Source organism: Zingiber officinale, chromosome 9B (assembly GCF_018446385.1).
Source record: "Zingiber officinale cultivar Zhangliang chromosome 9B, Zo_v1.1, whole genome shotgun sequence".
NCBI classification, from domain to species: Eukaryota; Viridiplantae; Streptophyta; class Magnoliopsida; order Zingiberales; family Zingiberaceae; genus Zingiber; species Zingiber officinale.
Window position 1 is genome coordinate 119,075,774 of NC_056003.1, and position 144,179 is coordinate 119,219,952.

A 144,179-nucleotide genomic window follows, 5' to 3' on the forward strand; every position below is an offset into this window, starting at 1 on the left:
ACAAGGCGGCGTTCTCGGTCGATAACTCAAGCGAAAAAAATTTAGTGATTTGAGCATTTGGCCCATCCGGACAAGGACGACCAAAAAATAACTGATGCATGGATGCAATGCTGAGATGCTCAAAAGGTGGAGGCAACTCATCAGGAAGAGTGGGATAAAAAACAAAGTCATTGTTGGATGGTAGACAACCGAGAAAAGATCGAAGAATCTCATAGGAGAAGTCGAAGCTCCGTTTCGCAACGCGAGTGCGATAATTTACACCATCAGAAGTGTGCAAATTATTATAGAATTCGGAGACAAGACTTACATTGACATCCCTCTCACAGGTTAACAATGAGTCAAATTTATAGTGTCTGAACCGGTTATAGGTATCAAAACAAGAGTCCCTATAGAATTTAAGATCAACATACCTAGGGTTAATGAGCTTAAAGGTGTGTTTGCTAAAGGCCTGCTGCAAGGCAGCATTAGGGAACCGCGGATCAGTAGGAGGTTGAGGACGGGATTGTGGTCTAGAAGAACCCTCACCCGACTCTCCAACCTTCTGTTTCTTTCTAAAGGATGGGAAAACAATGCACAAGATTGAATAACGTGATGGAGCAGAATGCAAAGAAAAGAAGAGAAAAGAAAATGTCGTGCACATGATGCATGAATGAAATGCACAAAAAAATAGCAAAATTAGCCACAATCAACTGACAAAAGAAAAATAGAGAGGAGAAGAAAGAAAAAGAATGGAGGAGTTACCTAGGGTTAGGGTTCGGCATATTGAGCTCCGCGACGAGGAGACGAGGGACAGTCTGCGAGCCCCTTGTCATCGAGAGAAGGGGAACGGAAGTCGGAGGGGAAAAAGAGGGCACTCGGTGCCGGAGAAGACGACGGACAAGGTGGGAGGAGCGCCGAAGAAATCACCTAAGCGCTAGAGGGAAAGAGTCGGGAGAGAAAGAAAGTTGGAGTGAGAGAAGACTTAGGTCAATCAGAGAGTTAAGAAGGGTTTTAAATTCCCAATCGATCGACCGATCGATCGAGAACACGTGAATCGATCTGACGATCAATTCACAAGGCCGCTGTAAGAAGCGAACATGTGTCTGAATCGATCCATCGATCGATTCAAAACGCGCTGAATCGATCCATTGATTGATTCAGATGCCTTCTGCAAACATTGATTACGCGTTCCAATCGATCCATTGATCGATCGAAATGCGCTGAATCGATCCATCGATCGATTCAGACGCTCTTTGTGATGAAAAGCAAGCCTCCCAATCGATTAACTGATCGATTGGGAAGGCTGATATTTCTGCACTTCTGAAAACTTTCAGATCCAAGGATTGGAAATGCACAAATAATTGTACACCCCTCTAAAAATCACGAAATTTTGTATAGACACTATATATGTCTCATATTATCAAGGAAAAATAAAGTTTGACATAAATTAATTCTTCTTAGCGAAAACTTACACAAAATTTAAAGGTGTCAAAAACTTTAATACTTTGAGTAAGTATGTATCCAATTGTGCAATAATAACTCTCATCCAACAACAAACTTCAATCAAGGTTTCAAACAAAAGTTTTATACATATTGTAAATTTGAAATTTCCAATCATAATCGTAGGGCAAAGTGCACATGATTTGTGCACCTGCTTTCCCTATGATTGGACAAATGAATGTTTCATATGAAAACCACTTTTCTTGACCAAAATAATGCATCATAACAAGCATCATGACCAAGATAAATGTCCCTAACCTCTCACCCCATCTAAATCATAGTAAGAGAACAATCCTATGTTCTTGTGGGACGCAATTTTAAGGTGAATAGAACTTAAACAGCTTTACCTATAAAGTGATCATGGAGGATGTGATTTAATCAATACAACACAATCCCAATTCCCTTCTAAGAAAGCTAAATTCAACTTCGGGAAGAGGTTTAGTGAAGATATCGGCTAAGTTTGATTTTGATCCAACATAATTTAAAATGATATCACCTCGAGTTACATGATCACGAATAAAATGATGTTTAACCTCTATGTGTTTCGTTCTTGAATGATGAACTAGATTTTTGGTCAAGTTGATTGTACTCACATTATCGCAAAGAACTTGGACATTGTTATAGGTAAGTTTATAGTCCTCTAGAGTATGAGTCATCCACAATAATTATGATACACACTCTCCCATGGTAATATATTCCGCTTCGGTTGTGGAGAGAGCTACATAATGTTGTTTTCTACTTGACCAACTTACTAAAGAAGATCATAGAAATTGACAAGTACCACTAGTATTTTTGCGATCCAATTTGCATCTGGCATAATCGGAATCGGTATAGCCCACTAGGTCAAAAGTTTCGGTTCTAGGATATCAAAGACCAACATTTTGAGTCCCCTTGAGATAACGAAGAATTCGCTTAATGGCACTCAAATGTGACTCCTTGGCACAAGATTGATACCTTGCACATATGCCTACGTCAAAAAGTATATCGGGCCTACTAGCCGTGAGATAGAGAAGACTTCTTATAGCACTCCGATATACCTTGGAGGCAACTTCTTTCCCCTCAATGTGTTTATCCAATTTAGTACTAGTGGCCATGGGAGTAGATATTTCCTTTGCATTTTCCATTCCAAATTTCTTAAATAGCTCTTTGACATATTTAGATTGATGAATGTAAATGCTTTCTTTTGTTTGCTTAATTTGTAACTCTAGGAAAAATGTCAATTCGTCAACCAAACTCATTTCAAATTCACTCTTCACGTGATTAATGAATTCATTTAAATAATCTGTATTTGTAGAACCACAAATAATGTCATCTACATATACTTGGGCCACAAACATATCATTACCATTATTTTTCAAGAATAAAATAGGATCAATTTTTCCTCTATGAAACCTTTTTGATAATAGAAATGTTGACAATCGTTCATACAAAGCTCGGGGAGCTTGTTTTAGCCCATATAAGTCTTTTTTAAGTTTATATACATGATTTGGACACACCAAATTTTCAAATCCCGGTGGTTGCTCAACATATACCTCTTCTTTTATAACATCATTCAAAAATGCTGATTTTACATCCATTTGGTACAATTTGAATCCCTTGTGGGCGGCAAATGCCAATATCATCCTAATTGACTCCAATTTTGCTACGGGTGCATAAGTTTCATCATAGTCTAACCCTTCTACTTGATTGAAACCCCTAGCAATCAATCTAGCTTTGTTTCTCACAACTATCCCCTTATCATCAAGTTTGTTTCTAAAGACCCATTTTGTATCAATAATCGATTTATTTGTATGCCTAGGAACTAAATCCCAAACTTGACTTCTCTCAAATTGAGATAGTTCATCTTGCATTGCTAAAATCCAATCGGGATCAAACAAGGCATCATCAATGGTTTTTGGTTCTATTTGAGATATCAAGGCGACTTGGCTTCCTTCATTTCTAAAATAAGATCGAGTTCTCACTCCTTGAGTGATGTCTCCTACTACTTGATCTAAGAGATGATTTACATGAATCCTAGTAGGTCTTGATTCTTGATTTATTATAATTTCGGGTTCAAGTGACAAAGATTCATTTTTCTCACCATCACTTTCTTAATTTTCTTCTCCTTGATGATCTACTCCATCCAGTGTCAATTTCTCTAACTCAAAATGTATTTCTTCATCGTTTGTTCTTATAGAGTTCAAAGAAGAATTTTCTTCAAAGACAACATTTAGTGATTCTTCAACTAATTTTGATCTTTTGTTGTAAATTCGATACGTCTTGCTATGACTTGAGTAACCTACAAGGATCCCCTCATCCGCTTTAGCGAAAAACTTTCCCAAGTGATCTTTGGTGTTTAGAATATAGACCTTACACCCAAACACTCTAAGATGCTTAATTGTAGGTGGTTTACCAAACCACAACTCATGAGGTGTTTTTCCTAGAAATCTATGTATTAATGTTCGATTTTGCACATAACATGCCGTATTATTTGCTTCGGCACATAGGAAACTATGAAGTGAATATTCATTTAACATGCTCCGAGCGGCCTCTTGCAAAACCCTATTTTTCCTCTCAACAACTCTATTTTGTTAAGGAGCCCTAGGGGTGGAAAATTCATGTTTATAGCCTTTTTCTATACAAAAATTTGTGAATCTATCATTTTCAAACTCACCTCCATGATCACTTCTTATCTTGTTTATCTTATGAGCCTTTTCATTTTCTACTCTATTACAAAAAGCAATCAAGGTATCTAGAGTTTGATCCTTATGTTTCAAGAAAAACACCCATGTATATCTAGTGTAATCATCCACAATCACAAAGCAATATCTACTACCATTTAAAGAAATATATCTACTACTATCAAATAAATCCATGTGAATGAGCTCCAAAGCATTTGAGGTACTTACAACGTTTTTACCTTTATGAGTAGTTTTGGTTTGCTTACCCATTTGACATGCATCACATATTTTGTTTTTTTTTTAAACTTCAACTTTGACAATCCTTGCACCAACTCCTTCTTTGAAAGGTTTTTGATATTACTCATATTGGTGTGAGCAAGTCTCCGGTGCCAAAGCCACGTCTCATCTTCTTTGGACATAAGATACTTAGCAAACACATTAGTAGCACCAAATATATAGTTCAACTTGATAAATATTTTCTCTTCTATGGCCTATGAGAATATTGGTGTTTAGTTCACTATGCTTGATTAGACAGTGAGATGAGTTGAATTCAATTCCATAACCCGAATCACATAGTTAACTAACACTTAAAAGATTAAAGACCATGCCTTTCACTAATAACACATTTTTTATTACAAATTTTTCCGAAATTCTAATATCTCCTATTCCTATAACTTTTAATTCACCACTATTACCAAAAGAAACGGTACCTTTACTTTTGTGTCCAAATGATGAAAGTTTTGACGAATCTCCCGTCATATGCTTAGAGTATTCACTATCTACGAACCATGTTGTTGGATGCTCCCCCTTTGCGTATGCCTATTTAAACACGATGAACCAAATGTTTTAGTACCCATACTTTGGGTCCGGTAGCATCAATAACAAATTGCTTGGGTACCTAAGCTTAAACAAACTTAACCCTTGAAGCATGATTTCTACTAATTAGAGACATGAATTTAACTTCCCTAGCTATCTTGTGATTTAAAACCTAGTCTCGCTTTGTTGTACACACCTCTTTGAGCGCCTAGAATCATGTCTAAGTATTTTGAGCTTGAAGTAAATTTTTCTAGAGCACTTCTAAGATCATCAACTTGTGATTTCAACGATACATTTTCCTTTTTAAGATCATCAAAATCATCTTTGTCATTTTCATGAAGCATGTAAATTTCACATGGCATAATTTCATTTTAAGTGATTTACATTCATTTTGTAATTTTTTAACCTTCCCTTTTGATTTAGCTAGTGCATTGGTTAAACATGCAATGGTGGCATACATCTTATCAAACTTGGGAGAAATTACCTCATCATCACTAGATGATGACTCACTTGAAGACTCCACATTCTCTCCATGACTATCTTCATCTTCACTATCTTCAACATGACTTAAGACCATGAGAGCCATGTGCTTTGAGCTCTTCCTTTCATCTTCTTCCGATGAGCTTGATGATGAGTCGTCCCAAGTGGCTTTCAAAGCCTTCTTCTTTTTCTTGATCTTTTCCTCTTGCTTCTTCAACTTTGGACACTCCGTTTTGTAGTGCCCCTTTTTCTTGCATTGATAGCAAATTACATCAGTCTTAGTCTTAGACTCCACAAGAGATTTACCTTTTCTTTTTTCATCATTGAAAATCTTCTTGACATCCTTCTTGTCAAACTTCCTTGAATGTCTCATCATTCTTCGAACAAAGTTTGTCATTTCACTTGATGATAGCTCTTCATCACTATCTTGCTCAGATTCTGAAGATGCCTCCTTCTACTCCTTTTTCTTTTCCTTGTGCTTCTTTTTGCTCTTTTCACCTGCAACCAAGGCTATACCTTTCTCTTTATGGCTTGTGTTAGCTTGCTCATGCAATTCAAGTTTACAAAATAATTCATCCAACTTTACTATTGACAAATCCCTTGATACCTTATAGGCATCCACCATGGATGACCATAATGAGTTTCTTGGGAAAGATTTCAGGGCATACCTTATGAGATCTCGGTTCTCTACACTCCAACTGAATGAAGACTGTTTAAGAGTTCCTTGAACCTCCCATGTAGTGAACTTACCGTTTCTCCATCCTCCATTGTGAAATTTTGAAGTTGATTTATCAAGAGGTCTCTCTTTGCAATTCTTGAATCCTTGGTGCCTTCATTTAGCTCAATGAGCTTGTCCCATAAATCCTTGGCACTCTTGAAAGGTCCAATCTTGTTGAGTTGTTCCGAGCTTAATCCACATTGAAGAGTCACAATCGCCTTTGCATTTGCTTGAGCCTTCATTTTTTCTTCAACGATCCACCTTGATGATTCAAGCATTCTTCCATTTTCGGTTGGCCGCGTGAATCCCTCCGTGATTGAGAACCACATGTCAATTTCGGTCATGAGATAGTGTTCCATGCGGCTCTTCCAATAAGCGAAATTACTGTCTTCATAAAATGGTGGTCGTGAAGTACTATGTCCCTCCTTCAATGACATCTTCTAGCTCTTTAACTTGTGCTTTCTTGGCGATGAGTCCTCAAAAGCAAACCAACGCTCTGATACCACTTGTTAGGATCGGTTGAGCTAGAGGGGGGGGGGTGAATGACTCACTTCATTTTCTTGATCAATTTACTCTTTCGCAGTGGACACTTGAAGGCAATGCTAACTCTTGTATTTACTTGGTATCCACCTCCTCAAGGAGGTGACTAGTCCATGGATCCACACCACTCACCACTCTTCCACTATCAAAACCCTCCTTCTCAGAATCACACCGAAGGTGGAGAAACCTTACAAGATTACAACTCTTCCTCTCCAAAGTAAAGATCACAAACACTACAATGAAGAAGAGAAGAAGGATCACAAACTTTAACCGGCTTCTTCTTTGCAAGTGAGACTTCAGAAAATTGCGGAGAGGAGAGCTTGAACACTTTTCAAATCTTGATCACTTGAAGGATTTCTGAAAACCTTTGAGAGCAATGGAACAGTATTTTCTTTTTGGATCCCTTTGTTTTCTTTTTCTTCCACGCTTTTAAACGTCAAGAAAACTAGTCGTTTCTCACGTAGCCGTCGCCATGAATCGATTGGGCTTGTATTCCAATCGATTCAAAGGTATCCGTTGAGTGTTGTCACGTTAAGATCAACGACGTAGATCATCTGATTTGAACCTTAATCGATTGAGATTTTGCCTTGATCGATTCAGACGTGCTATGCTTCATCGCAGAATCGTAGAGCCTCTTTGAATCGATCGGCCGATCAATTCAATACCTTGAATCGATCGGCTGATCGATTCAGGAGGAATCTGTGCTTCGCACAAATCATTCACCGATCGATCGGCCGATCGATTCAATACCTTGAATCGATCAGCCGATCGATTCAGGAGGATTCTGTGCTTCGCACAGATCGCTCACCGATCGATCGGCTGATCGATTCAATACCTTGAATCGATCGGTTGATCGATTCAGGAGGATTCTGTGCTTCGCACAGAACCTTACTGATCAATCGACCAATCGATTGACTTCCCTTCAATCGATCGGCTGATCGATTCAGAGGCATTCTGCCTCACAGTTATGTCTGAATCGATTTACAAATCAATTTCTGACAGTGGGCTTAACACACATCCAATCTTCTGACTTGCAGGAGCTTCTCTTGCCAAGAATCTGGTCCCCGACCTTCTTGACTTCTCTTGCCAAAAATCCAGTCCTCGACCTTCTTGGACTTTTCTTGCATCTGGTCTTCCGACCTGCAAGAAACTCCTCCTGCAAACTCACAATGCATGTTAAATCCAACGTATTAACCTAAACTTAAATAATTGTCAATACATTGAAATTTCCAGGGCATGATTACACTAATATTTATCGTATAAATAATCAAGATCGCTTTATTATTATTATTATTGTAATTATTTTTTAAACTTAGAACTTGATTTAACTTGAATTTGATTTAACTTGAACTTAAATTTATTTTTGTTGTTATTGACTTTTAGTAAGAGTTTTACGATAACATAATTTATAGATATTATTTAGAGCTGTCAATTTAATTTGGGATTATCGGATTAATTTACTTTATTAAATAATTTAAACATATTGAGTTTAATTTTTTATAAATTCATCATAGGATGGGCCATGAGTTGCATGAGGGTTCAGGCAAGTTGACACATATAAAAATATATATATATATAAAATCGTCACATCAATGGTCTCCTAGAGTCGATCTCATGAATATGAAAAGAGGTAAATATAGGTACACAGCTGAAAGTGTATGACCGTGATGCTAATCCCAGACAATGACACCCCGAGGATCGAACCCTGGACCTCTCGGCTATGAAATCATGCACCCCTAGCTGTGCTACGCCCCGGGAACGGGCTGACACATATCAAGCTTGGATTAGATTGCGGGTTGAGAAGAAAAAAAAAATCCAAATATAGAACTAAAGTGGAAAATTCAATTGACTCATTGAATGACTCGCCTAACTTGCAACCCAAACTTAAAAATTCTAATATTTTCTTTATAATTTTTTGATGGGTTCTGTTGGTGCAACCTTAGGTCAAGGTTGATCTGACTCGAGTTGACCTGACTCGAGTTGTGTTTTGATGTTTGACGATGTTTGACGAGAAGAGAGTTGTATTCTTGATGTTTGACAAGAATAGGTGTTTGGGAGATTGTAGGTGCAACCTTAGGTCAATGTTGACTTGATTCGGGAAAAGTCCAAGCAGGGAGCTTGGCACGCGAAAAGTCCAAGTATGGAGACTTGGCACTGGAAAAGTCCAAGTACGGAGACTTGGCACGGGGAAAAGTCCAAGCAGGTAGCTTGGCACGCGGAAAATCCAAGTATGGAGACTTGGCACGGGAAAAGTCCAAACAGGGAGTTTGGCACGGGGAAAAGTCCTGGTGAGTGAAGCTAGACAGTCGGAGAAGTCCTGGTGAGTGAAGCCAGGCAGTCGGGAAATCCTGGTGAGGGAAGCCAGGTGAAAATCCTAGTAAGTGAAGCTAGGTGAAAGTCCTGGTGAGTGAAGCCGGGCAAGGGAAAATCCAGATGGATCAAGGGTGATTGGACATCTGGTGTTGAGAGGGTCAAGTAGGTCAAGGGAGTGACCGGATACTTGACACGAAGAGAAAAGTCCAAGTGAGTCAAAGGGATTGACCGGACACTTGGTGGTGAGTCTTAGCAGGTCAAGGGAGTGACCAGATGCTAAGCATGAGATACCAATAGGTCAAGGTTGACCGGATATTGGTTTGGAAGGCGTGGAACTTGGTTTGGGCAAAAACCAAGCTCTGGATCGGCCTGTAGACCGATCCAGTGATACGTTTGTGTATCCGATGCGGTGACCAATCGATAACAAGCGAAGGCGATCATGGTTACGTGGGCTTCGATCGGCCGGGACCGATCAAGATGGAGCCTGATCGGTCCCGGACCGATCAGACGCAACCACTGAGGTGGGATCGGTCCAGGACCGATCAGATCCCTCCTGGACAGATCAGGCTGTAGCCTGATCGGTCCGGGACCGATCAGAAGGCCTGATCGGTCCCCACGGCCGATCAGGAGGCCCTGATCGTGAAGCCTGATCGGTCTGGATCTAGCCGTTGTGAGTAACAACGGCTAGGTTCTGCGTCTTCTGTCTTCGTTGCAGGTTCTTCACAGGCACAGGTAATATAAAGAGGTCGAGGGCTACAGGGCTGAGTCTCTCTCTTCTTCCTCTCCTTCTTCTAGCTTGCTGCTGCTTGCGATCTGAGCTTTGTTTGAGCTCTCCCCAATAAGCTTTGTGTGAGCTTCCAGTCGACGGTCAGCTGCTGCTGTTGTCCGAGAAGTTGTTGCTTCACAGGCAGTCGACGAGAAGGCGAGTTAGTGTTTGTACATTGTTCTTGTCTTTCTACTTGTATTTCTTGTACTCCTTCTTGTTGTTGCAAGTTATTGTGGCGAGGTTTCTCCACCCACAAGGAGTATATATTAGCCGGTTCTCCGGGGACTCATCCACCGACGGATTGATAGGCTTCGTCCACCTTACGGACACGCCGAGGAGTAGGAGTATCATCTCCGAACCTCGTTACATCGCTGCGTCTAAGGTTTGATCATCTTCGTTTCGTTTCTATTTAGTTATTTCCGCTGCGCTAACCCTAATCGTAGGAAGAAACGCGAAGATTTGGGGTCGGCTATTCACACCCCCCTCTCTAGCCGTGATCATCGGTCCTAACAGGTTCAACTAGGCCCGTCTAACCTGTAACCCATTTTATATTGAAAATTTCCTAGTCTACTGGGCTAGCAAGCCTGTCCTAACCCGCAAGATGATAGATTTTTGACGAGCCGATCTCTCCCACAACGGGCCAACCAATATATATATATATATATATATATATATATATATATATATATGATTGATATCGTGCGCGCTAATACGATATCAATCAGATTTTTTTTTTAATATTTTAAATTTAAAAAATCAATTAAAAAATAAATATTTCTTATATAAATCTCTAATACATTAATATATCCCCTCAACATATTACAATACTCAATAAATACTTAAATTTATTTTATTTTAATTTCTTTTTTAAACTAAACACTATAATCTAATTGGGAAACCTAAACCCCAGAGGTAAAATCTAAAAAAAAAAATAGCTTTGATACTATAACCCAAAGCCTGAACCCTAGAGGTAAAAATCTAAAAAAAAAATAACTTTAATATTATAACCCAAAGCCTGAATCCTAGAGGTAAAATCTAAAAAAAAAATAGCTTTGATACTATAACCCAAAGCTTGAACCCTAAATAGCTTTGATACTATAACCCAAAGTCTGAACCCTAGAGGTAAAATTTTAAAAATAATAGCTTTGATACTATAATCCAAAATCTGAACCCTATAAATAAAATTTTTAAAAAATATTTTAATGATTTTTTTAATTCAAAAATTAATTATAAAAAAAATAACAAAACACATCCATTTTGAATTAAAAAAATAATATTTCTTTATATAAGTAGCTACGTTAAGATATCACCTTAACATATTACAATACTCCATAAATATTTAAATTTATTTCATTTTTAATTTTTTTAACTAAATATTATAATTCAATTGGAAAATCTAAACCCGAAAAATTATATCTCAATTAGGATGCCTGAACCCTACTAATAAAATCTTAAAAAATATATTTTATTTATTTTTTTAATCAAAATTAATATATTTTATTTATTTTTTTAATCAAAATAAAAAAAAACAAAAAAATCATGATATACTGCGCGACGCGTACAGTCATACACTGTACGTGTCGCGCAGTATATCAAAATCGTATATATATATATTTTGGATTTAATAAATTATTTAAGTTTTATTTATTTATTTAATTGATTGCAAAGAAAACAAACAATCTTATGAATATTTAATTTATTTATAAACTTATGAATAATATTGAGTAAAAATGAAAAGAGTGCCCTTACGTTTTTGGAATTTTCAATACCTGATTCATCAGATTAAAGGAACGTACCTTTCTGATTTTTTTTTATCAAAACAGACGCCCCATCCCATTAGCCCCCCGGTAAAGTAGCGCTGCCACCCTCAAGCTCCAGCCACTCACATTAAACCTGACCGAGGCACAATGTAGCAGTTATAGAAATCTAGCGGGTAGATATACTGTCCATTTTTTTTAGTTGTTATCATGTGAATAATAGATAAATATAATTAAATTTATACTGTAATAATTATGAAATCATAAATATTTTTAACAGATTATACGCATTATAATACCGCAAAATTATAACTACTATATCATGTATAGCAGCTATAAACCATAGCCGCTATAAGAGCAACTACATTAAGCATTATTCAAGTGTTATAATATTCTATAAATGTTAAAATCAATGTAAAAATAGTTATAATATATATGGGACTCATACAAACATTGGACGCGTTCAATATATATTTTATCTTTTTTTAATCACTGTGTGACCCACCACCAACATTCAAGTTTATGGCTCATCATAAATTTTATATATATTCTATTTAAAAAAAATAAAAAATTTAAAAAATCAATTAAACGGATAGTAAATAACGAATAGTTTTTTCAATATTTTTTTAACAGATAGTTTAAAAAAATTCTTAGATTTTAATTTTATTTTACATAAATAATATATTAAAAAACAATATTATTAATTATTTTAAATAATAATTTTTTAAATTGTGTAAATATAATTAAAATTATAATAAAAATAAAGATGAATGGACAACGAACCCTACAAATAATGAAGGTTAATGTTAAAACGAATGCGAGAGAATGAATATGTTAATATAATATATATGTGATATATGAGTCCCATACTTTTTGATAAGATGATGGATGTTATAACATCCACCAATGTGGATGCCCTAACGCGCATGATTGATTCAAGATTTAATGTGTGTGTTAGAAGATAATAACGGAACAATATATTGGATGATATTTGGAAAATTATACATGATTTAATAATGGGTGGAGCGCTCTTTTGATTAAAAATAAAAGTATTTTTTTTTAATTTTTAGTTGACATAGATATCCAACTCTTCAAATAGACATTTTCTATGAATGACTGATTCGATTCTACGAAAATTTTTTATTCATCATTAAAATAAATTAAGAAATATTTATGAAGACCTATTTAAATAGCTAATATTATCATGGGAGAAAAAATCCCCTATAATGAATCGTAACTGAGATTTGAAATTATTGTACCATTGATTAACCGTGGATAGGAAATGATTCTTTTAATGATTCTCAAAAACAGAGACACACTTTTAATTTTTCTCCAATAATATTAAAAAAAATGCTTGGGGAAATAATTTTTTTTTTTTCAATTTACTTGGAGATTAGAATAATCAATAAATAATTTATGACCGCTGTGTAATATTTTGTGGTAAAAGCACTTTAAAATGATTAAAAAATTTCAATTTAAATTTTAAAAGGACTTTTTTATAATTAAAAAAATAAATTTTGAATATATAAAATTTGTTTTCTAAATTTATTTAATAAGTAAATCAAAGAAAATATCTCTATCTTCTATCTTATATAAGAATGAATAAAAACATTGGGATTAAAGCGGTTGCCGGTTGGACGGATCAACTCGTGATGAGATAGATCGATTCATGGTAAATCAGTTATTTGGTGGAATGGGGTGGACCGACCCATCTTCTTGGTGGATTGAGAAATCTTTAATCTAACATAATCCAAGGCAGATTACGGATTAAGCGGATCAATCCGTAAGTCCATCAATTTTTTTTTAAAAAAATTAAAAAATCCATAATTTCGATATTTTACTTTGAAAAGATTTAATCAATCAAATATACTCATAAATAAATATTTTAAATATAAATAAATATTAAATATTAATATGGGATGAAAAATATTATTTTTATTTTAAAATTATAAAAAAAATAATAAATTGACATAAATATTTGCTTACATATATTTTTCAATCCACCAACCCAGCCGAATCCATCGCAGGCCGATCCACGGGCCTAGACGGGCCAACCGCGATGGAGAAATTTCCCACCCAATCCGCTTCAATCGTTTTGCGGGGCGGGCCTTTTTTTTTTTTTTTTTTGTTGTTCCTCCTCGTCCCGATCCTACTCGGCCGATCAATCATCATGCAACCCTAGTAGTTTCGATTTGGCAGCTCTCGCAAAGGTTTAGTTTTTTCGCTCACTCGATGTTGTACTTCTTCTTGCAGTTCGAGTTTCCGTTTCTGCGGAATTGCCCGCCCTCTTCGTACTGAGGAGGGATTTGGGCGTCTTATTGAACTTCCTCTTGGTGAGTTATCCTTGCCGCGGTTGTGGTTGCGGGTTGAGGTTCTTGCCTCGGCATGAATTCGGGGGAAGATTTGGGTACTGGCCTGCGGGGAAAGAAGGAAAATGAAAACACAGAAAAAGTGCCTCCTTTAGGCGAAATCGAAGTGAAATACAATGGAGTATTGGACCTTGAGGAAGTTTCTCATGTTGGTTGTTCAGGTGGTGGAGATCTAGGTCAGAAGGAGAGGAGTGTTTGTTCAGCTGAAGCGCTGGTGGATGTGAAGGAAAATGGCAATGCCGTAGGGAGAGAACTTTCGGTCGAATCACCCTCTAATCTGATGGGATCTCCTTCTGTTGAAGAAGACCCTGTACCGGGGTCAAAGTCGCACCTTCTAAGGACTATGGTCTGAGGAAATGGAGGAGAATTAGGAGGGATTTGAGCGATGATGTGGCCAGCACCGCTGATTCTGCTCAGGTAAGGTAAGGAGGGATTTGAGAATTAGGGCTGATTTAGGGTTTAGGGTATAAGAGACTTATTATAACATTACATCTCATCTCCGTCGCTTGCGCCCAGCTAAGGTATCGCCTCTTCCTCTCCCTCCTCTCTCCACCAATCCAGTGTCGAACTGTGTCTTGGTGCCGATCCTCCAGAACGGTAAAAACTGCCCACAGGTCGGCACTGAAAACCCTGTTATGAATTACTGTTTTTCTGAAGTAGGATCTTGATCTGACTTCCTAGGTGATTAGTTGATTTTCTCGTCCCCGATCCTGATGTAAAAACTTAAGTTATTATTGCTGATCCTGTTAGAGTGTATTTTATCATTACTAGTGAGTGTACATTCTTTCACAAGTGCCAGAGTTTCTTTCCTTGTTTGGTGAGGAAAGTTAGTTGTAATGATACCTTGTTTAAACTTTTAGATTGTTTTGGCCTTTGTCTTACAGGGTTACACTTACCATGTACTTTTTAAGTGAACTTTCTATTACATATAGTTCATTCGTCTTCTGTGGTTTCATGCTTTATTAATTGTTGTTTTTAAAAATTTATATATAGATAAATAAAGAAGATCCTAAGACATTCAAAAGATGCCTCGAACAAGTGCAGTTGAGTGCCCTGGATGTCCACCTCTGAGAGCCTTGACCACTGATGCACTTGGCCTCATAAAAGGTGATTTTTATATTCACATTATTTGCCTAACTCTGTTGTTTTGTCTATAATCTACATTCACTTTTAGTTCCTCTGTGATATTGGAATGTGCTTACAGTTGTTGAAGTTCATGGTAATCCTGGAATTCTAAAGGTTGTAGAAAGATGGGGGCAGCCAGATGCTTCTTCTGGTGTTCTTGCAGCTTCTTATGCAGATGACAAAATTGAACCGGTATGTTGTACATCATGTTTTCTTTATTTTGAGTTATTGTCGATAGATTCAGTGATATACACTCAAAGCTCATTAATAAAAGGAAAAACCTATCAGAAGCTTATATTGGTTGGTGCCATGTCGATTATCATGGTTGCTCTGTCATTTATATGCTTACTTATTTGAGATAAGGTGTCTTTATGAAGTCATAGTTTCTTGTAAATCATTTCATGTTTTGTTAGATTATGTAAATTCATTCAACTTTATCTTTATTCTCAAAGGATATTGTACCCATATGATTTTCTATGTTGATTTAGTAATAAGAAACTATGTTGAAGGGAATCAAGGATTTTAGAGCTCAGTTCTGCCAGCTTCCTGAGTCACTTCTCAGTCCTTTATGTTCTTCATTTATAGTTCATCTCTTTCAATAGTTTTTTGTCCTTGAATTTTGTTTTCTGTTACTGAACTATGATTATCTCTTATTTTTGTAGAAGTTAACATACATATTCCATTTGTGACTCCATGAGCATTTAACTATTTTTTATTTGCAGCTTCTTGCTGTTGCTCGCAAAAATGGTTCGGTAAGTTATCACTAATTGGATTGGCTTTACATCTTCCTTTTTCTTTGGCTGTTAAAATACCCATTGATTATTTAACAATCAGGTTGAGATTCTAAATTCTCTAAATGGAGAGAGTTTATGCAACACTCACACCAAACAATTTGGATTATTAGATACCTCTCGTCAAGATGATCACGTTGTTGGCTTGCATCTCCTTAAAACCAAAGGAATAAATTTGTTTTCTAGGTAAATTTAATCAATTTTCAATATCTAAAGGCTCTTATATCTTTGATTTTACAAAAGAGGCAATCTTAAAATTTGGATGATGTAATAAATGGTGTTTGTCATGAAATACGAGCAAAAATCTTGAATTTGGAGATTATAATTATTATTATTTAAAACTAGAAGAACTCTTGGTAAAATATGATGGTTGGTTGGACTACTAATTGGCATTTCCATAATTGCTATTTAGAATAGTAAGCTGACAAAATACAAAAAATTGCAACTAGGCATGTTTCTTTTGGACAGTGATACTAAAGGGCAGATCGGTGACAGGTTTCACACCCTAGGCGCTTGATGCTAGACCCTAGAATCCTTTAGTAATTGAGATGAGGTGACTTTAGATAGGTTATACTTCTAGTATATATAACTGATTGGATTCGTATTGTCATGTATTGAAATACAAAAAATGGCAACTAGGAATGTTTCTTTTGGATAGGGATACTAAAAGGGCAAATTGGTATAGATTTCACACCCTAGTCGCTTCATGCTAGACTAGAATCCTTTGCCAGTTGAGATGAGGCCACTTTACTTCAATACAACTGAGGTACTTAGTCGCGGGCCTTTAGAAAAGGGAGTAAGGTGTAATAGCAAGATGTAAAATAATTTTTCTTCTTATAGCCAAATGTGTCATGATGTTTCTTTAATCCATTGCAAGGCACAAAAAATGTAACATCTCTGTACTCTGAAGTTTTGCATTGCATACTTCAGATAGTTTAATTAAACCTATAATATATATGACTAATTGTGATAATATTGCTTCTATTGAGTAATCATCAACATTGGCATTGTTATCATCATTATTATGGTGTGTAGAACCAAATCCCAACTATCTATGGTCAGCTTCATTGATCTTGTCACGCTATTGATCTTCGTGACTATGTCATTAATAATATTCAAATCATTTTTATCACATTTTTATTATCTTAATTTGAGATATTTCTATGGGCTCCCTCTACCCATTACCCCTTCCACTCTAGCTATAGTATAATATTATATGGTTTTTTGTTGACATTTGAATTGCTAATAGGCGATTTAAGGTGTTACATCAATTCAATTTTATGAATTATATATGTACGTATTATATGTCTATCACATACTTTGATTGAAGTGCACACCTCAATTCTCCTAGGCATGCTTGCACCTTGAACTTAGGTCCTTTTTTACCTTAGTGCCTTAAAAACATTGGTATTTGGTTCTTTCATTGTGAGAGCATCCATATATGATCATTTGGACTTTCATTTTGTGGTAATGATGGTGGTTTTAGAAGAAAACAGAATTGGGCAAAAATGAAGACCAAGATTTTGTGCATATTCTAATATAGATGCATCTTTTAGCAAGAACTCTATTGTATGTATATTATGTTTGCCATGTTTTTCAGGGTTGCTACACTACTTCTTTGTACGGAAAATGGAAATGCTTGCTTGAAATCTATTCCCATGAGTGGTGTGCTGCATGATTCTGATATTGGTTCTCAAATGTCATTCAATGTATGCTCTGCTGGTAAAATATTATGCAGTTCATTGGCTAAAAGTGAGAATTTTGCCTTGTTTGGAGGGTAAGCACTGATTAGTTGTGTAATCTTGTATGCTTTTCCTTGCATTGTCTTTAATGGGTTTGAAATTGCATATCATACCATGGAAGTTATCTTACTAGTTTTGGTTTAAACATTTGTCTCAGGAAGGGCGTTGAAGTGAATAAATGGGATCTTGGAAACTGCACCCGAATCTGGACTGCAAAATCTGTTAGTCATTATATTCTTTTAGGTGCATAATAGAAATGAAAGTTTCTCCTATATATCATTGACTGAGAAGTTATTGTTTTCTTCTTGTTCCCTGTGAAGCCTCGTCCTAATAGCCTTGGTTTATCCCCTCCTCCTTGGTTTACTGCTGCTGCTTTTTTAAGTGAAGAAGATCATCGAAAGATTGCAGCCGGCACGAACAATCATCAGGTATCTCAGGGTCTTCCTTCAAGTGCTAAAGCCTAAAGGGATTTGCTAATTTTTGGAGCATAATCTTTCTCTGAAGTTTACTCTCTTATAAGTTTGCCTGTCATTTCCTTCATCTTTAACATATCAAGCTCTGCAGCCAATTTGTTTTATTGCTCTTGTTTAAATGTTATACTGTTTGGTCTATCGTTTGTTATTATTATTTTTTATTTTTTTGTGTGGAATGAAGAATGATAATCTGCTCTTATCATTCTCCAGAATATTTGATAATCTGTTCTTAGTTTTTGAAATCTATGTTTTCTGATAGGTTCGTCTTTATGATACCTCAGCGCAAAGGCGGCCTGTTATGTCTGTTGACTATAAGGAAACTCCAATCAAGGCAGTCTGTCCGGACCTACATGGCTATAAAGTTTATGTCGGCAATGCTTCTGGAGACCTTGGTTCCTTTGACATAAGAACAGGTAAAAGTGAAAGTTTGTTAATTATCCTATAGCTACGGTGTTAAATATGTGCAGCAGCTTCTTATATTACTGATCTTCTTGTTCCTGATCTGGTGTAAATCCTTTGAACAAAAATTTTATTGTCTAGCAGATTGATTTCTTTTGTTTCTTATGTGTTTAACTTGTAAAACTTTTACTTAACCTGACTGAAATCTGAAAGTTGCCTCATGAGTCATGACTACTGTAGGAACAGACAGTTTCGTAAGAGTTCCAAGGAAATTTAACATTCAACATGGTCTATGAGTAACCAATTAGGGTAACAAAAATATATGCTATGGCATTTAAGTTCTGTTCAGTATATTAAAATAGTCACTATGGTTGCAAACATTAGTATGCAATTAACAGAAACACATTACCAAGTACATAGTCCTTGAAGTTGTCTGCACGATGGTGTAATTGCCTTATGGGCTTATTAAATGATTTGACTATACCCAGTTCTGTTTGATTAATGGACGCTTGTTCTTGTTTGGGCAATAATATGGTGTCCCATATGCCTACTCTGGTATTGTGACCCTCATGCATTTTTAATTAACAATTGGTGTGCATGAGGACCTTTAATGAATTAGATTTTATTATCGAATTCCAAATTAGCCTTACTTTGTTAAACTTGTATTTGCTTAAGCCATGTTTAACCTGCCAATACATGCTTCTTCTACTAGTCAATTAATTGAAATAACGAGTCAAGTATTTTCTTTAGTTGTAAATTTGAAGATATTGCAATATAAACAATTGTTTACTCATGCTTACATAACATTCTCACCTATATATTATTCTATCATATATTGTTCTTTGTGAAATATGTTTATTTTGATCAATTATTTTCTAGTGTCTTTCCTCTTAGTTCGTTGGCTTGCACCATTTAGCAGTACTTCAATTCTTTCATCTTAGACCATATGAACCAGTTTGCTTGAAAAATTGATCTGTCACCTGTTGATTCCAAGTGACTAGGATTCTACTGTTGAGAATCAATTGTAGTAGTGATTAAATGGCAATAAATTTCAGGAAAATTGCTTGGAGGTTTTACTGGCAAGTGCTCTGGAAGCATCAGATCTATAAGAAAACATCCAGAACTTTCAGTAATAGCATCTTGTGGTAAGAGCTAAATCTTATTTATTCCACGATTGTGGTCCTTAATTTCATCATTTTTTTCATTTGTAAAAGAACTACTTGATACAAATTGTTGCATCTTGAAAAAATGTTTCAAAGACATGTAGTTGGTTAATTGGTGTGTCATATCTAATTATCATGAATGAGAAAATGTAGATATCAAATTTTGTATAATATTAGTCTTTTATAGTTCTATGTTATATTTTCTTTGTAAAACATAAAAGGAAAATATTGTTTATTATTTGGCCTGTATGAGAGGCAAATTTTCCACTTAGACGAGGGATAACATACCAAGGCATCTGCCTATTGGTAGTACTTAATGTTCTAAGGCCATAACCCTGTGACCATGCCGACCATCCAATTTATGAGGCATTAAGCTTAGCTAAGTAACCTTCATAAGTACATTGGATACAATTCAATTCATTGTTGGAGGAATCAGAAGCTAGCTAAGATCATTAAATACCATGAGCCAAGCTATGACAATTATCAAGACATTCAAACCTAGTCCCTTTTTCTGTGGTAAAGTTGTATTGCTGTGGATGGCCAAACTGTTATTTGCCTGTAGGAAGTAAGATAATAAATGATTTTTTTCCACTTATTTGAAACCGATTCACAAGCACTTTTTGCTCCAACATTTTATGTAGTCTTGAGTGGTGATGTTTTCAGCCACTTTTTTTTTTTTTGGTTTGTAGGTTTAGACTGCTATTTGCGTGTTTGGGATACAAATACAAGGCAGCTTTTATCTACGGTATGTCTAACAACAGTTCTAAAATGATTTTGTTGATACAGGATGATTATGAACTAGGATGAGCCAATAATCAACTTCTCCGTTGGGTATCAGTTTTCTTGGCTGATAATGCCTTGGAAATCAAAAAGATATGAAAGCACAATAGAACTTACCTTCTCAAACCATCTATATTTTCCTTGTTGGTTATACACACTATTAAATATGTTCATGGATTGACTACTCCCAAAAATTTAAAAGTCTTTGTAACATCTGAATATTGACTAATTTATTTAAGAAATTTGCATGCAAACAAGGTAACTGTCTTTTGATTGCTTTGTATAATATTCTTGATTATTGTTCATTTTATCATGTATAGGCCTTCCTCAAGCAACATCTCACAAATGTGATATTTGATTCACATTTTTCATATGAAGGTATCCTCTATTAATCCTGATAGTTTTAACTTTTGCTATGATGTGCACTATTGTGTATTTGCATTCTCAGAATGTGTGGAGTTACATTATCTTATTTTGATACTATTTGTTTTTCCTATGTGATAAAGAGTTTTTCATGCTTGATGCTCTGATTCGATGGTTAAATAATCTCGGTTGCTTTTCAGGTGCAAATTACCGAAATCTGTTTAAAAATGTCATTGCTAATAAACATCTTGAGAAATCAATGCCATCTGTTGCTACAGGCAGCTATAAAGTTATTGTTAATTTGACCAGACAACAATAAATTCCGTCTGACCATTTTGATAGATGTGTGCTGTTAGCTTCATTTTTGAATTTTTTTAGCAGAACTGCCAAGATGAAAATAGACCTTCATTTACCTTTGAGGCTCGTTTAGAATTTATGGAATAAGTTGATACCAAACATCACGTTTTAAAATTTGTTGTAATTTTCTTGATTGGTGCAACGGTAAAGTTGTTACTGTGTGACCTTGTGGTCATGTGTTCGAATCGTGGAAACAATCTCTTTGCAATGCAGAGTAAGGCTACGTACAATAGATCTAATGTGGTTCGATCCTTTCCCCCCAAGACCTTATATTGGTTGGAGTTTCGTGCACCGGACCATTTTTTTTTTTTTTACTTGATTGACATGATGAAATGATGTTTCATGTCATAGACATAGATGCCAAATGACGATACTTATCTATCAACTATTACAAAACATAGGAATAGGTTGTAATTGGCTGTATTGGATCAAGATTATAAGTTGGTTGTATCGAAATCCTTAAGAGAAATCAACCTACTTATCAAAATAGCATAGAACAATAATACAACAACAACAACAACCATCAAGCTTTTTCCCACTAGGTGGGATCGGTTGTATGAATTCTTTTACGTCATTGAGCTCTATCTCCTATTATATCATCATCTATATATTTTATCTTATTTTATTGTTGCTAACCAAGTCTTTTTTGGTCTTCCTCTTCCTCATTTGATATGTATGTTTATCATAGTTTCACATCGCCTAACTGGAGCATTTATTGGTCATCTAAGCACATGTCCGTACCATCTTAAACGTGTCTCTCGGAGTTTTTCCTCAATAGATGTAATTCCGACTTTCTCTCTAATGCTCTCATTTCTTATTTTGTCCATCCTCGTATGTCCACACATCCACCTTAACATCCTCATCTTTGCAACTCTCATCTTCTGCTCATGTGCTGGAGTCATAGCCCAACATTTAGCTTCATATAACATAGCAGATCTAACTGTGGTTTTATAGAACTTACCTTTAAGTTTAAGAGGTACTTTACGGTCACAACTTAGAACAGTAATCTTAGAATTAAATTACTTTAGTGCTAGAATAATTTTTAGTTTAGTAACTTAGGTAGCCTCATTCCCACTAAAAGTCTTTATGCTTCTTGTTCCCAAAGCTTGAATGCCATGGGGTTGTCCTGGACCATGGTAGATTCCTCTCTGCCCACGTTCCTGAAGTCAGACCTACCCCCTCGTTGCTCCCTCTTCTTCCTAGCTGCTTTCTATGATGCATCATTTTTCTAGATTTTCTCCTCTCCCCATCTTCAATCTATCACATTTTTGTTGAGGTTCCATACACTTTTTTTTGTTTTTTTTTCTTTTGCCTATCCTAAAGCTAAGGAACTGAAATGAAAGAACTGAAAAAGGAAAGAGGAAATTCAAAATTTGAGCCGTATAGAATTGTATCTCTAATTTTATTCATTTCTTCACATAATCAATAACTAGGGAACTTATAGATCTAGGTCTAGATTTATAGTAATCACCTCCGTTTCTTCTCCTTTCTGTCACATCCAGTCTCTGCACCCTAGACCCGTTGGATAAATTGTTCGAAAGATTCCCAAGTTGGAAACTTTCAGTTTTAATGAAATCAGTTGGGAATTGCTTATTCTCCTTAGTTTCGCTTGATTCCTTCAATATCCACCGAGATCTATATGTTTCCAATTGTATTTTTAGTTTCTTTGGCAGCCCTTGAACACATCCGATACATTGACCAGAATCAAATCAACTCTTCTTGGTTTGGTTCCAACTCGCAAATCGCATTGGAATTGACTGAGAATAACAAGTAAAACCTGATCTTAGAGAAATATATATATATACACAAGAAATACTCAGCTTGTGCCATAACTATTTGGGGTTAATTACATGGATGGATGCTATCCCTTCATCAAATTCTTTGCAATTCTTAATAACTTGCAATACTCGAATCTTTGAAATTACTTTTAATTCATTGATAAAAAAATTGGTCTTTTATTGTTCCTCACACCTAGAGCTGTAAATGAATCAAACATTCATGAATAAGTTTGGTATTCGGCTTGATAAGAACTTATTTATGTTCGTTCAATATACACAAGATCAATCAAATAAACAAGCTTGAACAGCTCGTTAAGTTAAACAAACAAGTTTGAACACATGTGTTCGGTTCGTTAATGTTCGTAAACAAAGCTCGTGAACAACATTTGTGAATAATGTTCATAAATCATGTTCGTTAATAAAACTCTTATCAATATGCTAAATAAATAAATAAAAATAAATAAATAAATAAATAAATAAGTTTAAATTATCAAATTCAATAATCAATCAAACAAGTAAATGATAACATCTAAACGAGCTAAGTTCGACTAAGCTCTAGTCAAGCTTGAAATGAGAGCTCGATAACATCTAAACGAGCCAAGCTCAAACGAAGTTTCAGATAAGCTCAATCTCATAAAAAATAAATCAAGCCAAATTTGAATAATCATTTCAAAGACTTGGTTCATTTTAAGCTCAGTTCAGTTCAGTTACCTTATCTGGCTCGGCTTATTTCCTATCTGCATAATCTTCTAACAAATAAGATGTAGTTTCCTTTTATAACAATGGATTCTTCCATCTTTTCGTATGAACAGTACATGTCATTATCATACATTATAGCAAAGCTATATATGGTAGCGGTTGCCACTAAATTATAGTGAACATTTTAACCCAGTAGCTTGCCGGTAAACTAGCAAATTATAGTGAACATTTTAACCCAGTAGCTTGTTGGTAAACTAGCTGACTTCTTTTTATTCTTCTGGTGCATTTATTTAGTGTATTGAGTTTTTCTTTATAGGTCCAGGCGGTAATCGACATGACCAACCAAGTGCGATACAGGTACAAGATGATGATAGTGCCGGTAATGATGAGTCTGTAGAGGATGAGGTACTGCCCAGCTCTCGCAGCAGCGAAGCATCAAAAATGAGCAAACGAAGCAAAACCAAGAAACTAGACCAAGAGGAGTTGCCCACCTCTGGCAACTGTCAAGTTTATGAAACCAAGGGGACGAATGAAATCAAGAAAAGGAGAAGTAAGATTGCAAGACAACAAGATGAAGACGATGGAGCAGGTGATACCGCCACTCAATCTGAGGTTGAAGATGGTGAGAAATCTTCAGAAAAGCATGGCAAAAGGCTAAAGCCGAAAAAGAGGAAGGTTTCAGCATGAAGGCGAAGTTAATGTGGCAACATTTGCTGATAACCAATTCTTGGAACATGATAGTGCCCTGCTCAAACCACCGATCGATGCTCCAGTTGAGCACGATCAACCATAGTGTCGTCCAGGCATGTTTGTTTCATTTTTCTTGCAACTTTCGGAGTGATTTCGTCTTTTGAGAGGTCTTATAAATGTTCTACCATTGAAAATCAAACAGATCTTGTTAGAGGCTTACCTCTATGGATATGGTTGTCCTTTACACAAACTTGAGTTTAAGATGTTGTTCCATTATGATTATGATTATTGTTATTATTAACAGTTTATAACTAAATTTAGTGTATGCATCCAAGCTTTGATATGGAAAATGAAATGAAGTGATCAGATGTGTTTTGTTGATTTCTATCGAATTAAAAATTATCGAATTTGATTTCAAAATATAATTTCAAATTCACCTTTTTGGCAAAATTAGGGCTTCATTAAATTTATTTATATTAGCATATAAAATAAATGAATTTAAACCATATTAAGATTAGTTTGTTAATATTCATAAATGAATTAAATAAATTAGTTAACTTATATAAATATACTAAAATAAGAAAATTAAGATTTGTTATAATGAGACAAGATCTACAACTACTAAAATAAGAAAACAAGATATTTTACCTATTAAATAAATATTTAATCTAATTTATAAAGAACAATAATATTAGTTGAGCTCGATTTGATAAGATTTTTAGTATACAAGCTTGGCTCAATAAGTAAAAAAAACTTGAATGCAACTAGAGCTCGACACATTTATATTGCTATCGTTTGCTTAAATACAAATCTTTTCTTAAGAAATCACACTGCTATATCACAATTTAGGCTCACAGTGATGACTTGTGAAAAAACAAACACAAAACTCGATTCCATTTCAACTATTAGAAAGCACAAAGTTACATCAAAAGGATCACTTCACTTTCGATATTCCGTCACCTCTAAATAGTGTTACGAAAGCACTTCCACCTGTTTGATAATTAGGAGTTTCCACAACAAGAGGAAGACCGAAAGGGTTGAGCCGCATCAGTTAATTAGGAGTTTCGGGTTTTCTATAAATAGAATTACGAGGATTCGAAACAAAATAAAGAACTTTATATAACTATAGAATAAGAAAAGGAATTTTGTAATCCTAAAAATAATTCAAATACTTATTACAATTTATCTTGTTTATCCCAAATATACATATTTTATAAAAATATTCATTATATATATATATATACAGAAAAATTATGCTGCGGATCAAAATCTACGGATTACTACAGACCGCCCTCGTGGTAAGTCCGCGTCACAGGGTTTTTTATTTACTTCTCGCTATGAACCGAATGACCCCTCCCTGTACCCTAGCTCCTCCTCCTCCCTCTTGTGCCCTAGCTTGTGATTCTCCTCTTGCTCCCTCCCTGAGCCCTAGCTCGTCGTCCTCCCGACACTGTCTAGACTCGCGGTCCCCCACGCCGCGCACTCCCTCGCTCGTCGTCCTCCCGATGCTGCCTAGACTCGCGGTCCTCCACGCCGCGCACTCCCTTGCTCGTCGTCCTCCCGATGCTCCCCAAACTCGCGATCCTCCCTCACCACGACCGTCCACACTCATTCCACTCCTCGCCGTAGAGACCCCCCTCGCCGAGACAAGCTCTCACAGGCACGGCGAAGAGTGGACCCCCCTACGTAAGCTCTTCGACCTGAAGCCCTGCTCTTCACCTCACTCGCGATTCTCCTCGCCGCAGCCCTCCTCATTCGCGACACTCATCGCCGCCCACCACAACACAACCTCTCACAAGCGCAGCAAGGAGTGAAACCCCTATAGAATCGCTTCGATCCGAAGCCCTAACTTGCGGTCCACCTCTCCGTAGCTGTCCTAGCTTGGGGGCATTAACTCGCGGTCCTCCTCTTCGAAGTCGTCGTCACTAGCTTGCGTCTCACTAGCTTGTGTGACTCTTCACTGTGACATATTCTCACAGGTGCCGCAAAGCTAGGTTCCACAATCGTCCTCATCCCTTCATTGCCAGTAAAAGTTTATTTTTATAAATTGATTTTGCATCTATGTTATACCGGCAAAATAAAGTCCAAGTTTTTGTTCCCGATTGATCAAGAAATATATTTTTCCGCCTTCTGTTTGAACCTATGCAGTGATGAATGGGATAAATCTCAGTACAAAATTTTTTATTGTTGTTGATTGATAGAGTTCTTTAGCTATCAGTGTATGCCAAAATTTCCTCTCTTATTTTTTGATAAATTACAAGATTATATTGAATGCCTATTAGTTGTTCTGTATTTGAATTAAGTCCTTTTTTACGTATTATCTATAATAATCTCAATTGTTTGCTCAAAAGTCAACTGAACCAATCGATTGCTGGAGCTAGTTTTGTGTAATTATTACTCAGTTTTAAAAATTAATTTACGATCAAATTTATTTATATTTTTGTTGCATATTTTATTATATTGTTTACAATAATATTTCCGATCAGATTTATATCTATTTTTGTACATATTGTTTACAATAGTATTTACGATCAGATTTATTTTTATTTCTGTTGCAAATTTCATCATATTGTTACAATAATTTTATTGTTACCATAGTATTTTTGTTTTACATTATCTACAATAAGTTATATTTTTTATTTGTTTATCTAATTACTTATTGTCAATTATAATGTGAGGGTGTCCAGAAATGAAAAAAAATAGAATTGATGATCAGAAATACATTCCCCTGGTTGCAGAAGATCGAAAACCAAAAATTAGAATGAAATTCTCATCACTAAATGTGACATATTCATTCTATAACCAATATGCTCAAGAAGTTGAGTTTAGTCCAAGGATGCATACGAGCAAGAAAAATAAGATCACAAATAAAATAACGTGGAAACAAATTATATGCTTTAAAGAAAGACATATAGATCTAATACAGTGAAATAAACATACAAAAGCTTATCAACCCAGTTAAAAAATATTGTAAATCAAATATTACATTTGTGAAGAAATAAATTGGACCTAATTGAGTTGTTAATAATTTTATAAAAATTCATAATCATCACCTCTCGACTCCATCCAAGGTACATTTATTACGCTCACATATATTACAGACAGCAAAGAATAAGACTCCATTGTGCTGTTGAAATCTTGAATATCCTATGCCTTTTTTTTTTTTTTTTTTTTTTTTTTTTTCAATTTTCGATAATAATACTGATAATCTAGAAAAGACAAAAAAAAATCACATAACAAATATAATTTCTGTAATAAAAACCCACAATTTTTTTTATAAAATACAAAGATAATTGGCAAAAGCATATTAAATTTTTTATTTGGATAACCAAAAACCGATGATATATAGAAAATTATCAATTTGCAAACCAAAAAGCTCAAAGTAACTTCAAACCTTCACCTTCCAGACATTTAAAGAGGCAACAAATCACATTTCTTTACACTGCTAAATTCAATTATGCCATCAACAGCAGTCATTGGCAGTCAATGTTGAGCAGATGGACACAAACACTTTCTCTTGCTCTTTTCTAATGGCAGTTTATACGTTGAAGGGGCTGTTATACTTATCCATGCTTCACCATTTTCTTTTTCTACATGAGAGAAGAAAGATACATGTTATTCATCCACTACAATAGATTACAATAGTCTCTCACAAAACCATAAATGCCATATAAATCAAACACATTAGGCTTGCATTTGAAAAACACAGAAAGAGTGAGGAAATTTGGGTCAGATTTTAGGACTTTTAGTTTTGTGGTGGGTGTCATCGGTACTTTGGCAGCGTTTCATAAAGGCGTCCAAAGTTAGTTGCTTATGAGGACTTCTGCTCGAGGGATTCGCGTCCAAAGTTAGTTGCTTATGAGGACTTCTGCTTGAGGGATTCGAAGACACTACTAATGTATTCTCTTGGCCATCAAGCACCTGCAGGAAAAGCAAAATATTGTACCTCCAGTAGTTGAAACGTGAAAGGTAGTAGGACACAGACCATGAATATATATACTAAGCTAAAAGAAATGTAGTTGCTTATTTAAAGGCCGCAGCGACACAAAAAAATAGTGATTCTTCAATCAGTTGCACTTGGCATAAGCAGCAAAATGAAACTGACAACCTACTGTTGGTGCTTTGTGCAGTACATTTGAAATCCGATATGCATTTTGACTGTGCTTAGGAATTAGATTCTCTTCAATTTTTTTTTTATATATATACCATATAACCCGATATATTCTCTTCAATTTACTTGTGGTGAATATTCATAAGAGATTAACATCAACTTTATTCCGTCATTTTGAGAAATTCAATGTTACGAATGTGACTATGGCGAGTTGCACGATCAGTAGTAAAATGAAGAGGGAGAAAATAAAACCTGGCCAACATTCTCCAATTTATTTTGAACGACATCCCTGAACAGAATGAATATTAGTCAGCATGCACAGTTAGCAATCAAAAGTGCCACAAAACTAAGGGGGTATGAGCATACCATATTATGTCATCCACAGTGTCATTTGCTAGAAGATAGTAGATGTTGACTGATGATACCTGCAACCGGAATGGGACAAAAATATTTAATTGAATTCGAGGTTGATAGAATTCAGAGTGTCAATATATCAACTGAGTCAATTATTCTAGATACACCCCAAATGGTATTCATGAAAAGAAATACATCCATAGAACCTTGAGAGAGCATTCATGCATACATAGCTATATTAACATAACCTGGTATTTTCGTCTAGCACAGTTAAAAAGAAAGCTAGGAAAGTTTTAATGGATCCACAATTAAATGCCAGCATAGCATATCTTAGAGAGGCTCTTCTACAAAATAATTTGTTCCATAATTCACTTGATGGATTATTAGATATTTTTAATAATGACCTTTCCTAGGCTTGCGTACATGGAGAAATTGTGAGAGAAAAAAATCACATGTAAAAGTGACAAGAAATAAGTAAATTTTCCCTATTTTTTTCCTATCATTTATCATCAACTAAACATGACATTAAAACTGCGAAACTACTGACAAGACTATCACGGAATCATACACTTTGATGTTACCAAAGTGTTTATCCATGAAGGCACCATTTCAGAAACAAGGCAAGAAAAATCTGTGATCCTAAGACTATCATGGAACCATGCTCTTTGATGTTACCCTAATGTTTATCCATTTGAAGGTACAATCTTAGAAACAAGTCATGCAGCCACCCGGGCTTGGCACAGATGGTAATTGTATGGTATTCTATCTGGATCGGACAGGGCTCGAATCCCAGGGATTTCATCCTCCTTCCATATAACGTGGGGTTGTTAATATGGCGGTTCCACATTTTTTAGATACAAGTCATGCTTGCAATTTAACGTTTTTGAATCTTTATAAAATGATTCATCTATTATCAAATTTTCATAAAAAGCAAGATACAATTTAGTAGAAAAATATAAACATAGTTGTTAGCCTAGCAATAAAACAATTCACACTAAAAAATGTATATAACAAAAGTCTAAGTGTTACAACTATTAGGGGTTGATTGTATGGTCCATGCATCAATAGGACTCTATATCATGAGTGTAAATGAGCCGAACCAAGACAAGCTGGACTTTGCTCAAGCTGATTCATTTTCGTATTGAACTTATTCAAGTTTGCTTATTAAACCTTATTGAGTTTGAGCTGAGCTAGAGCTATTTATCGAGCTCTACCAAATAATTTAGTTAAATCATTGATCTAAAAAAGGAAACATATATCATTTCCTCATTTAAAATATATTATAAATAATTTAAAATTACAATAAAATATAGCTTATTATTCTTTTATGTATTTGAATAAAAAAAGGAAAATAAGATCATACTCAAAATTTAGAATAGTTAATAATTTTGATTATAAATTGTTCACATATGCTAATGAGTCGAGCTTCGAGCTTGTCTATTTCATATCCCTTAACCTATCAAATGAATATAATAATCTCATATGGGGCCAAATATTGAGATTTTTCATGTGCATCTTGTTCATTTACAACCTAGTTATAATGCTAGTAATGCTCATATGGGTTGACATAGTTGGTAACTACATGGATGGTTGCTCCAATATGTATTAGGGTCAATTCCCCACAAATGCAAAATGTCTCGATGGGTGTCTGACCTCCTCCATGCAAAGGGCCGCTATGTTAGAGTACAATGCCCCCCGTGATTTACCTACTTGTATCTAATCGGGGGCTGATGATCCTGGCTCTCTTGGGATGAGTGCTATCACCTTTTGCTCTAATACGAAGCTCAAATATTCTGTATCACTTTTATTTATATTCAGTGGAGTTTAATTTGGACCATCTACACATGACACCTACTTAATTGTAGTTGTAATTGACTTAACTTGTTTTGCTATATAGTTTAACATTTTTATCTTTTATTAAGGTCACTCATTCGTCTTAACATATCACCTTGGCTATGCTAACTTTTTTCAAGTGATTTCCAAACTTTCTAACGCTTGGAATCATAAGGAATGTGAAAAAAAACTCTTTCAGCACAAGGGGTGTACAAGACTCCAAAACATCTTCATCTTAATCACCCAATTTCTATGATAGCTTCAACAATATCAAATTCCTATTGAGAGAAGTGTTTGCATCCAAGAAAGGAAAGAGGATATCTTTAGGCTAACCAAGAATTATAGCAATAGTTTAAACCATTACCTGACCAATCCTGTGAGCACGATCTTCTGCTTGAATGATATCACCAGGAGTCCATGACAACTCTGCAAAAATTACTGTGCTTGCAGCTGTGAGAGTCAAGCCAACGCCTCCAGCTCTGATTGAAAGCTATAAACATATACTCAGGTTTTTGTTTGCTATATATAACATAAAAACGTGAAGAAAAAACTAAAACAAAACAGAGACAACCAAGCAAACTAAAAAGTAGCCTACAACTGCAGCCTTGATGCTATCCTTCTCTTGAAAGTCAGCAACAAAAGCTTGTCTTGATGTAGGAGGTGTACCACCATCAATCCTTATACAACCAACTTTTTTTTTCTGCAATATATTGTTACTTGTTTGTGCTGTTTTGTTGGTCCAGAATCATACAACATAGCAAACAAAGAAGAAGTTGCTTACAAGAAGAAATTGGTGTATTGCATCAATCATGTGCTGATGGTGGGCAAATATCAAGAACTTGCAACCTGCCTGCAACAAGAGCACATGAAACAACTTGTTGAAGCCTTGATGTAGAGTCTAAAGATAAAACATTTGCAAGTATGTTAGAGGCTTATAAAAGCAACTGTAAAACAGTTGTACACACCTTAGTAGTAAGAAATACTATTAGCTCTAACAAATGAGGTTATTGAAACTCATAAAAAAGGTATAATGGCATAAAACAATTTAAATATGTGAACATAATTCACATACAATAATCATAATTTAAGTTTCATAAGGTATCACTTGGTACAGGCAATACTACCAGTAATCAGGCACAAAGATCCACCAAGTTTCAGATTGCTACCAAGTACTGGGATGAACAGTCAGATTGCCATGTTGTTGGGTCATTGTGTTAATGGCTAAAAGGCTATTAGGCCAGTTTCTGTCCCTTTGTTGATTTGTGCTTACATGTGACTCCTCATTCTTGTCCCCTGACTATTTACTTTCTAACCCTCGCAAATTCATCTTCCTAAATCTCACTCATTCTCTAATAATGTCTCCATTCGTTTGAAGTATCTGATTTTCATCAAAGGCAATGACTGATGTTGATAACTTGATATATGCTGAAGCCGCAATAACTTGTTGATCCATACTAAAGAAGAAAATTGTTGATTGCAAAGAACAGATGCTTCATTGGGAGAATCCGATCGCAGTATATTTTTTCCTTTCCATAGAAAAAAATCTGTTCCAAATTTAAGAAGCAAAAAATATAAGTTATTTTGCCTTCAGCAAAAGAAACAAGGTGAGCATTGCCAAATTTTGTTCATATCTGGATTTTACGCTCATGATTAATTAGCCCCCCTCTTTTTTAAGGAAAAGGATGTTATAGACAAACTAGCTATTGTGCTGACATTCCTAAAATTGTCAATAAATTCAGAAATGGCTATGAAAGTTCATCCAACACAAGTATGCTCTCTAAGTAACATCTGACCAGATTTAGCACCACAGCCCTTTCATTGGTCCCTTAGTGTGATAATCTTGACGTAGGGACCAGTTCAAAAAAGTCACAATGCAGTAAACAAGAAAGCGCTAAGATGAGTTTCAATTAACACATATTGTTCACAATCTAAACCTATTACAAATGTTTCTGATGAATGGGAAAGGAATATTGTGTTGATGTCAAGGTTTGAATCTCGTAATCATTCTTGGAATGGTCAAAATGTATCGTTCTAATAAATTACTGAAAACTCGATAATAGTCGGCACAAATAATGTCTCTTGTATCGATATTCTCCTCCCACGTTGCTATGCCAATCGTGTTAATGAATATTCTTTCATGTCAACACTTGAGACCCCTTGATACACTAAAAGATAGCTCAAAATCAATTGAGATAATATTGTTTTTTTATAGTTTGTCTCTATACAAAACAATGTCAATATTGTACCATTCTAAACAGAAGACAAAATTCGAACTTAAGAATTCTATACATTAGACATATCTTTATCTTCTTCATCTCTCTCTTTCTTGAACCTCCAATTCCCCACTAGCGCCATATATCGGAATGTCAGCATGATACCAATATAGTAGTTATAGTTAAAAACCAAAACATCAACGCTGCTTGAGATTTTGATTAATGTTATTATGAGACAACTCTTACATGATATATACTAAACTCAACACAATATCCTAAAACTAGAATATTCTTTGTGGAACTAAACCCAAATTGAGTTGCAATAACTCTAAAAATTCTCCCAAAGCTAGAGAATAGGAAGTATCTATGCCCAACTTACTACATAAACTAGAAACACCAAAAAGAAGATAAATTGACTAAGATAAAGTTGATTGTTTGCAAGGAAGCATGCAAAGCATCCACCTCAACTTATTGTATAAACTAGAAACGCTAAAAAAAAAGATAAATTAACTAAGATAAAGCTGAGGTGGATTGTTTGCAAGGAAGCATGCAAAGCATCTACTGCAAATGAATGAGGCAAGACCTCTAGAGACAATCTCTTGAGTGGCTTCTCCTTGTGGTGATGTTGACAACACATAATAGAATGAAGTGAAGAAAAACACTCAACAAGGGACCAAGCTATTGAAGTCAGTTGTCGATAGAGATATGATGAGGCAAGAACCTAGTAGGTAGTCTCTAGGATGATCTTCAACTTGAGACTAAGTTGACAACACACAGTTGACAAATGAAAGTGGAGAAGCATTCAATAAGAGATAATTGGGTTGAAAGAAGTTAGGTTGGATCAATACTCTACCAAAGGACATTTGAGACAGGACTGTATCATCTATGTGATATGTTGTCTCCTTAGCAGTTTTAGTAATTAGGCGAGACAAGAGTGTACCTATGAAAGCTAGGCAGGTGTTTGTGAGCCATGTGAGTCGTCTATGCAGTAAAAAAACTAGTCTATTTCATTTTATGATCCAGAACTGAACTCGGTATTTTGTGATGATTTTTTCTCTATTAAAGAAAACTAATTAATTTTTTATATGGTAGTAATGTAAACATTTATTTTGCAAGTGATAAGCACTTTAGATTTAAATTATATGTATGCTACTAGTAAATATGATCTATTATTCTATAATTTTATATTATGTGTGTTACGTTATATATTTGGCATGCATTTTTGCTATAGAAATAAGAATTAGATGGGTTGATTACTCTATTAGATATGTGAATATTTTTAAAAACAAATGCAGATGAAAGAGTTATAATGCAGATGAATATTATATTTGTCACATATCCATCCTGCACAAGTGTGGTTAAGAGTTATTATCCTGAATCTGACAATATACCAGTTACTGAAGCACCCTTACTGACATGTATGAAAGATGAATTTTAAGTCATTTTGATATTGTTGACAATTTACTGGAATCAATAAGCAGTTTATAGAAGAATGGAATAGTCCAAGATCCAAGACAATCTAAAGGAAAATTAACCAGCAAATGCAGATGAATATTATCGCAATTTTTTAAAATTGAATGTGAAATACACACTTCGGATGAAGAGGATGAAAAGGTCAGATAGCATTTAACAAAAACTAACCTATTCCTAAAATAATTTATTCAGATTTGAAAATAATTATCTGTGCTCCAAAAAACTCATTCCCCAAAATAATAATAAAAATACCTAATTTGGCATGACTAAACCAAAATAAAATCCTATTTCTAAACCCATAAAATTAAAATTTCCAAATCAAATCTTTCAAAGTAAAAATTTCCTAATTTAAATCACATCAATAGACATTTACACCAACAAAAAGCCACTTTATTTCTGAAATATTTATCCTATTGCTCATCAATGGTTCAGTTCAAACAAAAATTAGCATCTATATCATTCATTCTATTCTTTCATAACACAGATAGATACGAACTACAATCCAACCTTATTAACAGTCAAAAGCATGGTTGAAAATTTCAGTTGATCCTGATGCAAATCGACTTAGTTCTATCAGGATTGGCAATAGCCAATTTTATTTAGGTCCATCTCTTGGCCAGGTCTTGGAAAGTTTTCCAAATTGAGGGGAAAAAAAGAGTAGAAATGGTTGAGATTTGCAAAAGACCAGTAAAATCATATCGATGTAGGAAGGAATTGGCAATCTTGTTCAAAATTGGTTGATTCATATCTAACCCGGACAATTCAAATCATGAACCTTTCCAGCTGGAAGAAGAATCTGATTTGAGGAAAACAGAGCCTCTGCTTCTAACTTATATAAGGAGACGTTTGCAATCTTGTGACCTATAGAGGAAGAAAGAGATTGGAGAAGCATGGTTGCGAGATCCTTCAAGAAAGGATGATTCACGATGAAGAGGAGGTCAAAGGTTTGATTGGATCAAGATCATCTCATCCTCCCATTGTTGTTCCATTTCACAGGGAAGATGAATCTCGCAATGGAGGACCATGTGAGAAATGGGAAAGGTTAGTCTTGGATGGAGTGAGTATGATAGGTGAGGTTAAGGTGGTAGCATGGTGAGGGGCGAGGTAAGTTTGTGTTGGATAGCGATTTAATTAAGGTAATGTTAATTTTAGTTAAATTATTATTCTATGATTTAAGTTAATAATAATGATGTGATTTAGTCAATAACAATGTTATTAGGTAAGGTTAAAGTGCTGATTGATTGTTAATATATTATTATTAAGGTGATGTATAACAATAATATGGTAAAAATTATAGTTTACATATTAGGTGATTAATGCCGTTTTGGGATGTGTTATGTCCATTATACAATGATAATGTATATTACTATTAACCCAAAAAAGACCATATCAACTATAAAATAATAGGTAGTAATTTATCACTATCATTCATTGTTGTTTAAATACTAATATAATTATTAGGATTTTTAATTTTTAATTTTAAAAATTTTCTCACGAATTCTGATCCTACCAATCTGATAGGGTTGAAATTTTTGAACATTCGAATATGAAAGCCAATATTGGCAATCATGGCCAAAACATAATATATATTCACACAATTCTTTTATTACATCTCAGTTCAACCAGAGTTTAACCTCTAATGAGCAAGCACCCCCCTTTTCTTATCCAATGCACAAACTGTGAAAAAACAAAAGAATTAGTAAAACCATCTTTGCAAACTCCTGATGATTACCTCAATAACTGTTCCCAGGTAGTCAAGAACAGCAGGAACTTTAGCTTCTGCTGAATCATTGAAGATCTGAAGTTTGAATGGAAGTAAGTAAATAAGAGTCAACTTAGACAATAAAGAAAAGTAAGATTGTAAATTATCACAAGGCATAATGACCAGATTACAAATTAGATAAAGGACAGAAGCATGCAGCACAACCAATCAATAACATGAGAAGGTACAAAAGTTCACATAATGGGCCTTGAAGTGGATAGGAATCCACTCCCATTGCCAGGATAACAAGGGTAAGAGGAATCATAGCACAATTCTTGAAGTCCAACTCCAGTTGTTGGCATTTAGGACCTTTTTAGATATTGCTGGCAACAGACTTACTAGAAAGGATTTTACTGAAGCGTTTGATGCTGCGTGTTTCTCTCTTACTCTCTTCTCTAGTTCATTTGACCCTAGTTGGCCATTCGGAATTCCAGCAACTGTTATACAGGGACTATTAGGGTTGTTTGTTCAGGGTGGTGAAGGTAATGTAAACCAACGCTTTCTTGAAGCATCGAGATTCGGATGTACAGAGCTTGTAAGAATTTTGCTACAGATTGCTCAACGAAACTGCTTGGATGTAGACGTCAATCTTGCCTTAGATTTCGCGTTTCATTACTGTAAAATTGGAACCATGGAGTGCTCGGTTGAAGAAGGGAATGTTGGAGCCTTCCTGGGCCCTCTTATGCGAGCTGCTGAGCACGGCTGTGTGCAAGTAGTACAGTGGTTTGTCAAACGAGGATGTAAGGACATGAAGCTCAACTACATGCACTACAGCATTGCCATAGAGGAGAGCAGTTTGATCAAGCAATACTCAAGGGATCACCCGGTGTTCAAATCTCCCAAGTCCTTCCACCAGCAAGGGCACCTTGTGATGAGGTCCACCTTCATAGACAACCAGAATGTGAAGCTCGGTATAAAGAAGTTCAAGAATGTGGATGTAGTGGCGCTGAACAATAAAGCTCTCTGCTTGTTGTACTCGAGAGACCTGTCCGATTCAATCAAGGTGCTAGAGGGGACTTTGGAAAGGGTATCAAGGTCATGAATCTTTGCTGCATGTATGAACTAGCATATGTCAACCATGGAAATGTCAAAAAGACTCAGCAATTGGACTACTCAGGTTAACAAGGCATTGGAGTTCATCGTCATCACGGAAATGTCAAAAAGACTCAGCAATTGGACTACTCAGGTTAACATGGCATTGGAGTTCATCGTCGTCAAGAATTATGCTGCAACTATGAGAGAATACGAGAAGTGCTTGAGGGACACGAAGACGGACAAAACAACATCCACGATGTGGTGCTTGTTAGCGGATCAACGAGGATTTCCAAAGTCCAACAACTACTAGTAGAATTTACGGATTTGATTACCACCTAAAATTATTCTAAACTTGAGTACAAGGTAACTTTTATCCTTTTAATATTTAAGATATTTTTGGCAATTTTTATCTTTTGTATTTTTGGATTCAAGTCCGTTTAGGGATTTTAGAATTATGAGTCCTTTTCCTTTTTATTATGATTTCTTTACAAGTTAGGAAATTGGGGTCTATATATTGAGATTTATTTTCTTTCTTTGGTATTAGGGTATGTAGTCTATATAAACATTTGTTTAGTGGTAAGGACAATCCTCCATTAATAAATAATACTTTCCTTTTTGAAAATACCTTAAGGATATTATTATCTCTTCTTGCCTTCTCCTCAACCCCCCCTCCCCAGCCTGCAGAATAATTGCTATTCTGCCCAGCGTCAGAATGCCAAAATTAAGATATTTGGTAGTCGGGTCAAAACATTGTGTGATGCTAGGTATGTACCATATCTAAGGAAGAACCTAATTTCTTTGTGCACACTGAATGATAGCAGTTGTTGCTATAAATCTGCAAGAGAAATAATGAAAGTTAGTAAAAGTGCTCTTACGGTGATGAGAGGACAGAAACTAGCCGAGAGTATCTATAGATTTGTTGGTACCATAGTTGTAGGTTTTGCTATTGCAGTCGAATTTGAATCAGATAATATGAGTCTTATGGCATATGCAGCTGGGTCATGAGTGAGCGTGAGATGTTGGAAATTCATAAAAGAGGGTTATTGAAGGGCGTCAAAACATGCAAACTCAACTTCTGCAAGTATTCTGTTCAAGGAGGAAATTTTGGACTATGTTCATACAAATCTCTAAGAATCGGTCAGTGTAACATCACGTAGAGGACATGTGTGTTTTATAAGTTTCATCGACGATTACTCACAGAAAGTCTAGCTGTACTTCATGCGTCACAAGTCAGAAATTTTTTCAAAGTTCAAGATGTGGAAATCTGAAATAGAGAATCAAACTGGAAGAAAAGTTAAATGCCTAAGATCAGACAATCGTACTAAATACACATATTCAAAATTCAAGAAATTTTATAAGCAACATAGTATCAAGAGACACTTCACAGTTCGCATGACACCGTAACAAAATGATGTAGTGGAAAGGATGAACAAAACGATAATTGAGAGAACTCGATGTCTCAAATGGGCTTGCAAAGAACTTCTGGGCAAAGGTAGTAAACATGACATGTTTCCTTATCAATAGGTCACTGAGGGTAGCACTAGATAACAAAGTGTCAGAGGAGGTGTGGACAAATAATCTGATGATTACTCTTGTCTAAGAGTGTTTGGATGTCTACCCTATATGCATGTTCTAATGAGGATAAATCGAAGCTATAAGCGAAGTCTAGACAATATATTTTTCTGGGTTATCAAAAAAGGGTAAAAGACTTCAAGCTTTGGGATTCTAAGGCGAGCAAAGTGGTGATTAGTAGAGATGTGATCTTTGTAAAAAAAGTCATTATACGGAGTACTCAAGGGGACGAGAAACAATCATCCGAAAATTGCAACAACGATAAGGATGTTGTACAGGTGGAGCTAGAAATCCATGGTTCTGATAATGGTAGCTCAAAGCACATGATGGATTGGACTATAACCGAAGAAAGGACCAGACGTACAATCAAACCACCTACTAGGTACGGTTTCGAGGACTTAGTTTCTTAAGCACTTATCACTTGTAGAGGAAATCCTATGACTTTTCAGGAGGTAGTACACGGCTCAGAGAAGGACAAGTGTATGTTGCATAAGAAACAAACACGGGATTCAGTGGAACTTCCTAAAGGGAAGAGAGCTATAAAATGCAAGTGGGTATTCAAAAAGAACGAAGTCATATAAGAAAGTGGAGATGTAAAGTTCAGGCTCAGTTAGTAGCAAAGGATTACTTATAGAGGAAGGGGATTGACTATAATGAGATATTTTCTCCGGTGGTTAAACATACATCCATTAGAGTGGTGTTGGTTTTAGTAGTACATCATAATTTGTAGTTAGAGCAAATGGATGTGAAGACAGTTTTTCTTCATGGTAATTTGGAATAACATATTTATATATCATAACCACAAGGATTTAGTCATCTTGGACGGGAGCACTTAGTCTGTAAACTAAAAAGTCACTTATGGCTAAAGAGATGATGATATAAGTGTTTTGACTCCTACATGGTTCAAAATGGGTACAGCAGATGTGAATATGAATGTTGCATTTATGCAAAGATCCTTGACGACAATTCACTTATCTTCTTGCTGTTTTATGTGGATGATATGTTGATTGTTGTGAAGAGTATAACTACTGAAGACGTTGAGCAAAGAATTTAACATGAAAGATTTGGGTGCAGCAAAAAAGAATAAATATATTTATCTAATAATTACTATATATAAATAAAAAAAATCCTAAAACCGTATCGACACGGCACGACACCATACAATACCAAAATCGTATCATTCTAGTATGAGACCGAAACCCGGCACAGATCGAGATTTTAAGCCTTGGATGATTTTTATTTTAGATATATGAAAACTTTAATTGATTTCAGTTTTACCTTATCCAATGCGGTTGATTCTCAGATATTCCAACTAATTGATACTTTTCCCAAAATTGATTTCATAAACTACAGTGAAAATAAGAGTGCAAGAGGGAAGACAAGCAAGGGGAGGGAGGTTACTCGAGGGACTACAAGAACATAGGTCAGATTTATAATGCCGCACAATATAAGTTTATGTTTCTCAATTAGAGATCTTACAAAATTGCATGCCTTGTACAATAGTTTCACCAAAACAAAAGAGAAATATGAAGCAGAAAAATTCCTATTATGGTTGTAATGGGAAAGCCTGTTTTGTTTGTACATTTTAGAATAGGTCAGTCTCACTAAGGCTAAGTGCAATGAGAATAATATAAGCCAAAATAAAATGAAATTGTAGATCAGACCAAGTAAAAATTACTTAAGACTTTAAGACTCCGAACTAAGTTTATTGGATTGATTTATTTTATGTAATTTATATTGATTTTCATTATAAGGATCAATTATAACGTATAGAGATAAATACCCGTCACAGCAAAGGACAAAAAAAATTAATTATAACATAATTCAAACGCTAAATACCCGTCACAGCAAAGAACAAAAGAAATTAATTATAACATAATTCAAACCTTGACTTCCACTATTGCGTACCTGTGAACGTTTTGCATTTACAAAACTCAAGGATATATTTGAAATAATAGTATCTCGAGAGGCCAACAGAAATTCACTTAAGTTATGTAGAACAATAGCTCGCACCTTGTTGATAAGGTTCTTTTGCATAAACTTGAGTGACTCAATCTTCTCAGGGGAATTACAAGCCTGGATGTTCATTTTCACTACCTCCAACTGAAAAAATAAAAAGCAACATGAAAACTTAGATTGCAAAATTTAAAGATAAAATAATGTGTGCATACTTCCATAAAAATTGGATAAAAAAAGCTTTCCTGCGTTTCATTCAACAATGACCAAGGAAACAGTAGAAGACAAAAATTCTTTTAGAAACACTTATAACATTATGTAAAGGCTATGTTGCATCAAGGTTGGCTATCTAATATTGAAAGTAATCAAAGGCAGAAAAGTAGAATCAAGGATTTCTAACAAATTAGTATGCATTGAATAGATGAATGTAGCTTGCACCAGTACTATAAGCAATCTGCCTAGTGGTTGAGTGGTCATTTTAATAAGAAAAAAATAATTAAGTAATGTTGGTCATTGGCAATGCTATGATGGTCAGCTGCCAGCCGTAGGCATTGCGCTGGTCGGCATTATTAACCTATCTAAGAAAAAAACAGAGAGCTTCCCCCTATAAGGCAGCCTCAATATCAACCACACTGTGATTTAGACTGGTCGCCAAATCACAGCTCCAACAAGGTCAACTATCCATCAAAATCTCATCCAACAACCTTACCACACTCCTCCGAGGCTGATGTCCCTGGATTCGTCCTTCAGAGTTCCAAGCACCTCCCACTGTAGTATACGACTCCTTGATTCTTCATCCCAGTAAGAATCCTTCAGATTTCAAGTTGACTTTTAAGACATTCTTCCTCTTCCAGCAGAATCATCCAGATAATACATCACGATAGATTCTCATCTCTACCTATGTTGACCAAGGTTGCGAGTGGTACTACCCAACTCTACTCAATACGAGTAGCACTATTCTGGCATACAACATATGAAATTAATGCATGTCACCTTGTTCTGTGTTTTGATCAAGGAATAAAATAAGAAATTTCAGTTGCAAGATACTTCCTGTGAATTAGAGTATTCTAATTGTTGTTTCACTTATATAAGGTAGTTACATTATAATAATCATTAATATGATACAAATCATAAGGCAACTAAAAGTCACAACTAAGAAAGTTTAGAATGTCAATAAAGACTACTAAGCATACTTTGTTTTTGATAAGTAAAATTTTATATATAACACTGACAAAGCATACAACAAGTAGACTTTAGTAGTGCCTCAGTGTCAAATCAGAGTACACTCCTAAGGACCAAAATACATGAATTTGCACACTTCTAAAAATCTTCTCACGGTCTAACTGCACCTCATCAGAGAAACTCCTATTTCTTGCTCTCCACACCGCTCATAGTGGACCAAAGATCTACTAAGCATACATGAAATATAAGCATGTGGCTACTAGGAATACCTCGCGAAAGAGTATTCGTATTTGTTTCATATCACTCTCATTCAAATCCAGAAAGACCTGTAAACATCAGAAAACTTATAATAGAAAAAACAGCATCAATCAAAAAATTAAATAGAATAATATTTCTCAAGGTCAAGTTTAGCAATATTGAAATTTAAAAAAAAAAAACTCAAACTAAAAATAATCTTCAATGACAATTGAAACAAAGATTGTTGAGGGAGAACAAACAATTATTAAGACTTACAATATATGGCTTGCTATTTTCACAAAATTTTATTGAAATTAGGGGTGGCAATTTCTGACCCGACACGAAAACACGACCCGAATCGAACATAAAAAAATTAGGTTAGTGTCAGGTATTATTAGGTTCGGGTCGGGTTTTCGATCTAATTGACACGATTAATAAACGGGTCGAGTTTGGGCCAATGACCCAATTACAACTCGCGAACCCATTTATAAATATTTTCGGGTTAGGTTCGGGTCGGATTCTGATTGAGTTCAGGTTAAAATAAGCATATTTTTATAAAATGTGTCTTTTCGGATCAGGTTCGGGTTGAGTTCGAGTTAAGATGAACATGTTTTTATAAATGGGTAATTTCAAGTCGGATCGACTTCAGGTTGGATTCGGATTGTGGATCATTTCAGGTCGGTTCGGATCAAATACAGATAAACGGATCGGATTCGCGTCGAACAATTTGATCCGAAATATTAATTTGGCCGGGTTTGATGATTCAACCCGTCAACCCGCCAACCCGAATTGTCACCCCTAATTTAAATACATTTTCTAGGTCATATGATTTGGCTTAGTCTGAAAAAGATGTTTCTTATATAGAAATATGACATAGAAAGCATTGTCTAAAGCAGTAGAATCTAAAGCTGTGATGATGGCATTGGCAAAAATTTTCATTTTACCTGTTCACCACACACGAGAAACTCCAAAACTTCCAGACTCTTAGTGGACAAGAAGACTTAGTGGTTGCCTTTGTTGTGAGAAGCTTTGAGCTTCCAAATTGCTCATCCTTAATCGGCCTATTCCACAATAATCTTTGAATTATTGTTGCTAAATATAAAGGGCAACCATCTCTACAATTTTCAGTGCCATATCTTCCAAACTATTGTCTAACATCCCCGCATGAACCCACTTGATGAAGCCCACAGAACATGCTTTTAGCTCAATGAAGTTCACTTTGTGAACGTGATTGAACAAGGAGCCAAACCTATGCGGAATGTCCCATCAGATAAGTATAATCATATCAAGGCTTCCAGATATTTAGGCGTTCTCTTTTTTCTCACTATCCACTTCACGCACAAGACCTATCCAAGGCCCAGAATCTCATTTTTGGTCTGTCTCAGTCACTTGTGGGAATGTGATGGTAGCAGCATTAATACAAAGTGGTGCAGGTAGGTACATATCAGGAGGCATAGGAAGAGAAAGGAGAGGAGAAGAAACAGGAAGAAGAGACAGAGAGGCCAGCACCCATTTGGGCATTGATTTCTCATTTTTCTCATCCTGTCAAAGTAACTTTCAGTCCCAACATCGATTTCTTCTCCAGCACCATTTTCTCCACCCATCAATGGTTGTCTACTCCTCCCTCACTCATTGGCTTGATTCCACAACAAAAATCCTCCAATAAAGCCTCTGTCATCCACTACGAGTTCCAGCTAATGTCAACTTCAAGAGATCGGTTTAGTTATCAGTAATCCAAAGGCACAGTTCTTGCCACCTGAGCAGGTGGCATGGAATGAGATTTCAATTGTCTCCATAGCAATGGTTGGAGCAGTTTCCATACAATTTCACTAAAGACTTCCGTAGAATGAATGAGAAGGGTTTTTACATGGTTATAGGAATAAAATTTTTGACATGGCCTGTAACTCAAAGTATGAACTGAAACAAATTTACATGGTTTTTCTTGAAAACATACAAATGAGTTAAATATGCATGCGTGAATTTGTAATTCTTGAGGTCAGTCGTTTGCAAGTGGCATTCAAGAAACATACAGAGATTGTTGGAGAAGACAAAACAAAACTAAGAGAGAGAATAGTTAAAAAAATATATAAAAGTGAGTTTCAAAACAAATAAAATAAATGAGACATGGCAGCTTTGTGCAATTTTGGCAATTAAAAGAGATAGATTAGAATGTATGTTTGAAGTTAAAACAAATAGGACAATAACCAGCAAAACAAAAATTTACACTGCAGATCTACACCACAAAATAGAAAGTGAGATTAAAGGTAGGGAAAAGCTGAATCTCTACAACATGAAATAAAAGAAAATGATGCTATTATTTTCTAAAAACAACAAGGAAAATGCACAAAGACAACACTTTTGTCTAGTTAAACCCATTAGATGTGAAGCTTTATGATTCTCAAGCATCTAGTTTCAGTTACGTGAAAACTTCTTATCTTCACAAAATTGCAAGTGACCAACTATGAAGAAAAAAATGCATTTGATCCACAATCAGACCAAATCTGCAGTCCTTTACTATTCCAAAAACACTGTAAAAATAGAGCAATAACAAAACCAAGAGTGGTGTGCAGATTGCAAATCATTCTTGCCAAGACAAAAACAAATAGCTTGACTTTATCGAAATAATATTTTGGGAATAGATAACATTACTTGTTGCCTACGCTTCACTGGAAGCTGTGAGAGTACATCTCTTTTTAACCGGCGAATCATGACAGTTGCTTTTAGCAAACTATGCAATTCTTCATGGTTACTTGCACCTTGATAGACACCAAAGAAGCCCTAGAACATAAAGTTCAAGAGCTATTTAAACTTAAATTTTGCTAAGAGATGCATCGTATAATGGATAACTAGAAATGAGAAGATAAAGACTTACTCCCTTGCAATAGCGGTTCCCATACTCGTGCACATTTTTGTAAACATTAGGATGTAAAGCCTCAAGCTGGAAAACAATACATCAGCTTTAAACCTTCTAAGAGCGTCACAAACACAAGGAGCAAAGTGATCAGGCAATAGGATCTTTAAGTTTTCACCTGTTTGAACAACTCAATAGGTCTGGATAAAGCAGGAGTTCCACTCAGAAGAATTGCATATTGAGCTTTCTGAAATAAAGAGCAGTGCGACTCAAAGGCAGTGCAGCTATGTAACTATAATTAAGGAGTAGATAGCTGGATGGACAAAATAAGAGCATAACCAGAGCAGTTAAGCTTACCAATTTGAAGTGCCAAACAGAATATTTCTAGACAAGTAACTTGCATGTTTCTAACGACAGAGTCAAGTAGATCCCCATTGGGCTCACAAAATAAATAAGGGGCATATTTGTAGTGACATGAGCCTACTACCAGCCTAACAATACACCCAAAATGACACACTTGAGTTCCAAAAAAACATTATCTGCAATTTTTCAAGAACTTTCTCTTCTTCCAAAGCAACAAAAAGAATTGTTTCTAGATTCCACTCATCTTGGGAAATAGGAATAAGATGCAGTGCAACACAGAAAGTTCCCCATCCCAGTTTTTCTCAACCTAAATCTAATTGTCATCACCAATGCAGCAACAAAGGCTGTCAATTGTTGGGACCGATCTCTTTCCAAATAGGTAACTTATTCTTCTTTGCATCTTCTGTCCCCCCTCGCCTTTCTACTCCCTAACTTTCCTGTTTATTTCTTTCTAGTTGCTACTCTTCATCCTTATTGTTCTCCAAGGCCACCTGATTAAATCAGGCAAACCAAAAGGCATGAGAAGTGGTTGGATATTGTTAGAGACAACTGACACAAAGTTCAAGAGCCAAGGTACATGCATGGAGGCATTGTATGGAAAATAATTGTGATCAATCCCAGTGAAGGAATGGAACAAGCTGACGGGAGTTTTTCTATAGATGCTGCTAGCATTTGATTACTGTCAGTGAGGGGTCTCCAATTCTATAGGTTGCCATGCTTCTTGTAAATTGCCCTAGTTTTAAGTCCAAGGGGACTAGATAGATCAACCAAAGATGTTGTTGGAAATTAAAACTCATATTAACTGAAAACTTGTCTAATACATAGAATCGTAACACTTTTTTATAGATTAATAACATGACTTATTTACCTTTCTAATAAAAACCCTAAAACTTATATCAGACTTTTCCAAACAAAATTTTCTAAACAAACTTTGTTCATAGAGAGACTTATCTAAAAAACCTAAATGAATATCTTCAGCCTATATATGGTTACAAAATCATATTCTCTCATACCCCCCCCCCCCTTTCAAGCTGGAGAATGATTTTGGATATAATACTTTCAAACGTTGAACTACTTAATCGTTTAGTAACTAGATTTGCAAGTTGTCCATGTGTAGATATGAAAAGGCTACAATCAACTAGCTCTCTAATGTCCTTGATGAAGTGTTTGTCAATTTCAATGTGCTTCGGTCAATCATGTTGTAGTGAATTGTGAGTTATGCTAATTGCAGACTTATTATCACAATCCAGTCTCATTGGCTCATCCCATTTGATCTTTTCAAGTCTTCCAAAATGGTCGTTGATCAAAGTAGTTCACATATACCATAAATCATTACTCGGAATTTCGCCTTTACATTAGACCGCTGCCATATGTTGTTTCTTGCTTTCCATGTCACAAGGTTACCACAAACAAGAGTGAAATATTCTATGGCTCACCTATTATCAACCAACATCACCATCCAGATGTGCCTCTAACACCTTCATTTCTTTTAAACAAAAAAAGCTTTCCTTTCCTGGTGTTCCTATAAGATATGTCATACTCGATGAGCTGCTTGCAGATGAAATTCTCTTATGCTATGTCTGGTTTTGTATGAGACACATAAACAACTTTTACCAGCCATTGATACATCTCCTTATCTATTGAGGCATCATTATCTTCCATTCTAAGTATGAGAATTTGGTTCTATTGGAGAACTTGGCTTGCTTGTTGTTTGCCTATTTTTCAATAACATATTCCTTTTGAGAGATAAAAATAACTTGTTTAAAGTGAGCCACATCATTTAATATCATTGTTATATCATCAATATATACTAAGAGCCCCCAAAAGAAGAGTGTTTAATAACAATGTGATATCCCCTTGCCTTTATCTATACCGCATGACAATCATAACTCTTGCAAATGATGCTCGGGTAATTGCTTAAGTCCATATAAGGTTTTCATACAGTATAAGCTCCCAAATTATTTTCATATCCTAGTGAGACCTCTATATAGATTTATTTCCCTTAATTCTCCATGCAAAAATATATTTTTGACATCAAACTCATTCTTAGGATTTGGGTGCGATTCTTGGACTTGCGTAGCATTAGTTCAAGAACAACTGTCTTCTTCAAGTTTGCCTTGTCAAGTCCCACATTTTTAAAGACAGTTGGGGTCTTCATGCATAGGCAGACATAAAATTTGACATGAATTTAGACAGTGACTTATACGTCAGAGGTAATAAAAGGTCGAGCAAGAAATTCCCATCCTTAATCTTCTAGTATGGAATTCTCTCACTGAAGATGAAATAAGGTGCTTGTTCATTGAAAATAACATTCGCCGGCATATAGAACTTCTCTAATGAAGAATGATAACACTTGTACCCTTTCTGAGTTGAGAAATAATTCAAATATCCTAAAGACAAAATTATTTAGTGTGTATTACTAGATAGAATGTAAAGAGTGTTTCCATTTTACTCTTTAACCCTAAGGAATCCAACTATAAGGCAAGTAACAGGAAAAAACAGCAATGAAAGTCTAGCAACAACGAGGAAAAATCTAGCTATGAAGGCTAATAAAAGATAGTTACCTATGAAGATCAATAAAACAAATCAAACTATGAAAGTTGATTAAAGAAATCCAACTTGATAGCTGGTAAAAGGAATCTAATTATAAAGGTCGATAATGAGCAATAGCAAAATTACAAACTATGAGGGCCAGTAAAATGGATTCAATTATGAAGACCGGTAACAAGGAAAAATTGGAAATGAAAGCTGAGCAACAAAGAAAAATCCAGCTATGGTAAAAGGAAAAACTGGCAATGAAGGCAGAGAAAGAGGGAAGATTTCAACTATGAAAGCTGGTAAAAGAAAAAATTGACAATGAAAGCGGAGCAAATGGAAAAAAAACAGCTACCAAGGTTATTAAAAATAATGCAATTATAAAAGCTGATAAAAGAAAAAAAAATTGACAATTAAAGCCAAGCAAAAGGGGGAAATTCAACTATAAAGGTAAAAGAAAAAAATCAACAATGAAGGTCAAGCAAGTTTAGGGTTTTGATTGAAGGCATCACAAGGGAAAAAAAAGAAAAAATAATAAAATATAATAAGGGGGAAAAGGACAAGCTTATAATTGACGAGAAGAAAAGAGATCTTAAAAGATGAAACTGGTGGGGAGAAACAATATAAAGATAAATGCTAATAATTTAAGAGGAAAATCAAAATAAAAGAATTGAGTTAAAGAACAAAAAAGAACAAAATTAAAAAAAAAAAAAAAAAACTTAAAAGGGATCAAGATAAAGGAGCATAAAGAAGAGTAAATTGAAAAAAAAAAACTATCATGGGCATGAAGCAATAAGAGAAACTGCATTTCCAAAAGCAAATAGTTTTCATTGTTAAGATTCATGTGTACAAATATCACGTTCAATGGTAAGGAAGAGATTTGTGTGACTGGGATATTTCTACAGTTGAGGATGGAGATGAAATTTCTATTTTTTGTTTTTTGTTTTATTTTTTTGTTTGTGTTTACATGCTAATTGGAAAGCATACATACATACACACACATATATATAATAAGGTTAATAGGCGGCTGCAAAAAAAGAAGAGGGCAAATAAAACAAAAAAAAAAGGGAGGATTCGAACCATGACCTTTTGGTCACATGACAACAACTTTACCGTTGCGCCAAGGCTCCCCTTCAGGGCAAATAAAACAAGGGAATGATAATAAAAAGATATACACAACAATAGAGTAGAAGAACTAGGGTAAAGGAAAATAAAATTAAGAGGACACAACACTTAAGAGGGCACGAAGATAAAGAGAGGATAGATTAGGAATAAGAAATAGAATACCAAAGAAAGAAAAACAAAAGAATTAGTTTTTTATTTGTAAGGAAAGAATAAGGAGAAAAGGAAACAAACCAAATATCAAAGTGCGTATGATTCATGGACGAGGGCAAGATTGAGAATGATGGTGAATTAAAGGATAACTAACACTCAAGTTTCAGCTCTGATACAATGTTGGAAATTGGCAACTGTATTAATTGAAACCTTATCTAATACATGGGATCCTAACCTCTTATAATAAATTGATAACACAACTTATTCTTCATAAAATAAGTGACTTTTCTAATAAAACTTTGAGAACTCTAACAAACTTTTCTAAATTAACTTAACTAAAAAAAACTAAAGAGGTTTTTTTACATCCCATAATTTAAGGAATATTTTTATATAAGGTTACAATTTTCTTACAGACGCAAATAAATTATCGTTGCTAAGAGAATATAATATAATAAATAAGTTAATCAAGAGAAACATAATACTATGAAAGTTATTTCAGCTAAAACCCAAGTGATAAAAATTTGAGATAATTTTTGGCTGCAAATAAAAAATTTAAAGAACACTCACATTCTATTACAAGGGTGGGTTAGAGATTAAAATTTGAGATAATGTTCAAATTAAAAGGGTGGGTTACAGAACACTGACATTCTATTAATTAAAAAAAATGTCACCTTATAATTTGTCTCAAAGTTTGTGTTATAGCATTAACAAATTCAAATATTTTCTCATTTAATCAACTCATTTAGAGGACCATTCAGATATTTTGTATCTATTGAACCAATAATTGTGATAATAATGACCAATTTTTTTAATTTGGTGAAATTTTGTAACGCACATTGATATCTCTGGAATATCTTTTGCCCCCATTGACCATTTAATCCTCGAGTCACTGTTGTATCTAAAGGTCAATGATCAATGAAGTTCTGCAGTATTTTCAGTGTGATATTACTAAACTGTATCTTCAAGTCTTTAATGTTTAATGCATCGAACACTTATGCAAAAGGAAAAAATTGGTGGAGGTCCATCGGATACAGAAAGAGACAGATATAGATGGAACAGACTGCCACTTTCTTGTAGTCATTCTAGTACACCCAAATTGAGAAAAAACATTTCCTGAAGGTAGAAAACAAAATTCTTCTAAGATAAGTCAACAGATAAATAATATTCTGAGAAATGGAAGCCATGAAGCTTGGAGTTATATATGTATAGTAATAACAAAGCAACTTTCCATCATGCCATGTCTAGATTCCACAAATTTTCAAATTATGGCAAGGTCTCAAAAGAAATATCATTTGCAATGAAGTTAACTTGGTTTAGATTGCCATAAGAGCTCTTATAGAAAGTAATGCCTGACCTTTAGAATTGGGATACAAGCATTTGTTCGCTTAGCTTGAGCATTCTTCATAAAATGTGATTCATCTGCAACAACAATCTGAGAAAGAAGCATTACAACAAAAGGCTAAGTGATGAGTAGAAAGGTTTATGCCCACATGAAGAGGTGCAGTGCATATATCTAAAACTAACTCCTTATAAGACAACATGAATTTGACAGATCTCTGATTTTGGAAACAGAAGCTCACAGCAGAGGGAGACAAAATGAACTCCCATTTTTAATTATAGAGGTTCGAAATTTGTAACAAAAAAAAACCTGCAACATTGTTTAATAAAACATTAACAAAAAACTGGTTGAACAAAAGTCTAGTTGCATTAGCAAAGTTAACTAAAGTGTTCCTATCATCATCACAATCATGCCTGACCTTGCAAATGGTAACACTTGCAAGTAATAGAGACCAAGTTCTAAACTATCATTCCTTGCTAAAGTTTTAGTATCCAACCAAAACAAGACAATGACAGTACCATGTCAACACTCAGCATGCGATAAAGTGCGTTGAGATGAATTTGGATGCACTTTACTCCTTTAGTCCCCTCCACTAAGTTTATTTAGTTCTAAAAATATAATCATAACAATTAGATAATCAAACGAATTAAAGCATTATTACGTGTACTATGCCAACACTAAACATGCTTCAACATGTAGCAAAGTGTATCAAGATGAATTTGTTTACACTCAAAAAGGCTTCAATATAGAAAAGTGGAGGACGACAAGTGAAAAAAATAATAATAAGTGGATATAAAAAAGGGAAGATTCAACCTTTCATTTACATTCACTCATTTTCCCACTTTAGTATCCGTTGCGGTTAGAAAAATTTGTCACTTACTAGACCTGATGAAGTTTTCTCCTATGGCTGGACACACGTCAAAGGGCTCGCTGGAAGTCATCTGGGTGAGGCCCCTCTAATTCCTAAGTCATCATCCCCCCATGGCAAGAATAGATCAGTAAAAAGTATAAAAGCAGGAAAGCAAAACAAGGGTTGTATACCATTGTCAACCTTTTATAGAGAACCATAGTCTCAAACCCTAACAGGTTATTAGATCATACAGATTGCAAGTCATGTGTGGGTCATGCATGTGAGCTAGATTTGTGTCATGTAGGCTGACCTGCTAAGCTGGAAGGGGATCCTATCCCCCAATATCACGAGTCCCCCCTCCAATCAAACTAAGAAGTAGAGTCGAATGAAGTCTGACTTAGGGAGCGTGGGCCCAACCCGGATCCGTAATCGAGTGAACAGGTTGGTTATCCATTCACCTGGTTAAACAAGTAGGAACCATATCGGCCCACACAATTCCCACCCAATTTTAACCATTATAATGAATTTTTATAACATGTGATCATCACCATAGAATATCGAAATCCGTCTTGCTATCTATTTGACTAAAATCAAAAGAAGTCGTAAAATAATTCTCAAGTTTTGTAGGTGTTTCATCCATTCTCTTACCAAAAGTTGTGCTTTTGTGAATTTTAAATTACTACTACAAATATTTTATGTTTCAAACACATTAGTTTCTAATCTATATTTTAAACTATAATCTTTATAAATATCATATAACTTATTTCTAATATTTTGTAAAATATTAGCACGATCAAGAGAAGAATCTTTAAATGGAATTAATGTATCATAAATACATAACTAAAATTTCATGTAAATATCTAATTTAAGTCTAGGATCTAAAATAAATGAAACTAAACAAGTATAAGAAATATAATAAAAATTATTTTTTTCATTTTGTCTTCACTATTAATACACAAGGAGATAAAAATTCATTAATAACATGTTCATTTAAAATTAAAGCTAAAAATTTCCATCCTCTCTATCATAGAAAAAGAAATTCTAACTTGTTCAGTATCAATAATTATTGTAGAAGGACATTTAGTTCCGAGATAGTAGATTGGATGAAAAAAGATTTATTTTGTCTTGTGACTCTTTGAAAGCACAAATATTACTTGATAATTGGACGAGAGCTAAAAGAAAATATAAGGAATGCAACTTTCAGATGGCGAGGAAGAAGAGTTTGATACTAAAGAAATTAACAGTATGTGAATGGGAATTGGAAGTGCTTCCTAAAGTAATAAGAGTAAAAAGATAAGTGAACTACGTGGGCTTTGAATTCTATATACCCTAAAGGGATACATAGACAATTTAAATAAGTACAAGTCCTTTTTTTATTATTTAATTTATTTTTTAAAATAATAATAATAATCTTAAATTGTCATGAACTGTGTAATCGACAGTTTCAAATTGTGAACCGTGTGGGTTGAGATTCTTACAACCGTAGGATCGGCGATTCCAAACCGTGGTTGAGTCTAGCGTGGAGTGCTCAAGTTGCAGAGCTATAAGAGCAACTTGGGAGACCGAATCAGGGAGCCAAGTTATCAATCTGAATGGGGTACTCGGGAGCGACTCAAGATGTGCTCCCTAGTCATCAATCTGAATGGGGTACTCGGGAACGACTCAAGATGTCACACAGTGGGAGCGACTCGAGTAGTTGAGTCGCATGGGGCACTCAACTCAAAATGTTGAGCAGAAAGATACTAGTTATGCTAGGGGCTCAGGAACATGAGCTGAGTCATGAACTCAACAGGCACCATGCAAGTCAGATGTACTAATGTGGACTAACACCACATAGGCTGACCCGGTTGGCTTTATAGAGATCACTGTCCCTGAATATCATAAGTCCCCTTCTCCAAATCGAATTAAGGAGAAGAGACGAAGGAAGTCTAATTTAGGGAGCATGGGTGATCGGGCTGCCAAGTTATAAGAGCAATTCAAGAGGTCGAGTCAGGAAGCCAAGTCATCGAGCTAATGGGGTACTCGAACTACAGAGTACTTAGGAATGATTCGGGATGTCGCATAGTAGGAGTGACTCGAGAAGCAAAGTCACAAGAGTGGTGTCAAGGGCTTTGATGAGTGTCTTCCTTAGGGTTGATCAATACAAAGGAGACAACCCTAGAGCCATGGGCTGAGTAGAAATAACTTGATCCTGAGACTTTAAGAAAACCTCTAAAGTCTTTGAGAGAATATAAGAAATCTAGCTCGATCCCGCTAAGACTAGGGAAAGTGGAATAAAAAAATTCATCTCAACGTCAAGTATGCAAGAGAGAAAGATATAATAGAGGGAATTATCTACAACTCAATCCTTTGCCTCAGATGAATCGACGATGTTGGGGAGAACATAGCTAAGTCAACCTATAAGTAGGGGCAGAGGCCGCTATTACAAAAGGGTGAAATATCTCAATCTGTGACTCTTGAATACCCGCAGAGTGAGAGAAAAAAAAGAAGCTTAATCTCGCGACAAAGAACCATAAGAGAATAAGATACTCGATCCCACAACCAAGCTAGAAGAGAAGCTTGCTCCCGTTGAGACCGAGGTTAGAGAAAAAAATGCTTGATACTGCAATTGAAGACCGATGAGAGAATGAGAGGCTCAATCCCACATTAATCAAGGTGAGAAGCTCGATCCCGCAAAGTTCATGGAGAGATTAAAATGCGCGATCCACTAGGGATCAGGAAGAAAATATGTGAATCAATCCCACACCGACCGAAGAGAGAAGCTCAATCCTGTGGAGGACATGGGGACAGAATAAGATGCTCGATCACGGAAGAGTTGGGAAGAAAATAAGAGACTTGATCATGCAAGGAGAGAACTTTAATCCTACTGAGGTCATGGGGAGAGAATAAATTACTCAATCCCGTGATTGAGAGGGGGGGAGAGAAAAAAATAAGAAGCTCGATCCTACGATGAGTATCAGGGAGAAAATAAGACGCTCAATCTCACATCAATCGGAAAGAGAAGTTCAACCCCACTAAGGTCATGGGGAGAGAAAGGTACTCGATCCCGCGTCAAGGGTAAGGAAGAGAATAAGAAGCTCAATCCCACAATTGATGGTTGGGGAGAGAATAAGAAGATTGATCTCACACCAACAGGGAAAGATGTTTGATCCCACCAAGGTCGCAGAGAGAGAATAACATACTCAATCCCGCACCTGAGGGGGTCAGGAAGAGAATAATAAGTTTGATCCCTCACCGACTTAGGAGAGAATCTTGATCTTGTTGAGGTCATGGGGAGAGAATAAGATGTTTCATCTTGCGACCAAAGGTTGAAGAGAGAATAAGAACTCGATCCCATACTGATCGAGGAGAGAAGCTTGATCCCACTGAGGTCAATAGGAGAGAATAAGATGCTCAATCCCACATCGACTGGGGAGAGAAGCTAGATTTCGCTAAGGCTGTGGGGAGAGAATAAGATGTTCATTCGCACGCTAACGAGGTAGAAAAGTTCGAACCCACTAAGGTTATGGGGATAGAATAAGATGTTAAATCCCACGACCATGGGTTGGGGAGATAATAAGAAACTCGATCTCGCTCCAAACAGGGAGAAATATTTGATCTCGCTGAGATTGTGGCAAGAGAATAAGATGCTTGATCCCACGACCAAGGGTAGGGGAGAGAATAAGCAACTCAATTCGGTGACCGAGGGTTGTGAAGAGAATAAAAGGCTCAATCCCACAACTGAACAGAGAGAGAATAAGAGGCTTTATCCTACACCAATCTGGGAGAAAAGCTTGATCCCACTAAGATCGTGGGAAGAGAATAAGATGCTCTATCCTACGATCAAGCGTCAAGGAGTTCTCATATAGAGGAGAAGCTGAGTGGTGGTGTTCCTGGTCAGGACGTTCCCAAATGATGTATGCACTGAATAGGGATATTCCCAAAGGGCATATGCGTGCGCCAAGGATGCGTGTGCTTACCAAGGATGCTCCCAGGCATAGTATATGAAGCGAGGATGTGTGTACTTACCAGAGATGATCCCAAAACATAGTATGTAAAACATAGATGCATGTGCTTATCAAGGATGTTCCCAAACACATAGTTTGAAAATCGGGGATACCATATGCTTACTGGGGATGTTCCTAAGCACATAGTATGCGAAGTAGGAATGTGTGTGCTTACTAGGGATGTCCTTAAGCGGGGATGTTCCCAAGCACATAGTATGCGAAGCGGGGATATTCCTAAACAGAAATTTTCCTATAGAATGTATAAGAAAACTAAGCTCAATCTTTGATCCAAAAGACCTACGAGGTCGAGGAGAACAATAAAAGAACACAGGGCTCAAACCCTTTACCCGGGAGACCAACGAAGTCAAAGAGAGCATATGATCATCTCGATCCCTTGGGAGGAAAGGATAATAGAGAAGATCACCTCGATCCTTATAAAAGACCAGGCTCAACCCTACAAGGGAGAACCAATGGTGCGACGATCCAGAGACTGTAGGTCTAGGAGAATAAGTATCGAGTCAATCTCAAGACCAAAAGACTAGGAGAATAAGAGTTTATCCCAAGATCTTACTTAAGCCAGCATTCTTGATGCTTGTGCTCATATATATCTGGTGAATAATACCCACAATTTGATAGACAGTGAACACATATATTGCACTTCATTTCCCCTAGATATGCACGTTTTACCTAGTCTGAACATACCCCAACAATAATCCGTTGTGCTTTCTTTATAGCAGGTGAGACCCATAAAACAGCAGGTCATGGCATTTAGGAGATATTAGCCACCAAGAATTACCTCTCCAATATCAGCTTCATTCTCGGATTTATCATTTCATAATATCAATTGGGATCCAAAGCCCAATTCCTCTTTCTCTACCTCATTCTTAGTAGACAACGCACTTCGTCACTTTCATCATCCTCCAAACAGTTAATAAGTATGGCAACATGGACCAAACTAGCAGACTGCAAATATGAAGGAGTGATCTTGATGCCTTCAACAAATAATATTGCAGGCGCTGGTAAGAAAAAAAGTCATAATTGATATTATTGAGAAGAGATTGATGTTTTCCAATGATTTCTCTTTCTTAACCATGCCTTTCTTGTTTAGCACATTGTAGGATTGGAATGTCAAGTTCAAAAATTCAAACCAATTAAAAGAAGCTTCTGTTAGAGAAGTGAAAGCTACACCTCCGATAATTGGCGTAAGTAAAACCTAGATGGTAGGTAACTCTCCTAAGAACAAGGCAACAGAGAAAAAGGGTTCCATAGCTTTAATTGTGTGTGTGAATAAAACAGCAACCTTCCCAAGGCTCATGTTAGTAAAAAAATTTCCCATTGTGTGGATAAGAGCCAATGGTAATATTGCAACAAGCTGTGAAGCGGAAACCTTAAACGTTTGTAAAGACTAGTGGTCCGCAAATAAGACAAAGGTTGATCCAATTGCTAGTGTAGAAAGTGAAAAAACTTCGGAACCTACTTGTTGTAGATGCTAAAGTAGATATTAAGAGGCACCATTGGCCGAACATGGACCCAAGATACAACGTCTAAGCTAGCTCGCCTTCCTCTACGACAACGGCTGACTCCGCAGCATTGGTTGACTCTGAGAAGCTTCCGCTGAGGCAATTAGGGACAGAGGCGGCCCTAGCCTCTAGATCCCCTTCTTCCTTAGCCTCCAACCCCATCCTTCTCCAATGCTTCTCTGTCTCAAAGATCTATCTAATGGATGGAGAGATTCTTGTTGAACTCCCCGATGGGCTCCTTGACAAGGGCAACTTCCAAGGAGTTGTCGAGGTTGTCCACCATGATGGTGTGGTATCCTCCCTTTAGAAGCTACAGCAGCCATGACTAGGATGGTCCGATGCACGATCGGCGGAGAGGACATAGGATCCACGAGGGGAGGGTTGAGAGCAACGTGGCTAAGATCTAAAGGGGCAAGAAGTGCGAAGCACCCAAAAGAAGAAGGAAGTGGGTCAATCTGCCTATGAGACTTTTGTTCGTTGCCCTCTTTTTGTACGCTCTGCCCCTCAACCTTGCTCTCCAAGGATTTTCTCAATGTCTTTTGCTCATGTTTCCTACAAACAACACCAATGTTTTTTGTCATTTGCTAGTCCTGACATAGATCAATGCGCATTAGAGGGTTCGTCGGTAGTCATCCCGGCAAGGCCTCTCTAATGCCTAAGTAATCATCTCCCCATGGAAAGAACAAAATAGTAGAAAATATAGAATGAGAAAAGAAAAACTAGGATTATATACCATGGTCAACCTTTTATAGAGGATCGTGGTCTCAAACCATAACGAGTTATTGGATCTTGCAGATTACGAGTCGTGTGTGGGTCATGCCCTAATTCAATCCGCAAGTGAGCTAGATCTGTGTCATGCAGGTTGGGTCGGCTGTACTAGAAGGGGATCCTATCCCCCAATATCACTATTTTTTCACTTTTCCACACTTTAAAGGAAATGGACCTTTAGGGTCTATGAATTTGGTAGGATAGGGAGAGAAGCAACTCGGAAATAAGCCTTTTCCCTTATTTAGCTATTGCATTTGTGAAGGAGTGGAGATTCCAAAATCATTGTTCTATTAACTGATCAAGTGATGTGGCTAAGAGTGCAGCTAACCAGCACATTGTTGTCTTCAATCGGCATAATGCCCGGTCAAACTTTGATCAGCCAGCACTGCTCTATTCGAAAGAGCAAAGAGGTCTCTATTGAACTCTCAAGGCACGAAAGAGGTTTGTTGTAGAATAGAATACAAGCACACCCAAATTTCCCAGCCCAGTTGACCATCTCCTTAGAGAAGGGAAGGCCTTCTTGTTGGAAAGTTAAGGTGGAGATTTATGTCACAACATGGTTCAAGGTATGCCCCTTCTTGAGAGTTGAGACAATGATAGTAAACTGGTTCCTCTCAACAAGATTGTGTGAACTGTCCCCTTCCTAGGGTACAAGCATTATGTAAGAGTCGGCATCGGCAAAACCTTGCATTGGCCAGTAGTCAAAGTCTCACTAGAGGACACATTTGTGTGGTTATGCCCTGAAATTAAAGTTGATCATCACACCATAAAAAAAACCTTCAGCCAAAAGTTGCAACCTTAGCATATGTTCGAGACTAATAGAATTAACCAACAGTAACAGGTAAGGTAGAGAGTGAACCATCTACGTGTTGATATCCTTGTGAGCTCCCATGAAGGAACGAAGAGAAGCTCCTTTGTCAACAGTTTGTCACTTATGCATTTCTCCTTCATCCAAGTACCCGACCATCCAATGATTCACCCACCAAAAAATGTGCAAGGGGTTAAGGGAAATCAAAGAGTACATTATGTAATAAAAGAGATTTACTTATTTGAATATTATTAGCCATATAACCTTATATAGAACTCAATGGAGGGATACAACCCATGTAGCCAAACTCAAATAATTGGGATAAAGATGGCTTCGTGAAAAGTTTCAGAAATCACCACAGCACATTTCAACATTTACAGAAGCATCTCAAATGACAAAACACAACGTGAAACAGTAATTTAAACCTTGCTCTAACCCTTCCGCCTACTCCTAGATTAACTTCTCCTCATATGATATGATCAATCCGTATCAACCATGAGCCTAGTAAACCTTCTTGAGGTGGCCTCAAAGCCTTTCTATTCAAATAGACCTCACACAGATCACTTTGTGTGTTGAACATGATAGATCAATGAGAAAATTTTAAAAAATCTTATGTATAACCTGAAAGCTACTCTTTCCTTTCGAGAAAAATGGTTTGGTAATGCAGGATTAACTACACTCTGGCTTTAAGAAAAAAGGGCAGGCACATCAAAAACAGTTTGTAATTTAAGATGAAGGCATAAGAATATCTTTCACAAATAGAAAAAGGAAAAATACAATCAAAGTCACTCTAGCTCCTAGGATCAACACAACGACAAGGAATCTACATCGATTATATATAGGTCAATGCAGTGGAGACGGCAGGGCTTACGTGGCAGGACTAGTCAACAAAGAGGTCAGGTGGTGTGGTCAGGACTTGGTCAACATAGACTCCACATGGCAAACCAACCGGACTCACCGGCTTGCTGAGCCAACCTCCCGACCAGGCGAGGTGAGGCGAGGCTAGCTTATCCGACTTCCGAGCCGATCTACCGACCCACTATATGTCGAGGCAGACCCATGATCTCTTGCCCACTCCCCCCATATTCTCCTCCCCTCCTCCCCATGATCTCTATGGGTACATCACATTTATAAAAGGGCAGGTACATGCTCCACAAAGGGGCCTCTCTAACTCACGCTTTCTAATTACTCTGTCCCCTTTTTTGAAACACCATGATGACTTGGGCATCGGAGTAATTTCGCCGAGGCAACTCCCGGCAAGCCCTTTGATGTTTGTTACTCTCCACAGGAATTGCTGCGCTACGGGAAGAAATCTAGAAGAATACCTCAACGTCATCGTTTTTTATGCCAACATGTACTGTCACCGTATTGGTGAGATTTCTAGACCAGAACAAAATGGCGTCGTCCGTGGGAAACGTTAGCAAAAGATGTCGAGCGATCACTCGAATGATTTTCCCAAACCATTTCACCCATGCAGATCTGATATTTTCTCGGATTCTTAAAAATCCTAATCTACCGTAGTGTGAACCAAAAGTAAAGGATCCTCTCTTCTATATTTTTAATTTATCAATCCTACTTGATCTTTCCCTTTCGAGTACCAGCCATGGGGGCCATGGGGTCGACGACAACAAATCCTCTTCGATAGCACCCTCCAAGGTGTACAATTCGTCTCCTCCTCAAATCAAAACCCTAGGGGTTCTCTTCTCCCTCGACCCCTAGGTCTTCCTTGCCTCAATCAAGATCTCCTCATCTTCCCCAATCGTCCAATTGAACATAGGCCTTGACTCAGGGTTTGCATCTTCTGCCCTTTTCTTAGAAGGATCAGATCTTGGTTTTCACCTTACTAAAATAAATCATTTTTCCCAATGGTTTGTAATTGTAATTGCTTCTTTTAATCGTGTTGTTTGATAATTGAGCTCTTGAGATATGCCTCTTGAGCAACAGCAGGTGAAGACTAGGAGGTGCTTGTCTCGTAAACATCATTTCATCCTGAGGAGCAACAAGAGAAGGACAGGTACAAGGAGGGGCATGCACTAGCGGCGGTGCCTCCTGGAGGTCGTCTAACTTCGCTTCCGATCCCTCCTCTGCCTTCCTCTCCGCTTGTTCCAAGCATTGCCTTTATCGTAACTCAAGGCTTCTGCCGGCCTCGATGTCGCTCACAAAAGCATTCTCTGCTAGCGCTCAACTTATGGATGTGAACAGGGGAAAGGGAGTTTAGAGTGTTGAACTGGAAGGGCCTCGAATTGGTCGGCTTCAACATTCGAGGATGAGCACCTTAGGCTACTAATCTAAATGGGGCACGTTGTCACTGCTTTTGAAGGCATCATTTTTCTACTCCTTAAGAGTTATGGTATAGAAAAGTGGACCAAATCGGTGCCTGGTGAGGTGATGCAAGATCCTCAAGATATTCCTCGAGAGCGTCATACACAACGCCGTCGTGTGGTTCCTTCTCCTTATTCTCTGCCTTCGTCATCCTATCTTAAGATAAATCTCTTCACTCCCTTACACAAAAGATCTACGCTTGCGTCTCTGATGGTTTGTTTTAGTCAAAATTAGCAATGAAAAGATCTACTATGCTGAGAAGTTTTTTAAAATTTATTGCTATTTTTCCTGTTGATATGTCTTTCTGCATGAGGGGTTCGAGGACAGAGTGATCATATCCTTCCAACACGAGGCCACTCCATTCCTTCTCTGTGGCTGTTTGGGTGAGTTTGAGGTTCTCTATGCAATGACACAGGGAAGGTGTTCAACGCAATGTCTGAACCAAACATGGGCTACTCCATCAGGTTAGTCGCCTCATCTGTCCGCAACTCAAGAAGTCGGTGATGAAATCTCAGATTGAAATATCATGATCAGCACCTTGCAACAAAAAGAACAATCATATTGTCTCTCTATTGTTACATGCTGATGTAATATCCACGATTATCAAAGACAACAAATTTGTGGAGTTTCAGAAAAGCTGGAGTAAGTTTGATGACCATGTTTTTGAGCCTTCAAATAAATCTGGGAAAAGTATGAACCATAGCATTCAGGTTACAATAGATCAAATATCATTGAGGGATGAGTAGACGATGCATGAAGAATGTTTGAGAGAATTCCTGAGAAGAATGTTGTCTATGAGAATTGCTTGATTTCATGCTATCCAGAATCTGATTAATTACTCTTGCACATCTTTTCAAGTATGGTTGAAATCAGAGAACTCCAGCAAGTTCCATTCATTTATCTTAAAAGCTCCTCACATTCTGTAAGAAGAGGAGCAGTACAGAGTGCAAAAAAATAGGACAAATATGGGTAGCACAAAGGAGTATTTGTTGCCGTCTTTCCAGCATTCCCCTTGCAGTTGAGCATGGATTTTAGTGGCAAGGTAATCTCTTTTGTCCAGCTGCAATTATTTCAGTAATACCAATTGTGATTTTTCCTCAAATATATCTATGTTCCTGAGTTATGGTGAAAGCAAATGCTGATATACTATTTCGTCATGAAAAGAATCAGAGGTTTGAGCAATGCTCAAAGCATAATTCGGCCAAGTAAAAACAAGCATCGAACTACAGCAATCATTGTCAATTCCGGAACAACAGTTGACCCAAAGACAGGCAAAGAGGTAAAAGACAAAGAAAGGATGGTATTCAACTATAAACGCCTAAATGACATCACACACAAAGACCAATATAGCCTCCCAGGCATAAACACTATCCTAAAGAAGGTCAGTAATAATTGTATTTTCTCTAAATTTGATTTGAAGAATGGCTTCCATCAAGTAGCCATGCACCCCGACTCAATTGAATTGACAGCATTCTGGTTCCAGATGGCCTTTATGAATGGCAGGTGATGTCATTCGGACTTAAAAATGCCCTTGCTATTTTCAAAGAAAAATGGATAATTGCTTCAGAGGTACGGAAGAATATATTGTTGTATATATTGATGATATATTGATATTCTCTCGTGATAAGCAAAGCCATGCACAACACCTCAGAAGTATGCTAAGTATATACAAAGAGCATGGACTGGTGCTAAGCCCAACTAAGATGAAAATCATCGTCTCTGAAATTGAATTTTTGGGAGCAGTAATAGGCAATTTGCATGGTTACAGCTTTTGATCCTATATTATTCTCACTGATTAGTGGAATTTGAAGGCCAAGTGCAAAAGTGATAGAAAGGACTCTGAACAAAATTATGAATGCATAATCTTTTATCTGCTTTCATACCAATTCGAACTTTACTCTCCTTGGCAAGATCAGTCTCTTAACACTCACTTTGTATTATCTTTTATAATCACATCCTTTTTCCTAACTCGATATCAATGACAAGATAAGTCTCCTATTTTCTCCCCGACTCCGCAGGCACTCAGGAGTCAAGGGATCGAGCTATTCTCTCCCGACTCGGACATATCGTAGATGGAGCATCTAATTCCATTGGTCTCGGACCAGAGGCATCTATCAACAAATATCCTTTTTAGGGCTCAAATAGTTCTCTGCGGGACTCAAAGACAATCGTGCTCCCACGAACTTAAATTGCCCTCCTCAGGGTCCAAAGACAATCGTGTTCCCACGAACTCAAATTATCCTTTTCATGATCCAAATTCACTCGGTCTCGGACCATCAGCAATTGTCCTTTATCCTATAAGTTATTCTCTCTCTGGCTCCACGAGTACTAAGATCGAGCTTATTATTATCTCCCAACTCAAACATAATCGCAGATCGAGTTATTCTCTCTCCGACTCCACCGGCATTTGGGAGTCATGAGATTGAGCTTATTATTCTCCCGACTCAAATATAGTCGTGGATCAAGTTATTTCTCGCCCGAGTTAGACATAATCACGGCTCGGACATAGTTACGGATCAAGCATTTACTCCCTTTGTCTCAAATAAAGGTGTCCCTCGACTTTTCCTTCGTATCAACTCCTTGTCTTCACACTACGTCTAATCGTATGTGTTGCATTTTTATATAATATATGTTGTGGTCCTCCCTTTTAACTTTACCTTGAGGTACTTAGTCACATGAACCTTGACGTTCGTTGGCAAGACAATTGTCTAGTCAATCGAACTACATCCTCCTTCAACTAGAGTAAAGAGGATGCTTGTGATGCGATGGAAACGACAGAGCCCACATGGCAGGACCCGATCGACAAAGAGGTCGAGTGGCATGGTCAGGACTTGGTCAACATAGACTGCACATGGTGAACCGATCGGACTCACCGACTTGTCAAGCTGACCTCCCAACTAGCCGATCCGACTTTTGAGCTGATCTATTGACCCGTTGTATGTCGAGGCAGACATGGGTCATGTTCCCCACTCACCCATGATCTCCTGCCCACTCCCCTCATGTTCTCCTCTCCTCCTCTCCATGATCTATATGGGTGCGTCACATTTATAAAAGGACAGGTACATGCTCCTCAAAGGGGGCCTCTCTAACTCACGCCTCTTAATTACTTTCTCCCCTTTTTCGAAACACCATGATGACTTAGACATCGGAGTGGTTTCGCTGGGGCAAACCCTTCGAAGTTTGTTACTCTCCACGAGAATCGCCACGCTATAGGTGTTACTCTCCACGAGAATCGCCACGCTACAGGAAGAAATGTAGGAGAAGACCTAAACGTCATTGTTCTTTGTGCCGAGGTAGACTTCTGCCGCCATGTGATCATGATCAGATTTCCAGACTAGAACACAGGCCTTTAGGTATCTATTCAGATATGATAGATACTACATCAAACATGAATAGACCCTAAAATCTCATTTTGTACATTTTGGATACATGATATACAACTTTTACTTATAAAAAAAAAAGGAAATAATATAAAAGGGCAACTAAATTTATTTCCAAAAGTTTCTTAAACAATAACAAGTATATGTTAGTTTAATTGGCTAAGACACAGGGTTTTGACTAGCCATCCTTAATTTGTCACTAAATGCAAGTCAGAATATGAGTGCAAAATAAAGAGATAAATAGGATAGAGAAGAAAATGAGAAAATTTTAATTACCTTAAACTCAGAAGCCAATAAAATATCTTGTATCTTGGGAACTACATCATAAGAGACTATGTTGAATACACCATCTAGATGGATACTTGATTTTAAATGCGAAAATACTATCTTAAATCCAGCCTTGTTAGAACCTCCAGATTGAGATAGCACTACCTGCAAAGACAAACAACCATGACTGTTAATTACTCACTAATAATCACATAGCATTCATGTTTAGTATTTTACAGGAAACATATCAATGCTAGCAGATGGAACAAAAAACTTACCTATCTAGTATGCATGTCATCAGACCTAACAAAAAACTTCATTCATGGCAACTGGCAAGGAACAAAATTTAATTCATGCACAAGTTTGGATGATACCATCTAGCATGCTGAAGATCTCAAATTATGATGCATTGAATAATTTATCATTATCAATGTTGTTTCTTTTTGCCCTAGTCCATAAGCCATTTGTCTTATAATTAGCATAAATATAAAAAAAAAATCACGGATATGTATATAATGGATACTTATGGCAGACTAAATAGTGTTCTAATGTATTGATTTGTGTGTATTCATGTACACATAAATAAGTTAAAAATAAATAAATGTACACATATTTTTAAATTTTTAAATGATTTTTTTCAAGCTTCTATGACAGCAAGTACAATAGTGTGTGGCTATTGCAAAAACTTAGTCTGTGCAATACCATGTTATTATCACAAGATTTTAACCATTTGTGACAGTGTTGTGACAGTATTACAACATCACTGAGAGCAACTCATTCGTTGCCATGAGATTTCTTACAGTGTTGCTTTGTGCACTCGCCACAGTTGGATTCTATCACAAAAATCCTTCTACAGCATCCAAGGTTTCTAAGATAGCAAGTATTGTCATGGAAACCCTCTTTTTCTTTACTGGGGGTAGTGCAAAGAGCTACATCCTAACATGATAGTATCATGTCAATTCCTTATCTTACTTTGAACTATAGGTAACAGCAAAATATTACAAATAGAAGTACACGAGGAAACATAGAAAATAATATGAAACAATCATTCTATTTCTCTAAGAGGATGTAAAATGGCAAAATGATCATACTCTTATGAAGATAATGTATTATGATTTATGGACCCAACAATGGTGATTTCCTTTTATAATGACATTTTGCATATAAAAAATCCATTTCTGTTTTCTTTCTGTGAGAATGTAGAAAAGTTAGTTTAAATGTAGTAGCAAAGAGATAATAATCATGCATAGGATAAACTAAAATATCAATATTCCAGAAAAAGAATTTAGCTTTATGATTCAGGTAGAAAGCTTTTAAAGGAATGTAACAATATACCAGAATATCTGCAAACGGTATATTAAGCCACTGCTGAATCATCTGAAAACCACATTTAAAACAATCAAATTAACTGAAGAACAATGGATATCCTACCATGACATCAATAGGCATGGTGTGATACTCACAAAAGCCCATTGTATACGTAAGGAAGATGGAGTAATAACAAGAACAGGCCATGCCTCAGGCATGCATGCAGCAACAGCAATTGCCTGTGGAAGAAAGCAATTAATTTCAATAAGCAGCAAGATTAGCACTCCATTGGGAGGCAATAATATTTTCTGTTGCAAACCTAAATCAACAGTACCAAAATCTACCAAACAAAAATGAAAAAGTAAATTCCTATTGTGCGCCTCTTATGATACAGTCTGAATCCAATAATAGAAGAGAACAAAAAGGTGAATTGGAGATGAGTTGACTTGAGCAGTTGTCATAAAGGTACAAGAATACTAAACTAGAATATGATACCCATATTGGAGACTATAAGTTCACTTGCTTGATTAGGTTTACTAGCAAATAGCTAACTAAATATGTATCGTTTACTTCTTATGAAGTATAACAGCTTTGATTTAAAAATTACTTGACCATCCATTTAAAGCAAGATAAATATCAAAAACTGTGCTAGACAAACTAAGTGTACAACAACAATAAAAAGGGTCGGCTATATGAATCCTTTTACGTCATTGAGCTCTATCTCCTACTATATCATCATCTATACGTAAACAAATTTTATCTTATTTTATTGTTGTTAACCAAGATTTTTTTCGTCTTCCTCTTCCTCGTTAGATATGCGTGTTTGTCATAGTTTCACATCAAGCATTTATTGATCGTCTAAATACATGCTCGTACCATCTTAAACGTGTCTCGGAGTTTCCCCTCAACAGATGTAACTCCAACTTTCTCTCTAATACTCTCATTTCTTATTCTGTCCCTCCTCGTATGTCAACACATACACCTTAACATCCTCATCTCTGCAACTGTCATCTTCTGCTCCATATAGCATAGCAGGTCTAACTGCGATTTTGTAAAATTTTCCTTTAAATTTTAGGGATACTTTACAATCACATAAAACACCTTACGCTCTCCTCCATTTCAACCTGCTTGTATTCTATGTAAGACATCTTTCTCAATCCCTCCATCATTTTGCAAAAATGATCCAAAATATCTAAAGCTCTCGGTTTCGGGCAACTCGTCATCTCCTATCTTAACAATTGTCTCATTACGTCTAATTTTGCTAAATTTAAATTTCATATATTTTATTTTTATTCTACTAAACCTAAAATCTTTCCCTTCTAGTGTTTCCCGTCAAAATTCTAGTTTAGCATTTACTCCTTCGCGTGTTTCATCTAACAAAATAATATTATATGTAAATAACATGCACCATGATACTGTGTCTTGAATGTGTGCAATGAGTTTGTCCATAATTAGTTAAAAAGATAAGGACTCAGAGCTGATTCTTGATGTAACCCTATCTTTATTGGAAATGTTTCAGTTATTCTGCCCGAAGTCTTTACTCTGATCGTTACATCCTCGTACATATCCTTAGTTCAATATATGTTACGCTAACACCTCTCTTTTCTAGAATTCCCCATCTAATTTCTCTTGGTACTTTATCATAAGCTTTTTCTAAGTCAAGGAATATCATGCGTAGATCTTGTTTTTGCTCATAATATTTTTCAATTAATTGTCTAAGAAGATGTATAGCTTCTATTATCAACCTTCTAGGTATGAATCCAAATTCATTTTCAATCACCATGGTCTCCTTAATCTTTTTTCTATTAATCTTTCCCAAAATTTCATGGTATGACTCATTAGTTTAATACCCTATAGTTTACATAATCTTGTACATCTCCCTTGTTCTTATAATAAGAAACTAGAGTACTTATCCTCTTATCAGGTATTTTTTTCGTTTTCAATATCAAGTTAAATAATTTTGTAAGTCATTCAATACCTTATTTCTTAGGCACTTACATACCTCTATAGGAATATCATTTGGTCCAACGGTTTTTCCATTGTGCATCCCATTTAAAGCTTATTCTACTTCTGAAGTCTGAATTCTACGATAAAATTTAAATTTCTATCCTCATTTGACCTACTTAAATTACCTAAAGTTAAATTGGTCACCTAAACGTTCATTAAAAAGTTGATGAAAATACCTCTTCAACCACTCTTTTATTTCTCCATCATTTACTAATACCTTATTACATTCATTTTTAATATATTTTATTTGGATAAGATATCTTGTCTTCCTTTCTCTCACTTTAGCTATTCTATAAATGTATTTTTCCCCTTGTTTGTATCCAATTTTTGATATAATCGTTCAAAAATTTTATTTTTGCTTCATTCTCTCTTAGCTTGTTTCTTGGCTATTGTATATTTTTTTAAGTTTTCCTCGTTCTTACAAATATATAATTCCTTATAAGCTATTCATTTTTCCTTCCCTTTCTCTTATACTTTCTCATTCCACCACCAAGATTTCTTAGTGGTGCATGTCTCTTTGACTCACCGAGTACACTCTCAGCTATTATTTTCAACTTTAATATCATCTTATCCCATGTCGTATTAGAGTCACCGTATATTTCACCTAATGTTTGTACTCCTACCTTCTCCTTAAATATATTTTGTTTCCCATACTTTAACCTCCACCACTTAATTTTAGGAGTCATATATATTTTCTTTTTATTCATACTATGTTTAAGGCATATATCCAATACTACTAACATATGTTGGGTAGTTAAGTTTTTTCGAGGGATAACCTTGCAATATTTACAAATATTTCTATCCTTCTTCCTAACCATAAGAAAATCAATTTGCGATTTATTATTCCCACTTTTGAATGTGACTAAGTGGTTTTCTCTTTTCTTAAAAAATGTATTAGCTAATATAAAGTCATATATTATCACAAAATCTAATATAGTTTTCCCATCCTTATTTCTCGTTTCAAACTCATAACCCCATGTACTCTCTCATATTCTCATTTTTCACTCCGACATGTTTATCTAGATCACCTCCTATTAAAATCATTCATTTGGCGGAATGTTTTGTAATATTTCATCTAAGTCGTCCCAAAACCTTGATTTAGTAGCTTCATCTAATCCTACTTACGGTGTAAAAAAGGTTCTTATGTTTCATATTCCAAATCTTAGATTATTAATTTTCCTATCATATTTGCTCTTATCCAACCTATGGTATGAGAACTCTTGCCTATTTAACACCACACCCAAGTTCTCGTAGAGATGTAGCGGTCTTTATCGATACGTTACAATTGAACCTTACAACGCGAACTCTTACATATTGAGCACTACACTCGAGTTCTGGAGATGTAATGGTCCTTGCCGAGACGTTACATCGAACCCTGCAACGCGTTCCTTCCAGAAACAATCTAGCATTAGCACAATAGTTTAATGAATTCATTCATTGAATAGTTGTCATAGTTTTAATGTTGGCTGGCAACCTAACGCAATCCTCCTTTTTTATCCGGGCTTGGGACCGATCATGACTGGTTCGCACGGACAGAGTTGACAAACTTAAGTGTGAGTTGACAAAATGCTGATCAGTGTAAGAGATGCTATAGTCAACAAGTTTAGTTAAATGGCTTGATTGTTATAAAATGAATGATAATGGAAACATCTCTCCTAGTTGTACCCTGTATGTAGACGTCAACCCAAATAGAGAAGATGGAGCCTAGTTATAACTTGCATGCTGTGAAGCATCGATACTGACAGTCTGAAACCTACATGGAGACAACAAGCATTAGGCAGTTACATTGTTCATATCTGGTTCCATGTCATTCAGCAGAAGTGAAATACATCATTCCATCCATTGACTCCCACCAAAACAGGATTGGCCTGGGGCATAAATACCTTCTGCTTGATCCCAACCATGTAATACCTATACCAAGGGATCAATGCATTGGTTTCAGCCTATATCAGTGATATGAACTCCAATATTATTCAAGAACAGTAAATGAACGAGTAGATTTCTTCCTCCTTTTCTTCTTCTCTCTCTTCTTCACCTTCTCATCTATGGTCTGCTCAATCTATTATTGGTCCTTGTGTCCCCTTGACACAGAGCGGTGAAGAACAAATACTGACATCCCTTTGCATCCTCTTCAAACTCTAGCAATGGAAGCAAGGGTTCATCCTTGTAGTCATCCTGCTTGAGATGTAGTGAGGGTTCCAATCCTCTTCGAGATGAGCGGATAACTCTGGGCAATAGTGAAACTGCTCAGCAGCGTCCTAACTTCCTCTTTGAGACACAAAGGCAACAGCTGACTCTCCCTTGATTCCTATTCAAGACAGTACAAATTAGAACTACAAGCATTCCACTACTCTTTACTCCTTGCCCTTCCCATTTCTTCTTCTTCCTCTCCTCTTATTCTTCCTCCTAATTAGTTCCAAGTGACACCACCATCTCAACAGGCCGTCAACATCATCAACACAATCTCATCTTAGCCGAGGTTTACGAACAGTGCATAAGTACTACATTAAAAAATAATAAATATTCTCAAGCTCTTTTTACATATGCCAGCTTAACTGCTATGAATTTGATATATTTCTTACCTTTTATAGGTAATAGGCCAAATAGTAGGAGATGAGAAAATAGGTTAAGATGGTATGGACATGTTCAAAGGCACAAAGAAGATGGTATGGACATGGCCAATAGATTCTACAGTCAGAACTGTAAAAATGTTTAGCGTTGAAGGCACAAAGAAGAAATGAAGACAAAAGAAAATTTAATTATGTAGTCAAAAATCAATTAATTAACATATTTCAAGGAATATAGACTTGCATGGAGCAAAATGGAAGGGCAAGTTCCAAATACCTAGCCACAGATAGATAGTAAAAAAAAAAACAACTTGAAAATAATAATATTTCAAGCCAAGTGGAAGGAGATCAAAGAATGAAATCAGTCTGAAAGTAGGTTGGCATGATTCCACCTGTGTATCATGGGTCCATAAAAGTCAATACTAATACCATACCATCTTGGCAAGAGACTGAAATCCATAATGAAGCCAAGATTTAACCATTGATGAAGAAGAATATGTGCAATTTGAACAATCTTCTAATACAGAATCATATATACCAAATGTTGCGTGGCAAATGTTTTGGTTGAGCACCACCCCAATTCTAAGCAACCTGAATTTCAGCTTGCTAACAAAAAACTATATGCTATTTTACAATGTTTTAATTTCAAACATTTGACAGTTTTGACTTTTTAGTTGAAGCCTTTAGGTATTGCAAGTTTTCGACTCGGTGGAGGCTGAGATTCTCAAAGTTGCAAATGCTACCTTACCCATAAGAAATGCACCAAAAGACATTAGACCCAAACAAAAGGGGAAATAACAAAATAAGTATTGGATGTCATCAATAAAAGAAGATTAAACTTAAATTACACACTAAATACTTAAGAACTTGAAAGCACAATACAAGTTCTGGGCCCAAGATCCAATGCCTGTAATGTCTTTCCAAGACCCATCTCATCAGCTAGAAGAACACGCCCACCATGCTGCAAAATGAATCTAATATAGAAAATTTTAACATGCAAATCAGATTACAAAAATTTAGAATTCTGGAATAAGAAAAAGATAAATGGTTAACGCAGCTCTTAAACATTCAGGTATGATCAATACAATTTTGATGTACAATTATAAATTATTAACAAATAATGTCAGTTCAAAAAAAACAGAAATTATGTTACAACAAATTTAGCATGATTCATGTTCTTCACGTGTTAATGAATCATTCGCCCACTATCTTCATTACTTTGTACTTCTCCTATTTCTAAGTAAACTCTGTATTGTATTCAGATTTCAACCAATAGTCTCTAGTTTGTACTCGGATCTCAAAATTTAATCAAATTTTATTGAACCTTCTTTGGAGTCAGTCTCCATTGTTGTCGCACAATTGCTTCGTGTCGTTCCTTATCTCCCATTGGCACCAACCCACCTTACAATTTAATCAAATCTATTTCATTATTATTTTTATTTGTCAAATATTTCATTATTGTTTTTCTACAACTCATGGACCAATGCTTGTCATAAATGTCTCAACTCTCACAACCATCATCTGCCATTTCACCAACTGCAAGTTAAGTTCATTGCACCGTGCCTTAAGGCTGTCACAATTTCACATCCAGAACATTCATATCTTTGATGTTGTCAAATATAAAAGAATGTATCAAAAAGCATGTGGCCAGCAGCCACAACTGTCATCGTTAATCACCAACTGCAAGTTATGCTTGTTGCACCTGTGCTTTAAAGCAGACACACTTCATTAAAGGGTGTGAGTGTGTGTTGTCGTTGGAAACGAAAGATATATGATGTCAAAAAAATTAATTACCAAGATTATCTTGTATAAATTCCAGTAAGCCCTAAGGTAATCTCCTAAATCTTTCTGCTTGAAGCCTGCTACAAGCCGACTCCATCTCTTAATAGACACAACAAGGTAGATGAAAGTTTTTTATTTTTTTTGCCCAATATGATAAACTCTTTTGGAAGCTTTGACGATTAATTATGTTGTCTTCTTTAGTTCTTTTTGTTTAATAGTTAAGCATTGATGATTAATATTCTTTTTGTTGAATAACTCAGAGGCCTGCCTGAGAAATAGGGTCAGCCATTATAGATTTGAGGCAAATAAATTAAATATTGGACAATGTTCTTCCTTTAAGCAATTCAAAAATAGTGTCAGCCATTATATTAGCTTATTTATGTTAGCTTGTATATGCATTTGTAGGGGTGGGCAAAAGGTTGGTTAAACTGAATACTGAAGTTTAAAGTTTGGTTCGATTAATTCAGTTTTTTCTTTAAAATATTGGTTATTTAGGTCAAATAGGTTCAGTCTCAGTTTTAAAAGTACAAATTGGTTAAACCAATTAAACTGAAAATAGCAATTGACTGCTATATTGTTACCAGTCGATTGCTATAGTAGTCAGTCAATGCAAATCATCAATCGATTGCTATAGCAGTCGATTGATGAATTGACTGCTAGACTTAAAAAATCAAATAGATTGTTTAACAATTGATCCTTCAACTCGACTGTTAATCATATTGATGAAAAGCATTGATGAAAAATACAATTATTTCAATTTTTGACTGTTTGATTTGTTCGGGTTTTGTTGGGAAGTTCAGTAGGTTCGGTTAAGTAAAAAAAAAAAAAAATCAGATTTAAACGGTTTGATCATTTCAATTATTAACCGATTGCTCACCCCTATGCATTTGATGCATTAGCCAATGGTATGGGAAACCAAATATACCTGCCAAGTATTTTAATAGAATGGTTCGTATTTATTAAAAAGTAGAAGCAAGTCACTCACGGAGAAACCAAATATACCTACCATCACCACATTAAATTCAAATTCTATCACTTCATCATTGTGATCAAACAATGATGAAAATTGTCAAATCAAATAGTTTCAAACACTTAAATTCATAAAACAAGCAGGTTGTTGTGATTTGGTCATCCACCACAGTTATTGTTATAGGCACCACCTTCACGTCCACATCCATCACCCCCAATAAATCTTTGTTAGTAATTAAAAATTTACCAATAAATAAATGTAAAATAGTTGAGTCAAAAATAAATGAAGACCATAAAAGTTCCAGTGCATCACCAAAGGAGAAAAAAAAAAGAAAAATAATTTGAATTATTGTCATCCTTATGATTTATGCATTTAGATCTTTCCATATCTACAAATTGGTATTAAGTGACTTACAATATCTACAAATTGGTATTAAGTGACTTACAAATTGTTTGATTAAGTGACTTAGTTGCTTGATGATGTAGGTATTGAAACTTTAATGTATATCCACATTGGGAGAAAGTAGTGCCGACAGATTTTAAATTGTTGAGCATTTGGCGTGAGCCATGTTTATCAATTTTATAATCTATAGCTTTTTTCTCTAGTCTATATATGCATAAATTAAGGTGGGAAGGACATATACACAGTGCACTAGACCCAGCTTTAATATCTTATTCTGAGCTAAAGTTTCAGTGATGACCAAAACAATACGATTTTGATACCATGCCAAAGTGACAAGAGGTGGAGGGAGTAATTAGAGATGGAGGAAGGACGAAGATAAAGAAAGAAAAGAAGGCATCAATATAGCTGGTGATGCGCATTAAATATTCATTCCATGCCGAATATTTTGTTCCCAACTAAAGTTGCTCGATTTCAGCACCGCGGTGCTGGGGTTTTAGTCTCCAACCAGAGTGGTTTGAGTTCAGCGCCAAGGTGTTGGAACTTGGAAGTTTGGTTTCCAACTTGGGTGGCTCCATTTTAGCATCATATTGTCCTGACACTCATTGTACTTTGGCATGCATTGAAGCATGTCTAGATAAATTTAGATGAGATTATTTCTTTAATACCCATTTCTTTAGTTATTTGCTTATACAAGCAAGACAATTGTAATTGTCAATTGAAATAAATTTTGTTGTGCTATAATTGTAGTGATATTCGACATATATTAAAGCACACCCATATGAATTTAGATTAATTTTACTCAATTCTCTTTCATTCAAATTTTCTAATTTTTAAAGAACTATATCAATTAGTAATTAAATTAAATATAATTTTACTTTTTTGTACTTTAATGTGCGTTGAGGTAAATTTATTAAGTTTTATACCTATGATATTTTTCCACTACTTGTTTAAGTATAAAAATAAAACTATAGGAATTAGAGAAACAAATAAATCAGAATTTTGAGGAAACAAGCTATTAAAAAATAATAAACATTACCTTAATTCAAGCTTCAATAAGAGTTTTGGTTTTTGAATTGAACGATATTGTTTCAATATAGTGTCGATGTCCTAAGTTTAAGGTTTTAAGCTTAAGTATAGATAAAGCATATGAAATTTAAATTTAGTAATAGTAAACATAATAAGACAATTATTAAGATCGAAGATAATGAATTATCTATATGATTAAAAGTTTTAAGTATTTAAGATCATTTTTGCAAAAACGTAGAGGAGTTAATAGAGATATTTTACATAGGATATAAGCAAGATGATTAAAATGAAGGAGGGCATCATGTGTTTTTTGTGATCATAAAGTACCTTTTAAGCTCGTAAAGTACCTCTAAAGGTTAAAGAAAAGTTCTACAAAACAGTAGCTAGATCTATTATATTATATAAATTTGAATATTGAACTATGAAGCGAACACACGAACAGAAGATGAGTTGTAAAGATAAGGATATTAAGGTGGATATGCAGAGATACGAGGATAGACAAGATAAAAAATAAAAATATTAGAGAAAATTAAGGTTGCACCTATTGAGGAAAAACTATGAGACATGAGTTTAAGAGAGTATGAACATGTACTTAGGCAACCAACAAATATTCCATTAAGCGATGTGAGATCATGATCAATACAACATCAATCGAAGAAAAGAGAGATCAAAGAAAACTTGATTAGCAACGATAAATAAGATAAAATATATTTACATATATATATATATATATAGTAGGGAACCAAGCCCAATTATATAGAAGGATACATATAACCAACCCTACTTAGTAGCATAAAGGCTTGGTTGTTATTGTTGTATAATGTCGAGGTTTTATGTATGGTGTCGATGGCAAATTAGAGGTGTAAAGCGGAAGATGTAGAAGGAAAAGAACATAAGATACCTATATAGTTAAGTTCTGAATTTATGTTCCATCTAGAATAGTACAATTTTGATATTATTTTGTATGGACACCAGTTTAAAAAAAATAACATTATCTCAATTCATCTTGATCAATATCGTAATATATAAAGGGTATTAAGTCTCATTATGATAAGACATTCATGACATTGACACGATATACGAGATTTCAAACTATACTTGAATCCATATGGATATGTGCATAAGTGTGTCAAAGCATGTCAAGTGTCAGCACAACATGATACTCATCAGCATGATTAGTACAAGAAATACCGGAGAGTTAACTCATGACAATCTCATGCTTCTATCATATACAAATAGTATATTTCAACCATGCCACCTAACATGGTATATTTCAAACCATGAACTAGACACAACTTACAATCTTGCAAACATGAGTAAATGGTTAAATGAAACCTAAACCTTTATATAGGATCCATGTTATTCAAAACCTAAACCTTTGTATAGGATCCATGTTCTCTTCAAAAATCAGTTGTATATTATATGCCTAACTTCTTCGAAAGGTAGAAGAATATATGGTCAAATGAAACCTATACCTTTCGATAGGGATCCATATTATCTTTAAAAACAGTAGTATACTACATACCTAACTCCTTCTCTTTGGAAAGGTAGAAGTTTCGTCTCAAGATAGCTTGGCATCCTGTCATAGAGATCTTTCCAGAAGGTTAATTAGTATCATATTGGAAAAAGTTAATACAAGAGTTATCAATAAAAAAAGGAGTGAACATATTAGAAAAGTGTTGCAACACTCTACATCAGAATGACCTTACAAAACTCCATAAAAAAGAAGCAATGATTTAAGTATGATGCACACTACCAAGAGAGAAGAAAAGGTGGACTCATAAAATGCGAGCTTCAAGATAGGCCTTCTAGTTCTAAATACAAGAAAAGGTCAAAAATGTGAAAGAACAAATTGAAACGGATTAAAACTGAAACCGAAAAGAGGACGAACAAACAAAGAATCATTACTAATTTAACTAAAGTGAATCATATACTTGACTATGGTTCAAACTAAAAAATCTCTGTCCCTGTCTAGTACCAAATGGAGCTGACACTAGTACAGCACTGGTGTTTGAAGAAACTGAATGGTTCAATTCCATACAAACAAATAAGAAATTACAGCAGAAAACAGTCCATTGTACCTAACTGATGTCAATGCTTGTCAGACCAGTACATACCGCTCTCATCAGGCAATATTCATTCAGATGTAAAACCATGGGCCCATGGCCATGGGATTCAAGTTTCATTTGTGATATAAGGATGAATGATGTGGCATATCAATTAACTTGGAAAGGTAATAGCATGACTACAATGCCCTGAAGCACAAATACAACCATGGAGGCAATGCAAATGCAAACTTATAATAACTAGTATAATTGTAATCATTGACACGCAGTTAGAGGTCATTAAGCATCTCTAACACATGTATGGGCATTTACCTCGAAGATCATTAACAGCAGAGGCAGCTCCCAGGGCACGATGCACCAATACGTCTAGCTTCTCTACCTAAGAATGATGGTTATTTGAGCAAATAATTTTGATTACTTTGGAAAACTTTGTGAACTTTGACTCCCTCACTAGTGTGACACTACTGATCCAAAAAGTAAAAGAACACAACATTTGCCATAGCGTATTCCAATATCTTCATTGATATGATCCACTTTGTTGAATCCATAACCGAAACAAAGGGAAAAAAAAAAAACTATACCTAATAGTCCACAAACATGAGAAAAGACAGTATAAAATAATAGAAATACCTCAACATTTGCACCATTCACTGCACTAAGAACCTCCTCAGCCACTGCCAAGGATGATAGAGGAAACATCCATAGCCTAGTGATTTATCATTGAAGGAATAGAAAATGTAAAGAAACCAATTAAAACAACATTTAGAATATTCATAAAAGTGGGCACAATACCTTTCTTTTGCATGCCAGCTCGTCTTTGGGATCTTGTGAAAAGCATCTACAAGTAACTGGAATGAACATACAAATTATAAAATAACAGATAGTTCTATACAAGTCCAAATACGTGAAATGTAGGTATTGAGAAGATGAATTACCGCATGATATGAGAACTTTGCAGCAATGGCACCACTTTCATGAACACAAAATCTGACAGAAAGTGTGGGTAGGGCAGATCTGGTGCTTTCCCCTAGAAAGGTAAACCAAGTAAGCTCAAATTTTCCTACACGAGACTACTTAAAACAGAACTTTAAGGAAAGTACCTGTCCCTGTGGATATGTCAGCTGAAGAAATATCTTGAGGAGGAAAGGCTTCAACCTAAACAAGATATCAAGATATGATACTTTAAAAGTAGGTTCGTATCCTAGCATTTCCCAAGGTGAAGAGGCATAATGCAGAAATAGAACAGACATGGCAGCAATAAATGGAAAAAAGCATGAATTTTGTAAGTCACAAAAGTGACATTCAGATTGCTATAAGAAATGGCATCGTCGAGACACTAGAGAGCTCATAAAAGATGCATAGGAATTCTAAAGGTGATAAACATAAATCTAAAAGGATGCTATATGTGGTCAAGTAAGACATGAAACGGTACCTATATCATCAACTCACTGCTTCTGAACCCACTCGCTATATACAAATGAGTGCATGTGACCAAAAAACTTGCATGTTGGCTTCACATTTCATATTTCTGCTCGACAGAAAATTATTAAAATTGAATGGGAGGCCTTTGCCTATATAATCAACCAAAAGTGCTAGAAAAGCCATCTACTATCTCTGACAATAAGCATACTTATCATAAGCAAATGTGTGCATGTGACTAAAAAAAGCAAGAGATTCACGAGAATCGCAATTCATTTGAATTGATAATCATCATAACCTACAGGGGAAATCTATGGAAGACAAAAAAAGAAACCAATACAAAAATGTTGTCTTCATATTGCACATGACTATCTACCAGCCATAATGCTATGACTTCATGGAGGCCTTTATTTGGCAGTTCACCGAGAGTGGTGATCGAATTTTTCACTTCATAGACAGAAACTTGAACAAAAGAAACATCCTTCCAGTTCTCGTGACTGTTTTGGATAAAGGATGCCCATAAATTCCCTTCACAGTCAGAAAAAGGCTGAAAGAACCGGTTAAAGGTTAAAAACAAAACTCTATCGCAAAGAGGAGATTGATCGTTAAGTTTAAAAAAAAAATGTCCAGCTTTGCTTAATCGACAAGCCAAGCAGATAAACACGGAATTACATAAACACGAGGACAACCCCTAACTCGTTACCTTGCCGTAGCGGGATTCTAAGGAGGTCTTAGAAGGCGGTTTGTCGACCGGCTTGAAAAGTGGGTTCTTGGAGGCGTCGGCTTGGCGTGCAAGGGGGGAAGAAGATGAGGCAGCGGAGGAAGCTTTCCTCTCAGAGATTTTCCTGATAGCATCCTCCTCCAGGAAGTTGAGCTCTTCTGCACTGAGCCCCCAGTCGTCCAACTCTTCCATTCAATAGCCGCTCCTCAAAACCCTCTCGCCGGCGGCCCGGGAGCGCGATTGGGAAAGGACAACAAAAAAAACAAATGTATATTAACATATACACAAGTTTATTTTAAAAAATATACAAAATTTTCAAATTATAATTTTATATATATACATATATTAAAGTATGTAGCCAAAGATTAGATTAAATCGATTCAATAAATTATTCTAAAACAATGAATTTACAAATACTTTAAATATTAGGTAAGTATTCTTTAATTACATGTTTTATTTTTCATTTGAAGAAAAAATCCTTATAAATTCATCATAACTAAAATTCGAACCATGAATATTTGAATAATGATCTAAATATCCTATCATTTTATCATGACCCAGGGACATATGAATATTAGACTCTATGCCAAGATATCATGTCTTTATAAATTCTTCATTTTGCTTGTCCAATTAATTTCAATTTAGTCTTTTAAATTTTGATATTTGAGCCCTATATTTGTTATTTAAATATATCAAATATTGATATTGAAAAAACAAAAAAGACAGATGAGTAGTTGGTAATGGAAAAGCATAATAGAATACTATTGATAGTGGAAGTCCAAATAAGCTAATGGAAAAGCATAATAGAATACTATTGATAGTGGAAGTCCAAATAAGCTAATGGAAAAGCATAATAGAATACTATTGATAGTGGAAGTCCAAATAAGCTAAAAAAGGCTGGATTATTAGTAGAGATAAATTTAGGTACATCGAGTAGGATTAGATGCTCAGACAATCATAAAGTTCAAGCAAGTCACATATCATCGGATGCTTAGTAAATGATAAAAATACAGTAGATCAAAGTTGATTGAATGTCAATAATGTTAAACTCTCGTAAAATGATAATTATAGGCACGTAGAATATTAGTATGTCAAGATTGATCAGAGACTTGATAAATAAAAGTCCTAATAGATTAGGATTAACTAACTATACAATGGATGAAGCTCTAAAAAAATCATCTATGACTGTCAAACATCCAAATAAATCAAGGTTGATTAGTCCTTAACAAATAAGGAAGTTTCAAAGAGACATGGTCTCTTAACAGATGAGGATTCAGCCTTGGAGCAGCTAAAATTAAATTTAGTTGATCGGTATAAGAATTAAGTCAATTGATAAAGCAACTTAAGGGACGGGATGACTACATTAGATGGGTGAATAGGATTGTTCCTTCTCTTACAGCTGAACTAGTAAGGTCACAATCAATTAATATAGGGAAAATGAAATCATATAAAGAATCACACTTATAAGTAGAGGTACAAATGAGTCAAGTCGTTCATGGATCGTACGTAAAATCATTCAGTCAAAACTCAACTCGAGTTTGAAGTTGACCGAGCTCGAGCTGAGTTTGAGCCAGCTTGATTATAAATTGAGCTTAATTATTATTAGCTTGGTGGCTTGTAGAACCAAACAAGTAAGTGAGAATATATGTCTATAATATATAATATATATTAATTTATTTATTAAAAATAAAATAAAACAAAAACAAGCTCTAGCTCGAATCCATAATTAAATATTGAGTTTGAGCTCGAACTCAACTCTACAAACTCGAGTTCAGTTCAGCTAAACTTATTTACAACCCTACTTATAACAATTGCTAACACATTTATTTAACATTGTTAAAACTCCCAACTCTATTCCTTTTTAATTTCTAGGCTAGTGTTTCAACATTGGCTTTAAACTATGAGCCTCATTTTATGATAACTCTAAGATTTCCAGGAATTAACGATTTGGAGTTTATTTTACCATACACCTATATGTACATCTCTCTATATTCATGGGGGCCGGTATTAGGAGGTCACTAAGGTAGCGGATCTACCTTTAGGATTTTAGTTTGTAGTGCTCAAGGCGTAGCGCAGACGATAAATACATGGCATTTCTAGTGTAATGAACAGGGATCAATTTTCAGAATTTGACGATACGGGATTTACCCTATCATGTACTCAACGTCTGTGTACTTGTATTTACTTCTCTCCATATCCGTATGACTAGCACCAAGTGACCGTTAATATAACGGATCTATTTTTTTAGAATTTTAATTTGTAATCAATTATATATTTCATCCATTAACTCATCCACTAGTTGATTAATTATATTCTAATACTAATTAACTGGTAAACCTTAAACATTAAATTTATTCAGATTATCAATTGTCAATCGAATGTTGACTCTAACTCTGTAGTTCTCATAGGTTGAGTTCACTTATGTTGAGCTCTTCTCTCAATGCCTAAGGATTATAGATCATTTAACACTCATAGCTTGTTAAAGACTTATCATTGGAGCTTAACTTTATTCCTCAACCATCTCCTATCATATTACTTGGTCTCATGAATGTGCACGAACCGTCGACTCTTCCCTATGTTATCCATCATCCTTCACCTATTGCCTCAATCTACTTTTATCCTTGTCGTCTCAATGCTCCTTATCCTATAATCCCTCAATTTGCCTCACACAACTTTCTTCAATCTACATGAACCCCGAGCCATGAAGTTGCCAATATGCACCATACATCACCTCAATGCTCTTTTGTTCAAATGAATCGAGTCGGATCATGAGTTATTTGAGCCGGCTCAAAAAATATTCAATTCGTATTTGAAATTATAAAATTCAAGCCAAACTCGAACACGTTCGAATATTTTTTCAAACCGAATTCAAATCTATAGTATTATGTTCGATTGTTCATGAGCCGCTCGTGAGCCAAACTCAAATCGAATTCTAATTCTTTTTATATAATTTTAACTTAAATATTTCAAATTAATGTTCAAATAATTTGAATTGAATTCAAATTTAAGTCAGAATTATAGTTTGAATATGCTCAAATCAAGGTTCGAACAATTCAAATCGAGCTCGAACTCAAATTTTACTTCGAATCGAACTCGAGTAAAAATTATTTGTATTTCGAACTTCGAATATCATATATTTTTCCAATTCAAATCAATTCGCTTCGTTTGCACCCCTAATCCCATAACATCATTCTTTAATCTATTCGGACCTCAAAATCATTGAGCATGTTATCTTAGCCACGCTAAGTCATATCCATCACTCAACCCTATTAAGTCATAAGCTCTCCAAGCTATATAAGTATTCTTAAATTACTCAAGTAAAAAAAATAAAACCCTAATTATGTAACCACTTTATTGTTGTTCTATTCTATTGCATATCACTTGTCTCGATATTCGATCAACCTAGGTACCTACACACAATCAAAGATTAAAAAAAATATTAGATTATGGATTAGTTGACAGTTAAAGATATAAACTTTCAAAACATTACTTTTCATACCTAGTAAAGGATGTTGGGAATCACATGCTTTCCCTCTATTTTTTACCTATCAAAGTGAAGAAATATGATCTTAAATAACGTTATTTCTCCTGATAGGTGGTAACTTATTGGCTACGATTTTTTAACAAAAGGAACAGTCATATTTTTTTTTATTTATCAAAAGAAACACTCTATTTTCAAAATTATAAAAAATAATATCAAAAATAATGTTATTCCCTTCTTACCCTTCCGGTCAACCTCCTAAATCTTACGTTGTTTTTCAATACATGGCCTCGATATGGAAAAATATCAGGCATGCACTAAGCCTGATATTAGATCATATCAGGCCCGACATGGATTTGATATTTTTCATATTAGACCCAACATGCATGATATGAAAAAATATTAGGCCCAGCGTGGGTCTAATATAGAAAATGTCAGGCTCAGGTTCCATATAAGGCCCATAGTATATTTGATATAGAAAAATATTAGACCCACCATGGGTCTAATATGGGATCATATCAGGCCTAACGATGGACCTGATATGGGAATATATCAGACTCTTTTTAATCTTGAGGAGATGAGATACAATGGAAAACGACGAGAGAGAGGATTTAAGAGGTTGGCGAGAAGGGTAAGAAGGGAATAACATTATTTTTTAATATTTCTTTTTGAAGTTTTAAAATTAGGGTGTTTTTTTAGGTAAATATAAAAAAATTGGCGCCTTTTGCTAAAAAACCGTATGGCCTTTTTTCACCTTTTACTGTGGACGAGTGCAGAATATTTTTATATTGTAAAATTATGCTTCTAATTTGTTTATGATGGAAAAATATTATGGGTGATCGTGAATCGGATTGGTCCGATTATTAGGATAAAAAATTATTCGGCCCTACTAAATCAGATAATATAATATCAAGACCTACATCGGTCCTATACCTGACAGTTATTGTGTATCAGCTATCCGACGGATTGTCAGTTATTTGGATATTCGATCCTATATCCAATGAAATATAAAATATAAATATAAAACAGTAAAAAAATAAAATATTTTAAAATGATAATAGACATGCACGTTGTAGCAGCTAATCGTCAGTAGCTGCTATAACGTGTAGCAGTTTATCGACAGTAACTACTACAACATGTAGCAACTTATCGACAGTAGTTGTTACAAGTAGGGGTGATCACAGTTTGGGTTGGTTCAGTTATTGAGATAAAAAACTATCCACCCCTACTAGATCAGATAATGCAACATTAGAACCCTACATCCGGCCCTATATTCGGCAATTTTTTTTTCTATTCGGATCGGATCGGTATAAGCGGGTTTGTCGGTTTGACGGGTTCAGGGGCGGATCCAGGGGGGCGGCATCGGTGGTCGTCCCCTCTTACCGGCGGTGGACCTCATAGTATTATGGGATTCTACTAGTGGAGATAGAGGATATCATCCCTATTCCGCATAAAAATCGTTCCTCAATTCTTGAATTTCTGGATCCGTCATTGGATGAGTTAACTGCTCACCCCTAAAAAGTATGCTTCTAATTTGACATATATTTTGGAGGATCTCACAAATGTAACCTATGAAGTATTTTCAAATTGTATTTCAGATCGCAAGAAATATTTTCTAGTGACGAATCATTAGATGATAGCTCATTTTCATCATAGTTAAATCGGATTTAAAGTAAACTATCCAAAATATGCTAGATTGATTTTAAAATTTAGATTGCAGTAGTTAACTTTTACAACATATATCAGTTAATTTTTAACTTTTATAATAATTTCATTATTTTATGTAGATTTTATTTATTAGAAAGTGATATTTATGCTATATCAACTGGTTGCTAACTTCTACAATGTGGAATCATCACATCAACGACCCCTCTAGAGCCGGTCCTATGAATATGGAGGGAGGTAAATACAGGTGCACAGCTGAAAGCGCATAGTCGAGACGTTAATCCCAGACAACAATGACACCGCGAGGATCGAACTCTGGACCTTTCGACCACGAAACCATGCGCCCTCCAGCTGTGCTACGCCTTAGGGACAAGTTGCTAACTTCTACAATGATATTATCTTAAGTTGTTTTTATTTATTAGAGAGTAATAACTTGTTTAAAACAATGTTTGATTGTTTTCATTGAAGAAAACAAAACTAAAAAGACTCTGTAACACCTATTGTATTTCAAATAAATATTATATGTTAGTTTGATGTTGGACGGGATAATAATTATTGCGTAGGCTAACGAGAAGATAAAATTAAGGAAAATATAAGAAGAGAAATCTCCAAAAATAAAAACAGATGGTTATATAGACTTTAGATCTAAGATTAAACGAAAAGAAACAAATCATAATATACGAACCTTAATTTCTATCTTGTAGCGAAAAAAAATCCTATTAGAAAAAGAAATTGTTTAACATAAATCTTATCAGAAGGAAATAATACAACATGCCACTAATATAGACATATCTCAACACATATATAAAAAATATAAAAAAATCCTAACATAAAAATAAAAATTTATGAAAATAGTAAAAAAAATCTTTGGAGGTTTGGAAAATGGCCTAAACCATGCCTTGATGCCTTTTTGGTCCAAACTTAGTGGTTACAAATTTCTTAATAATAAATGTAGATATTTGAATTTTGTATGTATGAGTACTGATAGAGTTTAATTCTAAGTTTATAGTAAAAAATTATGATCATTTAAAATTTAACAAGCCATATTGGGATGATCTTGCATCATAGTTACAACATGTAACAACTTATTGCAAACTTCTATATATTGCATCAACTATCGAGTAACTTCTATATGTATAACAATTATCCGATCACTTCTACTATTTGGTAAAAGGTGAATACGTTCGCCCTTAATGTCCTCGCTATTTCGACTCAGGATCAACACAGAGGAAGTAAATCACAGTGACTAAGAAGACAAATGGCAAGTGTGGTGAGTTTGCACAAGTTGCAGGGATTTATGTCCCGTTAGCCATGAGATTCAACCCTAAGATCTCATGTGATAATCAATTTACCACTTACCAACTCAACTAAATCCGTGGGGATCCGATAACTTCTACTATGCTTCTACCCGCTAGCCGATAGTTTTTATAAGTTATAGTAGTTATCAATAGTTTCTGTAATAATGGTTGATTAAGGATTTTTTTTTGGATAAAATTATTAATAAAATATTGATGATCTTGTTGTTTTTTTAAAATACTTCTCTGAATTTAATTGGGAGTTTGTTTTTTTTTTATCGGTAATTTATCAAAAGACGTATCCAAGTTTTTAAATTTACCAGCATGTCACTTTGTTATTTACAAAAGGTGCACCTTTTTACCGTGTTTTCCCATTATACCCTCTTGATTATTATTTTTTTTATATTTTCTATGTCATTTCTCTCTATTCTCTTTCTTTCTATGTATGTAATGTTTATTTTTTATTTTTTTCAATTTTTTCTTTTCTTTTATACATGGATTCTTCTAAATACATTTTAACACATTTGAGAAATAATAATCAAATTATTTCTATATCAGGATAATTTTGATAATTCTTTCTTATTATATTTAATATATAAGAAGTTAAAATAAATAATGAATGATAAATTTAAATTTCTTGTAACTCTAAAACTATAGATGAACTAAAATAAATATAATCAAAATTATCTAGATTCATATTTGGTTTAAATTGAACCAAAGTTTTTAAACGGAGATACTTCTGTTTAACCTTGTTGGACTGATTGGAGAATTTGGGTAAGTAGGGATCTCTTCTTCACACCACGACGCACCCCTCTCTCTCCTCTGTTCGTCTTTGCCCGTGCAACGCCACCGCCTCACCCGCGGCGTCCTCTTCTACCCTCCCCGTCTCCTTCTCTCTGCTGCTCGACTTCTCTCTCTTGCTTCTCGCGATCGACCAGGCTGTCGCCGCCCCTCGTCGCGCGCACAGCCGTAGCCGGCGGGGGCGAGAAAGGCTGTTCCGACTGTCCCTCTACCTCTCTCGTGCCTCTACCTCTCTTGTTCTGCTCGCCCCGGGGCGTGACACCTCTCTGCCTCTCCCTGTCACTATTTGCGAGACGGAAAGGCGAAATGCTTCCTCGTCCTATCTGTTGAAAGCTTAGGCACTAGAACTCCTTATCTAATCGAACTCATCGTTCCGAGAAGCAAACATACTTCTCCCTTCATATCATATGGTGAGTTTCCTTATCTCGTTTCTCTTTCTTTCTCACACCCACTCAAAAAGTTCTACATTTGCTAACTTTCCCTTATTTTTCTCAGGCATCGAGTGGACCCTCTTTGGATGATTGCTTGAAGCTGTTGAGAGGCCAGCGGGACGAGCAAAAACTTGCCGGTCTCCTTCTCGCCTCAAAATTATGTCATGGGGATGACGCAACTGCCGTTCTAAAGGTCTATGATGCTGTCGGTGCTTGTTTTCTTCAGAGACTCATCTTAACCGGTAATGCTTGGGATCTTTTCCTAATAACTTCAACTTTGCTTATTTTATCGCGATTCAAGTTCCTTGGGTTTTGTTTCAGGTATGGGAAAGGGATCTGGTGGGTTTAGAAGTGGCGAGGATAAAGAGGCATATTTGAGGCTCTCCATCACCCTTCTTGCTGCATTGTGTCGGGTGCCAGAAATTGCTTCATCTGAGGACATGGTCTCTAAAGTTCCTCTTGTAGCTGAAATAGTTACAAAATCGTGAGTTTCTAATTTCGGTTCTTTTTCTTCTCTATGTCAAAGAATTTTGAATTTTTGCTATGTCATATTTTATCTTGTTGTGATACACATGATTAGCCGACCCCACTTAGTGGGGTAAGACTTGGTTGTAGTTGTTGTTGTTTGTGATACACATGATTGATTTTCACATACTAATCGTAGTCACACTTATTTTAATATTTTATTTAATAATTTTCTGAACTTATTTTTTAATACTCCGGCATTCATCAATCGGTATTGTTGTTAATATATTCACAACAAATCTCTGCATGATCAATTCTTAGCTTTGTTTATGTGTGTCAGTACAGGAAGATGGTTGAAGTAAATACCCATATTTTATTACTTGCCTTCCTTGTGGTTGCTGTTGGTCAACTGATTTACCTAGTAATTGAAAACATTCTTCTTGTATCCTTTCAGGGATACTCATCATGCTTTTTCTTGTCATGCTGCTCCTCAAAGGTAGCAAAGCTAGCATCACACAAATGTTGATCATATCTATTCTTGTAACTTGCGTAATGCCAACAGAAGTTTGATGTTACGCATCCTTACCTTTGTTTGCTCCAAAAACTAAAGTTCATATTTCATACCGTTTCCAGATGGAGCAAAATTATTTTTATTTTAAGCTATATAATTTAATCCCTCTGTAATTTTCTATTCTGATGTTGAGTTTTGGCTTGTTTGCTTGCATTGAAACTAGTTTGGGCTTTGGATGCAGGTCTGACCCATCCATTTTTGAGGAATGCTATGAGTTTCTCTTACTTGTTGCTGTTGCTTCGGATAGTGGAATAGCAAAATTTTATCAACCTGGAGTAATTGACATGCTTGCATCTCATATTACTACCTTGAGCGATGGTACTAAATGTTCTGTTTTCCTTGTATTGTATAATTGAAAATTGATAAAAGGGAGTTGTTTTTTGATATAAGAAAACATGAATTTGATTTAGAAACCATAAGTTTTATCCCTTTTAAAGGCCCTTTAGATTGGGTTGTAGTTTATACTTGTATGGACCCTTGCAAAGTCCCTTTAGATAAAGTTTTAGTTTATACTCGATAGAATCAACAAATCACACTAATCTCTCCTCTTGATTCCTTAGATTTGTTTGATTTCTACGTTTCTCCTACTACCTAGGTGTTAAAGTGAAAGTACTGATAAAACTTCTGCTGGTAGGGAATCAACGTCTGCAAATCTAATATTTTGCATGCCTTTTATGCTTTCTGCTTTCTGGATTTGGAAGTAGTAGTTGATTATTGAATCCATTCTGACCCTGCCAAAGTTTCTTCAATCCCATGAGACCAAGGTTTGAAAAACCGTCCTGTTCTATTGCTTGGCATAAGTTTTGCCCACCAACTGACACCCAACATCCAACTGACACATGAGTGACTTCTGTGAACGACAATGGGTTCCATGAGCCACAGTGACTTCTGAGTGACAACAAGTTCTGCAAGCAATCATGAGCACAAGGTTTCTGTGGCTAGTTAAGCTGATTTCTTCCTCTTCTTCCCTTTACTCCTCCCCAAGTCTGCATCCTCTTTGCCTCTTCATCCTCGATGATTCCTCCTTGTCTTTTCACCACGTATCGGTTCACCCAACACGACACTAACACTGTATCGTGTTGGCTATGGTCTGAAACTGGTTCCGAACACCTTGCATGAGTTGTAATTACCTTGCTGTTTGGATGTAGATGTATAGATAAATTTGTGTTGGAAATCATCGACTAAGACCTATGATGTTACCTACCTATGCCGAATTTGGGTGTTGTAGTTGATTACAAAATCCACAGATCATAGTAAATATGCAGAGTGGTGTTCGAACAGGCAACATATTGAACTGAAAAATGCTTGGGAATGTTGTTGAGTGAAGGTGGGCAAGCTTTCTGCACTTCAAGTTGGAGAAAAAGGTTGTCTGTCCTCATGGTTGTCAATCAATCATGATATGGATTGACTAAGTTAAATTGGCATCAGTAAGAACTAATCCAATATTGGCCAATATCTATCATATGTGTCTGATGGTTATCAAAAATGCAAAGGAGAGACTTAAAGTACCAAACTTAGCATTAAAAATTGAAATAATCAAACAAAAATGGGGAGGAATTGGCAATTTCTGTGCAAAATCAGCATTTCTTTCCAACATTAGTTCACTTCTTGCTTATTACTGGTTGATCTTGCAATGAATTTGTGAGGAGAAAAAAAAGAGCCTTTGTGAAGATGAGACCCTTCCACCAAGGATTTCTCTGCTATCCAACTTGGTATATCTGCTGCATTGTTTCTTAGATGAGAGGAGGAATATATCCGTTTTTGTGTTTAGAGAGCAAAGGAAGCAGAAGAATTCAGATGTTCCAGCTTCAGGAAAAGGTGGGAGCGACGAGGAGGGTCATTCGTGGCTCATGAGGAACTAGTAAGGATTGCGAGGAGGGTTATTTATCAATTAATAACTAAATATGGTTATTATTATCAATGATTACTCACATTTTACTGATAATGTCATTATTAATTCAATATTATATATAACTTATAGCCTATTAGTAATAAACTTTATTGTGTATTAGTAATAACAATAGTAATAATTCATTGCTTTTTAGTTAATACATTTTATTTATTTTTAATCGAGTTAACAATAGCAATAGCTTAGATATGTAACATTTATAAATCCCTAATATTATATTAGGTACATTGGAATTAGATTAAGTTAATTATACTGTAATAGGTGAGTTCATTTTGTGAGGTTAATTATATTTTGTTGATTCTATTATTTAATTCCTATACTCTGTAATTATTTAATATGTAAGATTAACTATATTTGGTATTATAATAACTAATCAGTATAATTTAGTAATACAATTAGCTAAGCTAAGAAAGATTAGGGATTTATAAATGTTACATATCTAAGCTATTGCTATTGTTAACTCGATTAAAAATAAATAAAATGTATTAACTAAAAAGTAATGAATTATTACTATTTATTACTATTGTTATTACTAATACACAATAAATTTTATTACTAATAGGCTATAAGTTATATATAATATTGAATTAATAATGACATTATCAGTAAAATGTGAGTAATCATTGATAATAATAACCATATTTAGTTATTAATTGATAAATAATTTATGGAAATAATATTTAGTTATTCACTTGATTTATATTTATAAATATAATATTCTTTATCTTATATTTATCAATTAACTAATATAAGTAAAAGATAGTTATTAATTATTATATAATGTAATAGGAATCATACTTACATGATAAACTAGCGTTACTACTTTTCAGAGCATAGTAAAGAGAGATTTCTTTGTGGATGAAGCTATGATATTTTTTGATTTTAAAATATTGAATTCTTTTTTACTATGGTATAGTAATTAAATAAGACTTACAATTAGATTGAACTGAAAAATTTGAATAAAATCTTTCAAAGGAAGTTACACTTTTTTTGAAAAAATATGCATCTATTCCTAGTTGGCGCAAACTTATATGATGATAAAGTTGTCATGTGTCCAAATCTTGATCACGTAGTTGGATTTTTATTTTTCAATTTGTTAATATCTCTCTTTGTAGATTGATTTCAACCCTGATTTAAAGATTGATTTCAATTCTAGTGTAGTGGAATGAGGCAAAGGAAGATATTGATTAAATGCAAGGGGAATTTGAGATCGAGAATGAGATTTAAATCTGATACCACTTGACGCAACATTGGCAAGGATTGTGTCTTAGCCTGTGATCTCACATGGTTTTGCATGCCTTGGTTGACAATCTCCCAAGAGAGACTAGAATATTTGAGAGCAAAATAGACTAGGTTGATAGAGTGAGCTCTTTTATAGATCTTATGATAATATGGGCTTATAAGACTTAGTCAAATTGACAAAGTTGCTAGAAATAATAAAATTGGGAAAACAATTTAAGCAAGAATAAAATAAAAAAAATGACAGTTAGTTCTAACAATTGTCTATTTCATTCTATTTTTGTTTGCATGAAGATGTGTTCCTAGTATGATCGTTATTAAAGTCATTATTATATACATCAATTGGAATTCTAGATCTGTTAAACGTTAGATGGTTATATTTTGAACTGTTATTCTTTGTATCTAATTGATGATTAACTTCATCGTGATATATAATTGTTCGACCCTTGTGCATGATATTGTTACTTATGTAGTCTCTTTCTTTCAAGGTACTCGCGCACTTGAGTTTGCCATGCAACTCCTGCAGCTATTGGTGAATCAGCTATCTATTGGCTTTGTAATTAGTGAGAACCTGCCTCTCATATTATCTATGGTATGCTGCTGTGATATTTTAGCATGTTTTCTTACCCCTTTTTCTGGATGGATTTTCCAGTAATAATTGAATCATCCACATGCACGCTCACAGTTAATTTGGTGATGCAGGTAACTTTAATATCTAGGCAATTTGCCGTTTTGCAGAATGCCTTCAAATTTGATGCTCTTCATATGCTCACTTCACTTCTATCATCAAATAATACTGTATGTGAATTGTCTCTTCCCCTTCACAATATTTTATCAATCATTATGGAAGTCAGATATGTATTAGTTGTTGTCCTGCTTGCCATGTGTTGTCAACACTAATTTTGTCTGATGCAACTTCCTAGTTCAGACTCAATATCATGCTTAAAAAATGGGCTTGATAAGCATGACTAAATCAGTATCGATTCATCTAGAGGATATTTCTTGTGCTAGTTCTTATTGTGGCACTTGATGTTTCACATTTCCATCATTTCTGTAAATGCTAGAAAATGGGGAAAAACAATAAACTTGAATTTCAGTAGTTCTCTGAGCAGGGTAAGCTAGATGATGTAGTAAAACTTGGCAATAAGTTAAGTATATGAGATTAGAATAGATAGTGCGATTAAATTTTGTATGTTAGGCTAAACTTGGTAAGGCAATGCAAAACGTTTTTCTACAATAAATGCTTTCTCATCACAAAGTTTGGTTTTCTCAAAATTGTGTTGGAAAATTGAAAAAATAAAAAATGTTTGCTAATCACTTTTACTTTCAAATATTATTTATTTTATTTATGGTTTCTTATTTTTCTTATCCAAACGAAACTCTAAATGCATTCTAAAATACTCATCTAAAGTTTAAGGGGGCGTTTGGTTCTTTCCTAGAAATAGGAATCGGAATGGGAATCATTGTATTGTGGAATGGGCTCATATCACTCTTAAAAGCAATGTTTGGTTAGTTGCATATTTTCTATCGGAATAAATCAAAATTTTCTTTTTTACCCTTAAAGGAAAATAAGAGAAAAAATTAGATGTGAGAGAAAGATGAATGTGAGAGAAAAATATGATGAAAGAGAATGATGAGAAAGAAAGTATGATGAGAGAGAAAGTGTGATAAAAAAATGAAGAGAGAGAAAGTGTAATGAGAGAAAATGAGAAAAGAGAGTGTGATAGGAGAGAGCATGATGAGAGAAGATGAGAGAGAAAATATGATGTGAGAGAAAGTATGATGGGAGAGGATGAAGAGAGAGAGAGGAAATGTAATGAGAAAAAATGAGGAGAGAGTGTGATGAGAGAGATTGAGGAGAGAGAAAGTATGGTGAGAGAGAAAGTGTGATGAGAAAAAAAGAGAACAGTGAGTGTGATGGGAGAGATTGAGGAGATAGAAAGTATGATGAGGGAGGAAGTACGATGAGAGAGAAAGTGTGTTGAGGAAAAAAAAGGAGGGAGTGTGACAAGAGAGATTGAGGAGAGAGAAAGTGTTATGAGAGTGAAAGTGTGATGAGAAAAAAAAAAGAGAAAAGAGAGTGATGGGAGAGATTGAGGAGAGAGAAAGTATGATGAGAAAAAAAGAAGGAAGAGAGTTCGATGGAAGAGATTGAGGAGAGAGAAAGTATGATGAGAGAGAGTGTAATGAGAAAAAAGAGGAAAGAGAGTGTGATAGGAGAGATTAACGAGAGAGAAAGTGTGTGAAAATATGATGAGAGAGAACAAGGAGAGAGAAGTGATATGAAAGAAAAAATAAATAAATATACTTTGATATTTGATATTAAGGGAGAAAATTTTAGTTTTAGGTCAAGAGTATTTTTGGAATAAGGGAATATTTTGATTGATGAAAATAGGATAATGACTCATTGAAGGGGAGGTACATGGGAATGAGTTATTATCCAATTTCAAGGATTCATTCCCTTGTTTGTATTCCTATTCCTATAATCCAAACATTAACAATGACAATTAATAATTCTCATTCCCATTCCCATTCCCATTCTCATTCCCCACTCCTATTCTCCTAAACCAAACGCCCCCTAAAATATCATTTTATGGAGGAGTTTTAGTCCTTGTGTTGACAATATGGTTCAACACCATGTTGTGCCTATACTTGACACACATTGAAGCATGCTAAGATGTATTTAGGTGAGGTTTACTCTTTTAATACTTATTAACTTTATTTATTTACTACTAAAAATAAAATTATAATAATTAGATAATCAATTGAATTAAAATTATATTATATGATATTGTACTGATACTCCACATGATTTTGCATGTGTAAGCATATCATGCCGTTATGAATTCAAATGGATATCAAGTTGAGTTAAAAATATATTATTTATTTTTTTGCTTTTTTGTGAATAAAGTTATATCAGTTTTATTCTATAATATTCTTCCACTTAAGTTGTTCACTCTTAGAAATAAGATTATAGTACTTAGATACTTAATCAAATTAAAATTTTAGAAAAACAAGCTAAAAAATAATAAATATTACTTAAATTCATCAGGACGTGTGTGAAACATGCTAATACTTGCCGAGTGTTGGCACTATATGATACTCATGGGCATGTGCAACCTAAGAAGTTATGTAGTAATCTTTATTAGGTTTCTGAAAATTTTATTAGGATGATACATTTCGAGTGTCACCTGGCACAACACAAGATTTCAACCTTGCTTTCCTTATCTTATAAGTTATTTCAACTTTTTTCATGGTCATGTTTTTTCATAGCTCTTTCCAACTAGCTCTCGATTGCTGGAATATAATTTGTAAATGCACAATGAATATGAAGGATTGATGCTTTCATGGAAATTACACTGGAAATATATTGTAATAACACCTATGACAATAGAAAAAAATGAATTAATATCATGCTTAAATCAAAATTATAAGTTATTGCATAAATTTTATTAATTTATGCAAATAATATAAGGAACAGTCTGACATTGTCTATTCAAATTATATCCTGTTTAGTCATTTCTATTCTGTTGTGTTTCCATCTCTAGTTTGTGAAATACCTTAATTATAGAAACTGCAGCCCAGTCACTATTTTTTCAAACATATCAACTTTGTTGGAATTTCTTTATCATATCAGTTTTTTCTACTAGAATCTTGTTTTGCAAATTCCGATCAGCCATCTTGTTAACTATGCTACTAAGTACTACTAGTATCATTCATGAGCTTAATTATGTTCCTTTGATATAGCAGTTCATCTGAGCACGTCCTCAGTTAGAGTGATATTGAGTCCCTTACCAGGACAGTTTGAACCTAATACATAACAACAATTTCCACGCGTGAAGCCAAGTAGTTTTCTTTAGCTATTGTAATTGCTTAACTAAAATTCTATCCTGCTTCATTCATCTTCTTAGCCTTAGCCATCTGACAAAAGGGTGCAACAATGCAAATAAAAACAAGGAAAAATTAGATGAAAGAACATAGATTTTGGTTATCTCCTCTTGTACCCATCTTATATAAGGGATATAACATCTAGATTATCATGTAGCACTTGGATGTAATTTTATATTGCTGATACCTATATGATGAAGCTGTTACTTCTTGTGACCTGGCCACGGTTCATGACCACTAGTTATTTTTTAATTTGTTGCACCCCCTTCTCTATTGTCTGCATGCAAAGTGGGTGTAGACAAAGGACAATGTAGATACATACTGCACGTCTGGACCATTAGTTTTTCTTTGAAACATTTTGTTTTGATTTTTTATTTTTCTTAACTTGAAGCACATTAAATTTTGTTTCAATCTTATCATTCATTTATTAGAACATTTGTTTAGCCTATTTGCTATTGAGTTGGCTTTCTATTGCTCTGATTTTGAGATTATAAATTTGTGTAAATTACTCTTTTAATTGTATGAACATCTATATTTTAGATGTTTCATGAAGCTCTAAGGACGATGCCAAGTAATACATGGGCAGCTCAAGTACATGTTGGCATTAGTGAAATACTTCGAAACCGTGTTGGTATGCTTATTTTACTTATATACAGTTTAATATGTGCACATTACTTTAAGGGCTCGAACTTTGTGATTCCTCTTCTTTCTACCTCTTTATGTTAGTTATTGCTGCTGCATAGTATTCAAAACCATGGTTGTAGCTCATGCACTTTTTGTGCTCCTTAAAACAAAGTCAAGCTGATTTTAGGTATCCATAAAAAATTAACCCGAAAATTTCTTTCTTCTTTATCAATAAGAATAACTGAGGACTGGTATAGAGGAGTTGAATATGTGTTTAAAATCTTGCAGTTTCTGCTGAAAAGCTCCAAGCACTTCTTTTGGCAGATTTGATGATGTCTATACTAGGGGTAAACTGGTTGTTGAATCAGATACAGTTGCAGCATGACCAAGAAATTATTCCAGTTGACAAGTAAGAACCTTTTTTTTGGTTTTCTAGGTGAACCTCTTTTAAGTGGTTGTTTTATATTTACGTGAAATTCACATCCTTGTAGGTTTGTTTTTCTTGTATTGGAGTCATCAAGGGTAGAAGTTGCTATTTTACTTAATGAGCTAGCCTACTTAAAATATGAACCTTCCAGCAGCTCTTCTGATGCATTGGGAATAATTATTCAAAAGCAGCAAAATTTGGCTTTATCTTTTTCCTTGATAGAAAAGATTATCAAACTTTTGTCCAATGTTAGTGATGCAAAAGGTACCTTTATCTTTGCTTCTTGTCTTGGTTTCAATCTTATATGGTATTTCTGAAGTACCTGTTCATCCTATTAATTGTTATTGATGATTTAGGTTAATCTCTTGTTGATCTTAATCTATCTTATTATTGCTTTCTATTTTCAATAAGGAAAGTTAGGGTTCAAATACCTCAAAGTTTTTTTTCTACTTATGTGTATTATTTATGACCTCAATATTACATTATAATTCATGTAATATATGTTAGTTATTAACTAGGCCCGTAGTTTTACATATAAGGCTTGTTCAAATGAAGGATAGATAAATTGAATCATGAATGATGAAGTGTGGATCGATTAATGAGTAGATGAATGAAAATTGATTTATCCTTCCATTCGAAGGATTGCACAGATGGATTAGATAGAATGATATATCCATTTATTGATGCTTTCACTTATTCATATGCAAGGATACATGGAAGGGTGGATAATTGAATTTGATTAAAAGAAAATAATACCATTTTTTCCCTATAACTCTCACCCTCTTTTCTCTTTCATTCTGTCCATCTAACTTCTATATAATATTTTAATCAACAATTTATAAAGTGAAAATGATTTAGTTTATAGAGGTTTCTTTTAAATAAGATTTTAATAATGTTCTGTTTATCCTAGAGGGTAGATGGAAGAGGGAAAAGGATGAACAGTGGTGGAAAAGGATCAATTGTGGAAAGAAAAGGAAATGAGGGGAGCAAAGGAGGAAAATAGAAGGAAAAAGATGAAAAGGAATTCACATTGACCAGGTCGCAATCACAATTCGTGGCCAGGCTGCAACTTGCAGTCTGGTAGGCCATGGTTGGGAGCTCACCGTTGGGGATGTTTGGGGTTGTTGGCTCGTCGGAGAGTTTGGCTTGAGGAAAGAAAACTCTTTCTGTTTGATTTCGGATGGACACAAAAATAGCCAAAACCCTTAGTGCAACAAACAATGTATGTTTGTGCTAGTGCGACGAACAATGAACGTTAGTTCGAAAGACAACGAATGTTAGCTGAGGTGGTGAACATTGGCATTGATGTGACAATTGTGGGTGTGTAAATGCTGATGTTGTGGGTGCACAAATGATGTTAGCAATGGGTGATATGCATGAGGAAATTCTTTATAAACGGTTACATGTAAGGAAATTCACAAGAAGATAATCAATATATGCATATATAACTTATTAATCATTCCTTTATATCCTTCCCTTGGTTCACTTGATTTGGAAGGGTAAAAAATGAGGGAAAAATTGGAATTTTTTCAGATGATTTATCCCTCCTGAGTGATTCATCCTTCCAACTAATCAATTGAAGAGACGAATATATGTATCCACCCATCCACTTATTCATTCGTGACTTGTTTGTTCAAACTAATATTCTAAGCGAACAACTGAGTAAATGCAAATATTTGAGTCCATCCAACCCTTAGGTCCCTAGCATTGCCCCTGAAGCTAGCTCAAAGATATCATGTAAGTCCATCTTGTTACAAATATACTCGATCCTAGTACCTCTCTAAAGGACTTTGTTAACAAGTATGATAACTTATCATTTGAGTAGAAAAATGCCATGACAATTTCATTAGATTACACTCTATCTATCAAAGTGATAATCAATCTTTATGTTTATGTGCTTTGATCAAAATTTCTTAGCACACTTCTTTTTTTATTTGCAGATTCCCCTATGAAAGATAGCACTTTGACAAAGATGGTTTCAGGACTTGAGGAAACAATTAACTTGATTTTTGATTTTTTACAAGACTCAAAGGTGATTTTATATGCTTCCTAGACTGAGACTTGAGTTTTGTGGTCTCCTTAATTTGGTGTTGATCTCAGTATCCACTTTATATTTCCTAGCCTGAGATTTCAATTTTATGGTTTCCTTAACTTGGTTGATCTTCAATAGGATCATGGTCAAAGAAAAGGTGATGATCTTTTAGCAGCAGTCAGGATAGTAGGAAGGTGCGATTACCTTTTGTATATCTCTCTCATTATCTTAGCAACTATAGTTTTCTTCTTTTTCAGAAAGCAGAGTATTGTTTTCTTTGCTCTAATATGTTAGTTGGATCTTAATGTAGTAACTAGACGAAAGTTATGGACTTTCACAAACTTAACATCTATATGGTTATGATTTATAAAGATATTCTTATTGTTGTTGTTGGTGTTGTTGTGTTCTCAGAAATAAACAAATATTTAATTTCTAGTTGGCATGCTCCCTGATTGATATATTGGTTTGGGGACTCATAGGATATAACCAAACAGGTGAATGTTGAGTTAGAAAACTTAAAAGAAAACTGGATCTCTGCTGTCATGTAAATGCAAGTGTTGTTGGTATGAGGTGGCAATGTCATTCAAAAGCTACCTTAACCTCATTCATGCATTTGTAGGTCAAGGTTGGAATTTCTCTTATGGTGTTATTTGATGCCTTTTCTTATCCTAGTGATTGCTTGATGCTGGCGGTTATATAATTTTTATCAATATGTTTCATGGACCTTATAGAAAGATTGTGTGGATGGCTAGAGTGGTTATGTTTTTAGTTTCATTGCCAGAGCTCTTTGTTTTCTACATATCTGCGCGCATACTAGATTAAGCTTCTGAATTTGATGAATGTTCCAGCTACCTTGCTGAGGTACCCATTGCATGCCAGGAAAAGATGCGAGCTTTGTTGGGATATCTTCTGTCAGTTGAAGGGCAAGATGAAACAAGGTTTAACTCTCTTCTCGCTATACTGTGTTGTGAACTTAAGAATTATTTAGTTTCATTGCTGATAGTAGTTATCTTTTACCGCTGTGGTTTAGTCCCTTCTATTCCATCTGCTTCTTGCTTCCGTGGTTGTGCCAAATAACAATGCATATTGATGGGTGCAAGGCCTTGGCTTCAGCTGGGGGGCATAGAGAGGTATCCCTGTTTCTTTATACTAGTTAAAATATTTTTATTATTTTCCTTATTCATTCAGCTGTGTTTACTTTATTAGAGAAAAAGCAAGAACAAATGAAGAGATACGATTTTTACTTTGTCGGAGAGAAAATTGGAGGTAAAGAAAGTGGGAGAATAATTCTTTTCTTTCTCCTCAAAATTGGACAGATCCGATCAGAAGAAATTCTCATCAAGTTTCCATGTACCCTTTCCCTAGTTGCAGCCTTGACCTCTTGCCCTTGACTTTGAGGCTGCTCGTGGCCTTTGCTGCAGCTATACATTTTCTACATTCACAAAATAATAAGGGTAGGATCAGAATTTAACTTTTCCTTATGTCCATCCCTTTAGGAAATACAGTTGTAGTAAAACCATTTTTCTTTCCCTTCCTTTCCCATCCTTCCATTTTCTATTCTGATATCTTCTTTCTATAGTATTCTCTAAGCCTACAAGGAAGCACAACCTTAATTTTGTTTACTTGGGATAATATGGGAAAACAATTAAGCGTGTTCAGGTTTTTTCATTGTTCTTATTCTATTGCAATGTGCAAAGAGCACTCAGTGGTTCTCTAGTTTTGCTGTGTTTGGTTGACTGCACTTTGACCCAGTTAACTACAGTTCAGGACTCCCACTTCAATCCAATATTTTTGTAGCACCTTTAAATGTTATTCATATATTTTCCTGCCTCTACTACTGGAGTCTGCCATTTCTTTGATTCTATTGTTGATGCATGCATCTTGGACTCAATTTTATTCGTCCGTCATAGCCACTCACAGCCACGGGATGACCAATGTTTACACATCTCTACTGTGCACAGTACAATGATAACAATCCATATATTGATCCTCTCTCTCGACCTGCATCAGTAGAAAGTTCTGCATTGCTTTTGTATTATGGAATTAATAATTTTTTGAGAAGTTCGGCTTGCAGGCTTATGCATTAAAAGACATACAGGTTTTTTATGCAATGACATGGCAATGAAATGAACATTCTAGTTCTCATTTTGAACTTCGGAACCTCTTCATTGAAGTCATATTGGTTCACAAAATTCCTGTTATTTTATATGATACTCCTCGCTAGTCTAACTATACTGCATCAGACTTGTGTTTGATCATCTGAATTTTAAGATTAATATCACCTTGCTCTAGTTTTCAATTCAGTACTTTTTAAGATAAGATAAGTTTCTCCATCTTGTCAGATTGTGGAATGTCTGGTGAATATGGTTGGAAGTAATAGCCAAATAGTCAATGACAAGGATACAGTGTTCTTGGCTTGTGATACCATCATGAATCTTCTATTAAGTGTAAGTCAGGGCCAGATCATTTGCGGCCTGCAGCTGGTAATTTCTTTGTTTTCAGTTATTTTGATTTTCTGGATTACTTTTTGACAGAGAAAGGAACTCAAAGATTGGATAGAGTGGTCCGATTTTGTTAATCTATTACATGCATTAATCTTTTGGAATGGTATTTTTCTTATCTCCAAGTATTTTAATATCCCCTAAATATGAACTATCTATGGGCCAAAGATATGCTTATTGCAGCAATTATGATTTTCTTTTTTGTATAATTTTGTGTCTCCTCTTAGCTGTATTTTTTTGACAAGTGAAGTTTAAAAGTGAATCTTGAAGAAACCCAATCACCTATCCATCTCATATTTTTTCACATTCAGATTATTCTTTTCGGTAAATGGCCTTAACAGCCAACTGTTGTTTGATTGTGATACCTTGCAAAATTTCCTTTCTCAGGGTATGCCATCTGAAGTGAAAACGTCTGTTGTTTTAGTCATTTCAGTTAAATCCGATATAACAAGAATTGTGGAGATTTGGTACCAAAAACTTAAGCTAACACTCGAGAATAACTCTCAGACATTTAACGATGACACATTAATATCATAGTTGGACAGGTTGGTCTTTTGTTGCATGTTTTTTGAATGGATCAAATTATACTATTTCAACACAGGATTTAAATATTTTGCAAGTTGGTGTTGGTGATGATTTATCAAACTCTCAAGGGATGTTATGTTATTAAAAGTTTGAATATCGTTGGAACTTTCCTCCACTAACATAGCACATCCTTTCTTTTGGTAGTGTTTTTTATCACTTGGTTGTTTCAGTGGACCTCCTATTTTCATGACAGCCACTTAACCTTTTAATAGTGTTTGCCTTATTTTTAGAACTTGTTTTGTATCCAAAACAGTAATATGCTTTTTTCGCTGTGTTCTACTAAGAAAACTGCAAGGACCCATCCGTTATGATGATGGTTTCAAGCATCTGCTGCTTGGTGTTGGACTTGACATCAGAGGAGTCTCTTCTAAACCAATCAAGTTTCGACCAAAGTTCTCTCGAGAAGTTGTCTCATCTTATTGCAAGAAGTTTAAATCAGGTACACATACCTTCTGGAATGACATGTTTGTTGTTGATATCCTGACATCTGGTCGATTTCTTAAATATCATATTTGGCTTGGTGTAGGGTGAGCTGGAGTATTTGAAAGATCATTCAGATCTCCATCAAATTATCAGTGCAGGTTGGTTAAATAGTTGCTATAGTAATCAGCAACTTTCGAGCTTCACCGATTCATTGAGCTTCTGCCTTTTATTCAACTTGATGCTTCTCTTATAGAATGGATTCACTAAAGGCTGTTTCTTATAATGATCCTCTTTTTTTTTTCCTCTTTGAACAACTTGCAGGGTACTGCGATTGGGCTGATCGGTTCCCTTCGGTTAGAAATGCTGTTGAGAACTCATAAAGAAGCACTTACAAGATTTTATACTGGAAGGGGGATTTATTTAACCCTATCTTGCTGGGTATGGTTTATGTTGTTGGAAATTGAACTGATCCTTGAAACCATATTCTTGGAGTTACTTTTTGTTGGAAAGATTACGAGTTAAACTATTACTATATCATGTTGAAAGTACAAAAGATCTACTTAAAATTATAATATAATTAAATAGTTTTAGTCGTTTCATAATTTATGTTTTCAATAGTCAACCACTTCATTAAAGAAGTAAGTCTAGATTATCTTTAGTCTCTCTTTTTGTCTCGTCTTCATTTCTAATGCAATTTATTTTTTTGATTGTCTTCCTCTACATCTTTTCTTTTAACGATCTTGGGCCATCAAAATATTTTATATATTTGTGACAAGATCCCTTGGTGGAGGTTTCAATCGGTGCCTCAAAAATGAATTCAAGCGACGTGCTAGTGGACTCGGTATGCAGCTATTGAACCAGTCCAATTATAGATAGATTATATTACTGTGGATTTTACAGTTTGATGGTTTAGAACGTATGGTTTGACGGTTTGAAATCGTTAGTTCAACGGTTTAAGATTGTTTTTTTGATCAAGAATAGGCTATTCAATAAAAAAAGTAAGACAATCTTTCTATATATTTTTTGGAGATCAAGAATAGGTGTTTAGGAATTTCTCTTCTAAATCTAAAAGAAGAAATTTCTGAAGGTCGTATAAGGAGAAGCATTATTTGAGGATTGAAATCAGAATATATTCCTTGGTTACTTCAATACAAGGGTGGACTCAACAATCATCTTCAGAGGAGATAGAGAATCTTCTTTCATCACAATAATCACTAGCTAAGCAAAATGGCTAGTTATAATAGATTTTGGTTGTGGGCATCATTTTACTAGAGATAAATTCAAAATTTTCAGCCTTCAAGACTATAATGGTTGTGATGCCATTGTAATAGCTAATAACACAGTTCATCATGTGGATAATGAATGATCCTGTCCGAACCGCTGAACCAAAGGACGCTGGGCACGCGGCGCGCTCCTAGTCGATGGAGTGGATCTCCGGCTGGTCAAACGAAGCTCCGGCGATCCTGCACCAAAGTCGAGCCGGGAAGGGATTCCCGGCGGCGACCCTCCGACGCTCAAGTCAGGTAAGTGGTGGAAAAAGTGGCTGCCAAGCTTGTATTATGCGTGCCTTTGGCGGAGTAATAGGCTCTTTATATAGGACGGAGAAGGAACTAATGCACGTCCACCAAGGTGCATACGTGTCAGCAACCCATACCCCGGTATGCACCTGTCAGAGAGCTTACCTGACACCATACTGCTACAGTCCGAGCATGTTCTTTGATGGGACAACAGGACCCCCCGTTGTCAGACTAGGAGTATGGCGTAGCCATACGACTTGACGACTGTCAGAAGATGTTCCCATCTTTTACCCACCGCCTGACTGGAACGTCCGACCGGCCGGGCGGGAGAAGAACGTCGTCCGGACGGCCTTAATTCCTTGCGCCGACCGGGAGGCACGTCCTTCCGCTCGGTCATTATGTACTGCTTCATTTGAGCGTCGGAACCCTGGTACCTACCAGGGTGCCTTTTACTATCAGATTTCCCTTTCTTCCGAGTCCGGTCGGCCCGTCCCTTTCCGGCGAGCCACTGGACCCTTTGACCTCCCCGTGGCGTTGACCTCTCCTTATGGGGTTTCGGATTCTTACCGCCGGATCACTTGCCTTCCTCTCGAGTCTAGTCGAAGGAGGCAAAGTCCGACTGACTGGACTGCCGATCTGCCTGAGCAATGATCACTGCATTAGGCCGCTCGGCCAGGCATAAGGATGCTTATCCGTGTGGCGGTATCTGTCCGTTCGGCGATATTTTGTCCATGCCTTGTGTTTTCTTGAAATCCACGCCCGTTGTTCTCCCATGCTACCCATCACGTGCTCTGCGCACGGTAAGGGGAGCTCATTAAATGCGACTAGTAACCGGCTGACACGTGGCGATCGTACATTTGTCAGCGTATGGCGGTTGCGTCACTTCCGATGGGACAGCCGCCGTTTGAAATGGACGGCTAGATGACAACCTCGATATCGACGACCTGGATCGGACGGTGGAGATCGCTCCCGAGCGGCGATATAAAGCCCTTGACTCCATTTCCGCCGCATTTCGCCCTCTTCGGTTCCAGACCCCTGTCGTTCCTCCTTTCGCCGACGACCTTGTGCTCAGGCTTTCCGACGACCATACGGCTTCTTCCGATCATCTTCCTCGCTTGTAAGACCTTTTTCTCGCTCCCGACGCTTTCTTCTTTCTGTTAATCATCTCTTTCAGTCGGTTTTCCTCCATTGCTTGAACCCTCCTCTTCTATCCCGCATTCTAGCCTTTCGATCATGACCAGTACCTCGCAGTCGACCGGCGGTACTCCGGGTCTTTGGTACTCGAACATGGAAAGCCGGTTCGACGAGGAAGACGCCTTGCGCCTCACTCGAGCATATGACCTACCGATCGACCACCAAATAGTGTTAGCCACACCGTCCGATCGGCCTCACAATCCGCCGCCCGGAACTGTTGTTTTCTTCCGGGACCAATTTCTGGCCGGCCTACGTTTTCCACCCCACAAGTTTTTCTTAGAAATTTGCAATTATTTCCGCATTCCGCTCGGCCAGGTAGTTCCCAACTCTATTAGGTTGCTGAGCGGAGTGATAGTTTTGTTCAAACTGAACGGCGTTCCCTTAACCCCAAAAATCTTCCACTACTTCTACTATCCCAAGCAAGCCGAGTGGGGCACTTTTGTTTTCCAGTCTAGGATAGGCTTCGTCCTTTTCGATAATATGTCGAGCTCCAACAAACATTGGAAGGAGCATTTTTTCTATATACGTTTTCCCGAACGGCCAACTTTTCGCACCAAGTGGCAGACGGCGATGCCATCGCAACCGGAGCTCGGCAAATTTAGAGGTGACGCAGCCGAACGGCTAGTTGGCGAGCGCTATCATATTGACAAGCTACTCCTCCCGGGAGTAATGCACATATTCGGCTTGTCCTCTACCACAGCCGATCTGCCCTGCAGCATGAGTAAGTTTCCTTATCTTCCCATTTGTTTTGTTCTAACTGATTTATTTTTTGCTCCTGCAGCTGAAGTCATGTGGCGCGCCAAAGCTACCGAGAAGCTCAAACTGAAGGCCGCTCAGATTGAGGCGGTGACGAACAAGGAGGCCGCCGAACGGGGCCTTGCTCCGGCTGATCCGGCAGGCGAAGAAGGTGAGGGGATGCCAACTGTCCCCGAAGCCTCAGACGCCCCAACTCCTCATGATGAGGCCGCGGGCGACATAGAACCTCCTACCGAAACTGAGGTGGAGGGCCGTTCGGCCGATGATGTGCCGCTACGCACTAGGAAACGCCGACGACCGGAATCCGCCCCTGCCTCTACACTTGATGAGCCACAACCCGAGCGGGGCGCGGATGCACCGGTGCAGTCTGGGACGATTTCCCTCGAGAGTACCCCGACCCTCGTGGTTCTCCGAGGGCCATTCGGAGGTGCCGTCTTCCATCCCTTCAAGAACTTTGCGCCGTATCAGGCGTTTAGGCGAGCTACCCTCCTCGTCTGCTGGTGGGCCGTCTCAGAGCGAGCCGAGCGGCCAGAATTTACTTAAAACTGTTCTGCGCCTTCCTTCGGAGGAGTACATGGCTGCTGCTGATCGGCCAGTGTTTCCTGAGCAGATGATCACCCTGACGGGCCCTCTCGCCCAAGCTTGGTTGGATGCTCGGCGACGAATAGCCGCGCTAACTCCCGGGCAGCTCGACGACAGCAACCTTCAGTCATCCACAGGGGTATGCTCTCCCCCCTCCTTTTTTTTTTGTATATATTTGAATTAAGTTTTTAACCTGCCCATGTTTGCTAGCAGAACTGGGTGGAGCAGATCGCCATTAGCGATCGGTTGGCCGAACTGGAGGATGAACTGAAGAAACAGAAAGCAGCGGGGGAGGCCAGGCAGTCGACGGTCGCTCTGGAGAAGTCCCAAAAACTGCTGGATGCCGAGCGGAAAAGGGTGTCCGATCTGGCGAGCAAGGTCGTTCGGCTTGAAACAATGATTAAACAACGAGACAAGGAGATCAAGACGGCAACCACTCGGAAGCAACAAGCCATCAATGATATGGACCGCATGAAGGTGGAGGTCCGGGGGCTGGAGCAACGCATCAAAGACTTGGACGCCCTGCTGACCACCGAGAAGGAGAGCCGCTCGGCTGATCTCCAGAGATTTGATGGGGACTTGAAGGAGCTTCAAGCTGCCAGTGATGTCACCCACTCCGCGCTCAAGGAATACCAAGAGGGGGAGTCGGCCCGCTCGGATGAAGTGAGGAAGGCGTTCCTCCGTTCGGAAAACTTCGGAGAGAAGTTTACTGAGAAGATATCCCTCACTTTCGAGGAGGCGATCAAGGCGGCGATGGGCTATCTGAAGACCAAAGGCCACCTGTCTGCCGAGCTGACCATCCCCCCCGAGGATCTAGCGAGCGTGATGGACACCATCCCCGACGCTCTTTTCGATTTTGATGTGTGAGGAGCGTTTTCTGTAAACTTTTTTGAATTCCCGCCGGTCGGCCCCGCTTATCTCTGTAATGACTTTTTTGGCTTGCATATTAGATAATCTTCTGTTCCTTTCACTTTCTATTTTGGCAAGAAATTTTTCCCTCGTCCCAACTTTAAGTGTTTTTTTTTTAAAACTCTTCCGCTCGGCACCACGCTATGCCAGATAAGCGAATTGTCTTTCATGTCTTTCATCATGCGACTAAGCAGCTGCTCGGCGAACGGACGACGCTCGTTCACTTGCTCGCATTTTTAATTCTGATTAACCATCTTTTGCTTCGCGCCTCGCCTCAAAGGGGTTTTTGCTGGATTTTCGCAAGACCTTCCGCTCGGACGTTTATAGACGCCGGCTCGTCTCTCGATCTTTAACGTCGGAGCTCGACGGCGCGGATATTTATAGCCGGTCGGCGCGGCTCTCGATCTTTAACGACGGGGCTCGTCGGCCTTTCGCTCGGATGTTTATAGACGCCGGCTCGTCTCTCGATCTTTAACGTCGGAGCTCGACGGCGCGGATATTTATAGCCGGTCGGCGCGGCTCTCGATCTTTTGCGACGTGGTTGCTCGGCCTTCCGCTCGGACGTTTATAGACGCCGGCTCGTCTCTCGATCTTTAACGTCGGAGCTCGACGGCGCGGATATTTATAGCCAGTCGGCGCGACTCTCGATCTTTAACGACGGGGCTCGTCGGCCTTTCGCTCGGATGTTTATAGACGCCGGCTCGTCTCTCGATCTTTAACGTCGGAGCTCGACGGCGCGGATATTTATAGCCGGTCGGCGCGGCTCTCGATCTTTAACGACGGGGCTCGTCGGCCTTTCAAGGCTAACTCCGGCCTTCGTGTCATATCCCGTGCTCGAACAATATTTATGCCCGGCCGAACAGCACGGGCTATTTGCTTACAGAGTCTTTAAATATATAAATCTCCCGGCCGATCGGCTCGGGGGCCTTCACTTCTCGAGCGCTTGGCTCGACCAATTTACCTCCGGCCGAACGGCGCGGGGCCTTCGTTCCTCGAGCGCTTGGCTCGACCAATTTACCTCCGGCCGAACGGCGCGGGGCCTTCATTTCTTTGTTGGTGATGCCTTATTTGTTCTCTTGATTTTTCATTTCTGCATTTCAAGTATTCAGTCGAAAAAGTACACAGGATGATTTACATAGGCACACCTTTCACCCTGCCCGGTAAGGCTGGAGGTGGTTCGCGCTCCACGGCCTATCTAGCTGCCGACCTTCCTCATCCTCCAAATAATACGCGCCCGAGCGGAGCTTCTCGATGATTTTGAAGGAACCTGCCCACGGAGCTTCAAGCTTGCCGACGTCGCCGACCGGCTTGACTTTTCGCCGAACTGGAATGATCTGGGATGACGCGCGGTTGTAGTTTTGCTTCATCCGTTGACGGTATGCCATCGGTAGAATGGATGCCTTGGCTCGCTCCTCGTCAACCAAATCCAACTCCATGTTCCTTCGGCGTTGCCTTCATCGTAACATTGGACCGGACGGACTCGGCCGACTTCAACCGGAATGACCGCCGTACACCGATGAAAAGGTGTGACGCCTGTTCCTTCCTTAGGAGTCGTTCGGATGGCCCATAAACCGCCCGGCTTCATCCGGCCAACTCCCTCCCAAGTGGTCGAGCCGAGCGCAATCGGAGAATTTCCCAATTGGCCACCTCGGCTTGACCGTTGCTTTGGGGTAAGCCACGGACGTGAAGTCTTGCCGATGCCGTAGCTTTTGCCCCAATCTTCTAGCACCTTCCCGTGAATTGCCGCCCATTGTGGAAACCAATCGGCGGGGGATACCGAACTGAGATGATGTGTTGCCGGATGAATTTTTGACCATCTGTTCGGTGATTGGCTAGTGGCTCGGCCTCCACCCACTTGGAAAAATAATCGACCGCCACCAATAAAAATTTCTGTTGCCATCGGAAATGGACCCACAATATTCATTCCCCATTGATCGAGCGGACATGAGACGGTTGATGCCTTCATCTCCTCTCTCGGTCGGTGGGAGAAGTTGTGATACTGCACGAAGGCACGTAGCTGTCCGCGGCGTCTATTTGTAGGTCGGCCAAAAGTATCCAACTCAGGATCTTCTTAGCTAGTGATCGTCCGCCTGGATGTCCTCCGCACGATCCTTGATGTACCTCTTAGAGGATGTAGCCGGTCCTCCGAGCTCATGCATTTCAACAACGGGAGAAAGCCTTCTTGTAGAGCTGATCTCAATGAGTGTGAACCGACCGGCCCTCCTTAGCAACCGGGATTCATCCTCACTGGTGTGGCTCCCGGGCGGAGGAACTCTATGATGGGTGTCCTCCATCGCTTGGAAGCGTGAGGCCTTGCATCCGGTCGGCGTGCGCCACCAGCAGTACTTTTCAATGGGTTCTGAATGGCGGCGGCGTTATTGAGCTGCGAGTTTGGCTAACTCATCAGTTGCTTGGTTCTCTTCGTGGGATCTTACGAATAAGCACCTCTCGGAAAGTAGCTTTGAGTTTTCCAAAGGCCTCAGCGTAGAGTTTAAGCGCTGTTGATTTCAAAGGTGCGAGAAAGTTGTTGTGAATCCGAATAAAGTGTCACCCGACCGGCTCCCACATGCCGTCTGCAATCCGGCTATGACGGCCTCCTACTGCTTCATTGTTGGTAGCTTTGTAATCTAGCCGGACGGATAGGTGCATCTTTCTTCTTGAGGTGAGAGTATTCCAATCCCACTTCGAGCCGAGTGGAAGACCCATCCACATATATTCTCCACGTAGCTTCCGGCTCGGCCTTTGCACTTCGGTCACAAAATCAGCCAAGGATTGCGCTTTGATCGCCGAGCGGGGCTGGTATTGGATGTCAAATTCACTTAATTGCCGTCCACTTGATGAGCCGTCCGGACGCTTCGGATTCAACAGTACTCTTCCTAATGGGTTGTTCGTCCGGACAATGATGTTGTGAGCCAAGAAATATGGTCGAAGGCGCCGGGCGGCTAGAACCAAAGCAAAGGCCAACTTCTCGAGCCGGTGTAACATCATCTTTTAAAATGTGGCTCAGAAAATACACGGGCTGCTCTTCTCCGTCCCTACAACCTGCTCGGTTGAAGACAGATAAATATAAAGTGACTCACCCCCGATCGGCTTGGCTAGTACAGGCAGGGAATTAAGATATGTCTTCAATTCTTGGAATGCTCGGTCGCATTCCTCGTCCCAGTGAAATTTAGTGGCCTTGCGCAAAATTTTGAAGAAAGGAAGGCTCCGGTCGGCAGTTTTGGAGATGAATCTGGACAATGCGGTTATCCGACCGGTCAACTCACTTCCCTCGTATTTCTTGGAGGCGGCATGTCTTGTAGAGCTTTCACCTTCTTGGGATTGCTTGATTCCCGCTCGGTCACTATGTACCCCAAGAAACGCCCTCCTTTACAGGCACTTGGGATTTAGCTTGACTCCGTATTTCTGGCGCTCGGAAGGTTTCTTCCATGTCCTTGAAGAGATCGGCCGCTCGGACGGATTTGATAAGAATGTCGTCCACATAGACTTCCAGATTCCGCCCGATCTGCTCCCTGAACACTTTGTTCATCAAGCGCTGATAGGTGGCCCCGGCGTTCTTCAATCCGAATGGCATCACATTATAGCAATATGTGCCGTCGGCCGTTACAAAGCTTACTTTTTCTTGATTTTCCCGGGCGAGCGGCACTTGATGATATCCTTGGTAGGCGTCGAGCATACAAATTAATTCGCAGCCGGCCGTAGAGTCCACCAGCTGATCTATCCGGGGCAGGGGATAAAAATCTTTGGGGCATGCTTTGTTTAAGTCCCGAAAGTCGATGCAGACTCTCCATGTCACGCCCCCAGAGGAGTCCCTGTCCGAGAAAATTTCGGCAGCATCTCCCCTGTACGGCGGACAATCAAAATTTTCTACAAGCACTAAATACTCAGCCACATGCGGCTGGAATCATAACAATAATAAAAATCAATCACCACGCAGTTTATATATATATTCAGCCTCTGGCTGACACAACCACGCAGTAATAATACTCTGACTCAAAAACCACCCTACTCAACTACACTCGTAAAGCTCAAAACCGACGAACTCACCTCTTCTGCCATCCAGGCAGGCATGTAGTAGAATAAAAACCAAATCCAAATCCATCAATATAATAAAATCTATATCATGTCCATAAGCAAATAAATCCAGAACATAACGAGTTCAAACAGCCTAGAACAGAAAGAACCAAAGAAAACCAAACATATCCTGGAGGTCTGCAGGACCAGCACTACGTGCAGTGAGGACTAGCGACTGGAACTCCCTCCTGACAGCATCAACCTGAAAATATCAACAATGGAGGCGGGGTGAGTCCAACACTCAGCAGGTACAATTGATATGCAAAGTAAAGAAACAACACCTAGCACTAATCATGCGTACAGTCTCCTGATAAGAAAGATAAGAATGCATCTGAAATAAACAGGAGAATACTGTACTAACCAGGTCCTGAGTATAAGGTCAAACAGTCCGAGGGATAAGGAAATCCTGTATGCATGTCAAACATAGGTATCCAAACAATATGCAGATATAAATGCAGAAACACAAATACAAGCAATAAATGCATCATGCATATGATGCCAATGATGCGTCCTGGTCCCAGTCGATCATCTCGTACAAAAGTGAGGCCGAGTGGGTAGGGGTGTGACAGTGCACTCTGTCGTCACTACTCACGATGAGTGACCGAGTGGACGGGATCTTGTCGGAGTACACCTATCCTCCTACCCCAAATCATAGATGGGGGCGCGAATGCTCTCAACTCCGGTACTCAAAGACGGGAGGAATCCTGCCGGATAACACGTTGTGTCACACTACCCATGAGCGGACCAGCGGTGCCTAACAGAGTCCCTCAACACACTCGGCTGAATCGACCACTAACCCATGGTGGTGGTGTGTGCAGATCCATATAGCTATGTGCTCAACAATAATGGAGTGGACTATCGCGACATGCAATCATGCAAATGGTGCATGGCACTAACCACAAGAATATCGACCTAATCCACATATATATAAAAATGCATCAAAGGTCAAGAATCCAAAACAATCCAAAGGTATACAGAAGGTATAAAACCTAGGTCCTGAACATGGTCAAGCATGGCATATCACTACCCCTATATGCATGTATAGACAGGTAAAATATACCCGAGATGCAAAACCAATCAATCAAACAAGCATGTAAGATTTGGGTAGTGATTAACCGAAACAGATAAAAAAACACAATTAATGCAACATGTTAATTTAATTACTAAGCATATCAAATGACATAAGTCAAAAGTACCCGCCTCCAATAGGAATGCCCAAATCCGACATCGAGATACTCGTCTCGCGTCAAAATCCTGTATCCAATAAATACATTTTTATTTAGCTAAAATTCGAATGAATTGCTAAATAAATCCTTTAAACCATTTAGGGCAAAACCCTAAATAATAATCATCGACTTATCTAAATAAAGTCTAACGATAAATTAGGGTTAGTTACCTAATCCCCAATCCACCATTAGATCAATTCCAAACTACCTAATCCTATCAATCAATCATCAACAACATGATCAAAGTAAAACCCTAAACCTTACCTCAGTTCACAATCCAAATGACTGCAGTGAAAGGTTGCTTGCTGCTGAAAAATCCTCCACACTACCAGGATCAAAATAAAATCCACAACAACAATTAAATACCCTATACTATCAATTAGGCAGCACCCATAACTCTGTAAATCTGAGCCTCAAACCAAAAATACCTAAATTTCCTTACCTATCTCGTAGCTGTGTTTGTTGATCCACACCAGGTCTGTTGCTGCCAACTTAAATTTATTGCTGCTGGAACTCTAATTGTTGCTGTCGGAACACTGCACAGCAGAGCCCTTCCTCACTGTTTCCCCCTGCCTCTCCAATTTCTGGTGACGAGATCAGAAACAAGGAAGAAAATCAGTACCCAAGAAATAAGAAGTCACCTCCGCAGATCAAATCCACAACACAGCTTGGTATAGCCCTTACCTTCAAGGTTCGGCTAGGGCAGAGGCGACGGGGTGGAGAAGGCCGGCGGCACTACGGATGGCGACGCCGTCGGGTGGAGAAAACGCGGCTGAGAAGATGACTAAGGCTCAGGGAAGATCGCCGGCAAACGAAGGGGTCGGCTAGGGCACCGAGTGGTCCACGGTGGCGCCGGCACTGGGCACAGACGCGCTGTGGTGGCGTCGGGTGGCTAGGGCAAGCAGAGGAGAGGAGTTTGGCTCGGGCAGGCGGTGCTAGGGCTCCGGCAATGAACCGGTTGCCGGCGTTCGGGAAGAAGAAACCGTCGGCCGGCGGTTAGGGCAAGGAGGAGGAGAAGGCTCGGCGGCGTCGGGGAGATAAGAGAGAACGGCGAGAATGAGAGGAAATAAAAGAAATAAGATAATAAATAAGAAAAGGAAAAAGAGATAAACAAATAAATCTTTTCCTCTCTTAAATGGGTAGCCCAAACAGGCTTTCTCGGGGCCCCGTTTTTATCCCCGTGAACTCGTCCGTACAAGCTCCGAAAAATTCCCGAAAAATGTCCAAAAATTCCGGAAAATTCCTTTATTCATATCCGCCTATTTCCGGTATTTTACACTCCACTTGCCGCCCGGCTTGGAGACTAATACTACGTTAGCCAGCCAGCTCGGGAACTGCACCTCGCGTATATGGCCGGCCTCCAGAAGCTTCTCGACTTCCGCCCGGATGATGGAGTTCTGCTCGGCACTGAAATCTCTTTTTCTCTGCTTTATCGGTCGAGCGTCCGGTCGGACATGCAACTCATGCTGCGCTATGCTCGGCAAAATTCCGGGCAATTCATGTGTCGACCAGACGAAGACATCATGATTTCTTCTGAGGCATTGGATCAGCCCCTCTTTCTGCTTCTCCTTCAGATCGGACGCAATAAAGGTGGTGGCCTCCGATCGGATTGGATGAATCTGCACTTCCTCTTTTTCCTCATAAATTAAAGTGGGTGGCTTTTCGGTGATGGCGTTTACCTCGATCCGAGGCGTTTTCCGAGCAGAATTGGCCTCTGCTCGGACCATTTCGATGTAACATCGCCGAGCTGCTAGCTGGTCTCCTCATACTTCTCCCACTTTGTCCTCCACGGGGAACTTGATCTTCTGATGGAAGGTTGAGACGACCGCTCGGAATTCGCTGAGCGCCGGTCGTCCCAAAATGACGTTGTAGGACGAGGGAGAATCAACCACCACGAAGTTTATTGTTCTGGTCCTCCTGAGCGGCTCCTCTCCCAGCGAAGTAGCTAACCGGATCTGTCCGACCGGCTGAACTTCGTTGCCCGTAAACCCGTAAAGCGGGGTCGTCATGGGCAGCAGCTCGGCTCGATCAATTTGCAGCTGATCGAACGCCTTCTTGAATATGATGTTGACCGAGCTCCCTGTGTCAATAAATATGCGGTGAATAGTATAATTTGCTATTACCGCTTTAATGAGCAGAGCGCCGTCGTGGGGCACTTCAACTCCTTCTAAGTCCCCGGGTCCGAAAATGACTTCCGGTCCACTTGCCCGCTCTAGGCTACAACCGACTGCGTGGATCCGGAGCTGCCGGACGCCCGCCTTTCGGGCTCGGTTGGAGTCTCCTCCGGTCGGCCCACCAGCAATAACGTTGATCTCGCCCCGGGAAGTATTGCTCCTATTTTCGTCTTCCCGAGTGGACGGTCGGGACCGTTCTCTAGACGCTCGGCGATTCTCCTGTCTTGGAGATCGGTGCCGATCGGGCGTCTGTTGATGTCGCCTCTCGGTGCGGGTCCGGTCGGTTTCATTGGTCCTTTGTCTCCGGTCGATGGAAGGAGACCGTCGTTCGGCCTTTCTGGGAACGAGATTAGCCACGAAGGGAAGACTTCGACAATCCCTCGTGTTGTGCGTATCCGTCCGGTGGAAGGAGTAGAACATAGGGGTCCATCTCTTCTTTGGCTTGATCCGAGCGGCAGCTACTTCTTGCACTTGGGATCTCACACGAGGGGAGCGGATTGCTTCGGCCCTTGGTCCTCTAGGCGGTTGATGAGCGGCATGCTGTCTCCGTTCGGCATGAATAGGCGCCCTCTCGGTTGGAGTTTCCTTTTTCCGGGCGGCTTGTGCTTCTTCCACGTTTATGTATTCGTTGGCCCGATGTAGCATGTGATCATAATCTCGGGGCGGCTTTCGGATGAGCGACCGGAAGAAGTCCCCATCCACTAGGCCTTGTGTGAAGGCATTCATCATGGTCTCCGATGTGGCCGTTGGAATATCCATTGCCACCTTGTTGAACCGCTGGATGTAAGTTCGAAGCGATTCTCTCGGCTCTTGCTTGATGGCGAACAAGCTGACACTTGTCTTCTGATAACGCCGACTGCTGGCGAAGTGGTGGAGGAAGGTCGTTCGGAAGTCCTTGAAGCTTGTGATGGATCCGTCCGGCAGCCTCCGAAACCACCGTTGAGCCGATCCCGAGAGAGTGGTAAAAAAAACTCGGCATTTTACTCCATCTGTGTATTGATGGAGTGTGTTATCAAACTTACCCAGATGATCATCCGGGTCTGTTGTTCCATTGTACTCGCCGATCGTCGGAGGCACGTAGTGCTTGGGCAGAGGGTCTCGTAGAATAGCCTCCGAGAATTGGCGATTGATCCGCTCGGGAGATGAGTCCGCTCGGGGGGCTTTCCCCTTTCTGTCATCTCGCCTAGGCATCTCGTCTGAAGAAGATCCTCTATCTCTTCGAGCTGGTACGGCTTCAGGGGTGCGAAATAAGGCTCGATGGAATGCGACGGTGGCTGGAGGTGCTTCCGCTCGGCCACCCGACGCAGATGTTGCTTGTTGCTCCGGCCGCTCGGCTGCTGCTTTCTGTTTTTGCTCCACAAGTTTGGCGGCCCTCATCTCAACCAGAGCGTCGAGTTCTTCTGTTGAAAGCGCCACCGTGTGTTGTCGTCCAGCCTCGTCCATCGTTCCCGTTCGGATGCAGGTGCGTTCCCACAGACGGCGCCAAATTGATCCTGTCCGAACCGCTGAACCAAAGGACGCTGGGCACGCGGCGCGCTCCTAGTCGATGGAGTGGATCTCCGGCTGGTCAAATGAAGCTCCGGCGATCCTGCACCAAAGTTGAGCCGGGAAGGGATTCCCGGCGGCGACCCTCCGACGCTCAAGTCAGGTAAGTGGTGGAAAAAGTGGCTGCCAAGCTTGTATTATGCGTGCCTTTGGCGGAGTAATAGGCTCTTTATATAGGACGGAGAAGGAACTAATGCACGTCCACTAAGGTGCATACGTGTCAGCAACCCATACCCCGGTATGCACCTGTCAGAGAGCTTACCTGACACCATACTGCTACAGTCCGAGCATGTTCTTCGATGGGACAACAGGACCCCCCGTTGTCAGACTAGGAGTATGACGTAGCCATACGACTTGACGGCTGTCAGAAGATGTTCCCGTCTTTTACCCACCGCCTGACCGGAACGTCCGACCGGCCGGGCGGGAGAAGAACGTCGTCCGGACGGCCTTAATTCCTTGCGCCGACCGGGAGGCACGTCCTTCCGCTCGGTCATTATGTACTGCTTCATTTGAGCGTCGGAACCCTAGTACCTACCAGGGTGCCTTTTACTATCAGATTTCCCTTTCTTCCGAGTTCGGTCGGCTCGTCCCTTTCCGGCGAGCCACTGGACCCTTTGACCTCCCCGTGGCGTTGACCTCTCCTTATGGGGTTCCGGATTCTTACCGCCGGATCAATGAACATGTTAGACAATTTGTTGCTGGAGATATTAAAAAATTAATTAAATTAAAATTACATAAAATCAATTCTAATTTATCTGTCGAGATGACCTAAGCTGATAATCTCAGGCTGTCAGCGACGACTGATTTCTGCTAATTGCTGAGTGCAGACAAAGCATCGAGTTCGAGCAGTAAAGTCTGAGCGGGTGAAGTGACCGAACGGGTGAAGGGACCGAATCATGCGATAGTCGTAGTTTCCTTGAAACAGATTCGCCCCACCTCCGGCTGTGCTTCGAGATTTCCTCGGGTCGTCTGTTTCCCAGGATACAACGGCAAAACCACTAGTTATTCGTGGCGAACTGAGAATGCACTTGAGTGCTATCACGAGTAGTTCAACCAAGTGAATGCACGACTGAGAGAAGAATCGGGGAACGAAGATGGAAGAATTCTCTTGCTTTCGCTTTTCTTACGCGTCTCTCTTGCCTGCAATAAATGATCATTTAATGCTGGATTTAATATCATCATTAATGAGTTTAATTTCTTCATTAATGTCAAGAGGAATCACCACAACTTTGACATGCACAGGTCGTACTCGCACACGAGTAAACTTTGGTTCAGTACAATCCGAGCTCTAGATTTGTACCAACCTTTGTGCACTCATGCGTGAGAGAGTTTCTCCCCATGCTTATGTTTACAATATCAATGCATGTGTCATAATTTAAACCAACAATAAAGCCAAGAAACTTCTTCTATGGGGCTAAACTCATGCACAATAAAATTTCTTCTATCTCCATATTTTTATTTCATTCACATTTCCAATGGAAAATACTATTGTCATCAATCAGAAGATTCCATTACACTCAATAGTGTGTTTCATGTTCAAGTATAAAGAAAAATTTATTTTCAATTGCAAATATTGTAGATGTTGGACACTCTGCTTTTTGGCTCAAAAGATGTGAAGTTTCTTCAAAATATCAAGGAACTACTTGAGTAGATGTCATTCACACTAATGATAAAGTTTATGATTTATTTATTTTATCTGCCCCTAGTTCATACATTAAGAAGACAAGTAGTATAAAAAATTCACATATATGACATGCTAAGTTGGGACATCTTAACGGAAAGATTAAAAGCTATGGTGAAATTAAATCTAGTAAAATGATGGCATAGCTTAACAAATTGTTGTGAAGGAGAAATATGTGAAAGATGTCAATTTGGAAAGGCATATTGACTTCCGTTCGATAAGTCAATTTCATGATGCAAAGCCCCATTGAAACTCATTTATAGTTATTTAATGGGACCAACTAGAATACTTCATTTTCAAGATATTTATATATGTTGATTTTTATTGATGCTTATAGTAGATACACACGGTCTATTTTGTGAAGCAAAAAATCATAAGTTTTCAATAGGTTTGTGGAATTTAAAGAAATGGTAAAGAGAGTTTATTTTCAAAATAAAGGGACAAAATAAAGGGACTACTGACCGATAATGACGGTGAATTTATTTGAGAACAATTTTCATCTATTTACCGTCAATATGGTATTAAGAGAAAACTTACTTGTGTTGAGACATCACAATAAAATGGTATAGTATAAAGGGAGATCAAGCATTTAACATAGACTTGTAAAAGTTGGTTACATGCGAAGGATTTACCAAAAGCTTTAAGGGTTGAAGGTATGAAATGTGCATCATATGTGATTAATGGAAGGTTTCTTTCTCCTATTAATATAAAGCCGCCTTATGAATTAGGATAGTGTTAAATGGCTAGAATATGACCAGCCAGAATACATTTTGTAAGTTATTATCAAGGACATTTTAGTAATATTATATTTATATATTAATTACATGCATGCATTACAATTCATTTCTAGCTGGTCAGATTCTGACCAACAAGATTTACTGTATGAATTAATGTTCGGAGAAAAGCTAAATGTTAGGCATTTAAAGATTTTTGGCTATATTAACTATGTTCATGTGCTCGAATCTCGAAGAAGCAAGTTAGACGCCAAGACAAGAAAATGCATTTTTATTGGGTATGATGAAAGAAAAATGGGTTGGAAATGTATGGATCCTAAATCTCATCTAGTTGTTGTTTCAAGGGATGTCATCTTTGATGAAATATCCTTATATTATGAGAAAGGTGAAGTTGGTAGGGAATTGCCTATTGATTCTACTCCAACCAACTCATCTTCATCACTATTGAGGAGCAAAGTGAAAGGAGTCTAGATACTCAACAGAATAATTTACATGAAACAAATGATTTACATGAGGTGCTCAAGTCACAAAGGCCAAATAGAATCATTGTCAAGCTAGCTTCATATAGAGATGAAAATTTCATTAATTAGCACATATTCTTGTTTTTTTACAAGACTAATTGATGATGAAAACCTTGTAGCGACAAAAGGAAATAAGGAAAAAGAGCTTGTCATGGAAGTTGAAATAAATGCTCTTAAGACTAATCAAACTTAGAGTCTTATTCCTAAGCCCTCAAATGTGCAACCTATTTCTTGCAAGTGGGTGTACAAAATCAAGAGGGAAGTTGATGATACCGTTGATCAGGGTTTTCAATAGCGGCGAATAGCGCGCTACGATCAGCAAACACTCTGCAGCGTTCGCTGATTAGCGATTGTCCTGAATAGCCCATGCTATTCGGGACAAAAGCGTAGATAGCGCACATAGCGTGCGCTATCATGACTTAGCGGCCCATAGCGGGCACTAGAATTGTAAATTGCTTACACGATAGGTAGGGCAAAAGCGTCGAATCGTGATCGTCGAGGTAGGGCAGAGGCGACAGGTGGCGATTGGCGAGTAGAGACCTAGCGGCGGTGTGATCGACGGGCGACAAGGCGAACGACGAGCAGTGACCTGTGAGCGGCGACAAGGGACAACGATTGGAGGTAAGCTTTTCTCCTTCCTTTCGTTTTCTTCGTTTTTTCTTTTTTTTTTCTCAAAGGAGTAAAGATTTCACGAGTCGAGTATCTGGATCGATCGAGTGATCGATCTCGATCCTTTCTTTTCGAACAGAAAGGATCTCGATCGATCCAGATGCCCTAGATCGACCGAGTGATTGATCCAGATCCTTTTTGTTCGAACAGAAAGGATCTCGATCGATCACTCGATCGATCCAGGGTTTGGATCGATCCAGTGATCGATCCAGGGTTTGGATCGATCCAGTGATCGATCCAGATGCCCTGGATCGATCTAGACCCTTTCTGTTCGAACAGAAAGGATCTCGATTGATCACAGGATCGATCCAATTCCTTGGATCGATTCAATGATCGATCTTCTAGATGCCTTGATTGATTCCCATTTTTTTCTAATTAATTAATTATTTGTTTTGATTTTTTTCTTTTGTTTTTCTAGGATTTTGATTGTCTGGTTAGAATTTGCAATGTCTACGAATTTGTCAAAAAAAGATAAAAAAGATATTGGTTGGAAATATTGTTATCAAAATGAAGGGGAAAAATCTGTTCGGTGTAAATTTTGTCATCATATATCGAATGGAGGGATTACTCGTTTGAAAGAACATTTAGCTCAAACTTATAAAGGGGTTGCACCTTGTGTTAGTGTTCCGGATGATATTAAGAAAGAAATTAGAGAATCACTTAACAAAATACAGCATCTAAAAGCAAACAAATCAAATTGTTACGAGAGATTGGTGAAGGTCCCCAGAGTATGAGTACACAATCATCAAAAGTTGGAAGTGTAGGGGAAAATTCAATTGGATGTTCTGGTAGTGGTGAATCAAAAGGTAAAGGTACCCTTCCTGGATTTGTTAGTTCTGAACCTCGACAAACAACTCTAAATTCGACATACAAAAAAGATTTACAGGTTGATGTGAAGCGTAGAGTTGGTCATTTTATATACTCTGCCGCACTTCCATTTAATGTTATGAATGATCCTTATTGGTTGCCTATGGTCGAGGGCATTGCAGAATATGGAAGAGGGTTCAAGCCTCCTTCAATGCATGAGATAAGAACTTGGATACTTAAAGTTGAGGTTGATGGTATCAACCTAATATATGAGGAGCATATAAAAGCATGGAAAAAATATGGATGCACTATTATGTCTGATGGTTGGACTGATGGAAAGAATAGAAGTTTGATTAATTTTTTGGTAAATAGTTCCGCTGGCACTTTCTTTTTGAAATCTATTAATGCATTAGCTTCTATTAAAAATAGGGAATTGATCTTTAAATATCTTGATGATGTTGTTGATGAGGTGGGAGAGGAAAATGTAATTCAAATTGTCACGGATAATGTTTCGAATTGCATTAAGGCGGGGGAAAAAATTATGGAGACTAGACATAGAATTTGGTGGGCACCTTGTGCAGCGCATTGCATTGATCTAATGTTGGAGGATATTGCAAAGTTGAAGATTTTTTCTGACACAATTGAGCAAGCTAAGATGGTTGTGAAGTTCCTTTATGGTCATGAGACTATACTTTCTTTGATGAGAAAGTATACAAACGGTAAAGAAATTCTCCGTCCCGCTGTTACTCACTTTGCTACTTCATTTCTCACTCTTCAGAGTATGTATAAGGTTAAAATGTCACTTGAACAAATGTTTGCTTCCGAAGATTGGGTTAGTTCACCACTATCTCAAACAACTCAGGGGAAGGTCGTGAAGAGAATTGTTATTAATGATCCCAACTTTTGACCACATGTTGCATTTTGTGTTAAGAGTGTTGTTCCTCTTGTAAGTGTATTAAGGGAAGTTGATTCGGAGGAGAGATCGGCCATGGGATATATTTATGAACTTATGGATAAGGCAAAAGAGACAATAAAATTTAATTGTGGGGGAGTTGACAGAAAATACAAGTTCATTTGGAAAAAAATTGATTCACGATGGACTCCACAACTTCATCATCCTCTACACGTGGTCGGGTACTATTTGAACACGCAATTGCGTTATGAAGAAAGATTTTCTGATTGTGATGAAGTTAGAGATGGATTGTATACTTGCATGGATAGGATGTTGTCTTCTGATGATCGTCTTAAAGAAGACATCCAATTGGACTTGTATAATAAAGCTGAAGGAGAATTTGGAACTCCAATAGCAAAACGAACAAGAATGTTGCGAACTCCGGGTAAAATTTTCTTCTTGTAAACGTTCTTGTAAAATTATGCTAGCATTCATATTTTAAAATTATATACATTCTTGTAATTTTTTTTAATGTTATTACTTATTAGTCTCGTGGTGGGAACGTTTTGGAAGTAAGACACCAGAGCTTACTACATTTGCAATTCGAGTGCTTGGTCTCATTTGTAGTGCTTAGGGATATGAAAGAAATTAGAGCACTTTTGAATCCATGAGTATTCTAAATTTCTAACTCTATTTGAATTTTAATTGTTTTATATTTTTCATATCATTGTTTATTTTTAATTTATATATATATATATATATATATATGTTTTCTTCTTTGTAATATTAGATTCATACAAAAAAGAGAAATAGGCTTGAACATGCAAAGTTGAATGCGTTGGTGTTTGTGAAATATAACTTCAAGCTTAGGGAGAGAAGCATTAGGAGGAGAGACAAGATTGATCCCATTGTAGTTGATGAAATTAATTCGGATGATGAATGGATAACTGAGAAAGTAGGTCCAGTTCTCCCCGTAACTACTAAATGACTTGAAGATGATGAATTATTTGAAAGTGATCCTATTGTGAGTGTGTCGTCGGCTACCTTTGAATGTCTTTTCGACTCAGATAAGCGAATCGAAGATGTTGAGGATATAGTTGAAGTTCCTCCTACGAATTCAAAAAAAAGAGTGGTTGAAAATTCAAGTAAGCACTAAGCATATGCAAATTATTTATTTATATCTACTTCACCTATAATTGATTCTTAAATGTCGTATCTCTTATATAATAGGTGGAAGCAAAGACAAACAAACAAGGTTGAGTCTTGTTGATGTGGAAGATAATCATCTATTCATCTTGATGCTGAAAATTATGGAAGAGTAATTCCAACAACTTTTGATAGTGGAAATTTTCCAACCATAGACATTATTGATGATGATAGTGATATAGAATTGGATGATACTGATTATTTTTAGGTTATGTTGTTTTAATTATAAGACTTTTTAAATTGTTGTTATGAGATATTTTGACATGTAATGAATTATTATGATTAATTTTAGGTTATGTTATTTTTATTTTACTTATATAAGTATATTTTATTTTTTTAAAATTTAAACATTGACGTGCACGAAAAGCTTGCGCTATACGCTTCGCTATTTACGCTACGCGATGACAAGACAAAAACGCTATGAACCAACGCTATACGATTTAAAACACTGCCGTTGATAGATATAAAGCAAGGCTAGTTGCTTGAAGGTTTTCTTAAAAATATGGGGAAGATTATGAAGAAACTTTTAGCACCATGGCTAAGGTGATTTCAGTTCGTATGGTGATATCTTTAGCGTTATTTATGATTGGAAGCTATGAAAACTTGATGTGAAGAATGCAGTTTTTATATGACAACTTGATAAATATATTTATATATATGGAACAATCAGTTGATTATGTGTCTAACTTACATCCTGATTATATTTATAAACTCGAGAAAGTTTTTTATGGACTCAGGCAAATTCCGCACGCACGGTTTGGAAAAATTTCTCAATACTTACAATTCTGTAGTTATACTGCATCAGATTCAGATTCCAGCTTATTTGTTAAAAGAGAAGAATATTTGCATATAATTTTTTTTTATATATGCAGATGATATGATAATAATAGAAAATAACAAAGTGGAAGTTGAGCAACTTTGCTTGCTATAAGGTTTGACATCAAGAAATTAGGGGAGCTGAATCATTTTCTTGGTTTAAAAGTTGTGAATATAGACAATGGAATTTTTATCAACCAACAAGGTTATTCCAAGAAATTAGTTGAGCGATTTGGATTAAATCAAAGCAAACACTATTGTATTCCTTTTAATTCAAGTAGAGAGCTAAGGTATGATGTCTTATCGTGTTCTTATTTGTCCTTGGGTTATGGTGTCATGGTAGAATATTTAAGTTGTCACCTAAACATCCGCGGTTAGATTCCTAGCTATGATGTATTTGTAAAAAATTTTCCTCTAAACGGAGTGCGTAATCAAAGGATGTTGAGTTTATGAGTTGTTACCGTACGTGCTTCTCGATTTATCCTAATGACAGGTGAGAAAATTTTATGGGATTAGACCGGTCACTTCCAAAATTAATTAATGAGATTAACTAGATTTATTATATTTTCCTTATCATAAAACATTGGAAGTCTTTTATATCTAACTATATATTACAAGGACAAATATCGCTTTTGTAATCGGCTACGTTAGTAGATTTATGCATTCTCCAAGAAAGCCTCACTTAAAGGAAATTTTAAACTATGTGAATTCAACATTAGACCTGGGCTTATTTTTCAAAAATAAGGTCAATGGTTCCTTAGTTGGTTTTATAACATCGTAATGAATTTAGATATCTCCATATTTGTATGATATTTCTATGCATTTTATAATGTGGGACTATGTTTGCCTAATAATCCTCATGCTTCCTAAGTCTGATCCTTCGACCCACCAGGTCTTCCTGTCCTTCGGTCCACCCGACCTATTAGGATTTCCTTATCTGGTGGTTGATCCTCTTAATTCGAACATACGAGCCCCCACTTTCTTTGTTCGAGGTAATATTATACCTGATCCGGCGGTAAGAATGGGGGATCCACTTCCTGAAGGGTCTCAGCTTGAGGACAGATGGAGGGCTGACTAAGCGGTTAATGGCCGCGCCGAGCAGCTGAGTAGGTCCGAGCGGAACCAAAGATAACCCAGTCATGGGCTGGGGTTTCCGACGCCAAGGCGGGAGAACCGAATGGCCGAGCGGGGCGTCTGCCCGGCTGGGACCGAAGGGCCGAGCGGGTGGTCCGTTCGGCCAGGATAAGGGCGAGGGTACGAAGGTTAGCCGAGCGGCCTATTCGTTTGGCTCAAGATATGGGATGTCAATAACGGCATGTCTGATGATTACGCCATACACAAGAGTGCACGATGGAGGATCTTGCCGTCACATCATGGAAAGGTTGATACAGTAGCAGTATGGCCTCATGGACGTCTTTCTGACAGACCCATATCTGGGCATGGTCCTTCTGACAGACCCATACCTGGGCATGGTCAAAAGCAGGTGGTTGCTTTGATTGGCGCGCCCAGGCTTCTTCGAGAGGTATATATAAGGTCTCCATTTCTTCACCGGAGGTATGCAAGTCTTCATCTTGAGGCCACCTTTTTGTTATTCCTCGCCTGACTTGAGCGTCGGAGGGCCGTCGCCGGGACACCCCTCCCGGCTCGGTTTTGCTGCAGGTTCGCCGGAGCACTCGAGGATCCAGCAGGGAGCGCCACGTGCCCAGTGTCCGTTGACTCCTGGTTCGGACAGGATCAATACCCACATGGCTTAATCAGACCATGACGGTTGTGCGCAGTCAGTGGTCCACTTTCTTTGTTCGATGTAATATTGTTCTCACATGGCTTAATCAGACCATGTCGGTTGTGCGTAGTCGGTGGTTAAATCTTCTGGCAGTCTGGGTTCTGATACCACTTGTAGGATCGTAAGAGTTTACATGATATTATCTATTTTGGGACTAGACCCTCATGACTTTGCTCATGGGCTCTCCCCAAAAGGCCTTATGCCAATGGAGATATTTTTTCTCTTTATAAACCATGATATTTCCCATGTGTTTTACAATATAAAACTATATTTGTAACCTTACAATCCAACAGGTTTAACTGACCTTGGTAGAGATTTGGATGATTGAATTATGTTATGTTTTTTATTTTTTATTTTTTTTTTATTTTTTTTATGATACAAGTATCTTTTGGTGTAGCAAGAAATAAAATTCAATGTCGTTATCAACTACTGAGTCATAATACAAAGCTACTGCACTTGTTGTTCAAGAATGTACAAGGATACAAAGACTTAATGAAGATCTACATATCGTATACATAAGCTAATTACTATTTTTGGAGACAACCATGGTGCTATAAAGCTTGCAAATAATCTTGTATGTCTTGCAAGGACCAAACACATTGAGCTTGAGCATCATTCATTCGAGAAAAGGTTCTTGATGGTACTATTAAGACAATGGACGTTTGAAGCAATGAGAATATTGAAGATATTCACTAAAGCACTTCCTAGAAGACAATTCAAATTACTTGAAGGGGGAGTGTTGGAAAATAAGGGGGTGTTTGGTTGATGAGTTTGAGAATGAGGGAATGGAATGATAGTAAAAGATAGTGTTTGGATTATGGATTTGGGAATGACATTTTGAGAATGATTACTAGATTTATGGTAATCAACCAAACTCATATAACTTGATGGGTTTCATTTCTATTCCTATTCTCATTCTACCCTATTATCAAACTCATACTCATAATGAATCCCATCATTTAACCAAACATCCCATAAAATGATGCTTGTAACCATATTCTTTAGAATTACTTTTTGTTAGAAATTGAAGATGACTACTTCGAATCATATTAGAAATACAAAAAATCTACTTGAAACTATAATAGGATTAAATGGTTTTAATTTTTCATAATTTATGTTTTCGATGGTCAACTACTTCATTAAAGTAATGAAGTAAGTGTAATGAAGTAAGTCTAGATTATCTTTTGAATTGTATTTAAAGGAATGAACCCTATGTATTTTTGTAATATGAAGTGATTAAGTCCTCAAGTTTTCTTTAGTGTCTCTTTTTGTTTTGTCTTCATTTCTAAGGGAATTTATTGTTTTTTGGTTACCTTCCTCTTTGCATCTTTTTCCTTTAACGATCTTGGGCCATCAAATATTTTATATATTTTGATGATTCTACTTTTGACCTGTGACCCTAACTTGATCATGGATTGTGCGCAGATTGAGATGGTTGATGCATATGGTGAAAAAAGATGATATACTCACCCCTAATATATAAAGCCTAACACAGCAGGGTCACGAGCTTGACACAATCTGGCCCAACTTTGTACTTCAAATTAAAATAAAGAAAAAAATCTTTACAAATTTAAAAAATATTTTTCAAAATCATAAACGAAAAATATTTCGATTATTTAAAAAATATTTTTAAAGATACTTTTAATATTTATTAATATTTTTATTATTATTTTTTTAAAAAGAGATTTCCCCAGACATGATGGGAGCAAACATATGAGAATGTTTATCTTAGATAGTCTTGTATCGTTAGCTCTCAATTAGATATAGACAATTAAATTATAGGGACATTTTACAGTGACCTTTTGTATGAAGAAGATTAGATATACATTTTGCATTCGATGAAAATTGACCACACAAAATAGGAGCGTCAATTCAGATGGATTAAATCGGATTCAAATTAAATTGGATTTTTTTTAAAATCCCAATATGAACTTGATACTGACTTAATGTAATTTAAAACTCCTAAACCTGAACCGAATCTGATTCAAATAATCTAATTCAAAATGATAATTTTTTCTCTAATTTTCTTATAATTTTTCACTTTTAATCGTTTATTTCAATACTCTATTATTATCATGTATTAATATTCATAAAAGTATTTAAATTTTAAAATAAAATTTAATTTAATCTAAAAAAATCTACTAAATCCTAAATTTAGGTTAAATCAAATCTGACTTAAAAATTTTTAACCTTAAAATCCTTCAACATAAACCTGAAAATCCTTAATCCAAACTTGATTTTTTTCGGATCAATTTGGATTGGGTCGTCAGATCGGATTCATTTTTGACACCTTTAATTCCAAGATCTATTAGAATAACTACTCATATAGTTACCAACTATGTGAATCTGTGGAGACTCATTCAAGTGGCAAAAGACGAAATCGCTCACCCCCAGCGTCTCCGTCGCACTCGACCCCAGACCATCACGAGGGAGATAAATTACGGTACCCAAGAGGGCAAGGGGTGGTGGGGTGAGTTGCACAGGGTCCAAGGATTTACGTCTCAACAGCCTTGTGGTTCAACCCCGCGACCTTATGTAGCAAGTATGCCACCACTTACCATCTCGTATGACCCGTGGGATCCCGTAGAGACTCATTCAAGATGGTAAAAGGCGAATACGCTTGCTCCCAGCGCCCCGGCCAATCCGTTCTAATAAGGTTAACACGGAGGAGGTAAATCACGGCCGGCTAACACGTGGAGACTCATTCAAGATGGGAAAAGGCGAATACGCTCGCCCCCAACGCCTCCGCCAACTCGTCCTAGGGCCAACACGGGCGACTACTAGCCTTTGGAATAGTTACTAGCACATAAGGGAAGCATTTACCTTGACTTTGCTGAGATTCAAACCCCAAATCTCATGATGACAACACCTCATGCGCTAGCCACTAGACCCATCCGAGGGGACACGTGGAGACTCATTCAAGCATGATTGGAAGGGGGGCCAATCCTATGGCAAGTCGCCGACCTAAAGCCGTGGGCCGTACCCAATATCACGGCCTGTGACTGAGTGGGCTAGGCCCAACCCACACGGTGAGAAATGGTTTCCCGACCTATGACAGAGTGGGCTAGGCCCAAATCAACACGGTGATAAATGGACTCTGCCTATGTCTGACATAGTTAAACCGGGCCTAGGCCTGGGCCTGGGCCTCTGCTGAGCAGTCAGTGAAGTCCCATGCCGTGCCTAGTATGATCCGTGATAGATTAGGCCACACTGTAAGAAACGGGCCGACCGGTTTCGGGTCATACCTAGTCCGGTCTACCCATCGTTCCTCCTGTGTCTCTGCGTTACTTCTCCAAGAGAAACTAACCCTAGCCGAAGTTTGCGCCGCTGCGGTACCGCTCTCCCTTTCGGCTCTTCGATCTCACCTCATGGCGGTGCTGCAGTTCTTCCCGCCTTCCTCGCCCGTCGTCTCCGCCAAGCTCCACGCCGTCGTCCTCTTCAACATCTGCGACTGCTACGTCCGCCGCCCCGACCAGGCCGACCGCGTGATTGGAACCCTCCTTGGTTCCGTTTCTGATGGCGTCATCGAGATCAAAAACTCCTACGCCGTTCCTCACAACGAATCCGCCGACCAGGTTCGCCCCTTGATTCGCTATCGTTTTTTCCGTCAATGCCAAGGACAAACTATGGTAGATCTGGCACGAATGGATATCGTGCAACAGATGATATTTATTGCTCTCCTGTGGCTTGATAATTTGTCATTACTATTACTTTATCAATATCGATTTATACCCATACGATCAAATACTATTTGTCCTAGCTAGATAACAACTAGCTACCTAAGGCATGTATGTCTTTGCTGTGACAGATGCTATGATGCATCGAATTCTTCTTCTCTATGCTCCTAAATTGATGATGATGTTTTTCAAATTTTTAGCTGCATATTATTATTCTGGAATGGACCTTATGTAATCACAGAAGAGGAAATGCTATGTTACTCTCCAAGTGCATGATATGTTCTACGAGGCAGTGTATTCTCATATCTGTATAGTTGCTATGTTAAAAGCCAATATAATGTCATTGTTGAAGTGTACATCAAGATTTATTAGCAGAAGAGGTTGAGCCTTGAAGACTAGGATATGGCTCAACTATATGGATTTTGTTTCATGAAAGCCGTTTCTAGTTTCTGTTCTCCTAAAAAAGGCCAAAAAAAAATTGAAAATTGGGAAAACTAACATTTTTCATCATTCTTTTGACACCATTTTGTTATAAAGTGTATTTGTTTTAATACAGAAGATGCTTGATCTTCAAAAATAGGTAAAGAATTAATATAAAATGTTGAAAATGAAAATAAATCTGATAATGACGAGAGAAAGCTGTTTTGAGTTTCTGTAAATAAACACATTTATTCGAGCAGTTCAACAAGGAGCCTGTGTGCATTATTAGCTACAAGAGGTCTAAACTACTTGATGTGGAAGAGGGGATAAAAAATCTCACATGGAGAATGTAGTGCACACAGAATTTAAAATTTCATTATTAGAAAATCCATTATCCAGAGAGGGGGTTGAGGTTCCTTTTAAAAAAACCTGCATTTATTTATTCTCCTAAAAGATAGGCAAGAAATAATAACTTTCTTAATTTCTTGGTAAACAAAATAGCTAGTTTTTAATTGTTTTTTCCTACCTTAGAATAAAAATTATGAATTTTATAAAACTTATAAAATCTAATACCTATTTTAGAACTTCCAAACTTGATCTTTCTATGTATAAACTGCATCATTGTTCCTTACTAAGTATTCTAGGAGATTTTATGTATTTTTAAATAAGTTGGACATATTTCATTCTCTGAGTGATGTTGTTTAATATCCCATGCCGCATTACTACTACACTAAGTTGCATTACTACTACATTAAGGCTACGTTTGGTTGGGTGTAATGTAATCTAGCTTGTAATGTAATCAAATTTGTAATGTAATGTAATGTAATCTTGATTACATTACTACGTTTGGAAATGTAATGTATGTAATATTTGATTACAAGGATGATTACATTCTTTTGTTTGGTATCTATTATTTTTTATCAGGAATGTAATTTGTATTATTACAAAATGACAAAAATGTCCTACGACCTCTACTGACGGTCGCCGCACTTCTGCCGGAGCTTGCGGCAGCTACCGGCCGCCGCCGCCGCTGTCGCCGGCCGCCGACCATCGCCACCGCCCGCCGACCGCCGCCGCCGCAGGTCGCCGATCGCCGCCACCGATCGCCGCCGCCGACCGATCACCGACCGCCGACCGATCGCCGACCGCCGATCGGTCGGCGGGCGGCGGCCGGCGGTCGGCGGGCGACGGTCGGCGGCCGGCGGCGGCGGTCGGCGGTGGGGGGCGGGGGCCGACGGTGGACTAAGGGTATATTCGGTATTTAAATTTTGGTGGGACGGTGACCTCGTAATGTAATCGGATTACATAGCATTTGCTTTGTAATCTGGATTACAAAACTTCACTACATTTTGTAATCCAGATTACATTATATTACAAGTTTAAAAGTGAAACAAACAAAATAATCTACCTTGTAATGTAATCAGGATTACATTACAAGGCAGATTACGCCCTACCAAACGCAGCCTAAGATGCTCCAAAGGACATTAAACCATTGTTTTGTGTTGCATACTTTGTCTGCAGCTTAATAAGGCATAAGATATTATTGTAGCAAACCCCAAATAGTTGGGACTTTTGGCTTGTTTGTCATTGTTGTAGTTTTGCCTATAGTTAAGCTGTTTTAATTTAGGTACAGCAACATAGCTTATCTTGACATTGACAATTATACCTACTTAGCTAATGCACCTGCGGAATTATACCTGACAGCAAATCCACTTAAATACATTATTATTATGCTGGAACAAATGCACTACTCAGTCAACCCCAAGTTGAGTCAGTGAGTCTTATTAAGAACTTTCAATATGGATTTATTACCATTATGTATCTGATGATTAAAAACATCATACAAGCTTATGTTTTATTTATCACTATTATAAACTGTCGATTGTCTCCTGTAACATCCATGAGTAAATATTATTAATTTTCTCGAACTAATATTCTACAATCTTTTTGAAATTTAATTCAATGAATATTATTGCTTTGCAATTGGCCATTTCAAAATTCCGATCCAATGATTCATTGAGAATCTATAGAAAATGTTATTGTTATGTTGTTTTGATTGATTTCAGTTATTATATCTCAAGTATTCGCAGAAAGACATTTATATGTTCTTTTTTAACCTCTACATTTATGATTTCTTTTCAACTTTTGATCTCAGGTTGCATTGGATGTTGATTACCATCGCAACATGTATTTGTCTCACCTAAAAGTGAATCCCAAGGAAGTACTTGTTGGATGGTAGGTTAGTCTTTGTTTTTTTTAATGTTATCATGTATATAGTTTTCTTACTTTATAGTTTCTTAATGCTGCATCATTTTTATTATTCAAAAATGGAATACAAAACTTATGGTTTTTTTTTAATCTGGTTACCATTCTTCACCTTTTTGCGTTAATTTTAAAATGGAATACAAAATTTATTGGTTTAATTTTTCTGGAAGTCACTGTATTATGGGGCTCATATGCTCTCTAGATAGTGTCTTCTTAAGCTATTATGTGATCATATGGTTTTCTCCTAGGAAGCTTTTCATTTCCATCAAATAATTAATAGCCATTCTAACTAAAATTTTGATATTATTATTGATTTAATTTTTTTCTATATGAACAAGCATTCCTCGTCTGGTTAATAATGCACATTTTTAATTGCTCATTACATGTTTATCGAAAACATGATACTTTCTAATGTTAACAGGATCACTGTCCCTTGGACATCATGTTCTGGATTCCTTGTCTCACTACAACAAACATTGGCCTTTAGTATCCTATACTGCTTCAACTTCATCTAATGCGATTGTGAACTATTGCTCCTGAGTAATTTATCTTTGTTTTAACATACTCTACCATTATTGCAAGATCTGATTTCACCATAAATGTTTTCTGTCAAAATAACAAGATTTTGTCAGCGTGTATTTTGTAACTAATCATGATTCTATATCACCAACAATATCTTTGGTGCTTGGAACCAACTGTTGTGGTGCTAATTTGTTCAATTCTAGTAGTTAGCTAAATCTGTTTGGTCCATGTCCTAATTGAAGGTTGAGTCACTGTCATGATTATTAACACCAAAGCAACTGGTAACAGAGTTAGATTTTTCTCATCTTGAAAGCTACTGATGCGTCTTACTATCCAAATCTCAGGTTTTCTACTGGTTTTGGTGTTTCTGGTGGGAGTGCATTGATACATGAATTCTATGTAAAAGAACTTAAAGAAGCACAGAGTTCTATTCCGCCTATCCATCTCACTGTTGATACAGGGTTCAAAAATGGGGAGGCATCCATAAAAGGCTATGTCTCTTCTAATTTGTCTCTTGGAGATAGACCACTTGCTGCACAATTTCAAGAAATTCCATTGGATTTGAGGATGATCGAAGCAGAACGGGTTGGATGTACGAACCTTGACTTGAGTAGTTTAAATATTCTACATTTATTTTGTTACTGAAGTAGGACAGGCTGGATGTTTGACCTTTAGGTTAGTCTAGTTTTACATCTTGCACTTTTATGTCATTATTGTACTGTGTCTAGAATACAAGTTAGTAATGCTATTTCTACAGTCTTAGAACATGGTACAATGCGTATCGACTTTGAGGCTGCTGATTCATGCCCTTTATATGGTTACCCTTTTGGATGTTTTTGAATCAAATTCCATTAATGAATCATGACAGATGGAACATCTCAAACATAGGCAAAAACCACACAATAATCTAAATGGAATGTCATGTGGAATAGCTTGACTGAATCAGTTTTTCTGTGTTTTCAGATTACGGTTCCAGGAAATGGTGCATTTATGAACCATTTGTTTGAACCATCCATATGCATTTACTCAAATCTGCAGGACTAAATAACATATTTTTAGCTATAGCCCCCCAAAATACATGTGCTTTACATCTTTTAAATTTTGTGAGGATGTGTTTTTTTTAATATATTACGAAATATTCTTACTTCATCTTTTGTGTAGTTATTTTCTTTCTGTAATATGGATTTTTTTTGCATCATTTATTCAGTACTAATAACAGGGCTGCATCCTTTCTGTAATATGGATTTTTCATTTGAACTACAAAGTAACTGCTTTCTGTTTTGGGTTTGCTAGTTGACATCTTGAAGACAACTGTCGTTGACAAGCTCCCCAATGATCTTGAAGGAATGGAAGCTTCTATGGAGAGATTGCACTCTCTGCTCGATGAGATTTACAAATATGTTGGCGATGTCGTGGTAAGGGTCTCAACTGCCATTGCTCCTTGTGCCTTTCCATTTGTAGCTATAAAATGTAGATTTTCTATGATTTTCCAGGAGGGACGAGTAGCCCCAGATAATGATATCGGGCGATTTCTGGCGGACACATTGGCTTCAGTACCAAGAATGTCTCCGGCAGCTTTTGACAAGGTTTTCAATGACAAGATTCAGGTGAAGACTCCCAAAATCATAGTTGTTTTCTCAAGCGTCTGTTTAAGTAATTATTTCTTGCTAGTGTTTGTATCCTTTACAAGATGCATATCAAGTGTTTCCTGAAACGGTAAATGCGCCTCTACGCGATGTTCGATAAGCTGACCATATGCCCACTGCATTTGCTTTTGTCTCACTGGAAGACCACAAGAATTATTACGTCGATTTTCTGACTGCTTATGTGAGACCCTTTTCTTTGTTACAGGACAATCTTGCTTTAGTTTACTTGTCAAGCCTCGTTAAAACGCAACTCGGCATTGCTGAAAAGCTGAATACGGCCGCTCAGATATTGTAGAGCTTCAGCAGTTTTGTGATGAAGATGACAGCGTCTCAATGCAGTTTTGTGTCGTTCTGTTGTTTTGACTATCTTCCTTATTAATGGCGTGGTGTTGAAGTTGCCCTAGTTATTGACATTGCTATTTTCCATCTTCAGTTTTGCTCCAATTGCAGGTGCTTCTTTACCAAGTTGATTCCCTACTGTTTATCATAGTATCGAAATCGACAAGCTTTGTAAAATTGATTTATTAGCTTTGCAATCTTAGGAAGCATTTATGACTTATTGTTTCTAGGATTTCCAAATATCTTCATGATCTTTCCATAGTCTTTACTAGCCGAGGAAATATTTTCTTATGCAAAATGATCTTATGTTGAAAAAGCATGCAATATTTTCTTATGCATGCTACTAATGAATTTTCTATTGTTTATCCTACTCTTTACATGATGTCTTTTACTTTATTTAGTAAATATAATTATCATATTAAGTTATCTGATATTTTTACAACAACAAAACTAAAAATTTAATAACATTGAAGCAGTATATATAAATGTATATATATTTGAAGGATTAGTTAAAATTAGAAGGTTGTTAACATCACTCATGGATGTCGAGTCAAGTAGGCTGAGCTAGGAAGGTTGAGAGCAATCAAACACTGCCTGAACTCTTATCACTAGGAAGAGCTGAGGTGGAGAAGTGTTAGACTAAATTCTCATTCACATGGAGTTTATCTCAACTAATTTTTTGTTCACTTTCCCAACAGAAGCAACAACTCGAAATAATTTGGGTGTTAGTTTCTTATGGGTTTTATTAAAGTAACAAGTTTATGTTTAATGATTTGATTGAGTGTGCAAGTTCATTTGATTTGGTTTAAGTTAAGCTAGTGAGCTTATTGGATCGAACTTGAATTTGCACCTAAGCTCCTAGTCGACCTTAACACCCTATGCCATCGTTCCACCTTTAATTACCTATTAAGCCTCTGCCTCTAGCACTTATTCTCAAACACATCAAATAACCTTCAAACATGTCATGAACTTGCCCTTTGAAATTATGAGGAGTTTTTGAAGTCCCATTACTAATGCCGGCCAACTTGATGTTTACTAAGTGATACTACCGGATTCTGCTGCCCTTCCTTCTCGATCCGATATTTAATAATCTGGTATGACTGGGGAGTTTACCTCTCTCTATATATGATAATAATAAAAAATAATAATTAACCCAATAACATTAAACTTAGGTGACAATGTTGATTATAGAAGTGAGGAGGGCAGATCTCCTAATTCATTTTTTTGTGGACCAAGAAATGGACCTTTCATAATTACAGTCGGATTGTGGTCGCGGTCTGATCGTAATTGGTTATGATCTCTTCTTGGATTCACTGCCCCCTTCAGGCTATAGTTGTTGGATATATGTGAATGAAGAAGAGGTGGAAGAGACATGAAGTTCCATTGTGAATGAGACTTTAGTCCAACAATGGAAGCTTCAAGGTATGTTGGTTAGTTTATATTAATTCACATGCATTGACGATGTGAACAAATGCATGGGGAGAGTCTCTCTCTCTCACGCATGGGTGCGCATGGGGTGTAAATCCAGGGCTCGGATTGCACTGAATCATGTTGACTCGTGTGCGGGCACAACCTATGCGTGCCGAATGCCGGACCGGTCCATTACAAAAAAAATTCTCATATAAGAGCGGTTTTTTTTACTTTTTAAAGCGGTTTTCAAGCGCTCCTACACTTTTACCAACGGTTGTAAAACCGCTCCTCTTGTTGTTGTCCCTATATCATATAGTAGCGGTTTTTGTAACCATTGGTACAAGGTGAAAAACCGCTCCTATTATTCTATGTAGGTATGGTTTGAAATCAATCTTACACATTGTGCATATAACAACGGTTTCAAACCGCTTCTATAGGTATAAATCCAGGAGCGGTTTAAACCGCTCTACAACCCTTTAGGTGTAAGAACAATTTTAAACCGCTCCTACACTCCATGAATATAAGAGCGATTTCCAAACACTATTGATGCTAGAAATTTAGGAGCGGTTCAAACCACTTCTAAATGTCATTGGTATAGGAGCACTTCAAAACGTTATTAAAGCTAAAAATATAGGAGCGGTTCAAATTGCTCTAGAACTCATAAGGTTTAATAACAGTTTTCACAATATATGAGTGATTTCAAACCACTTCTAAATGTCATGGATAAAGGAGCATTATTAAATGCTTTAAGAGCACTACAAACCACTCTTGAACCCGTGCTCTTACATGTCATGAAAATAAGAGTAATTTCAAAATTGATGTTAGAAATTTTAGATTTGTTTTAAACTATGCTTAAAAGTACAACCTATTGATTGATTAGAAGTGATCTAAATAATTTTACGGATTAAGCTACCTGATCAATTATGTAAATCAAAATTATCATGTTCCTGATGATGAATAAATCAATATGATTTGAGATTAAATCTTGCGAATACTACAATTAAAAGATGTTTTTAATTACAACTCTAAAAATTCTTTTACAATCAAAACATGAAGATGAATAAAAAAAAGCCTAGAATTCTCGTGAAGGTGATCTGATTTCAAGCCAAGGTAGTGAGTGATGCACCCCATTGGGAACTGGAGGCCAGCCTTCTGCAACCAAGAAACAACCTTCGTTCCCTTGGCCTTGCTATGGCCACTCTTAGTGGTCGTCGCCCCCACTGTCGTCAAACTCATCACAAGAGATCGAAGTTATTCGACGAGGAAAAAATAGCAGCAACGATGGATGCTAGATGGGTAGGGTTTTCACATGATTTTATTGAATGGGTCGTCACTCGGATTGCCAGCGTGGAACAACTAAAGGTGTTAGATGATGTGAGAAATTTAGATATTCGACTGTCATGATTAGCTTTCATATGGTGGTAATCCCCTTTCCAATTAAGCAAAACATGCTCTACCAATCTTCCATTATCAATAATACCGAATAAATGACAATAGTACGATTTAGTCAATCATTGATTTTTTCCTTTTTTATTTTTTAAATGTTTTTATTTTCTAAATAATTTTTACATGTATTCCCTTTTTTATTATTTACACGGTTTTCCTTTTTTAATTTTTTACACGCTATTCCTTTTTTTTTATTTTTTTTTACACATTTTTCCTATTTTTAATTTTTACACGTTTTCCCTTTTATATTTTTAAATATATTTCTTTTTTTATTATTTACAAGATTTTTATTTTTAATTTTTTACACGCTTTTCTATTTTTTTTAAAAAAATTACACGTTTTTCCTTTTTAATTTTTTACAAGTTTTTTTATATTATTTATTTATGTACTACTATAATTTAGACGAGTGCCGTTTGAAACAGGTATAGTTTACAAATCAATTCTTATCCATTAGAAAACAAATAGATCCGCTACCTTAGCGAGTTCCTCGTGTCCACCCTATGGATATGAAAAAAGGTAAATGTAGATACACAGATGTGGGTGACCACAGGTCATCAGTTCCTGGTAATCGACTTCTGACCATTACACTAGAGATGTCATACGTCCGCCATCTGTGTTATGCTCCAGGGGCATTACCCATTAGAGGAGAGAATATAAGTGGTTTATTGTCGTACTAATTCTTATCCATTAGAAGAGAGAATGGTTTATAACATCACTTTATATAAAATGTTGTTAGCGATTTGAAAATTATTCCTAGAAGTTAAGCAATAAAAACAGTGAGTAGCAGTATTTGACACAAAACTGTTGCTACGTAGATAATTTCAATGTCTTGTGATCCATTGCACCATTTACTCGGGATAGAGCTATCGATTTAAGTTGGGTCCGTTAAGTTGGGTTCGCCGGATTGATATACTTTAATTGTTATTTTTTAAAAATATTATTGATCAATTTTAACTTCGATAAGTTATTAACTAAATTTATTTGGTCAAAAATATTTAATTAGTAATTAATTCTTTTTTAGCATCCAGATAAAAAATATATTTATAATAATTAGTGGATAAATGAGAATATGAAAACAATAGTATAAAAATTGATAACAAAAGATAGAAATTGTGAAAGAAATAAAATTTAAAGAGAAATAATCTATTTTAATATTAAATATATTTTTATTTAAAAAATTAAACATAAAAATGCTATGTCCAAATTTTTAAAAAAATTATAAAAAATTAATAATAAGTATAACCAATAAATATTTTAATTTATTAGTGAAACCTAACTTACACTAGTAAAAAAAATAAATATTACCGTTCAAATCTAAATAATAAATTAAATATTACCGAAAAAATAAATTTGATTAGTAAAAAATTATATATTACCTGTTAAATTTAACTTTGATTATAAAAACAAATTAAATATTACCAACCAAAGTTTGAATGATTTGATAGCGGTTTATAACAACATTTTACACAAAACGAAATTAAAAGTATTCAGTATGAATGATTTGATAATTGTTCTTAGAAGTTTGAGCAATAAAAGCGATTAGTAGCAACATTTGACATAGAACTATTGCTAAAATTACCTAATATCAGTAGTTTCAAGATTATTTCTAATATTTATATCATTAAGAGCGGTTTTCAGCGATGGTTTATTCAAATTGATGTTAAAACTATATAATAGGAGCACTTTGAAAATTAATTCTAAAACAATGGAGCAATAGAAGCTTTTTATAATGGCACTTTACATAAAATGATGTTAAAAGTATTTAGTAGGAATAGTTTGATAATTGCTCTTAGAAGTTAGAGCAATAGAAACGGTTAGTAACAGTGTTTGACATAGAACCATTGTTAAAGATACCCAATATCAGTAGTTTCAAGATTGCTTCTAAAAGTTATATCATTAAGAGTGGTTTATAGCGGCGGTTTAATCAAATTAGTGCTAAAGCTATTCAACAAGAGTGGTTGCAAAGCCATTCTGAAAAGGCAAGACAATAGAAACGATTTAGTTCAAATTGATTATGTTGTTGGATTTCCAAGAGCGGTGTTACAACCGCTTCTAATAAACCGCTTCTATATGAGTGTTTTTTTTGTAGTGGTCGGGGCAAAATTTGCTCAAGCGGAACAATCAATATTTTACCACATAAACTTTTTTGCTGCTTGTCCGAGTGAAACGGTTGCATTAAAGAAAGATTAATGCAGCCGAGTGAAACAGATGCATTAAAGAACGATTAATGTAGCCGAGTGAAACGTTGGTATTACACAGCTGGCAAATAATGAAGATTAACGCTGTCATTGGTGTCAACTCTTATATAAGGAGGCTACGACCACAGACAAAATGTTACACACACGAAAGGCTGAATCTCCACATACGTTCTCCATCTCTTCTATCATGCATTTTTTACTCGGTGGAGTGTCTGTGATAGTAGTCAGGTACCTCTCAATTCGTCGTGACCATCAGTGTATGGTGGGAATCATGGTTCACTGTTGTATCCTGGGAAACAGATGATCCAAGAAAGCCTTGAAGCACAGCCAGAGGTGGGGCGAATCTGTTTCAAGGAAACTACGTTCGTCGCAGGCCTCGGTTTACTTAGTTAACTCGTCCAACCACTTTCTAGGCTTCACTCTGTGGTTCGGCAGCAACTCGCTCGGCAGAAGCTTGCAACTCGCTCGGCAGGAGCCTGCAACTCGCTCGGCAGAAGTATGCAACTTGCTCTGCAGAAGCCTGCAACTCGCTCGATAGAAGCCTTTGATTCGCTCGGTCGGCTTTAAACTTCGCTCAGTCGGCCTTAAGCTTCGCTTGGTCGGCCTTAAGCTTCGCACGGTCGGACTCTTCGCTCGGTCGACCTTAAGCTTCACTCGATCGACCTCTTCGCTTGGTCAGCCTAAGCTTCTACTTTCGGTCGACCTTAGCCTCTTCGCTCGGTCGGCCTAAGCCTCTACTTTCGGTCGGTCTTATCCTATTTCGCCCGATCGGCCATTGTTATTGCAAGAATATATGCTTTTAATGACATTTAAAAGTGTCATCATATACTACTTATACCGACACGTTTGATATAGTGACATTAAGTCAAAATGTCCTCTATCCTGATGTCGTCTAAAGCTTTAGGACATTTCCTAGTGTCACTATAGCATAAAAATAGTCACGCCACTAATGCCATGAATAATTATTATAATGACAAAAAGTGTCATTATAAAATTTGTAATGATATTTATACATGCCTTGTTATTATAGTTGATCCGGCCGTAAGAAGGGGGGACTCACTTCCTGAAGGGTCTCAGCCTGAGGACCGATGAAAGGCTGTGCGGTGGATGGCCGAGCCGAGCGGATGGGTAGGTCCGAACGGAGCTATAGATAAGCCCATCCATGGGCTCATGTTTCCGACGCAAAGGCAGGAAGACCGAAGGGCCGAGCGGGAGTCCGCTCGGCAGGGGCCAAGGGCCGAGGGGGTTTTCCGTTCGGCCAAAATAGGGGCGAGGGTATAAAGAGGGTCGAGCGGCCTATGCGCTCGACTTAGGATATGAGATGTCAGCCGAAGCATGTCTAATGATTAGGCCGTACACAAGATCGCACGATCTTGCCGTCACATCATGGAGAGGCTGATACAGTAGCAGTATGGTCTCATGGACGTCTCCCTGACAGATCCATATTTAGACATGGCCCTTCTGACAGACTCATACCTGGGCATGGTCAAAGGCAGGTGGTTGCTTTGATTGGCACGCCCAGGCTTCTTTGAGAGATCTATATAAGGCTTCCATTTCTCCACTGGAGGTATGAAAAATCTTCATTTTGAAGCCACCTTTTTGTTATTCCTCGCCTGACTTGAGCGTTGGAGGGCCGTCGCCGGGATACCCCTCCCGGCTCGGTTTCGTTGCAGGTTCACCGGAGCATTCGAGGATCTAGCAGGAAGCGCCACGTGCCCAGCGTCCACTGATTCTCGGTTCGGACATGATCAAATTGGCGCCGTCTGTGGGAACGCTCCTGCATCCGATCGGTAACAATGGACGAAGCTGGACGACAAAACACGGTGACGCTTTCGAGGGAAGAGCTCGACGCTCTGGTCGAGATAAGGGCCGCCAAACTTGTTGAACAAAAACAGAAAGCAGCGGCCGAACGACAGGAGCAACAAGCGACATCTGCGTCTGGTGGCCGAGCGGAAGCACCTCCAGCTACCGTCGCATTTCACCGGGCCTTATTTCGTACCCCTGAAGCCGCACCAGCTCGAAGAGATAGAGGTTCTTCTTCGGACGAAATACCAAGGCGGGATGAAAGAAATGAAGAGTCAAAAGAGCGAAAATGAGACATTACCGTGGGTCGAAGGCCCTGTACCGTTCGGACGGCGGTAAATTATCTTAGCAAAAATGCTCGACAAAACAGACCCTGAGCCGTTCGGTCAGGAATACGTTCTCCACACTGAGTGAAAGGTGCGCTAAATGTAACTGTATATGCTCCTCGGTCGCCTATGCACTTGCGATGCAGGAAGTAGAGGGATGATAGCACAGGGTATCCTCTGCGAAACGGAAGGCCAAGGTCGCTCGACCTGGTAAGGAGTTAGCCCTAAAGCCGTCTAGCCCAAACATTAAACCGGAGAGCCGCGCCGACCGGCTATAAATATCCGAGCCGACGAGCACCGTCGTTAAAAATCGAGAGACGGGCCGGCGTCTATAAATAATCCGAGCGGAAAGCCGACGAGCACCGTCGTTAAAAATCGAGAGCCGCGCCGACCGGCTATAAATATCCGAGCCGACGAGCACCGTCGTTAAAAATCGAGAGACGGGCCGGCGTCTATAAATAATCCGAGCGGAAAGCCGACGAGCACCGTCGTTAAAAATCGAGCGCCGCGCCGACCGGCTATAAATATCCGAGCCGACGAGCACCGTCGTTAAAAATCGAGAGACGGGCCGGCGTCTATAATCCGAGCGGAAAGCCGACGAGCACCGTCGTTAAAATCGAGAGCCCGACCGGCTATAAATATCCCGAGCACCGTCGTTAAAAATCGAGACGGGCCGGCGTCTATAAATAATGAGCCGACGAGCACCGTCGTTAAAATCGAGAGCCCCGGCGTCTATAAATAATCCGAGCGGAAAGCCGACGAGCACCGTCGTTAAAAATCGAGAGCCGCGCCGACCGGCTATAAATATCCGCGCCGACGAGCACCGTCGTTAAAAATCGAGAGCCGCGCCGACCGGCTATAAATATCCGAGCCGACGAGCACCGTCGTTAAAAATCGAGAGACGGGCCGGCGTCTATAAATAATCCGAGCGGAAAGCCGACGAGCACCGTCGTTAAAAATCGAGAGCCGCGCCGACCGGCTATAAATATCCGAGCCGACGAGCACCGTCGTTAAAAATCGAGAGACGGGCCGCTGCCCATAAACCCTCCGCGCGGAAAGCCGACGAGCACCGTCGTTAAAAATCGAGAGCCGCGCCGACCGGCTATAAATATCCGAGCCGACGAGCACCGTCGTTAAAAATCGAGAGACGGGCCGGCGTCTATAAATAATCCGAGCGGAAAGCCGACGAGCACCGTCGTTAAAAATCGAGAGCCGCGCCGACCGGCTATAAATATCCGAGCCGACGAGCACCGTCGTTAAAAATCGAGAGCCGCGCCGACCGGCTATAAATATCCGAGCCGACGAGCACCGTCGTTAAAAATCGAGACGGGCCGGCGTCTATAAATAATCCGAGCGGAAAGCCGACGAGCACCGTCGTTAAAAATCGAGAGTCGCGCCGATCGACTATAAATATACCAAGCGGAAGAGCGAATATCGGAGTAAGAAACTGCGGAAACTATAAATATTAAAGCATTCAGGCCCGAAGGGGGGTTGGTCCTTCGACACTCGGCGTCTGTTGACTCCACGCAAGCAGGATACGTGCAGAGCGAGTAGGTCTGCTCACTCGCACTTTATGCAATGAGCCAAGCCGATCGGACGCGTGAGGGAGAAAGCTTAAGAGCACGACTGGCGAAAATTTTACCAGCATTAATGTTAAGCAAACAGAAGGATATTATGGACAATGAGTAAGAAGACAGGAAAAGGGACATCGTTTCATTAGAAGAAAAATTATGCCGAACGGCACGTACAAAAATTTCACATCCGCCGAGCGGAGGAAGTACAAAAAGTGCTTGAATAACCCACATCACTCCGGATCCTCAAAATTAAAAAAGGTGTCCGGGATGTCGTCGATCATGGCCGCCAGTTCGGGAGGGGGAATGCTCAGGTCAGCAGGAAGATGCCCCCCCTTCTTGAAGTACGCCGTGGTGACCTTGACCGCCTCGAGGAAGGTTGAGGAGACGTTGCCACCAAACTTTTCGCCAAATCGCTCTGAGCGGATGTATTCTTGGCGCGCTACGGCTAGGCGACTCGGCTCTCCCTCCTTGTATTTTTTGAGCAACGCCCGGGAAGCAGTTAAGGAATCTTGAGGGCCTTTGTGCCTTCAGCCGAACGGACCTCCCGTTCGGCGTTCAGCTGGGCCTCCAGATCCTTAGATCGCTGATTTAGCGCATGGACATCTACTTTCATTCTGTCCAGATCACGGCTTCCGGCGCGCTTCACCTCTTTGTCACGCTTCTTCACCAAGTCCTCTAGCCGAGCTACCTCAACAGCCAGGTGGGTAGCCTTCTTCTGTTCGGCCTCAAGAGCTTGTTTCTCCCGCTCGGCCGAGGGACCTTCCGACACTTGGAGTTTTTCCAGAAGGCCCTCTAACTCGGCTAGCCGACGGCTAGTGGCAATTTGTTCAGCCCAGCGCTGTAAGGGAAATAATATTGTCAGGAATTAAACAATAGCATGACACGGGAATGAAGATGAGTTTACCTGAGTGGCCTGCTGCATATTGTTATCGCCGAGCTGCTTGGGCGTCATAAGGGCCACCTCGAAGAGCTTGGCGAGCGGACCAGTCAGGGTTATTTCGTGAACGGGGCTCGATGGCCGATCGGCAGACAGCAAATATTCCTCCGATGGGAATCGGAGAGTAGTCTTGATAGTAGGGCGGCCGGACGGCGCTTCTTCAGTCGCGGCCGCCTGATGCGAGGACTCCCCTATGGTGGAAGTTTCGCCCAACCGACGTAAGCGGTGGCGAGGTCGAGGAGGAGAGCCAGAAGACTGTGCGGCAAGCGAAGCCATAGGGGTCCCGATCCGTGACGGCGTGCGGTCGGGCGAAGTTACGCCGATCGGCGCCTGTGGTTCCCCCTCTTGGGCTGAGTGAAGGCGGGGGTCTCTTCGACGTTTCCGCCGAACCTCCAAAGGCGGATCTCCAACCTGGGGAACGCCCAGCTCGGTGGGAGCCGAGGAAACAGGATCGATTTCCGCCTCAACCGCCGCCGAAGCGGATGAGGCAGCTTCTGTTTCAAGAGCGGACTGTGCCCCTCCCTCTCCTGCACCTGCCGGGCGGCTAGGGATTAAACCCCGCTCGGCGAGCTCCTTTTTGGTGGCCGCTTCAATTTCTACAGACTTCAATTTCAAGTAAGCGGTAGCCTTGGATCGCCACATGACGTCAGCTGCAGTGAAAGAAATTAAAATCAGTTAGACAAAAAAGACTAAGAGAGTAAAGAGTCCTTACTCATGCGGAAGGGGAGATTCGCCGAGCGGAGATAATCCAAATATATAGCACCCCTTCAAGAGCAACGGTCGATCTTGTATCGTTGGCGGACAACCGATTCGCATGAAGATAGGTGGATTACTTCGAACTTGCCAAGCTCCTACTGGTCGGCGGTCCGCCATTGGGTGCGGAAGGTGGCGATCGAAGTCGGATGAAGAAGAAAAACTCCTTCCGGTGTTTGTTGGAGGTCGGCATGTTATCAAAAATTTAAAGCCTATTCTACTTTGGAAGATAAAAGTGCCTCGGATTGTTTGGGGTAGAAGAAGAAATGGAATATCTTAGGGTCAAGAGGAATACTGTGCAACCTAAAGAGGACGACCATCCCGCTCAGCAACCTAAAGGAATTCGGCACAAGCTGGCCGAGCGGGATGCGGAAGTAATTACAAACCTCCAGAATAAATGGATGGGTAGGAAATCTAAGGCCGCCCTGGAATTGGTCTAAAAAGAAACAAATGGAGCCGATCGGCGGGTCATGTGGACGGTCGGACGGGCCGGCTATAATTATTTCGTGGTCATCAGGGAGCCCGTATGTCCGAACAAGGCGCTGGGCATGCTCCTCATCGAATCGGCTCTCCATGGTCAGGTACCAGGGGCCCGAAATGTTAACAGCGGGTTCGGAGGAACTCGCCATCTCAGAAAAAAATCAGAGGAAGGGAAACGAAAGGAGCGAAATGCGCAGGGAAAACCTATTAAGTGAAGGCAGAGGACTCACTGGGAAGGAAACGGGTGGAAAGAATCACCGATGAGGTGATCGCCGCCTAAAACCAGACACTAGATCGTCGGAGGCCGCAGCAACAGAACGAAGCAGAAGGCAACGCGCGAGCGAATATACGGCCAAAAAAGGGACGGAGGCTTTATACGGCCGAGGCCGGTCAGCCTCCGCCGTCCGATCCAGGTCACGAGAAACAAGGACGCCATCAGGCT

At 37.7% G+C, this 144,179-nt stretch overlaps 5 protein-coding genes across 15 annotated transcripts; 4 read left to right on the plus strand and 1 right to left on the minus strand.

Annotated features, from left to right (window-relative positions):
* The first annotated feature begins 13,632 nt into the window (after window positions 1-13,632).
* LOC122023557 (WD repeat-containing protein 74-like) lies at window positions 13,633-24,540 on the plus strand. 5 transcript variants are annotated; one of them, XM_042581713.1, is made up of 13 exons: window positions 13,633-13,739; window positions 14,892-15,005; window positions 15,103-15,215; window positions 15,746-15,775; window positions 15,858-16,000; window positions 17,415-17,591; window positions 17,714-17,777; window positions 17,877-17,984; window positions 18,289-18,442; window positions 19,484-19,573; window positions 20,281-20,336; window positions 20,692-20,749; window positions 23,885-24,540. In XM_042581713.1, exons 2-13 carry the CDS (start codon window positions 14,924-14,926, stop codon window positions 24,253-24,255), a joined length of 1,446 nt encoding a protein of 481 aa, XP_042437647.1. In that variant the 5' UTR covers window positions 13,633-13,739; window positions 14,892-14,923; the 3' UTR covers window positions 24,256-24,540. The 5 variants fall into 5 exon arrangements, with proteins under 5 accessions (XP_042437647.1, XP_042437650.1, XP_042437648.1 ...); XM_042581716.1 differs by lacking the exon at window positions 13,633-13,739 and adding an exon at window positions 13,844-13,862; XM_042581714.1 differs by lacking the exon at window positions 13,633-13,739 and adding an exon at window positions 14,181-14,315.
* A 3,095-nt stretch (window positions 24,541-27,635) lies between these two features.
* On the minus strand, window positions 27,636-78,780 carry LOC122023597 (SWI/SNF-related matrix-associated actin-dependent regulator of chromatin subfamily A-like protein 1). Of its 6 annotated transcripts, none has more exons than XM_042581791.1 (24): window positions 78,501-78,780; window positions 77,479-77,533; window positions 77,314-77,405; window positions 77,171-77,226; window positions 77,009-77,084; window positions 76,691-76,757; window positions 75,838-75,904; window positions 71,040-71,106; window positions 65,714-65,797; window positions 65,586-65,627; window positions 64,260-64,415; window positions 50,365-50,442; window positions 45,016-45,084; window positions 44,859-44,924; window positions 44,636-44,764; window positions 42,019-42,075; window positions 40,625-40,714; window positions 35,975-36,040; window positions 31,338-31,406; window positions 31,152-31,256; window positions 30,921-31,046; window positions 28,736-28,794; window positions 28,622-28,658; window positions 27,636-28,179 (listed from the first exon to the last, which is right to left on the minus strand). In XM_042581791.1, exons 1-24 carry the CDS (start codon window positions 78,708-78,710, stop codon window positions 27,988-27,990), a joined length of 2,115 nt encoding a protein of 704 aa, XP_042437725.1. In that variant the 5' UTR covers window positions 78,711-78,780; the 3' UTR covers window positions 27,636-27,987. The 6 variants fall into 6 exon arrangements, 5 of the variants coding, with proteins under 5 accessions (XP_042437725.1, XP_042437730.1, XP_042437727.1 ...); XM_042581796.1 differs by lacking the exon at window positions 78,501-78,780 and adding an exon at window positions 77,811-77,873; XM_042581793.1 differs by lacking the exon at window positions 42,019-42,075.
* Window positions 78,781-85,700: 6,920 nt separating this feature from the next.
* Window positions 85,701-101,457, plus strand: LOC122023769. Of its 2 annotated transcripts, none has more exons than XM_042582071.1 (18): window positions 85,701-86,170; window positions 86,256-86,433; window positions 86,513-86,675; window positions 87,409-87,545; window positions 90,864-90,967; window positions 91,078-91,173; window positions 94,804-94,894; window positions 95,176-95,296; window positions 95,379-95,578; window positions 97,255-97,346; window positions 97,485-97,540; window positions 98,195-98,284; window positions 98,377-98,476; window positions 99,689-99,793; window positions 99,881-99,953; window positions 100,717-100,871; window positions 100,959-101,013; window positions 101,177-101,457. In XM_042582071.1, exons 1-18 carry the CDS (start codon window positions 86,168-86,170, stop codon window positions 101,233-101,235), a joined length of 1,878 nt encoding a protein of 625 aa, XP_042438005.1. In that variant the 5' UTR covers window positions 85,701-86,167; the 3' UTR covers window positions 101,236-101,457. The 2 variants fall into 2 exon arrangements, with proteins under 2 accessions (XP_042438005.1, XP_042438007.1); XM_042582073.1 differs by lacking the exon at window positions 91,078-91,173 and adding an exon at window positions 91,028-91,077 and having other exon boundaries at window positions 90,864-90,938.
* A 17,710-nt stretch (window positions 101,458-119,167) lies between these two features.
* On the plus strand, window positions 119,168-120,151 carry LOC122023337. The gene has a single exon (XM_042581390.1). It carries the CDS (start codon window positions 119,168-119,170, stop codon window positions 120,149-120,151), a length of 984 nt encoding a protein of 327 aa, XP_042437324.1.
* A 7,044-nt stretch (window positions 120,152-127,195) lies between these two features.
* On the plus strand, window positions 127,196-133,035 carry LOC122025040 (eukaryotic translation initiation factor 3 subunit F-like). The gene is made up of 6 exons (XM_042583795.1): window positions 127,196-127,516; window positions 130,194-130,273; window positions 131,170-131,417; window positions 132,119-132,240; window positions 132,319-132,432; window positions 132,677-133,035. Exons 1-6 carry the CDS (start codon window positions 127,310-127,312, stop codon window positions 132,764-132,766), a joined length of 861 nt encoding a protein of 286 aa, XP_042439729.1. The 5' UTR covers window positions 127,196-127,309; the 3' UTR covers window positions 132,767-133,035.
* The last annotated feature ends 11,144 nt before the right edge of the window (window positions 133,036-144,179 follow it).

Bases quoted from the DNA above. Each gene is read 5' to 3' on its own strand.
- LOC122023557 (XM_042581713.1), top strand. From the start codon at position 14,924: ATGCCTCGAACAAGTGCAGTTGAGTGCCCTGGATGTCCACCTCTGAGA. The intron at 17,985-18,288 runs GTATCTCAGGGT...GTTTTCTGATAG, and splicing joins CCGGCACGAACAATCATCAG to GTTCGTCTTTATGATACCTC. The intron at 20,337-20,691 runs GTATGTCTAACA...TATCATGTATAG, and splicing joins CAAGGCAGCTTTTATCTACG to GCCTTCCTCAAGCAACATCT.
- LOC122023597 (XM_042581791.1), bottom strand. From the start codon at position 78,710: ATGGAAGAGTTGGACGACTGGGGGCTCAGTGCAGAAGAGCTCAACTTC. The intron at 77,227-77,313 runs GTAATTCATCTT...TGTTCATTCCAG, and splicing joins CAAAGTTCTCATATCATGCG to TTACTTGTAGATGCTTTTCA. The intron at 64,416-65,585 runs GTATATTGTTAC...TTGTCTTTGCAG, and splicing joins TACCGTTTGCAGATATTCTG to GTAGTGCTATCTCAATCTGG.
- LOC122023769 (XM_042582071.1), top strand. The intron at 86,434-86,512 runs GTAATGCTTGGG...GTTTTGTTTCAG, and splicing joins TCAGAGACTCATCTTAACCG to GTATGGGAAAGGGATCTGGT. The intron at 97,541-98,194 runs GTGCGATTACCT...TGAATGTTCCAG, and splicing joins GCAGTCAGGATAGTAGGAAG to CTACCTTGCTGAGGTACCCA.
- LOC122023337 (XM_042581390.1), top strand. From the start codon at position 119,168: ATGAGTACACAATCATCAAAAGTTGGAAGTGTAGGGGAAAATTCAATT.
- LOC122025040 (XM_042583795.1), top strand. From the start codon at position 127,310: ATGGCGGTGCTGCAGTTCTTCCCGCCTTCCTCGCCCGTCGTCTCCGCC. The intron at 131,418-132,118 runs GTACGAACCTTG...TGGGTTTGCTAG, and splicing joins CGAAGCAGAACGGGTTGGAT to TTGACATCTTGAAGACAACT. The intron at 132,241-132,318 runs GTAAGGGTCTCA...ATGATTTTCCAG, and splicing joins AATATGTTGGCGATGTCGTG to GAGGGACGAGTAGCCCCAGA.